Source organism: Camellia sinensis, chromosome 9 (genome assembly GCF_055761805.1).
Source record: "Camellia sinensis isolate YWXY chromosome 9, ASM5576180v1, whole genome shotgun sequence".
In the NCBI taxonomy this organism is placed as follows: domain Eukaryota; kingdom Viridiplantae; phylum Streptophyta; class Magnoliopsida; order Ericales; family Theaceae; genus Camellia; species Camellia sinensis.
The window spans coordinates 92,734,595-92,878,773 of NC_138969.1; the positions used below are offsets into that span (position 1 = coordinate 92,734,595).

The window sequence follows — 144,179 nt, forward strand, 5'->3', positions numbered from 1 at the left end:
AGTTGCAAATGTAACAGTTTTCAGTTACATAGGTAGTACAGACATAAGTCTCCCACAAAAATACATTCTACACACCATGAACTGAACACACAATACATACATCCTGGACACCCTGAACTGAACACACAATACATAAACATAACAGTTAGACAGACAATATTAGGTAGACAATCTGAAAAACTCATTACGGAAACACTTAGTCTAACACAAGCATTACATATTAATGCATGACCTAATATTGCCGAAGTGTAGACATTAACACCTAATTTGCGCTTAAATCGGCAATCTCAGAGTCTGAATAATCTGAAACTCAGCGTCAGAGACAAGTTCAGGATCCTCCATGATACCCTTGATAGCCACAACATTTGGTTATGTTTTGTTCTTCTGGGCATCCTTTTTACTATGTATAGTTGCATATCGCGGGCTAACCTACGGCGCATTTGAGAAATCTCACGTTGTAGTGTTTCACATAGTCGATCAACATTATCAGGATCTTCCTTTTGGATCTCAACAGAACGTGCTTTTGGCACCTTAAGTTTATTTTCCTGAATTAAGGTTTCCAGTTGTCGCTCTATAAATAGTGTGGGCCACTTGAGACGAGCAGCGTCAGATAAACCATATCCTGTTTGATTGTCAGATGGGTCCATACATGAACCCCCTTGAACTGGATAATACTTGGGCATAAAAAAATGTCGCTTCCCAAACCTATCACGATAACCACAAGCATAATCTAAAACAGGTATTATTGTTTCGTCTTCAGCATCGCCACGTCCCTTTCTCCCTCCTCGTCGTGAACTGTCACCCCTTTGCAAGTTCCTACCACCTCTGTGATTCTCACTCCCTCCCATGAATCGTGTAGCCATGCTAATTTTTTTAAACAAATGAATGATAATTTCGTAGGGCGAAATAAGTTGTAAGGTTGTATCTTTAACTTTAGTCGTTTAAATAGTTGGTTATGAACAGCTTTAGAAAGATGCCTCTGCATGACAATCCCACATATACGAACAAGGTATGAGTTGTCACTAGAATGACAGAACAGAGAAAAGCAAATACTGTGTACCAAGTTACGTGACTTGACAATCCATTTGCATATACTGAGAAAATAAGGGCATGCTCACTGTAAGGTAAATCAGTGAATTCACTGTTGCCATGTGCCTTTCTGAATTGACAATCCGACATATATCAATAACAGATGAGTTGTCACTATAATCAGAAAACAGAGAAAAGCAATGCCTGTGCACCAAGTCACATGACTTGACAATCCATCTGCATATACCGACAACATAAGGGCATGCTCACTGTAAGCTAAATCAGTGAATTCACTGTTGCCATGTGACTTTCTGAATTGACAATCCGACATATATCAATAATAGATGAGTTGTCACTGTAATCAGAAAACAGAGAAAAACAATGCATGTGCATCAAGTCACATGACTTGACAATCCATCTGCGTATACTGACAACATAAGGACATGTTCACTGTAAGGTAAATCAGTGAATTCATTGTTGCCGTGTGACTTTCTGAATTGAAAATCCGACATATATCAATAACAGATGAGTTGTCACTGTAATCAGAAAACAGAGAAAAGCAATGCCTATGCACCAAGTCACATGACTTGACAATCTATCTGCATATACCGACAACATAAGGGCATGCTCACTGTAAGCTAAATCAGTGAATTCACTGTTGCCATGTGACTTTCTGAATTGACAATCCCACATATATCAATAAGAGATGAGTTGTCACTGTAATAAAAAAATCAAGAAAATCAAAGCCTGTGCACCAAGTCAAATAGTGATCCTCTAGGTAAAGAATTTTTACAGTTGATTAATTACATATTCAATTGCATATCAAAATTTTCTCATAATTTTTGGGAGTCAAAATCTATATTAACTGGTGCATTCAAATATGTCCAGAAAATTGGTGTTAAATAGTAATTTCTGAAGTGTTGTTCTTTTTGGGTATAAATCTGGAAAATCTCAAATCAGTGTCATTAGAACTGCTTAGAAGTCTAGTTTCTTACATTTTTGGCCTTGCATTGATTGCTATTCTATACTAAGAGAATCGTCAATTTCTTTAAAGAGGTGCATAACACAATTTGTTTCGGTATAATTAATTGTAAATAGAATTTTGACAAGCAAATCAAGTAAAACCAATTGGGTTTTAAACTTAGTCCCCCAACTAGACCAATCACTTGGCTTTGAGTTTGTTTGTCTAGCCCCCAAGTTTAGTTTTCTGTCAACCCCCCATTCCTTACCAGGGTCATCATGTTGACTGGACTTCCAGGAATTGGAAGGCGACTCTTTCTTCTTTTCTAATGGAGATTGAAATTCTTTACCTAGGGGATCACTATTTAACGAACCCCAGTTAAGGGAAGCTTTTCACTGAGCTACTCCCAATCTGTTTTATGTGTTGTTGAAGGCGGTAGTTCGTTTGTCTGAACTTTATTAGTCCCCCAACTGGACCAACCATTTGACTTTCAGCTTGTTTGTCCAGTCCCCAAGTTTAGTTTTCTGTCAACCCTCCATTCCTTACCAGAGTCATCATTTTGACTGGACTTCCAAGAATTGGAAGGCGATTCTTTCTTTTTTCCTGATGGAGATTGAAATTCTTTACCTAGAGGATCACTATTTGACGGGCCTCAGTTAAGGGAAGCTTTTGACTGAGCTACCTGTTCTGTTTTATGTGTTGTTGAAGGCGGTAGTTCGTTTGTCTGAACTTTATTAGTCCCCCAACTGGACCAACCACTTGACTTTCAGCTTGTTTGTCCAGTTTCCAAGTTTAGTTTTCTGTCAACCCCCCATTCCTTACCAGAGTCATCATTTTGACTGGACTTCCAAGAATTGGAAGGCGACTCTTTCTTCTTTCCTGATGGAGATTGAAATTCTTTAACTAGAAGATCACTATTTGACGGGCCCCAGCTAAGGGAAGCTTTTGACTGAGCTACCTGTTCTGTTTTATGTGTTGTTGAAGGCGGTAGTTCGTTTGTTTGAACTTTATTAGTCCCCCAACTGGACCAACCACTTGGCTTTCAGCTTGTTTGTCCAGCCCCCAAGTTTAGTTTTCTGTCAACCCCCCATTCCTTACCAGAGTCATCATTTTGACTGGACTTCCAAGAATTGGAAGGCGACTCTTTCTTCTTTCCTGATGGAGATTGAAATTCTTTACCAAGAGGATCACTATTTGACGGGCCCCAGTTAAGGGAAGCTTTTGACTGAGCTACCTGTTCTGTTTTATGTGTTGTTGAATGCGGTAGTTCGTTTGTCTGAACTTTATTAGTCCCCCAACTGGACCAACCACTTGGCTTTCAGCTTGTTTGTCCAGTCCCCAAGTTTAGTTTTCTGTCAACCCCCCATTCCTTACCAGAGTCATCATTTTGACTGGACTTCCAATCATTGGAAGGCGACTCTTTCTTCTTTCCTGATGGAGATTGAAATTCTTTACCGAGAGGATCACTATTTGATGGGCCCCAATTAAGGGAAGCTTTTGACTGAGCTACCTGTTCTGTTTTATGTGTTGTTGAAGGCGGTAGTTCGTTTGTTTGAACTTTATTAGTCCCCCAACTGGACCAATCATTTGGCTTTGAGCTTGTTTGTCCAGCCTCGAAGTTTAGTTTTCTGTCAACCCCCCATTCCTTACCAGAGTCATCATTTTGACTGGACTTCTAAGAATTGGAAGGCGACTCTTTCTTCTTTCCTGATGGAGATTGAAATTCTTTACCTAGAGGATCACTATTTGACGGGCCTCAGTTAAGGGAAGCTTTTGACTGAGCTACCTGTTCTGTTTTCTGTGCTGTTGAATGCGGCAGTTCGTTTGTTGTAACTTCATTAGTCCCCTAATTAGACCAACCACTTGGCTTTGAGATTGTTTCTCCAGCTAAGAAATTCTGTTTTATCTGTCAAAATGCATTTGGTTTCCTCTCCTTATCATTTTCCATGTTCTATTAGAATAGATGGTGCATTAAGTTTTGTATGTTTGTAATGTGAACTTGTACAATATATTGTTGTTATGCAATGCAGCATTGTTGTGATTTTTTATTTACTTGTATTCATGATATTATATTTCTACTTTAATTTCATTTTGTGGGATAATTGGTGGGGGTAAATTTTCATGGCACTCCTAGTGTCTACAAATTTGAAAGCACAAACCTTAATTTTGTTTTCTCTATCTGTCTCTCTCTCTCTCCCGGGTTGGGTTTCATAAAATACTCTCATAAAAATCATAAAAAAAATTATTACCACAAATTTTTAAAATAAGTTTAAGTTTTTTTAAATGTCTTCATAAACATCTAACATGTAAATATTTGTTTGAAACACTTCAAAATTTTATAGATATGTCAAGAAGATGATTGGTTGATAATTAAATATTATCTGATTATCAACCAATCATCTTCTTCACACATCACTGAATCTATAAAGTGGGTACAAAAAATGGAGTTGTATATCATGTTTGAAAAAAAATAAAAATAACCTTAATTATTCACATAATTCAACATACATTAATCCATTCATTAATCCAGAACATTCATTAACTCATTGCAATTCAATAAAGAAAGCCATGAACTAATAAATAAAATACTTATAAATCTAGTTATTTCATAAACTTCAGGTTCATATAACAAATACTTGAAATACATCCGTAAGTTAGATGAACAACAACATTGTCTTACACTCCAATAACGAAAATACGACACAATATACAAACATATATGAAAGATAAAGGTGTTTGATTTCTCATTCCTCATCTGACATGTAGTAGCTAGAGAGATATTTTTCATTGTTTAAGACATTATTTCGCTCAATCACTATCAAATCTCTGTTGCTTGCTTTTGCCATTTCGGTGGCTAGCTGAAACAATAAATGTCAACATCTCCGCATCAACATTCTGTTATTCTCCTTCTTAATTTTGCTAACTGCTTTTTCATAGTCACTCACATTTCGTCTAGCCATGGTTAATGAACGACGATGAGGTACCAGTGCCCCAAAGTTACGTAGATCATTAAATAATCCTTCTTGCTCCGTTACCCTGAACACCCATTCTGCTCGGATACCAGCATAATAATCCTTCGAACTCGAGTACTTTTCGCTCTTTTAGTCATAAGTAAATGGAGGTAGCAGCCACACTTTCGGATTTCTTTGTCGGCGCGAACTTCTTGCACCCCTTGAAGACATTGTTCATAAAATAAAGAAATTAATAATAATAGTAATTGTAGGTATATTACTATTGTTATGACTTGAACAAATATCATACAGGGGGTAGCGCTATTTATAGACATCATACTGGGGGTTAACTACAGATGATCTGGTAGTTAACAAACTAAGTGGAAACCTTTAGCAAAACTCAAATGAAAATAAATCATAAGAATTTTTTATAATATTTTGGGTGCCTGATCCCAAATACAGTGAAATAAACCAAACGAAACTAAACCAAACAAAGCTTTATGTCCCAATCAAGTGGGCTACGATACGTGAATCCTTTTTTCATCATTTTGTACTATTAAAAGCTATATGCTTGGTTAAATTAAATAAATTCGTTTAATTTTTTTACTATCACATTCCAAGTCAATTTACGTCTTCCCCTAACATTTCCTTTTACGGTGATCCTATCACATTCTTCTCTACCATTTCATCTGCTAGTCTACATTGTACATACCAAACCATCTTAGTTTGTTCTCTCTCAACATACTTTCAATTGGTGCTACTCGTACCATTTAATGTATAATCATTTCTATTTCTCTTTGTCCAAAACTTACCAAACACCCACCTAAGCATCCTCATCTTAACTACACTCATTTCGCGAGCTTGTTGTTTCTTAATTGTCTAATATTATGTGAACTGCAAAGTATCACTAGTCTTACAATTGTTTTATAAATTAACAACGTCAATTTTGTTAGTATCATTTATCACATAATATGCCAAATGTATTCCACTTGAACCTACTTTGATTCTATTACAGGTGGGAATTTCTAACACAACATGAATCGTACACGAAATTAGGGGTTAGGGTTGAACATTTTCAACACAAACACAAATATGACACTATATAATAACATGATAAATAAATAGGGTTATGTCAAACCTGCATAATATGAAATTGACACAGATAACCCATTTAATAGATAATTAGTTACAAATTGTAATATTATTTTCATTAAAGGATGCCAGAAATGTTTAAATCTTTTATGTAACCTACACAATTAAATAAAAAAAATACGTAAAATAGTATTTTCAGGTTAATATAGTCATTTTGTCTTTTATTTGAGAGAATATGATCTTTTTATTTATTATTTTGAAGTCAATAAAAATATATTTTTTTTGAATAAAATAGAGTCAAAATTAATTTTTTTTTTTGAATAATTTCATTTAGTAGAGATTAGTTTCATGAAATTTAACTTAGGAAAAAACGTTAATCTTTCCATACACTTGGTATTTTTAATTGAAATTCATATTATGAAATTCATATTTGTCATTTTTTTGAAAGATAAAATTGACTTTAACCCCTTTTATTTTACTCCATGTGTGATTTACCTCTGATATTTGAAAATAAGAACATAAACCCCTTATGACCTGGTACATGTTTCACACTTGATGTTAACTTGGATTGAACGTCTGACGGTATACTTTATTTAGTCCACAAACCACAAGAACATTATAGTTATTTCCAAATTATATGGGTAGTTTGCACATGCACATTGAAGTGAAATTTGCCCTTTATGAAATATGCACAATATCTACACCTAGAGGGTAAAATAGTATAGTGAAATAAATCAGGTGACAAATACCATTTCTCATATAGTATAATAGACGGCAAATTCAAGTATACAAACCCCACCTTCATATTACCAAGTGAAATACTGAATAAAGATGTATATATATCTAGTACTATTATAAAGAGAAGTCTTCTCTGGGTGTTTATGTCTCATACTTTGGGTTTTTGAAAAATACCCCTAAATCAGTTATATGGACAGTTATGCACTAAATTCTTTTTTTTTTTCTTTCAAATCTCTCAACTTTTGAATTTTTTAGATTCATTTCAATTTTCAGATTTCGAATTCAATCACACAGTTTACAATCTTATTTTCTGAAACAAAATGATCATATATATGTAAGCATGTGGGCCTCGAATTGAAATTGCCGGTCTACCTTAATTCTCAATTCATGAATTTTATAATATGAATTTCAATTCTCAATTCTCAATTAACAAGCAAAAAATAAGAAGCAAAATATGAATTTCATAATATGAATTTGAATTCTCAATTCTCAATTCTCAATTCTCAATTCTCATAATATGAATTAGGGTTTTGAATTAGAGTTTTGAATTCACAATATGAATTTCATAATATGAATTTCAATTCTCAATTCTCAAATAGGGTTTTGAATTTCATAATGTGAATTTTAATTCTCAATTCTCAATTCTCAATTTTCAATTCTTAATTCCTTTTATTAACAAGAAAAAATATAATTTCCAATTCAAAATTCAAAATTCACAATTCAAAATTCCAAACCCTAATTTCAAAAAATAGACAGGATTCACAATTCAAAATGCAAAAAATATAGACACGATTCAAAAATTAAAACCCTAATTTCTGAAACCACAAGCATAATTTCTGATTTCACAATTCAAAACCCTAACATTTTATGATTTCATAATTTCATAACCACATATTTAAAACCCTAACACATTTCATAATTCAAAACCCTAACACATACAATTTATGATTTCATAATTTCAAAACCCTAACACATACAATTCAAAACCCTAACACAAGCATAATTTATGATTTCATAATTTCATAACCACACATTTTATAATTGAAAACCCTAACACATTTATGATTTCATAACCCTAATTTCTAATTTCATAATTTCTGATTTCACATTCAATTGAAAACCCTACAAAAATTTCACAATTCAAAACCGCAACATTTTTTACCAATTCAAAACCACACATTCACATTTTAACAATTAAAATAAACACATAAAATTCAAATGACAGAGAGATAGATGCCATACCACGGACAAAGAGAGAACAGAGACAGAGAGTGAGAGCAGAGAGAGAGTCTGAGAGCAGAGGGAGAGCGAGAGTGAAAGTTTGAGCGCAGAGGGAGAGCGAGAGCAAGAGTGAGAGTTGAGCAGAGGGGAGAGTGAGAGCGAGAGTCTGAGAAAGACGTAAGTGTAAAAAACGTGATTGCAAATGAGGGGGCTTGGGGGTTTTTATATAAGTTGTAAAAGCGTGGTTTCAATCCACGCTTTCATTTATCAACAAGGAAAGCGTGATTGTGAATCACGTTTTCTTAACAAAATAAATATGCATAGTGAAAGCGTGATTGTGAATCACGTTTTCTTCAGAAAAAAAAATGCACAGTGAAAGCGTGGTTTAGAACCACGTTTTCTTTAGAAAAAAAAATTTAAACAATATGCGCAGTGAAAGCGTGGTTTGGAACCACGTTTTCTTCAGAAAAGAAATTTATGTTAAAAGCGTAGTTTGTAACCACGCTTTCTTAATTAAAAGCATGGTTTGTAATAGCGTTTTCACTATTCACCAAATTTTCTGCTCCAAATAGTGAAAGCGTGATTTGTAATAGCGCTTTAGCCTAGTTTGGGAATTTTGTCCAAACTGGGCCTAGTTTGGGAATTAAGGTAGTAAATTGGCTTAATATGGGAAAAGCCTCCTAAACATGCACTCTCACTATGGTTATATATTTATAAGTATAAATAAATGAATATAGCCAAAGATACCAAACACACAAATTTACTAGGTACTCCCTAAAAAATATTTAATAAATAAATAATATTGACAACCTGGCTTACCACCACATTGATTTTCCAAGCCACTGTGTTTAATAATTCTATGTTTTAATATCATTTTCTAAATTAAACTATAGATATTGATAATATAATTTACTCAAACAAATAAACAAAAGCAAACTCCAGGTCAATAATCCTGAAACAAAAGAAAGTCAATCATATAATTTCATTTCATTTTCCAAAATCCTTCAGCTATAACTAATAAAAGAAAAAGAAAAAAGAGAAAAAAAAATTACTAATTTTCGTAATATACCAAAATACCCCTACACAACCACCTCCATTCCACCCTACAACAAATCCACAGCGCTCACCAAGATTAAGAAATTAATCACAGAAAAATATTTTTTAAAAAATAATATATAGCCCAAATTCATTTTAGACATGAAGAAGAGGAGGGGGCGGTGGGATGGGGAGGGGCCGCTGAGCATGCCGGTGGTGGTGCCGGATGGGAGGCAGATTTCGGGGATGGAGACGTCGTGGGAAGGGTTGAATTTTTCGGAGGTGTTGGCATTACAAAGGGCTCTAATGGAGTTGTTGTACAGGTTTGGGACTACAAAGGAGATTTCTGGACCCTGCAAATGCAACACACTGAAATAAATGCTCAAGAATTAACAAGGTTATCCAAAGTGTGAACAAAAATCAACTAAATTTACTCTTTTTGTGGTGCATGGTGCTGTTTTTTGGGTTGTTTGTTTGATGAAAACAAATGTTTCACAAAACTACTATGCCAAGGTTTCTTAAGAGAAATTATTTTGTTACACATTTTTCTTCTTTTTTTTTTTTCTCAACAAAAGTCAGTTATTAATTGTTAGATTAACACTTATGGGAATTAACGTCTCTATCCTTGCAAAGTACCAAGTATTTACTTCGTAATTCAATTATTTTGTTACGCTTGATAATGTGTACGCACACTCTTTGATTGGTTAAGATAGTATAAGAAAAAAAAAATTCTATTAACTTGGTGTGGGGATATATTTTATGAGTCCCAACACGTGGCCAAGGTGACGCCGACGTGTCAGCCGAGGTGCCACGTGTCCAGGTTATGACGCCGAGGTTATCTCGGTTAGGCTGAGGTTATCTCCAAAGATATCAGAATCCGAGATAAGCGGATAAGGCACAAGAGTCCTAAAATGAGAAAGGACTTTAGCATGGATAAGGATAACACTCTTAGGGAGTTCATCTTTATCTCTTGGAAAGTCCAGGATAAGCACTGAGCAGAAGTCCATTGAAGCTAGGTTTCTATGGGGACTAGGATTGAGTTAACTATAAAAGAAAGGCACCCCCGATGGGTCTAAGGTACGCAATTTATACTAAGAACAGTGAGTTTAGCAATTGATTATCTTTGAGAGATATACTGACTTGATCGTCGGAGTGCCCTCGGGTGGACGAACCACCGCCGGAATCTTCTCTTTCTGTTGCAGGTCAGCCAGGTGTCATCTATTCTGTCGCTGCTCTCCAGCTAAGTTCCCCTTTTTGGTTGTGTGGTCGGAAATCAACACCCACAATTTGACGCCGTCTATGGGAACGAATGGCCAACGACGGACAGAAAGAGAAGGTTGGGGATGACACCCCCACTGAGAGTGGGAAACATATTGACCTTGACGTCGAAGAAGACAACTGCAACGAAGAGACTCGTGATAAGAATCGCGGAGGAAAGGACGTCGGCTAGGAGGGCAGCGTACTAAAGAAATCGGACCAGAGCAGGTATTATAACGAGGACGACCTCCAGGTATGGAAAGATAGATGCCTGCGGAGGGACGACGAAATGAAGGGAATAACGGACAAATTGGCGGACCTGTAAAAGGTCGTCAATTTCATGATGCAGAACAACGTCATGCAGCCACCGTTCCCGTTACAAGATACACCGATTCCAGCGGCTAAGAAGGGTGCCCAGAAAGGGGGGTAGAAAACGGTTCCTACAGTCCCTCAGCATGCCAAGGACGAAGGTGACAAAAAAAGAGAAGGGAAACGGCTCGCCGAAGCGAGGTCGAGGTAACAATGGATCCAACAAACAAGAGACCGAGGTCATGTTTAACACTTGTTGAAATTTTAAAAATTTACAAGTTGAAGTTAAACCGAGGACATGTTTAACACTTGTTGAAATTTTAAAAATTTACAAGTTGAAGTTAAACCGATATCATGTTTAACACTTGTTGAAATTTATGAAAAATTTACAAGTTGAAGTTAAACCGAGGTCATGATTAAAGGAATGAATGATATAGGTTCCATCAGCTCAGGATGCCAAGGTAATAGAACTTAGGGGGCAGTTGTGGGGACATAAATTTTGAATGACAACACGTGACCGAGGTGTCACTGAAGTGCCAACCGGGTTGCCACGTGTCCTGGTGTTGACGCTGAGATGATCTTGGCTAGTCCGAGGTTATCTGCGAAGATACCGGAATCCGAGATAAGCAGATAAGGGACGAGTCCTAGAATGAGAGAAGACTTCAATTTGGGCAAAGATAAGACTTTTAGAGAATTTATCATAATCTTACTGGGAGTCCAAGATTAGCAGTAATCCTAAGTCCATTAAAGCTAGGCTTCTATTGGGATTAGGATTGTGTTGGCTATAAAAGGAAGGCACCACCATGGGCCTAAGGTATGCTTTTTATGATCTGAATAGTAAGTTAAGCACTTTTGCTATCTTTGAGAGATAACTGACTTGATCGTCGGAGTGCCCCCAGGTGGACGAACCACCGCCAGAATCTCTTCTTTTTGTGACAGGTCATTCGGGCTTAATCTATTCTGCCAGTGTTCTCCAGTTGAGTGCTTGATTGGCAGTGTGGTCGGAAAGGATGTTGGTCTACGCAAAGGAAGTCAACAGGTTGGTAGCCCTATTTCAGAATTGTCGACTACATCAGGTAAGCTGAGATGATAACAGTCACGCCGATGCACTGGCCAACCTAGCTAGTGCAATACAACCTGGGAAAACAAGAACAATTATAGTTGACTACTTGTTGGGCCCCAGCATCGAGCCACTGACCACAAAGCGTGAAGCAATGTGTGTGGATATGGGACCAAGCTGGATGGATGCAATTGTAGCATTCTTAAAGGAAGGGAAGCTGCCAGATAACCACAAAGAGGCACACAAGATCAGATTGAATCCGACAAGATTCAGTCTGACAGCGGAGGGATATCTCTACAGAAGATCCTTCACTGGACCCCTTTTGAGGTGTGTACACCCTTCACAAGTTGAAGATTTTTTATATGAAATACATGAAGGAATTTGTAGAAGCCACTTTGGGGGCAGATCACTAGCACATAGGGCCATCACCCAGGGATATTGGCGGCCCTACATGCAGAAGGATGCAGAGGCCTACGTCAAGAAGTGTGAAAAGTGCCAAAGGTTTGCGCCACTGATACACCAACCAGCAGCAGACTTGAACCCAGTATCCAATCCTTGGCCGTTTGCCCAATGGGGCATGGATCTCATTGGGCAACTCCCCCAAGCAACTGGACAAAGGAAGTACCTGCTGGTAGCAACAGATTACTTCACCAAGTGGATAGAAGCTGAGCCCCTAGCCAAGATCCGAGATGTGGACATGAAGAACTTCATATGGAGGAACATCATTACCAGATTTGGGATTCTAAGAGCAATAGTTGCCGACAATGGAACACAATTTGACAGTAAGCTAATTAAGAACTTCTATGCAAAATTCAAGATCAAAAATTATTTTTCAACCCCAAGCTTTCATCAAAGCAATGGACAAGTAGAAGCATCCAACAAAGTTATCCTGGATGGGATAAAAAAGAGACTACAGACAGTGAAAGGAAAATGGGTGGATGAACTGCCAAGTGTACTTTAGGCATATCAGACTACGCTGAGAAGATCAACTGGGGAATCCCCATTTGCCATGGCTTATGGCACATAAGTTGTCATTTCGCTGGAGGTCGGCATCCCAGGGATCAGAACCCAGGGAGTAAAAAACGGAACTAACGATGTACTTTTAGCCCGAGATCTGGATCTTCTACGAAAGAAGGGGAAAAGCTGCAATTCAGCTCACAGCGTACCAACAGCAGCTTGCCAGGGCTTATAATAAGAAGGTCAATCCAAGGGAATTTCAAGTCGGCGACCTGGTCTTGAGAAAAGTCGTCGGCAACAAAAAGGATCCCAGAGAGGGTAAGCTTGGCCCAAATTGGAAGGGACTCTACAGAATCACTTCGGTATTGGGCAACAGGGCATATTGGCTTGAAGATAATGAGGGCAAAGAGTTGCCAAGACCCTGGAACACTTGTAATCTGAATTTTTTCTATCATTAGACTTTCCTTGTTTTTTGCCGAAGTAAGAAATAAAATTATAGCAGAATTCTTCTACATTTATGACTGATAAGATACTTGCCGATGTTTCTAGAATATATGCGTAATGAGAACCCAAGTGGAACTTAAGTTCACATTAGGAGGCAGAGAGTTGGAAAATGGTTCTAACACTTGTTGAAATTTGTGAAAAAATTACAAGTTAAAGTTAGCTGAGATAATGTTTAACACTTGTTGAAATTTGTGAAAAATTTACAAGTTGAAATTAAACTATGGATACGACTAACACTTGTTGAAATTTGAGAAAAATTTACAAGTTGAAGTTAGCCGAGATAATGTTTAACACTTGTTGAAATTTGTGAAAAGTTTACAAGTTGAAGTTAAACTATGGATACGTCTAACACTTGTTGAAATTTGAGAAAAATTTACAAGTTGAAGTTAGCCGAGATAATGTTTAACACTTGTTAAAATTTGTAAAAAATTTACAAGTTGAAGTTAAACTATGGATACGTCTAACACTTGTTGAAATTTGAGAAAAATTTACAAGTTGAAGTTAGCCGAGATAATGTTTAACACTTGTTGAAATTTGTGAAAAATTTACAAGTTGAAGTTAAACTATGGATACGTCTAACAGTTATTGAAATTTGTAAAAAATTTACAAGTTGAAGTTAAACCGAGATCATGTTTAACACTTGTTGAAACTTGAGAAGAGTTTACAAGTTAAAGTTAAACCGAGATCATGTTTAACACTTGTTGAAACTTGAGAAGAGTTTACAAGTTAAAGTTAAACTGAGATCATGTTTAACACTTGTTGAAACTTGAGAAAAGTTTACAAGTTGAAGTTAAACCGAGATTATGTTTAACACTTGTTGAAACTTAAAATGTTTACAAATTGAAGTTAAACCAAGGTTAAAACACTTGTTGAAATTTTATGAAAAAATTTACAAGTTGAAACCAAGGCTGTGCCAAGAAAGGTACTTGAGGTACTTACCGAGGTAAATCATCAGTTTGTATAACCGAGGTATGTCACCCCGAGAAGGTTGCACAAGATTGAAGTGTATATTAAAGATATGCAAAAAATTCTAAGTATGGAATCATACAAGAGTAGTAAAGAGAAGGCAAACATACGAACGTTCAAAACAAAGAAGTTGTATTTATAAGAAGACACTTTGGCCATATGAAGAGCTTACACTGTTTCAAAAGAAAAACAAAAGTACAGAGCACAGAAGAAAGAGAAAAACATAAAATTAAGATTCTTCAGTATCATTAGCAGGCTGAGTTTGGACTTCAGAGGACTGCTGAGAAGACATCTCGGCGACCTTCTCAGCAGCAAGCTCGACATTAATCTCTTCAAGGGTTAGATCGAGGCTCTTGTTGGCAAGAGGCACGTCCGATGACACCTTCTCAGGAGTGGTATCCTTGGGGACTTCTTCACCCTCCTCATCTTGAGTCAAGTCTAGGACTTGCTCATTCAGAGAAGGGGACTTGGTCCCAGCAGCCTCCTTTGATTTCCTCACCAAGGTCTCCTCCTTAGACTCAGATTCATCGTCGAATTGACTTGGAGTTGGAGGGAATGGAAGAGGAATGACGTCGGCGTTCTTGAGGGGCGAGTCCTCGGGGGCTTCAAGCTTTTTTAGAAGAGACATCCAACCAAGGGTGAAACCCTTGTTGCACGCCTGCTTCATTTGTTTTTCATAGTCTGCCGTGATATCGGCAACCCCCTCATTATATCCCTTCTCGTCGGTGGCCTTGACTTCAGCCTCTTTTGTGGCCAGGGCATCCTGAAATTTTTTCTAGGCCTGGGACATCTTTTCCTCGGCCTCTCTTTTCTGTACCTCGAGAACCTTCCTGATGGCCTCGGTGGATTCCGTCTTTTCTTCGGCGTCATTTTGAGCCTTGATAGCAGCCTCGGCTTGATCCTCCAAGGTCTTCATCTTTGATTCCAAGTTTTTATTAGTCTTTTGCAGACTGGAGACCTCCCTCTTCTTGTCGGCCATCTCTTTTCAATTCTCAAAAGATTGTACTGAGAAGGAATGGGCATGCTAGATTGCCTAAGAACGAATAAAATAGAGCAGAAGTTATTACAAAATTTTCTAAAGCATAAAAGAGAGAAAGAAAGAAAAATTGCCAAATAAAGACGCTTACTTGAACAGAGCGCTGGAGTATCAGAGCATAGTTTTCATATTCACTCAACTCGGCGTTTCGATCGAGATCGCCGGGAAGAAACACAGCGGTACTAAGGGCAACGCCGACATTAATGTCATCAGCGCTATCGCTAGCCCTAACTGGCTTATTCTCCAGTGTGATTTGGAGGGCCCAGGGGGAATCGTGCTTTCGAGACCCTGAGGTAGTTGTAGTGGATGACCTCGGCCTCTTTGATCGGGTAGACTCAGATGGTTGGGCTTCGGCAGGCCTCTTCTCAACGACAGAATGGGACTTATCGCTCTCAGCCAATTTGGAGATTGGCAAGGTGTCCTCAGTATCAATCTGAGTCACCATTGCCTTTGGCTGAGCTTTCTTGATCCTTTTTGTCTTCGGCTTTGGCTGGGTTGGCGCTGATTGGGCATCAACTGAATCAGGAATATTGGCCAAAAGATCCTTAGCGACTGCTTTTTGGCGGCCCATTTCAGCAGCAAAAACTGTTCGGCGTCGTCGACGGCGTTAGGATATCGAGATCAGATATGGAGCCGAGGTAGACGGCTGCTCAGCTGGATCAGAGGTCGATCCTTAATCTGGCCGAGATGAAAAGGCAGCTTGAGGAGTTGTGGCGGAAGGAGGAGACAAACTATTCTTCTTCTTCTTTGGAACGTCGAGAAGAATCGACTTATAGGTTAGGATAAAATTGAGTACCAGAGGAGCTCTACGCTTGTGGACTAGTAGGTCCAGTAGCTTCTTTAGACCCTTGCTGGGGTAAAAAGACTTGCGGAAGCCTTTTCATGGTTTTGGAAGGGCTGCAAGAAAGAACAGACATTAGAACAAACAAAGTATTGAAGACATTAAAAACAAGTAAGTATGAACATAGGGTTCTTACCATTACCCTCTACAAAAACTGTTCGAGGAAGAGGATAGAGGTGGAGGTCCTCATCTGGAGCGAACTCCCAGTTCCTCGAGGTAATGAAATAGGAATCCCTAGCTCCCTTGTTGGAGTCAGGGAGGTCGGCGACAATTTTGTACTCTGTGGACCTCAGCTTGAGGTAATAAACGTAGCCCGTATCTTTTTTGAGGCCACACACGGTGTAGCAGTATTGGATATCGGATAAGGTAACCCTAAGGCTATTATGCTATTGATGACTCCGTAGGAGTTGATGGCAAGCTGCATCGGGTTCAGCTTATAATAATGAAGTATCTCACGGAAAAGGATATTTAGTGGCAGCCGAAGTCCGCACTCGATAAAACCTACCACAGGGAAGGGCATAGAATCAGTTATAGGCATAATGGAGTCATCTTTCCCAGCCAACCTCAGATGGACGTCCGCCGGGATGTCAAACTCACGCCTAAAGTGATCTAATTTGGTCGGGGCGTCTACCCTATGTTTTCACATACCCATGATATCGGCTTAACTAGGAGGAACTGTGTTTTAGAAAGAAGGTATTTCAAAAGGGTTATTGGGACCTCGGCAAAAACCTAAAAATTTGTAGGGTAAGAAATTGTGGGGATTGTTTCGATTTTTCCTAAGAATTTGTGGGTTCTACAAACAAATCCCAAACCTAGATCTATGGAAATGAAGATTGAAGGCATGAATCTGGAAAACAGAAAAGCAAGAATGCGCTTCAGAGTCAAGAACAATGATGAACTATCAAGAACATTGTGCCAAAGTAAGTGCAAAGGGTATAAGGCCAAGAACAGTGGCAAGAGTGCAGGAAAATTGTGAGCAGTATGTGTATTCAAGACATGGGCAAGAGCAAAGTCGTGAAATAAACACGTTCAGATATATGATTCGCAAATCGAATGTTTGAACAAAACAGTAATGGCAACGAGTAATGGAGAGCATCAAAAACTAGGGCTGATCGCGGGTCGGTTTTGGCCGGGTGCGGGTCAAAACCGACCCGACCCGCACACATGCGGTTTGGAGAAAATAGACCCGCAACCGCCCGCAGTGCGGTTCGCGGGTTGTGCGGGTGGGTCAGTTGGTTGTGCGGGCGGGTGCGGTTCGGTTTGCGGTTTGGGCTTTTTTTAAATTGGACTTAATTATGATATTAATTTGAACAAATTTGACATTTTGGGCTACTTTTTAAGCATTTTTTTATTATTTATGGAAAAGTTATAAATTAAATTTCATGATAACATAAATGCCCATATAATGATAATAAATTTTACATTCTTCCAAAATACAAAAATAATTGATAAAACTAATTACAAACTAAAACATTAAAATTCACACTAAAATCAATCTCCATCCATCCATAATCCAAAGCTTACCTAAATTTTACATTCATCCAAAATACAAAAATAATAATAATTAGTCATCTCCATCCATCCATAATCTAAAGTTTACCTAAATTTTACATTCATCCAAAATGTAAAAATAATAATAATAACTAGTTATCTCCATCCATCCTAAATTTTACATTCATCCAAAGCTTACCTATTAATCCAAAATGCAAAAATAATAATAATAACTAGTTAGAAACTAAAATAAATTAGTTTTCATCCATCCATCCATCCAAAATCTAAAGCAAGCTTACCTAAAATTTAGTGCTCCAATTAATTTTACATTCATCCAAAATAAAAAAAAATAATAATAAACATTAGTTACAAACTAAAATAACATTGTCTACAAACTCCATCCAAAATAATTTGAAAAGGTGGTATCCATCCAAGGCTTCACTAAAATCTTTAGGTCCATCTTCCAATGTCCAATCTCATCCAACAATCTGCCAAAAAAAATTCCAATGAGCCAAATTAATAAATATAAATAAATAGATATGAATAAATAAACATTAAGCTGATCTCAACTAATTAGAAAAATCTCACACATGAGCCAAATGAACATTAAAGTTCAATTATAGCATCTACATTAGACTTTGGGGTTGAAGAGGAACATGGCTCCAAAGTACCTAAAAGCATGAGTCAACAAGAGAAGATAAATAAACTTGCATAGTAAAAATAATAATAGAATTAAAAATGAAGAGATATTCACATATTACTCGAGTCGTATTGCTCAAATTCCTCAACATCATCCATTGCTTGTCGAAGAGAAATTGGAAGGTTGCTTTTAAGCCAATTTTGTGTGCATACAAGAGCTTCAACCATGGAAGGGCAAGTGAACTACGGAATGGATCAAGGATACGTCCCCCGGTACTGAAAGCCGACTCCGAAGCAACGGTAGAAATGGGCATGGCCAACACATCCTTTGCTATTTGAGATAACACTCTATACTTTGTTGCATTATTCTTCCAATATTCCAATATCTCAAATGTCTGATTTTTTGCAAAATGTTCAACCTCGCCCAAGTACTTGTCTAATTCCGACTTGCTTCCACTAGTGAAGCGCCCTTCCAAATATGAATTAAATTGGGACTCCATTTGAGAATCCAAATCATCCTCATCAATCACCATTGTCTCCACTTCAATCACCCTCGAGACACTCTCATTTGATGAATAAATTGTGGCATAATGGTTGTACAAACGAGTCAAACAAGAAACAATTTTGTTCACCATCTCATCCACCTTCCTCTTTTCTCCATGAAATATATTTGTAAAACAAAACTCCAAGTATGCTATCTTTTTTGTAGGATCAAGAGCAACAGCAACATACAACAACAAATTAATCTTATTTCCATCCCCCCAATATTTGTTGAACTTTTGCTTCATACTCATAGCCATTGTGCACAAAACATCAGCATTGTCCAAAATTAATTGATTAATTGTGCTTTCAATTTTAAACATCTCTTTATAAAATGTATTGGAAGTAACAAAAAGGGACCCGGAAAATTTCTTTGTTGCAAGGTAGAATAGTTTCAAAAATCTCACAAACAACCTACATTTTTTCCAATCCTCCTCATTTGGAATCCTCCTAATCCCACCATCAACATCCTTGAAGTAAGTTTCAAAATTGGAGTCTTCATACTTCAAACGGTTAAAAGCCTTCTCAAACTTTTCAGCAGCCTCCAACATTAAATATGTGGAATTCCACCTTGTTGGTACATCTAGGCATACAAGAGCAGTAGTCACAAGTTTTAGATAGGCCGCACACTTCTTAAAAGCATCTTGCCGATTAGGAGAAGACCTCACATACCTAACCGCAAGTCTAATATTTGCAATAGAATCATCCATTTCTTTCAATCCATCACTCACAACAAGGTTTAGAATATGTGCACAACACCGCATATGCAAAAACTCATGCTCCAAAATGGTCCCCTTCCAATCTTTGGTATTCCTTCTCAAGTATTGAATGGTAAGATTGTTGGAACTAGCATTATCAACAGTTACAGTGAAGATACTATCGATGTTCCACTCAAGCAAGCACAACTCAATTTTTCTACCCAAATTTTCCCCCTTGTGATCTTCAACTTGTTGGAAGTTTATGATTCTTTTTTGTAGTTTCCAATTATCATCAATGAAATGAGCCGTTAGACACATGTAACACAAATTTTGAATAGAAGTCCAAGTGTCCGTAGTGAAGCAAATTCTATGACCCTTCATCAACCTCCTCAATTTATCCCTCTCGTTGTTGAATATGTTTGTCACCTCTCTTGCTATGGTATGACGAGATGGGATTGGTGTGAATTTAGGAACGGCAACATTACAAAATCTTTTAAACCCAACTCCCTCCACAAATCGAAAAGGTAACTCATCAATAATCACCATCTCGGCAAGAGCCCTTTTACAAGCCTCAAAACTAAAACTTGTTGCCACAACCTCAACACCCTCTTCGACATTTTGTTTTGATTTAAAACTCAATGTTTGTTGCCCATCTTTATCATTGTTTGGAAATTGTTTGCAATTAGGGGTATGACTTCTCAAATTACTAGTCCCATGAGTCCTAGAATCGGCCATATACTCTTTAAAACAATACTTACACACTGCTCTACGTTTCCCATCTTCTCCTATAACCTTATCAAAATGGTCCCAAACCGAGGATGGTGCTCTCCCACCACTACTCTCACTCTTTCTTTTGTTCGGGGTTTAGGAGGCTTAGATTCAGATGGGAAAACATTAGTTTGAGAATTAGATGATTCTGGTGGAACAATAGGGCTTCCGGTAGATTCAAAACTAGCATTGTTATCTTTATCCATTCAAACTGGTAATAAAAAATTAAAAAAGTATGAGATAACAATTAAGTCATGGATGGTATTAATAATTGAATCTAAACCATAACAATTCTAGCAAAAGCATCAGCTATTTTCAACATGAAAATAAAATAAATACAATCTTATAAACTTGAGTCTTATAAAATAAACCATCCACATCTCATTCACCATTTTTGTTTTCAAATTTCTACTCAAGTTTATAAATCAAATAAATACAGTCTTATAAACCTTATTAATATTATGAATGTGACCTACATGCTAAGCAAGTGTAGTGGTCAAAAATTCATTTTTACTCGCTAGCCACCTTCAGAGTAAAGTGGAAGAGACCCAGATATAGAATCAAAAACCCTAAATAACAAAGAACAAGCTAACCCATATACAACCCAAAATCCATGAATTTGACAATCAGAACACACAACGTACATTTATACTGAAATAGACCCAGAAAGTTAACCAAAAAATTCCCTGAATTTCACAATCACAAAATAAAGCATACACATAGAATCACCAGAGCTCAAAAGACTCAAATTTGGAACCATTTTCGGATATAATCACGAGAAAATTAATAAAGTAAAGAACCAAACCAGATTATTCTTCAGCACACAGAAATTTTTACACAATTACATAGATTAGAGAAGAGATCAGTAAGAACATGCCTCAATCTCCTCTCCGTATACCAAATCCGCTCCATGGACTAACATTTAAAAAAGGATTCTTTAAAGAAGAAATTGGTCAACTGTAAAATTTTAAATAAATTTTGTATAACAAAATTAGATAATGGTATTATTAATAATTTTTTGTATAACAAAATTAGATAATGGTATTTTTAAAAAAATTATTAATGGAATTTTTTTTAAGGGTAAGTTACAGTAAATTATTTATTTGCCATTTTATCACTCTCAACTAAAAAATCAAACTTCCAAACCAAACCAGATCCACATCTAAGTTTCAAAAATCTAATCAAACTTCCAAACCAAACCAGATCCACACCCAAGTTTCTGCAGATCCACATCTAATTTCAAAAATCAAATGAAAAAGAGACAGAGAGAGAGAGAGAGAGAGCGAACCGGGCTGTGTTGCTTGCTGTCGATCGCCGGTTGCTGTGTTGCTGCCGATCGCCGGCGTCTCACCTCGCCGCCGCTGCTGCTGCTGTGCTGCAGATCGCCGGCTGCTGCTAAGGGAAGGGAAAATACGAACGAAAGGGGTAGAGAGGAGAGAAATAGGCTGCTCAGTGCTCTCTGCTTTTCACGGGTGGGTAGGGTAACAAAAGTTTATTTTCTAATATATTATATATATATAATATTATTATATTAATATATAAATATAAAAAAAAAAATTATAATAATACGCGGGTCGCGGTTTGCGGTTCGGGTAGGGTCAGAACCGCAACCCGACCCGAACCCGATTTTTGGCAGAGTTCTTGACCCGCACCCGCCCACCTACCTATATCGAAACCGCCCAAAAGGTTGCGGGTAGGGTAGGGTCGGGCGGTTTGTGCGGGTGGGTGGGTTCTGTGCCCAGCCCTATCAAAAACTGAAATTAGGAGAAACAGTAAACTCACCAAAGAAAAGAAGCCAGTGTTGAGATTGCCGAGGTTAGACGAACGACAGCTGCGGAAAAGATTAGCAAGAACTTCGCCGGAGGAGGTGGACGGAGAAAGTTGCAGAGTTTTGGAAGCTTGGAACAATGGAGGATTTGAAAAAGCTAGAGAGAGAGAAAGCCTTAAAAGCGATGGAGAAAAGTGAAAAGATGGAAAAGGGGGAAAAGTTTTGTTAAAACTTGAAACGGCGGCAAAATAAAATTAATGAACCTAAAACGACGGATTCGTCAAACGGAGCACGCAGACGCGAGGTGGCTTACAGGCGTGTCACAAGCACGATCCAATAAGGGAAAGGTACGTGGCTAACACGGTTGAATTATTGTGTATGACAGCTCATACGCTTAAGAAGAGCTCTTGGGATCCTTGTTCTTGAAAGAGACATGTCGGCCTTAACGGTGGTCTCAGCTGAGATACTTTAAGCCGACGTACTGGAAGGAAGTACTGATATAGGTTCTATCACCTTAGAATGCCGAGGTAATGGAACCTAGGGAGCAGTTGTGGGGATATATTTTATGAGTCCCAACACGTGGCCAAGGTGACGCCGACGTGTCAGCCGAGGTGCCACGTGTCCAAGTTATGACACCAAGGTTATCTTGATTAGGCCGAGGTTATCTCCGAAGATATCAGAATTCGAGATAAGCGGATAAGGCACAAGAGTCCTAGAATGAGGAAGGACATTAACATGGATAAGGATAACACTCTTAGGGAGTTTATCTTTATCTCTTGGAGAGTCCAGGATAAGCACTGAGCAGAAGTCCGTTGAAGCTAGGCTTCTATGAGGACTAGGATTGAGTTAACTATAAAAGAAAGGCACCCCCGATGGGTCTAAGGTATGCAATTTATACTAAGAACAATGAGTTTAGCAATTGATTATCTTTGAGAGATATACTAACTTGATCGTCGGAGTGCCCCCGGGTGGACGAACCACCTCTGGAATCTTCTCTTTCTGTTGCAGGTCAACGAGGTGTCATCTATTCTGCCAGTACTCTCCAGCTGAATACTAAGTTGGCAGTGTGATTGGAAATTCACTCACACACTTGGAATTTATATCTACATTTTTGTCGAGAATTATTTTTTGTGGCGGAGATCAAATTGGTGAACTATGCGATTTGTGAAATGAATTTGAGAGAAATTATTCAATGTTTCCGAAATACCATCTATCTGTATTCCTTAACCAATCATTATTCAATATGCCTCTCATATTTTCCAGTCACCTAACATAATACCCCATATACCCACCTTCTCTACCAATTATAATGTTATAGAATATCACATGTCTATATTCCGGGATTACTGAATAATTACCCTAAATTTGAACTATTGATTTTTATTTTTAAATAAATTTTAAGTAACAAATTCTGAATTTATAACCCCTTTGTAAGAGAAAAGCTATAAAATGAGAACACAAGAAATTTACTCAAAATGTTAAAATGTACGGTAAAACTTATTTTTTTGTTGATATTTTTTTAGTAAATTTTTTAGATACATTACATTGCTAATAGGATAATAAATCTCATTAAAGTGTAACGGATCTCTTTTTTTTTGGTTATTGGCTAAAAAGAGAGATTTTATTGATGAAAAAATAATTATAAAGTAATGAAATACATCAATAAAGGAGGAAGAAAGTGCAAAAACATCACAGTAAAGCAACCCCATCTCAACTAAGTTGACATCGAGAAGAATACCCTATTATTTGCAAGCACTAATTCTCACAAGTTGATGAGCTACCAACAAGACAACAACAACAGAAACAAAACTGATAGCAACACCAGCCCAAAAGGACCAATGCACCACCAAACTACATTACACACCTGATCTGTTTCAAACTGGTTACTAAATCATGCATTGAGTAATCAATCCCTTCCATGTGTAGCTTTGCCCATATGCACTGAGTAATCGGATCTCATTTAAAGTGAAGGAATGTATTTTATTCACATATTTTATTAGTTGAGTCAAGTGTGAATAAAATCATACTCTCCTTAGCGTAGCAAACAAATTCAATAAATCAAATTAAAAATTTGACTTTCTCCATCTATTTATGAGATGTTTAATTTGACATATTCTCATGATATCTACAATTAATCTCATATTAAATCGGCTAAACCAACCGTACTAATTAAAGACAAGTCTACAAAACTATTTTATACTCTCTGCACCTATAATGTTATGTGTGTAAGAAAATCAATACATAACCCAAATTCGTTTTGGCTTCATATTTTTATAATTTTTTGTGCGAAATTAGCATAACTAGTTGATTTTGGTTGCAAGAGAAGATTAAATAGAAGCAAATTAAGTGATGACTTACCCAATCATGGCAAGCAAGCATGAAATGATCAGCACCAAGGCTTCGATTCCAGTAAGGATATTTGTTGGCAATGACATCAACATAGTCCTTGGCTGTGTTTTTCATAGGACCCCAATCATGAGAATCAACAACATAAACAACTTGAGTTATCATTGTCACACTGAATGGAAGGAAAAAAAAATGGGCTCTCTCTGGATCTCTGGTCCTAAACTTGCTAATCTCCATGCTTTGAATGAACAGTCCCTCTATGGCATATGTGTGCTTGCAGGGACCACAGTGGAACACTGGTGGGTCTTCTTCTTCATATACAAATACCTTTAATTGCTTTTCTATCTCCAAGTAGCTCTTGCAGTTTGGATTAAAAATTATTTTAGAGATTTTATTATCAATATTCAAAAATAAAGGGTAAATTACATTTACCTCCCCTGAGGTTTCTGACAAATATTGGGACCTCCCCTGTGGTTTTAATAATTACAGTAACCTCCCTTGTTTTACCTGACAATGTCAAGATTCTCCCAAAATTTGATAGCCGTTTATACACCTAACAGATCTTGCTGATGTCATCAAATGTAAACACTAAAATGTCCATCTTGCCTTCACCCTGCTCCATTCCTTTAAGCTGTTTCACTACAACAATAGTTTTATTAGCAAGAACGCATCTGTAAACAACCCAAAATCCTCTAGCTCCAAGCTTCTCCATGAAACCCTTTGTGGCACGTTGTAGTTCTTTATACGAGAACTGGACTGGAGCGCTAGAGGTGTACTCAAGAAAAGCAAATTGAGCAGACAAACCCCCAAATTTGGGGCTGTTTCTATAGCACCACCACTACAAACATCCCTCTAATGTGACCAAACAAAACAATGGTGACTATAACTACAACAACAACAATCTAAGCGTGCAGCTTCCAACCATTGCCCTTTCAGCTGCAACATAGTTGCACTACTAGGATATCAGTCCCTTCAGCATAATCACTGTCATAAGCCGATCATAGGGCACAAGATGATAGATCTGTGAGTGATAACAAACCAATTGATTGAAGTCATAAAATGGGTGATGTAATTTCCGACGAGCGAGAAGATTCAGAGAAAATCTAGTACCCAAAAATGTGAACCAGTTCTGTCATCATTCTATGAAGAGAACAACAACCCCAAGAAGAAGAAATCTGAGGACGAAGTTATGGACAGAGAAACTGAGACCACCAAAGCAGTTGCGGTTATTCTTCCGCCTCCGTCGCTCCCCCTCATTAGCCACATCCGATCTCAATCCGTCGCCCATTGAGTCACACCCATAACCACCACATCCGCCGCAGAGAAACTTCTGGCGAACAGAGATCTCGCCGTAAACGCGCCTCACGAATCGGGAAAGTATTTGTGGACCGACGGGTGTATGTATGAAGGAGAGTGGAAGCGAGGGAAAACTTCGGGAAAAGGAAAGTTTTCTTGGCCTTCTAGAGCTATCTTCGAAGGTGAATTCAAGTCGGATCGTATAGAAGGTTTCGAAACCTTCATCGGATTCGACGGAGACACCTACATGGGGTCTTGGTCCACCGATCGGAAACATGGGTACGGCCAAAAACAGAGTACCCAAAGGCCATGGTGTTTTTACTTGGTCTGATGGTAGTTGCTATGTTGGTAATTAGAGCAAAGATACCAACAACAGTGAGTTCAAGAACTCGAAACAGGACAACCCATTACAGATTCTCAATGGGACTTTCCATCCTGGAAACAAAGAGAAAGGAGGCAAGAGGAAAGAGAGAGGGGGGTCTTGGTGAGGTAGGTATGAGAGATATAGGAATTGAAAGGTATTTTGGTCTTTTTGTGTTCAAATAAAAGGGCAATATGGTCATTTTGTATAGTCAAGTAACGTTGTTTGTGCGAAATTAACGGATTGGGGGAATCTTGACATTGTCAGGTAAAGCAGGGGACGTTACTGTAATTATTAAAACCACAGAGGAGGTAAATGTAATTTACCCAAAAATAAACACAACATGAACATTTGTTTGATAACGTTGTCGGTTTCATGTTTTATGTTACATAATATAGGAACAAATGTTTTGAAAACAAAGAAACGTGTTTTGTGAAATTTGAGTGATAATTGAAACATGAGCTACTAGTACTAATAAAGTGATATTTAAGTGAAAGTTGGAGAGTAAAAAACGTAATTTTTCATACAAAATTTTTCTTCTAATAAACTTAAAATGTGGTCACGTGAGCATTTTTTGTCTAAATTTTTAACAGGAAGTGAAAGGAGAACGACATTAAAACATTAGTTAAAGTGGTCGCAATTAAAGATATTGGACAATAGTTAAATTTGGATAAAATTTGATGGTGATAAATGTAATTTATCTTAATTTTTAATATATTTATGATAGAATTATAATGTCACAATTCAATTATTGTTGAAACTATAGTGACCTTGATCCAATTTATATTTTTTTTCTGCAATTTACTCTAATGTTGTGTTTGGTTGGGGGATTTTGGGAGGGATTTGGAAAGGGAAAGGGAAAAGGTATGTGAAACTAGGTAAAATGTAGGTATACTTTATTCACATTTTACCTACATTTTCCATTTCTTTTTCCAAATCCCTCATCAAATCTCCAAACCAAACACAGCATAAAAGTACAAGTTTAAGATTCATCGTATCCCTTTTATGAATGAAAAAAGCAAGGAAGGGAAAATTATAATGTTGATTCTCTTATTTGAGAGAAATTTCACTAATTTTAATTTAAATAATTTCAACCATACATTTGTAATTTTGTTATAATCTGGTTCATTCAACACTTATCGTTAAAATTTTGAACGAAAAAAAGATCATGTGCAAAAATTAGAGGGACCAAAGTATAATTCAAAAGAAATTTGAAGGACTATTGAAATTACTCCTATAGTTTTACTTTGATTTTTTTAATTTCACACGTGACTTTTTTTTATATAAAATATATTTTTTTGATCGGCAAATAAATCTTTATTGATGAAAACATACCAGATATGATAAGATACATCTATAAAGAGGAGCTTGGAAATAACACGAAGCTCCAAGCGCCAGTTGGTGAGGAACCAACAAAAAAGAAAGCAAAAAGCGCTGCCACAACAACAGACAGAGAAAAGAAAAGAAAAGAAAAAAAAAAGATAGGAGCAGCTGAGGCAACTCCAACAACAAACAGCACACAGACATTCATCCCTTACAACCATCTAACGCATTGACATTTATCCCAATCAGTCATCAAACAAGCATAATAGCACACAGCCCATTCAAGCATCCAGCATGAACTCCTAACACGGCAACAACCAATCCAAACACAGCAGCACCAGACCAGCACGGCAGACCAGATCAGTTGTAGACCAGTAGAAGAGCTACCTAGCAGCAGACCACCAAAAACCAGTTGCAGTCTCACTATAGCAGTTGCAACCAACTATAACTGTCTCACTATAGCAACAGACCAACAAAAAACACTCATCAGTTGCATCCCACCAAAAAACACCCCACAGAAACCATAATCTCCCTTAAAATGCATATAAATATCTACAATTTTAATCAGAATATCAATTGATTTCTATTTACTTCACAGCAAACAATCAGCAAACAGAGCTCTGAAGCAGAGGACCACTGATGATGAATACACCCAGACAGATTAGCAGACAGATCAGCTTTAACCAAAATCACCCAGACAAATCAGTAGAGCAGACTAGCAGATCAGAACAGAATTAAAAAGGCTAACAGATCAGCAGAGAAGAGTAGGAGGATCAAAAAGCAAAAACCAACTGTGGAATCAGGAACAAAGCCTGATTTGATTCCATTTGAAAGCTAAATCATCAATTGAGAATGGAAAGTTTTTAATAGATGCTTTCAACCAAAAACCTGCTCTGATTTTGATTAATTCACACAGGCCAAAGAAATTGGGTTGAGTCTCAGAGAAGACACATTCGTTCCTGTGCTACCAAAGAGACCAAAGAACAATAAGGGGGATAGCTTTCCAAATTAGCCTATCAAAGCTCTTCAATCTACCACCCAACCACCAATTGAGAAGGCCTTCCACAGAGTTATTGATGCACCAGTAAAATCCCCAATCATGAATAAAAGAAGACCAGATCAACCAAGAAAAAGGGCAAAGAAGCAAAACATGAACAGCAGATTCAGGTTCAACTCTGTATAAAGGCCAAAGAATGGAATCACTGCTATGTAGAATGCCAAGTCTGTGCAAAAATTCTGCAGATTTGATTTTGTTTTTCCATGCCAGCTAACAGAAAAATGAAACCTTGGGGGGAATAGTTCTATTCCAAATGGATTTACAGATTCTGAGATTGGGGCTGAAATTAGAGCTACTAAGAGAGTAGAGAGAGGACAAAGAGAACTCACTATGATTTGTAGATGCGCAAGCCCAGGACAAACAGTCTGCTCTATCAAGACTCAAAGAAGGAGCGGAGGAAAGGACACCAAGCAATCTAGCTTCTTCAGCCAATTCCCATACATATAAAACTCTTCTATGGGGTAAATTCCAATCATTTGAACTGGTTTTCCTTGCAAAGAATTGGTGGAGAGAACCTTCCTTATCAGTTGAAAGATTAAAGAGATGTGGAAAATCAATCTTAAGACAAGAGCTACCACACCACCTATCATGCCAAAATTTGATTCTATTTCTATTTCCCACTTTAATAAGGCAGTTGCCCAAGTAGAAATTGTAAATAATACTGCTATGAGTCCCAATGGACATGATGTCCTTCCACAGTCTGGAATGTTTATAAGAGGGCTTCATTGGTGGAAACCAACACAGCTCATCAACCTTATATTTACTACAAATAGCCCTCTTCCAAAGAGCATTGATTTGAGTTCCAAATGTCCACCACTATTTGAGTAGCAAGCAAGCATTGACATCTCTGATCCTTCTGATACCCAGCCCCCTTGATCTATGCTCCTTGTAACCTCCACCCATTTCACAAGGTGAACTTTCCTTTTAATGGCATTACCACCCCATAAAAAATTAGCCTCAATCTTTTCAATTTCTCTAGCCACACCTTCAGGCATCTTAAATAAAGAAAGGAAATACACTGGTAGACTAGATAAAGTAGACTTGATCAAAATTAGTTTTCCTGCAAATGACAACAGTTTTCTCTTCCACCCGGAAAGTCTAGATCTAAATTTGTCAAGCATAAGCTTCCAAGTAGATTTCCTACTAGGGTTAGCACCAAGGGGCAGCCCCAAAAATTTGATAGGAAGGTTATGCACTTTAGAGTTTAGAAGCCTTGCAAAAGAGAGCAGTAAAGCATCAGCCACACCAATACCACACACCACACTTTGTGGTATTTAATTCTGAGACCAAAGAGAGCTTCAAAGCATCTGAGAATTCTTTTGACAAGGACCATCTGATCCCAATCTGTTTCGAAAAAAAGAATTGAGTCATCGGCAAATTGCAGATGAGATAAGAAAACATCATTAGCCCTAACTAACACACCTTTGAGAATGCCAAGATTAATTGCTCTGCCCAAAAGTATATTGAGTGCTTCAGATACTATATTGGATAGGAAAGGTGATAGCGGATCACCCTGCCTAAGACCTCGTTGGGGTGAGAATTCCTTTGTTGGTGATCCATTCACAAGAATCGAAATTCTAGCTGTAGAGACACACGTTTTCATCCAAGAAGTCCATTGGGATCCAAAACCAAAACTAGACAACAAAGAGAATAGGAATTCCCAGTTTACAGAATCGAAGGCTTTCTCAAAATCCAACTTTAAAATCAGACCTTGTTTCTTGGCTTTCTTCCATCCATCCACCACTTCATTGGCAATGAATACCCCATCAATGATATTTCTCCCACCTATAAAAGCCGTCTGAGTTTCACCAATAATTGTGGGTAACACTGGCTTCAATCTATGTGTTAGAACTTTTGCCAAAATTTTGTATAGAGAACTCACAAGACTAATGGGTCAATAATCAGACAGATTAATGGGATTTTCCAACTTAGGGATGAGAGTAATAAATGTACTATTAATGCCATAAGTGAGCTCGCTGTTCTGATGGAATTCTTTAAAAAATTGCATAATCTCATGCTTCATGACCTTCCAAAATTTCTGATAGCACAACAGGTTGAACCTATCAGAGCCTGGGGCTTTGTTGCTATTGCAATCTTTAATTGCTGCTAAGACCTCAGCTTCAGTGAACTCTGGAACAAGGTAATGAGAAACATAATCTACCTCTATAGTCTTGAACACCCCTCCCAAGACAGGTCTTTTAAGCTAATCTTCAGCAAAATGAGTCTTTTAAAGTGTTGAAAAACCTCATGCTTGACCCTGCTAGGCTCCTCGTGAGACACTCCATTGACAGTAATAGAGTTGAGCATGTTTCTACTCTGTCTGAGATTAGCAAAAACATGAAAGAACCTAGTATTTCTATCCCCATTCAGAGTACAGTTTAGTCTGGACTTTTGATGCCATAACCACTCCACCATTCTGTAAAGCTTCCACACTTTTTGTCTGATAATTCTTTTTCTTATCTTTTCTGAATCTAGCAGTGCTCTATCCTCTGCCATAATGTCAAATGTATGCAACTCCTCCTATGAAGCCTTAAGTTTGGATGTGATATTACCAAACACCTGAATATTCCATTTTTTTAATTCCATCTTTGGTGCTTAAATTTTTGAATAAGCCTGAATCCGGCCCATCCAGAGAAAGAACTGTTGTTCCAAAAATTGACAAAAAGTTTTGAGAAGCTTGGGTGTAAGGTCCAAGCATTTAAAAATCTGAAAGGTCGAGGCCCCCAATCTCTTTCATCTTCCATCATCAATAAGGGGCAGTGATCTGAGATTAATCTAGGCAGGCCCCAAAGTTTCATTCTAAAGCTGACCAACCACTCAGGACTGAGCAAGACTCTATCAATTCGGCTCCACTTCTATCACCAAGTGAATTTCCTTCCATACAGAGGTAGATCATTGAGCTCACATTTCCCAATAAAATCATTCAATTGTTTCATCTCCCTATCCCTTCTGGAACAGCCTACCCTCTCTCTAATATGCCTGATCTCCTTGAAGTCACCTCCCAAGCACCAAGGATCAGGGAAAAAGACCTTGAGCTTTAGTATATCATCCCAAAAATTTCCGTTCACACTGACATCATTGGTTGCATATATATATTCAACAAAACACAATCAAAAGAGTTGTATAGAGAACTAGAGAGTAATATGTACCTCATATTACAACAACAGCCAGATAGTTGAAAAACAGCAGGATCCTAAATGCATAGAAGCCCACCAGCAGATCCATCAGGATCCACAGACATATATTCCATGTTTCTGCTTCCCCAAAGCCCCCTAACAACATTTTCTGAAACCACTACTTTCTTGGTCTCTTGAAAGAAAACAATATCAACAAGTTTATCCTTTAGAAGGCTTTCGATTCTACTCTTCTTCTCAGGTTTCCCCAAACCCCTAATATTCCAGGAAAGTAGCTTCATCAAGAAACAAAAGAAATACACTTAAGACACCCATCTACAACATATTACTGCTGAGCCTTCCCTTCCTTGATAATTCTCTCCTTGTCCTTAAGCTCTAGATCAATGATCTTGCTTAGAGCAACATCTTTCATCCCATTAAAGTTGATACCTAGGGATTTCCCCAAAATGCATTGTGTCTTCAGCTTCTTGAAGGAGACAGTTGTTGAAAGATGACGAATTTTCAGATAGATCCGAATGGGCAAGAGCAGAAGCAGCTGGTCTGAAAATGACAGACTTGGAGGAATGCTTATGAACTGCAGCAACCCTGTAGCCATGAATTCTAGCAAAGCTAGAGAACCCTCAAGCTGAGACTTCTTTTTCCCCATTTTCTTCATAAGTTGCTAGAGTTTTGGGTTGGGGGCCAGAGGCTGGAATTGGCCAGAACGGTAAGGGGTCAAAATACTCTTCCCAGCAGAGAGATTAGGGCCAACAGATTGCATATGAGGAATTGATGAGGCCAAAGTAACAAGATTGCCATGATTGTTACTAACCAACTCCTTGGGCCTATTAGAAGGGCCATAATCTAAGAACTTATTTGAAGAATGGGCCAGATTCACTTCCAAGTTAATGCCAGGCCCAATGTCTTTTCTGAACTCCTTGGCCAAATTCACTTCTAAGTTAATGCCAGGTCCAAGCCCATCACTAGCTTTATTGAAATTTTTGATAAACCCAGAGGTATAGACTTGAGGGATACACCTAAGGTTGTCATCATTACTTTTTGAATTTCGATCTGACCTTTCCAACAGAGGCTCCTCAACGCATGTTTCCTTTTTTCTGCTGAAGCCTCCTACGACTGGTGTCTCCTCAACAACAGTATCCACTGCCTCACCTATGTGACTGACAGAAAGCCCCTGCCATTGTGCTACCGCCTCATCACCGTCGTTCTTGATTCTGACATCTGCCCCTGAAATGTTTCTACTCTCCTCACTGTAGCAGGTTTCGATGGAGCTGAACTCCTCCAAGCCATTGTGTTTCAAGCTATCGGAGTATATTAGATGATCTTCACAGACTAGAATGGGATGTGAACTGCCATTACACCTCAAAATGATAGTTCTGTTAATAAGTTCCATACACGCAGTGGCCACTCTAATTCTAGCATGAGAGAATGACTTTGGTTGACAGAGATCACCCTCTGAACTGAGAACAGAACCCCATGTGCGCCCAATGTTATTTAGAGTATTTTTATTCCAGAGATTCAGTGGTATGCCATAACAACTCAACCATACACATCTCTCATGTTGTAAATGAAAGCCAGGCTTCCATTCCGCTATGAAAAGACTCCAGTCCTTGAACCAATCTTGGAGCTGGCCGATGTTTGAATGCAGTTCCGCTTGAGATTTAAAAGATAATATTATGTCGCGACCTCCTCTTTTTCTGACCTCTATCTGTTCCAACCCTTTCTCCTTCAGAACTTTTGAAATAATGTGAGTGGGATATTCTGTATTGAATCTGATGATTGCATTTTCATATAGCCAACCATTGCCCTTTTCAAAGGCTTGTATCTCTATACTTTCTTCCCCAGCCGCTGAGGGAGTGTCCCATTTTAGTACTTTTGCGAAAGATCTATGACCAACACATGCAGCCTTTCCACTAATGTTGTTTGTATGAGGGGCCCTTCTGGAAGGCTGGGGCTTCCCCCTGCTGTGTTCATCTCTGCTATTTATATCATAAGCAGTAACTTTGACCTCCAGCACCTTATCATCCACCAAAAGGCCATTCCCTGTTTGAATGGCAATAGTTGTTGCTACTTGACAGTCATATCTTACAAACTCGAAACGAGAGTTTGTCGCTTTCCTTCTTTTGTAGGGGATAAATGCTTCCTTCACAATCCCAAAATTTGTAAAGAGTTTGAACAGAGCTTTTGCATCCATTACTGAGGGTATGTTGTCCACGAAAACGATAAAAACTCTGTGCCTTGCTTCATTGCCTTATGCTCCACCTCCTCTCCGTTGTCTCAGCACCGGGATCCAACCTCCACTCATATCTCTCTTTTTAGAGTTCAGAAACATGTTGAAGTTGCGAAATCTCCAAATCAGGAATTATATTTATTTATGGCGTAGTTGTCGACATGATATTGCAAAACCGTAATGTTTTTTCAAAAAAATATTTTTCTATAAAAAATAAATAACTTCGCACAAAGTTTAAGAGGACATTCTTAAAATTCTCTATCACATTCATTATCAGATATAACAAAAACAAAATAAAACAATACTTGTGAGATATTTTATATAAAATATTAACAACATATAATAAAGAGACCACATTATAACGAAACTTTAAATACATGATTCAAATTGAAATTACAAAAACTCAAGTAACACTTCGATTCAATTAAACTATAAGGAGTAACAGCATAAGTTACCCAAAAAAAAAAAAAAAAAAAAAAACAAAAGAAAAAAGAATTGAAAAATCCCACTATGATTTACAAGCAATGTTAAAAATGGGTTACCTGTGAAAGGCAGTGGCATTCCAATAAATAGGACCAGTAGGGGTATACTTAGGGTTTTGAGTAGTGTGATGATCTTCACTAGTTGTTATGGCTTCTTTTATTGTAGCTCGAGCATATCCTAGACTTGCTTCAAGCCTCTCTAAGTTACTGTACTTCTGCTCTATTCTTGCACTCATTGGTGTAGGAACAACAATTTGGTTATGAAACGAAATTTCTAAATACAAATTTCTAAAAATTTCATCCATTCATGCTATTAATCCATATCCCTTCCTTCTTCCCTACCTGTTTTTGATTATGAAACGAATAATTCCACAATAACACACAGAATTTTTCATGGAAATATACAAAATCAAGAGGGAAAATTATACTCATTTCTCCTAAATTTTAAAAAATATATAATCAATATCACACTTTTGATATAATTATATTGACATTTTTTTTAATAAGGCTAAAATAATCTAAATACAAATAAATATATATTTTAATAGAAAATATATGATAATATCAATTTTTTTCATTAAAACGACTAAGCAATTATTGATAAAAAATATTTATCTGTTATGTGAATTAAAAATTTAAAAGAGACTAACATAGTTATGTCAAAAATATGATATAAATTGTATATTTTTTTTTAAACTTAGACGAGGTGAGTGTAATTCACCCAAATAGAATTTAGTGTGCATGTCATGTGCATAGCACATTTCGTGTCATCTGCGTAATGATATAACACTAATCATGGTGATGTCATGTTAAATAATATACAAAAATTTTAATGTCATAGCATTGCTTTAATTGAATCAAAAAAAAAATAGCATTGCTTTAAAAGTTATTCTTAGAAAATTAAGCGTATGGACGTCAAGCTAAAAAGACTAATTTGCCACTCATGGTCAATAATTATTAAAGACAAAAATTTGTGTGAATTCTTTATTGTATTGATTTGATTATTTCTTTCCATTATAGATTATTTATTTATTTTTTTTGTAGCTTTTCTAATTATGTATTATTGGATTATAATTGTGAAATTTGATGTAATTCTTTTTGCATTCATAATTAATCTTCTTCCAAGAATAAAATAAAATAAAAAAGAAGCACACCAAGGAGCCCCAGACCAAATAAAGACCATGGGTAAAATTGTCTTTTTAAATTTGAACTGGCTTTTTTCTTCTTTTTGTCATTTTTCTCAATCTTCAAATTAAATGGAGAATTTCTATTATATCATTCAATGATCATGAAAATGATATTTACTTTCATTTAAAATAATAATAAAGGAATCTTCCAAGGAGTACTGTATTAACTAGGAGTAATGAATTTCATCCCTGGCTCAAAAAAATTAAATTCCTTGATAACCCAATACCTATCTGTCCAACAAAAAATCATTCAAATCATTGTAGTAAATAAATGCCATGTCCAATTGTAAAAACCAAAATCAGAAACGTATCCTTATTTTCCCTCATGAATTTACTGCTCTCACACTCTATGTATTCTTTCTCCTTCCTAGCAAATTTGCATATCATTTATTTAAAAAAAAAAAAAAACCGGTTAATAGAGTGACACACACAATTTCAATTTTTTATTTTTTATTTTTTATTATACACATCAAATTGTGGAATTCACCATTAAGGAGATTGTTCACCACCTATATGTTATGTAATTAATCTATTATCCTTTCTTTTCTTTTGGAATTTGAAGAATTACTAGCTTTTTAAATTTATTTCTATGATTGCACAATTGAAACTGCCAAAATAAAAAAATATATATATATGTATAAAAAATAAAAAGTCATCACATATATATATAAGAATAAAATTATAAATCCGCACACATATTTGTATATATATAATGATAGAATCTTTAAATAGGCAAATATATAAACGGATAATTATTCAGTAGTTTCAGAATATCATGTGAAAAGTTTATGGGGGTGGTCTAGATTTTACAAGTGCGACATGCTCATTCATATTTATTAGATAATTTAGAAATAAATAATATATATATATATATATATAGGCATATCAATGCCACATAGTACTCCAAATTTTAAATACACAGACGTGTGTGTGAAATGCGAACAAAAAAATGCAAAACCTGGTTTTCTTTGGATCCAATAGTTGCAAAAGGTGAAGGAGAAGGCGGCAATGTAGCCAAGGATAGTAAGAATTGAAGATCAAATTGGAGTTCTTTGAACCCAAAAAAGCCACAGACGCAGTCACCACAATCAATGATACCATAAACAGCAACATAAACCTTGAAGACCAACACAGCCTTCTGTTGCTGTCCCCTATCTCTCTCTCTCTAGAAAACACCAAGTTTCCCATGATATAGAATATGTGTATCTTGTTGTGTGTTTGGTGTGATTCTGTGCTTTTTTTCTCGGGAAAGTGAGGGAAAGTTTGAGTGCAGGAAGAGCAATGGCAGCATTGTGTAAAAGTGGGGAATTATACTAAAGAAAGGCAAACGTCTTACCGCATCGATTGCTCTTCTGTCAACTGTTTTCGAGCACCACATGCAAAATTAAGGAAATGACAACAAAAAAATTTAAATAAATAAACTTTCTTTTTTCAAATATGCCCTTTTCTATTTATTTTCTACCTGTACTTCTTTTATTTCTTATATACAATCAAGAAGCAAGGGACAAATTGTTTCAAGAATGATTGTTATAACCCATCTTAAAATGGAATTGATTGTTATATACTAATCACTTTTATAAGAAAAAAACATATGGCTGAAATCTTCTTCTTCTTTAAGAATGAAATTTTTTTGCACCCACCTCGAATTTAAAAATGAAGTTTATGCTATGGATTCAAATTTAATAGATTCTACTTAGAATAAATTTGATTTACATATTTTATTTTTGAAATACTTTTCTAAGTGAAAAAAGTATTGATGTTTAAAAAATATCTACATATCCAGAGAGGATGATTTTTTCAGTGGTGTGTTGGTCTGTTTTATTTGTTGCTTTCTCACCAACTCTGGGGTGCTAGCAAATGATAAGATGGGTTTTTTGGTGCCAACTTAGTTTGGATGATTTAGCTCATTGTGATGCTGTTACACTTCCCTTTTCTTTATTGGTGTAATTTGTTTCGTACCTTGTACTTGATTCTTATATCAATGAAATTTCTTTTGCCGATCAAAAAAAAAAAAAAAAGAAAAGAGAGGAAACCAATAATAAATTTGATGTTAAGATATGGCAAGGGTATTTGAATTACTTCAATAAATTTAAATATTTAGTGAATGTTTGATTGTAATATTTGTTGCCTTGTTGAAAAGATCCTTCAATTTTTTTATCTTTTATTTTTTTGACACACGGTTGGACAACCACTAGAAAACGCCAAACAAATAAAATAAAAAATTGATTCACTTGATTTTATGTCCTTTATTTTGTGATGTTTCAAGAAGTTTTTCACTTTAAAAGGTCAAAGTGTGAAATTCCTTAACTTTCCTAAATAATCGTTGAGTAGGTTAATTCGAAAATTCTCTCAATATAACCTTGGGAAAATTATACAATAACCTTGTCCTTTATGTGTAAATTTGGATGTTAATTGTTTAAGTGCTCATATCCTTAAATAAAATAAAATTTCAAATATATATATATATATATTGAGAGAGAGAGAGAGAGAGAGAGAGAGGCCAAGAGCAATTTCTTTCATTTTCCTTTTTTGCTAAATTGTTAACTTATTCAATCATAATTTTTAGAAGATTCACTTTAATCACTTAAATTTCCAAATCCTTGGAAAATATCTTTCAAGAACAACTTTGATTCCAATCTATAAAATAAAAGAAAAAAACTTTAATTACATTTGTTGCACACACAAGTATAGACCATTGTTAGTCACTTGAGGTCTTATACATATTCAAAATTAGATATGGGTACGGGGATACGTTATATGCATATTCAGGATTATGTCTTGTTGGGAGCTACTCTATAATTTAAAAAATTGGGGGAGCTACTATATATAATTTTGAAATTATTTACAAAAAAATTGGAGGTGAGAACTCCTATAATTTTAAGTTATTTTAACTCAAAAGTTATTCTTAGAAAATCAAGTGTATGGACGTCAACAAAAACCAACCAGCTAAAAAGACTAAATTGCCACTCATGGTCAATAATTATTAAAGACAAAAATTTGTGTGAATTCTTTATTGTATTGATTTGATTATTTCTTCCCATTATAGATTATTTATTTATTTTTATTTTTTTTGTAGTTGTAGCTTTTCTAATTATGTATTATTGGATTATAATTGTCAAATTTGATGTAATTCTTTTTGTATTCATAATTAATCTTCTTCCAAGAATAAAATAAAATAAAAAAGAAGCACACCAAGGAGCCCCGGACCAAATAAAGACCATGGGTAAAATTATCTTTTTAAATTTGAACTGGGTTTTTTCTTCTTTTTGTCATTTTTTCTCAATCTTAAAATTAAATGGAGAATTTCTATTATATCATTCAACAGTCATGAAAATGATATTTACTTTAATTTAAAATAATAATAAAGGAATCTTCCAAGGGGTACTGTATTAACTAAGAGTAATGAATTTCATCCCTGGCTCAAAAAAATTAAATTCCTTGATAACCCAATACCTATCTGTCCAACAAAAAATATTCAAATCACTGTAGTAAATAAATGGACGGTGAATAAATTAACGGTTGACAAAAATCTGTTTTGATCACATAGCTATCGATATTCGATCAACGTGATTTTTTACAGGCATATAGTACTCGACGAGTTCTACACATTGAACGGTTCAGATTATCAAAATGGGACCCGTGGTGGGCCTTCACGGGCCCAACAGCACGGTCCAGTCCGATTAAGGACTGGACAGAAGCCATTCTCTTTTTTTTAATTTTCGAGGCCTCTAGGTTATAGACAGAGCTCGAAATTCAATTACGATTCTATTTTCTTTCGAATCATAAAAGTCAATTCTATTCATGATTTATATTGAAATCTGACCCGATCCATTAACACCGTTACAAGAGAGGAAGAGGACAAATGATCACAACTCACTTGGCATTGTTGGCACTTTGTGTTAATGAAAAACAGTATGAAGATCTTGTATTTGAAGGCCATTGATGGCACCTGCTCACACACACGTGTAACCTTCAATAGCAGGGCTTTCCAACAAAGTTCAGGGGCAATTATGTCATTTCAAAAAAACATGTATTTATAAAACCATATCACAAAGATAAATAATCAGGGCATTGGGCCTACTATGTATAGCACTGTTTGTGATGTGAAGTCTCGGATTTAACTTATACAGAGATGAATTTGATATTCTTCATGATAGTTGGTTTCTTTTTCCTCCATTATAGATTGTTGGGCTTAACTTTGTGGGCTTGGTGAATTGGTTATTAAATTTTGTTAACTTTCTAACTATTATGAATTAGTGGTCGATGATATAAATATTTTTCATAATATAATTATTTTCTTATCTATTGACAAAAATAAAAAAATCACTCAGATAAATTGAATAATAAATATAGAGACCTCGCCAAAATTTAGAGAAAATACAAATAGTCTTATAAGATTAACATAATTACATTAACTTTATTTTAGTAAAATTAAATGAATCAAAACTAGTATAAATAATGTGAAAATAGAAGAATAAATAGAGAAGGATATATATTTTATTATAAAAAATATGATAATATTATTTTTTTATTAATACCATTAATAAATTATTAATAAAAAAGACATCAAATATAAATTTAAACAAAATTTAATATAGCTATACTAAAATTGTCTGGTTAATTTTATATATTTTTCAAACAGTAAGTTAATAAATATAAATAAATCTAATAACCATATTAAACACCAGGCGTGGACTTCATTACCGTATTGAACATTTTTCAAAACCCACTCGCAAATAAAACAAAACGATCATACTTGCGCTCTCAAACACTTACTCGCTACGTGGACGATGAAATGAGCGAGTAAGCTGTTAATTGCACTTGAGGAGTTCACGGGAAATAAGTGGGGAAAGTAAACATATTTATGACATCATCCGTGGTAGGAGATTTTTGGAAAGGACAGAATTGGAAATAAACAAATTAACAAAATCCGTGGTAGAGATTTTTGGAAAGGACAGAATTGAAAATAAACAAATTAACAAAAGAAGAAAAAAATTGAATTCACATTTTGCATGTAATAAAAGAGAGCTCAAAAACAGAGGGACATGACGCTTGGCTTGCTGGGGCAACCATCTTTCACCAATTGTTGCTCTTTCTCTTCACTTTACCAAGAAAAACAGAGAGAAAGTGAGAGAGAAAATCCACAACCCTCCCTTAAAAAAACCAAACCAAAACAAAAACAGTTTGTATCTATCTATCTATCTATCTACATGTCTATATAGAGAGAGAAAGGGGTGAGTTGTAGAGAGAGAGAAAGAGAGAGAGAGAGAGACGTGGGGGATGGGGGAGAAAAGGCTGTGTTCATGGTGGTGTTTATCATCATCTTCTTTAAAGCTTTTTGGGCTGATTGTTCCATTGATTTTGGTTTCTGGGTTTGTGGGTTTAGTGGGTCCGAAGAACTCCAATTGAGTATTTGATTCGAACAAGTTGTATCCATGGGCACGGAGTACTGTGATTCCATCATCATCATCATCTTCTTCTGCAATGTTTGTAGGACTAAAATCAAACTCAACTAGAGATTCAGTTTCAGCAAAGAAGGAGCATTTAGATGCAGTATCATCATCAGATGAGTCCATTCTTTACCGCTCTTCTCCTCCACCACTTCCTATTGATCCCATTCACAAAACCCAACCGCCTGTAAGACCCTATTCCCTCCCTCTCTCTCTCTCTATATCTATCTATCTATCTATCTATCTATCTATTGTATGTGTAATTTGTTTATCAGTGCTTTTTTTATTATAAAAAATCAAGAATTCATTTTTGTGTTCATGTGCATATAATTAAGAGAAGAGTATGAGGGGCGAAGCGAAGGCCTCCACTGTGAAATATAACTGTTTGTCACAATATTTTAAAAAATATATATTTCATTCCTTTACATTCTTTTCTTATTTTGTAGCAGAAAAAACTTTTTAATCTTATTAGTGATTGTTCTATGGTGTTTGAATTTTTTTAATGTATTATATTATATTTATATATATGTATTTATGTATATGACGAAAAATACTGATAATAAAATTCTGACTCTATCCCTGTATATATATGTATTTTTCTTTGTGCTCTCTCTCTCTCTATCTATCTATATGTATGTATATATGGGCTGGGGGTTTACTTTGTGATGCTTGTGCAATTCTTGAAAGAAAAAAAATTGAGGTAAAAACCATGGAGATTCAGTCAATTTATATAAAATTGTTTTCTAAATACTTAATTTTTAGTTCAAGAGTTAAAATAAAATAAAAGGCAAAGAATTTGGGTGAGGCAAAATATGTAAGGAACAAGGAAAGAAGCGAAAACGAGGGCGTTTGGGTTGGAAGACTGTCATCACTAATTGGCATCACCAATTCACCCCTAATTACATAAAATGGATCATATGAAGAGGTAAGCCCACACTCCTCTCTCTCTATCTCTCTATTCTCACTTCCATGTCATTAGGCTAGATTAGAGATGCTATATTGGTGGGATGTAACATGGTTGAAAAAAAAAAATTTATAATTCAGCCTAATCTTTTAAAAAAATTTAAATAAGTGATAGAAGTACTTTTAAAAATTATAAATTATTCCACCAATATGTACTTTTAGGCCATGTTTGATTCCACAAGACTAATAGTGAGGTATTAATAATCCTATCAAATTAGTGTGGTATTCACAATCCCACCCCTACCCCATTACTAATAATCCTACAAATTTGTTGGATTAATTATCTATTGGATTAATAATCCTAAAACAAATGTCAAAACAAACATGGGATAATTGGACCCACGGATTAATAATCCCAATCTCATGTTCTAATCCTTCCAATCAAACATGCCATTATAGAATAGCCACTGACATGTAATTTTTCCTTAAAAAATTCTTCTAGAAACAAATTTAGTAAATATTATTGTTTACTGTGAAGTGCTTTTTGGGTTCTTTTATTATTTATTATTTTATTTTTGGATTTTATGACAAAAAATGGCAGGTTGGATGAAGGTTGGGACGCTCTATTTGAATCCTCATTGTCTCACAATGACCTCTCTATACTAATCTCTCTATTTGATTGATTGTGTGCTGAATAGGAGCTTTTGAAACCAGAAGATATGAGATATTTAGACAGATGATTCCTTTGATTAGATTGTACATGGGCTTCGCTCTGCTTTTGAAAACATCAGAGAAAAATATATCATTATTATTACTTTTTTTTATTATTATTTAGAATATCATCTCCGCTGTTGCACAGTGATAAAAAGTGTTAGCATGGCATGACTAAGACTGGTGTTCAAATCTTGTTGTGTGTCAAAAGAAAAGAAAAAAGAAAATGAAAATGATTTTTTTTGTATATCAACTCAACAGGTTCAGAAGAATGAAGCGAGCTTGAATGCTACCACCATGAGTGCACCTCAAATTGTTCCTTCCACAAATGAGTCTCACACTATTCCCCTAAAGGTGGAATCGAAACGAAAGCCTAGCAATTTAAATAAACTAGAAGCCAGTCTCGGACGAGTTCGTGCTGCAATAAGAGAAGTGAGAAATAATGGAAATCAAACACATGATCCTGAGTATGTTCCCGGAGGTCCAATGTATTGGAATGCCAACGCCTTTCACAGGTACCCTTTTTAAAATTTTTATTTTTATTGTCATGCTATTCTCCATGTTTTTTTTCTAGGAAACATGTAATCCTCTACTTTTGTTATGGCTTTGGACACTGAAAGAGAAAAGTTTTCTGTTATAATCTGAGTAATTTCATGGAATGGGACCCATTGGAGTGAGTCATTCCAATAAAATGATTCAATTAATTATAGACACCTTATGTGGATCATTTTTCAAGTTAATATGAAGCAATAATTTAAAGTTTGAAAGGATCCATCGTTTTCATTTTGTGAAAACAGTTTTTCAAAATTAATTTGTGTTTCCTATTAAAGGGATGTTTTCGTAAAATTTTCTCAAAAAGAGAATTTGGAAAAAAAATTTCCAAGTGTTTTCAAGCACCAAATAAAAGAAAACAAAAATGATACTTTTACACCTTTAGTAGTACACAATGGAAAGTTAATGCAACAACTACAAATTCCCAAGTTTTGAATATATACTTGGAACTCTTACCATTGCTTCTTCTTTGCCACTCAAGGAGCTACTTGGAAATGGAAAAACAATTGAAAGTATTTGTCTACGAAGAAGGAGAGCCCCCAATTTTTCACAACGGTCCATGAAAGAGCATATATGCAATGGAGGGAAATTTTATTAACCGTATGGAGGTTAGCGAGTTCCGCACAAGAGATCCTGACAAAGCCCATGTCTTCTTCCTACCATTCAGCGTGACATCGATAGCTCACTTCATTTATGTGCGTGAGTCCCATGATTGGGCTCCGATGAAACAAACAGTCAATGATTATGTCAATCTCATTGCGCGGAAATACCACTATTGGAATCGAAGCCTTGGGGCTGATCATTTCATGCTTGCTTGCCATGATTGGGTAAGGAATCGTTCTTTTGCTTGTATTACTCTTGCATTACGAAATAATATGCTGTGTACAATTTCTCTATCAACAGTGCTACTTGCATATGATTAAAACACACAAAAGTGCATAGAAAGTGCACTGTGTGATTTAGATTTATTTTAAATATAACCCATGTAATACTCTATATGAATCTTAGTTACACATTATACTTTGTGTGTTTTATGTGTCTGGATTTTGTGCAACTATCAATTCTTTCTATATATTGGTAAATTATATACGGTACACAAGTAGGACAACCATCTGGTTTTATCCCAATGGCCAGGATTAGTGTTCCTCATTACGGGGTCACGTGTTCAACTTTCTATTTGCTCTAATGTACCCAAAAAAAGAATCCACTTTCTATTTGCTCTAATGTACCCAAAAAAAGTATCCAAATGACTCAAAACAATGTTTTAATTTTTGGCAATGTTGTGCTGCAGGGGCCAGAGCTTTCCTCTTCCGTTCGTTACCTATACAAAAATTCCATTCGGGCTCTGTGTAATGCAAACACCTCGGAAGGATTCAGCCCCTCGAAAGACGTTTCATTTCCAGAAATCCTTCTCCCAGATGGCACGACAAATCGCTTACTTGGAGGTCCATCCCCTTCGCAACGCCCAATCTTGGTTTTCTTTGCTGGAGGGGTCCACGGACCAATTAGGCCAATTCTTCTCGATCATTGGGAAAACAAGGACAAAGATGTCCAAGTTCACAAGTACCTTCCCAAGGGTGTTTCATATCATGGGATGATGCGAAAAAGCAAGTACTGCATTTGCGCAAGCGGTTATGAAGTAGCAAGCCCGCGAATGGTCGAGGCACTCTACATGGGTTGTGTTCCAGTACTCAGGAAGGACCACTACGTGGCACCATTTAGTGATGTTCTAAACTGGAAGTCGTTCTCGGTTGAGGTTTCGGTGAAGGACATTCCGAACTTTAAGACTATTTTAATGGGAATTTCTCAGAGGCAGTATATAAGGTTGCAGAGGAGAGGGATGCAAGTAAGGAGGCACTTTGAGGTTAACTTGCCTCTAAAGCGGTTTGACGTGTTCCACATGATACTTCATTCGATCTGGCTTCGAAGACTGAATGTTCGCGTTCGTGACTTCGAAGAATCATGAATATCGTTCGATGAATTGAATTGAACTACCTGTCACTTCGGATTCGTTGAGGAAGGGGCCAAGTAAGTTGTGTAGTAGAGTAACTTGTGTTGATTTATGAAATTTGTGCAATTTTATTTATTTTTCAAAAATTAGTTTAGCATTTTAGGCAATAATGTATGATCTTCACTTATTTATTTATTTTTTTTTTTGGTGGAAAGAGGACTAATTATTAGATAATGCTCAGTTAAGCAACAATATTATTTCCTTTAATCTGTGTGTGTGTGTGGGGAGGGGGGGGGGGTCAGATGGAGTCATTGTGTGTGCTCTAGTCAATCCCATTAAAACTGATTTAGTTGGTAATGGTGTCATGTTTTGACCTAAAATTATTATCATCAACACAATTGTTTAGTGGTTGGAACAATGTGATGTTTGTGATAGTTTTTCTTACAAAAATGTTTAATAGCTCTAAATTAAGAGCTCTAGCGGAGCTATAATTTGTCTTTTTCCTCATGATGATTTGTCTTTTTTCTTTTTTTTTAATCCTTGCCAGCTATGTAGAGCTCAATTTAGCGCTCTACACCTAGTGCTCTGTATCACAGTCGTTTTTCTTGTTTCCATTGAGTGATTATTGACTACTGGATATATACTGTGTCTCAAATCAGAAGCTCTCTCTTGGTGTTCAATTTATTTTGTTTGTTGCACTTGGAACTGGTAGCTTATGGCTTCATTCTATTTTTGTATTTTGTATCCTACTTCCAGTTTATGCGGTAAAAATAACAAAATATATTATTGTGAAAGTTTTGCTGATTCCGTTAAGTGAGCATTGATTAAATATTGGTAACAAAGAATAAGTTTCTCTAGATGTTAGAGATTGGAATAATATTCTCATTACCATATCAAGATTTATGAAAATTTTCTCTATTTTTTTTGACTTGTTATAGTGCAAAAATTCATTTTGTTTTTACCATACTATCCCATGGCACATGTTGATTTGACACGATTCTTATATCAGTTTTTGGTCATATCATAGGATTTACACGTAAAAAGCAAAATTGACTTTACCAAACTTGAAGCTGAATCTGCCAAACCTTGTGAGTTTGGGGTTTCTCTATAACATGCTCAATTATAGTTTTGACATTGTAGTGACCACTAGAGTTGCCATGATTTTATAAGATGGAAATGTTATACAAATTAATAATTTAATAATTGTTATTTTTATTTATGAATGTGACATACAATAATAAAATTTGGTATTTAAAACATGATCTATAATAATAATTTGAAAGTATATTACATTAATCAATAAAAAAATATATAAAATTTATTAATATATGTAATTTTACTTGTATAAAAAGTAATTTGGCTTCAGCCACCCTATGACACAAAATAAAAAAATAAGTAATCAATGGCAAAAAAATTATACTAATTTGGCTTCGGCCACCCTTTGAGACAAAATAAAAAAATAAGTAATCAAGGGCGAAAAAGTGAAGATATGTAGAGGAGGGTGCGAGCATGTCCTGCAGGAATCCCCATGCGAACATTTATATGCAGTTAATTAGTGGGATTTGGGATGGCTATTGTGCAGGTGCACAACAGCTACTGTTGTGTAGTCAAATAGGTTCATTTTGATAATTTGAACCGTTCACATTTTAGAATACATCAAGTAGAGCATACACAAGTTAATCGAATATCGTCTACCCATTCATCCACTCACATTTGTATTTATTTTAATACTTTAGATTACAATTGTTATTTATTTTTATAAATATAAATGTGAGTGGATGAATGGGTAACGATATTCGATTAACTTAATTTTTTACAGGTATGTTCTACTTGATGCATTCTAAAATGTGAACGGTTCGGATTATCAAAATGGGTCCCAAAATGGGCTCATTTGGGTACACAACCTGCACAACAACCATCCCAAATCGTAATTTAGTGACCTATTGTTTGCATGCCCTAATAATTAAATTAAGTTATGCTCTCATTGTGATTATACAAACGTTAAAACGCCATAATCAATGATTACAGTCTATGCAACGGACTGAAACTTAAATTTGGACAGATTCCTTAATATTTGAAGCTGAGCTTAAATAGACTCTCAATTTGATTGAATCTACCTAAATTACTGTGGTTGATCCAACACATGGTTAATGTTGATTATGAATGAACCATTGCTTTATATATATATATATATATATGATCAAAGCTTACAATTTCATTTTTAATCGTCACGCTTATATTTACTTTTTATCATATATATATATGCATGCCATCAAACAATTGAGTGCAATCTTATAATTTTTTTTTATCAAATATTATATTTCATAGCAAATGAGACCGTTGGCTCTTGGATATATTGATTCACATTCGTAAAGAAAAATATGTATACATGATGTTTGTTGTGTAAATGAGAATAAAAAATAAATATAAAAAAAAACTAAAATTAATACAATAACAAATATAATTTTGCAAAAGGGAAAGAGATTGTGAAAAAAATAATTGCAAAACTAGTAAGATGGTTTGTAATTTTATCGAGAGTGGTACTATTTAATGAAAAATTATTAAGTACTTCCGGACCTACTTAGGGCTAGTTTGGCAAGTTTTAAAAAAGTCAAAAAGTTAAAAAGTTACTATCCTATTTAAGCCATATTATCTTATTTAAGTCACATCACTTCTCTAATACATCACTTTTAACTCAACCAAAATCCAACCCATATTTCATAAAAAGTCAAAAAGTATACTTATTTAAATCATCCCAAACAACCCCTTAATAGACCAAATAAAAGGAGCATAAACATCATTTTCCAAATCCATGATTGCCATTTAACACTACCATGAGTTGAGTACTCTCATCCCCTAACAAAGGGATCCAGTGTCATTGTTGGACGTGAAGCATAGCGGTGATTGTTGTGCGGCTTGTGGAAGTCATTTTGGGTCATATTTTGATGATTCAAATCGTTCAAATTTTAAGAAATATCGTGAACAATATACTTGTAAAAAATCAAGTTACACTACAAGAAATTACACATTGCTTGACCACTTTTGCCGACTAAAAAAATTTTGGTTGCAAAAAATGACATTTGGCGACCCAAAAAAATTTCGTAGCTAAAAGTTGATACTATTACCAACAAAAGTAATTTTGTTGCAAAAAGTGTTTTTTAGCGACTCAAACAATTCAGTCGCAGATATAAAAACGACGTCGTTTTGAGATCAAAATACACTGAGGGACCATGGCCGACCAACACTGTTGTAGGGGATAATTGAACTAATTCAAACCTATATTGAAAAAAAAGGCTCCTCTCAGTCGAATTCGATCACACCTCAGTCGCGCCAATCACCTCACCTCACTATTAACGTCGCCGTCCGCCGTCCTCGCTTATCCACCGTCAGCGCCGCCTTTATCTTCACCATTTCTGATTCGTCTTCGCCTGGCACCGTCATCTAGGTATTTTTTTTCAACCTTCTGTCTCTCTCTAATTCGTCTTCTGTTTATATCTATCTGATTCTTCTTCGCCATTTTTGATTCCTCTTTCTCATACTCTTCTTGTTCTACAATGTCTCACCCACCAGGGCCCTCACCATCGCGATTTTTCGGAGCATCTTCATCTCTCCCTAAAAACAATTTTGAGGTATAAATCCTCTCTCTCACTCTTACTCACGCAGTCTCTGTCTCTCCCTCTCACTCTTAATGTTTCTGTTGATGTTTGCTGCTGGGATATGTCGACAATAGGATTTTAATCTGTTGTTTGTGAAGTCCCCCAATCTGTGATGTTCCTTGGAGTGTTTTATTTCTTCTCTTTCTTTAAGTATCCCCTTTTATTTCTGAATTTCAAGTAGATTTGGGAAAAATTACAAAAAAAATTCTGGAAGGATTCACATAATAAAGAACAAGAACCTATAAGTTCATTTATTTATTTTTATTTGTAAATTATTTGTCCTGTGATTATTTGGTTCACATTCATTTTATTTGGAGATATGATAAATTATTGCTGTGGTAGTTTACCAAAAGATCATTATTGTTATTATCACAATAGTAGTAGGGATTTCAATTGATTTATCATTCCACCAAACTTATTTAGTGGTGGAACTCATTGTTGGGCATCTTGAAATGGAATGTGTTGAAACCCTGATTGCAAGTTGATGTATCATTCTATGACTCGACAGATTAAGATAAGAGATCTTTTGGTTTGTAATTGTTTGCCTTTCCAAAATTTGTGACTAGTTGAAATTGCATATTTTTGACCATTGAGTTAGTCTGTTGGGCATCTTGGTTCTGATCTGTGCCGAGGCATCTTGGAGTTTGCTGAGGAACGCCCTCTTGGCAAGTCTGGCTTACAGTGGCTCAAGATACATATGGCGAATTTCTATGCTGGTGGTGTGGACAAGTTTTCCTACGAGGGTCGAATTGCATTTACTGAGAATCATTTGGATGATATCTTCGATTCAGCAGACAGGCCTCTCGAAGGAAGGCACTGGTGGTTGGGCGCAGAGGATCCGTTTCAATCCTTGGCAACATGTATTAATCTTGCTGAAGCATTGAGAAGCTCCTCTCCAGAGACTACTATTTCGTACATGCCTGTCCACCAGGTACTGTAGTCTAACCATAAACAAAAATTGATCTGGGAATTCATTAGCAATATGTATTTGTGTTTTTGTGCATTTGTCTGCTCAAAAATTGAACAAGGCCTTCAGTACCAACTATTTATTCTGATTTATAAAATAGAAGAATGGAAAAAAGATATGGACAGAGAAAAAAAAAAGAATAACTTTATGCCAGCTGGATCTAGGAAATGAACATAAATTTTATTGAGCTTCGCTTCCAAGTTATCAATTGAAGTTGCTCGTAATTTAATTTATTACATTTTTAAAAGATCCTGTTTTTTATTCCGTAAGCAATGTGCTTGCAGAGAGGAAATCAATAGTATTTAAAAAAGAAAAAAGAAGCATCTATTCTGGCTTTTGTCACGGTTCCTACTATAATTTCAAGTCTTCAATATATTAAAGCTTCTGATTAGTGATGCTCAATGACATGTTGTATAGTTATATCGTGGCCAAATACGTATTGATTGATCATCGAAGGCAAGTTGTTTTACTAATTTACTCTCTCATGTATATGTGCTTATGACACCCACACATACATCCAATCGGACAAATTTGTACATATGTGCTGTAAAATACATTTACAATTACAATTTCAATGTAATACGCTTTATGCCTATGTTGAGACAGAGTGTCCCATCCTGTCTGTTGACAGATCATAGACTAAAGACATCAACAAGTAATGGAGATAATAGATTTTCGCTGGTTTTCTTGTTACATAATGTCGCTACTTGTGAAATTGAGAAAACATCAAGCAGATGCTACAATTTTATTGTTACTTTTATTTTTAAACATTTTGATATGTAAATACAAGTTACATTTTCTTTTTGTTGTTATACTGAATTCTGGAATATACACCATTATCCAAACTTTAATCTAAGATTTTTTCCCTCTATTTTTTCCTCTTCAAGGATGGTTCATGTAATGGCCTACAACACTACGCTGCCCTTGAGAGGGATAAGGTAATAAAATCTCTATCGCTTAGCTCATATGAAGTTGTTCACTTCTGGCCATGGTAGTCGTGTTCTTGTATTGTAGTGAAAAAAATTACTTTCGTTCAGTTAGGAGCAGCTGCGGTCAATCTTGTTGCAGGAGAGAAGCCTGCAGATGTTTACTCGGGAATTGCTGCTAGGTACACAATTATCTTCAGATGATACATATGTTTTCTTTTCTAGTTTCTTTTTCTTCCCTCTTTTTGTTGGTGTGTGTGTGTATACATATATTATCTATTAATAAAGGAAGAAGGAAATTCATAAGTGACATGTACATCACTACTAGCTTCCCTTAACCAATATTTGGGAGGCTGCTAATTTTCAGTTCTGTAAACTTTAGAGGTGAACCATCTTGATTAAATTCTCTAGGAACATATAAGTTGGGTGTGAAGTGTGAAAAATTAGTGTTGGGATTAGAAGAGAGAGAGATAGATATAAAGAAGAGAAGAGAATACGATGAATAGGTTTGGGTGTATGTCAAACCCTCCACCTTAGAGCATATTTTATAGTTAGAACAATAGAATGTGATAATAGTATCCTGAATGCAAAATAACATAAAACATACAACAAAAAAAATACTCTGGAAAATCAATATCCCCAATAACAATGAAATGTCTGGATCCAGTCTGAACATACCCTGATCAATGTCATTTATGGTCTCTTCTCTGATTCTGAAAAACAAATTACTAACTGGAAACAGAAAAGAATAGAGGTCATGTCTTTGTTCAGGTGCTAAGTGCACTGGATGACTAGCTTGGAGATGGATCAAGGGAGTTACCTCATGGTCCTTGTGTGGAGCTCATGAATGAAAATTTGTATTGTGGTATTACGTGGAGGTGCTTAGACAGATCTGATAAGGATGCCTTGGCTAGTGACATCCTCTTGAATCACAATTGTGAAAATCTCCTTTGTAAATACTATTGATATTCTTGCTGTGATGCAGAGTTCTTGATATTACGTGGAGAGATGCAAAAAAAGATCCCGCAACTGATCCTAATGCATCGCGTGCTAGGCTTTTAATTAATCAGGTTCGATTGCTTCTCATGTTCATTTAATTCTTATGGTGTTTAATTCATGTATAAGATATCGTACTGAAAATAGATGCATTGAACTTGTTAAAGCCACAATAATTCTCTACCATTCTTAAGAATTTGGCTAATTCAGATAGGTGCTTCCCAAATTTCATTACTTTTCCTGAACCTAATTCAGTTCTATCACTGATTTCCTACCTTCGCAACTAGAAATCTTCAGGTATATAAGAAATTGGTTAAACAAATGGTGATGACATCAGTGTATGGTGTGACTTATAATGGTGCCCGTAACCAAATCAAGAAGAGGCTAAAAGACCGTTGTGCCATTGAAGACGATGATGAGTTGTTTGCAGCATCTTGTTATGCAGCAAAAGTAAGTACATACCGCTATAGTAAATCTTTAACTTTGTTGGTTTTTGGCTTTTTTTTCCAATAAAATAACTATAATTGCGACACAGTGGTCGACAAAGTCACACTAGCAATTTGTAATAAATGTTGGGATACCTGCTTTTTCACATTCTCAGCCTGACAATTTTTTTCCCTCTATATATTAAGGAAGGTTTAAGTTAACTGTGATTCATTGTATGGCAGACCACCTTGACCGCATTGGGTGAGATGTTTGAAGCTGCACGAAGTATCATGAGTTGGCTCGGTGACTGTGCAAAGGTCTGTTCAATTTAATTTCTGATGTTTTGCTTAGTAAAAGAGATATTTACAGATTGTGACCATCAATAGCTGTAAAGCTAATCTGTGTGTGCAAAAATCGGTTTAAATATGTTACATGACGATTGCGTTGTGGTGGTTGTCCAATAGGTAAAAACAAAATAACAATGCATGTGATAGGAAAATGCTGTTAAGTGTTGAGTACTGTTATGTTTTTGCTGCAGTCACAAGTCACCCCATGCAATCAGTTTGCTGCCCATTCTGTTTTTGTTGTACTCGTACTCTAATAAATTATGAATTTAAGTTCATATATGGTCATGTTTTTCGGTTATGTAATTTTATTAAGTTCAGGTGTCACATATACTCTAGAAATCTGAACTACATGTTTGCCTATCCAATTTAACGGATGATGAAGTTCTGGTGATGACTGCAAACCGGTGTCGGCATGGACTTGTGTGGTGTGCGAGCATGTGTAAGTGGGAGCTTGTGTGGTATGTTACGTGTGTATCATAAACATCCTCTATACCATTCTCTCTTGTACTATTTTTATATAGACTCGCATACTGGTGTTTGGTTTGAGTTTGTGTCTAAGTGTCTGATTAGTCTAATTCAATGTTCAAGGACTTGGTCATTTTGTGTATAGAAATTAGAGATTGGTACTCTCTTCTCAAGGTAATCACCTATTCATTCTTTTCATTTCCCTGATATCATATGCACAATGGACCGTCCATTATCATATATATTTGCCCATTCATGATTTACAAAGAAATCATGGAAAAAAATTGGTTTTGGTTTTGGTTTTGAGAGAGCAATCTTTTTAAGAGGCTGCCTGTGAATCATCTCCTTCCTCCTCCTCAATCCTTTAAGGACTTCTATATCTGTGTGAGAAAAGGCCATGGAAAAATCTTTTTCTTTTACTTGATTATTCTACTCCCTTCCCTTGCAATTCTCTCTCTTTGAGGGAACTGCATAGCAATGCTTGAGCAATATTGTATAATGGCATGGTATAAGAATAGGGTTGTTAAAAAATACTGTATTATTGATTGATATTGTTGTATATATTACAATTACAAGGATTCCTATTATATAGGAGTGTGTTTGGGAGTAGGTGGAGAGTAGGTGAAGTGGAGGTGGTAGTGGTGTAGTGGGTTAGGTTTAGTGGAGTAGGTGAGGTGGTAGTGGTGGTAGGTTTAGTGGAGTAGGTGAGGTGGTAGTGGTGGTAGGTTTATGGTAAATTCTAACAGCCCCCCGCAAACTCAAGGATGATAGAAACTAACCAACTTGAGTTTGAAGAGAGTAACAAAACAAGAAAATACATAAAAATAAAAAAGGATAGGAGACACTGTATGGTCATGTCAGACCATTGGTGAAGATACTGGATGGTGGTGTCATAACGTTGTAGAGGACACTGTATGGTGGTGTCATAACGTTGTAGAGGACACTGTATGGGGGTGTCAGACCGATGTAGAAGACAGTTTATGGGGTCATGTCGGACCGTTGTAGAAGACAGTTTATGGGGTCATGTCGGACCGTTGTAGTAGACAATGTTGTGACAGTTGTTGTGACAGTTTACGGAGTCTTGCTGGACCCTTGTAGAAACTAACCGGAATCAATGTCGGGACAGTTTACAAAGTCTTGTCGGACCCATGAAGGAGCTAACCGGAATCAATGTCGGGACAGTTTACAGAGTCTTGTCGGACCCTTGTAGAAACTAACCGGAATCTATGTCGGGACAGTTTACAGAGTCTTGTCGGACCCATAAAGGAGCTAACCGGAATCAATGTCGGGACAGTTTATGGGGTCGTGTCGGACCGTTGAAAAAGTTGCACCCTCAAAAGGTGTGTCCAATTTTGTCAAAAGGCGTGCCATCAAAAGGCGTGCCCAATTCATCAAAAGACGAGCCATCAAAAGGCGCGCCAGACACGCGGCGATGCACGTGATCGACAGTGCGCGTGTCGGCCTCTTCGTCATGTTCTATATAAAGCAATGCGGAGGCTGAGAGAACATGTGGAAATCAAACCAGTCTGAAACTCTCTGAACATTGTCATTCTGAAACACTCGGTAAAGACTTTGTATCCAACCCTTCTCTGAAACATCTGAACAATGGCCTCTTCTTCCCGTTCAGCTACCCAGAATACGGCATCTTCATCCCGTGGTCTACTCACTCTCTTTCTCGACCTCAATGAGTCAACAAGAGAGATAACTGGTGCGGTGGCACTGGAACCTCAACCAAGCGCCCCGGAGTTTGCTCCGTTGAACTTTCCGATGCGGTCTGTGGAGCAAAGAATGGCAGTACAGTCGGATGTGGAGGCCAATCAGTATACTTTGAAGTCATGTGTAGAAACCATGACGGCAGTCACAAACTTGTCGAACCGGCTGCAGAGTAGGACAAATGAGGTGCAGCAGTTAAACGCCCAACTGGCTCTGCTCCAACGCATGTATAAGGATGCGCGAGCAGAGATTAGTGTGCTAAAGGCAGAAAACAAGGAGCTGAAGCGGAAGGCCACCGTGATGTTCCGATTTGGAAGTCCGCCATATGCTGCAGTGGAGGAGCAGGGAGTAGTGATCGTGCCCAGTGGAGTGGGAAACACGGAGGCAACACCGTCAAGGACCGCCCAGGACGGAGGCAAGAAGAAGAGACCGGCGGCAGAGTAGGTCGGTGGGTGGCCGTCTGCAGAAAAGAAAACAAAGCTGTTGTTTTTTTTTTTTTTTTTTTTTTTTTTTGTTTTTTGTAAAATATGGATCGGGGTTGATCCCGATAGGAATAAAATGAGTGTATTGTGCAAATCCGAATGGCGTGAAGGGACAAGACGGAACAGAAAAATTAAACTGGAATGAATTTTTTTTTTTTTAAAAAAAATAAAATAATAATAATAATAATAATAATAATAAAAAATAAAATGAAGTGGGGGATGATGAATATATAATGATGAATAAAATAAAATAAAATAAAGAAATGAGAGCAACGTGGGTGAGAGAAAAAGTAAAGTGAGAGAGAGAAAATTTGTTCTCCGAATTGAGAGAGAGAATGGCTGTAAAGTGTTTGGTGACAGCTATCTTCTTTAGGTTCTGCTCATGGTATACTTGTCATAATCTGTCGATTTCTTTCTTTAATGCCTCGTGATAAGCATCTTTAAAAATTTTGTCCTGAACAAGTGCTGCAATCCTCTGCTTGAGTGCACTATTGTCAACATTAAGAATCAACCGTTGATGATCCATGAATGCAACCCTCAGTGACATTGCCGATACTTCAATCTGTAAAGTAGTTACACTACGTTCCAGCTCTTGAAATGGATTGCAGCTTTCTCACTCGTGACCTCTGTGCTGTATATTCTGCACAGTTCTCCGAGAGAGAGAGAGAGAGTTGGTATTTTGATGGGTCCATCATGGACTTTGCAGGGCTGGGATGAACTGCATCTGTGCCACTGCTCATGTTTTTAGAGAGAGAGGTTGATGCCGAGTGACAGAAACCCCTAAGAAGAGCTGCTTGGTTCTGGAGGACATACAGATATGGGTTTGGGAGAAAAGGAGGAGAGAGAAGAGATAGATCTTGTTGTAGGTGGTTTCGCCGACGAGGTAGATGCCGAAGGCGACGAGGTTGATGCCGAGGCCAGAGTGTGATGAGATGGCAGAACCCGAAATTGTTCCTGTTTCATCAGCTGTGTTGTTATTGGACTTTTTAGCGAAACGACCTCCGGTTCCCCTTGCCCTTCTCATAGCATGCTGGTGGTGGGATTCATGAAGATATGGCTTTCGAGCTTTTATAAGCTTCTTTTCGAGCTCTTGCTTTAGCACGTGACTGCCTTCTCCTCAGAATTGATTGGTGACACCGGCTTCGACGCTGATGCCGATGGTGCAGTGTCCAACGACGGGGAGGAGGCGCCCGAGGGTTCGTCGGCATCCGATAAGGAGACTGACGAGTTGTGTGATCTTCTAAAAACTAGATTTGAATGCTCTGATTTCCTTGAAAAGCTAGAGAGTGCCCAGGCATCAGTTTCGCAAAATTTGGCTGAAGAAGGAAATTCTTGGGACATGATCAGTGAAAATGATCTATGGGAAGGTGGAAGCATGGAGCTGGACCAAGATGATTATGTTACACCAAGCCTGAGAGCAGGAGCAGAAAAATGATAAAGAGAGTTGGAAGATGCAGGAAAGTGAAGGCATGTGTAGATGTCCGGCGGGCAGCCAAGGCGAGGCTGCCGCCCGCCGGTGAAGCAGAATTACTAACTTCTTAACTTTGCTCTGATGCCATGTTAAAAAATACTGTATTATTGATTGATATTGTTGTATATATTACAATTACAAGGATTCCTATTATATAGGAGTGTGTTTGGGAGTAGGTGGAGAGTAGGTGAAGTGGAGGTGGTAGTGGTGTAGTGGGGTTAGGTTTAGTGGAGTAGGTGAGGTGGTAGTGGTGGTAGGTTTAGTGGAGTAGGTGAGGTGGTAGTGGTGGTAGGTTTATGGTAAATTCTAACAAGGGTAATAATAAAATCTGTGTAAAATAGTTTGAAAAACTGGTGCTCATTCATTTCAAACCAGTACATCTTTATTTGTTATTTCAAAATGTTACTACCATTTGCCAATCATTTTTTTTCCTAGTATATGGAAACAGGAAAAGGAAAAAGAAGAAAAAAAAAATAAAAAAAGAAAATGAAAAAGAAAAAAAAATTGTAATTCAAATCTCCTCCTTCAAAACATCATCTTTTGCTATTCACATGCAGTGGATACACTGTGAGGAAGGAAGGATATATTGTTACTTGGTTTGTTTGTTCTCATGTGAGTCGTATATCCTTACAGGTTTTGTTTTCTTATATTTTGGCTACATGTACTCAGTGCTGTGCCCTTGCAGGCTCTTCTTTCATGAAATTGTTAGTATTATGGGACCAGTTTATTCTCTCTCTCTCTCACACACATTGTTATGCAGTTAATTCTTGTGTTTTGCATTGAATGACAGCCCTACAAATGGGCTTCTCAGTTGCAGATCTTTCATCAAAACTGAATGTAGCTAAAGTAAACTGGAGGTATATGTCTTGCTGTCTTTGAACAATTTGTCATCAAAAGTGAACTTTATTAATTATTAATTAATTTATTCCATGAGTTTTTTTATTTTCAGGAGCGATTAAGAGGCAGTGGTGATGATATTGCAGCCGCTGATTATGCTGATGCACTGAAGCCTTCTATCATTGCACTACCTCTACATGGATGTTAGTCTGGAACTATTTTACATGTGAGACACTTCTATCAGTTCTTTAAGCTTTTAAACAGATACCTTTTTCAATTCTAGCCAGTGACCAAGTTGAATGTATTAGTTGAGCAGAAACATCAAAATTCAAATGAAGAATTTTGAATTTATTACGCTTTCACATTACTTGGATTGGGACTTTTAAAGTTTCTGCTCAACTTAGCAGCCACCTAGAAGTAGACAGGATTTTTTAATTGGATTCTTAACTCTATCTGCTTTTTGGATTTTTGATTATACTCCATTTGGTTTCCAAGAAAATCTAGTAAAGAGAAGGAAAATTTTGACTTTATTAGGTTTCTCATTACTTGAATTGGGAATGTAAAAAGTTGTACTCAACTTAGCGCAGTAGAAGTAGATAGCATTAGTTAATTGAATTCTTAATTTTGTTGTCTATTTGGATTATGGAAAAATTGAAGCATTAGTTACTATCCTCTCTCTATGTACTTCTTGGGTTTTTGATTATACTCCGTTTGGTTGTTGAGTAAATGTAGTAAAGAGAAATGAAGGAAGAATTTGAACTTTTTAAGTTTCTCATTACTTGGATTGGGAATTTAAAATTTTCTAGCTCAACTTAGCCTTCTAGAAGTAAATAGCATTAGTTAACTGAATTCTTAATTTTGTTGTTTGTTTGGATGATGAGTAAATGGAAGAAGGAATTGCAATTTTAAGATATATTTTGATTTTAAAAATTGAACTTGAGCTTTAAAAAAAAAAAGTAGTACCTATGCTCATTCAAGCAGGGGTTATACTTTTCTTAGGTTTTTAGGTAATGACAAAGATAATGTATTGAAGTGCATTTGTTTGTGGTTAGATTGAAGTTGGTCAATTTCTTTAATTTTAGTTTTAGTTTTTGTTGGTTTCACATCTATCTCAATTCGCTAACATTATTAGTACATTAGATTGATTTCTATGTTTTCTTTTAGTTCTAGGGTTTTTTTTGGTTTCGTTCACAATAGGACCTTGCTATCTGAGGATAAGTTAGAAAATCAGACATAAGAAAAAGAAAAATAAAAGAGAGAGAGAGAGAGAGAACAAAAAGAAAGAATTTTGTATCTTCGTATCTTCTTCACGTTTTGAATTATGTAGTACAAGTACTTGAGTTACAAGTATTCCTGCAACTGTGCTTACTACAACTTTGTGCAGTAGAATTTTAGTTTTCTGAAAACCAATTACATGATAAAACTCAAGATTTTCCTTTTTACCCTTTTCTTTTTTCTTTTATTTTCTTAGGAAGTTGTTGAGCATATGCTATATAGTTGTTCAAATAGTTTTTAATTCCCTATCTAAATCTGAGAAATGAAGAACTCTATTGGCTATTTAGCTGATGGTTGGTGGTTATTGTGGCTGAATGGGCCACTTTGCAGTCTTCACGAAGGGTGCTAGCCATGGTTTTGAACATTGGCCATTTCGTCGTGAACTAGCTAATGTGTATCTAGTTTTTAACTTGTAACTCCTGTCTAGATTATTCAGAGTGACGTGTAACAAGGCATTGTGGTTTCACTAATAGATAGCTTTTGGCTGGAAAATTGAGTATCTTATCTTATCTGTTCACTAATTGATGTATGTGTCTCTCTTTGAAGCTAGCAAAAGCAGCAAAAGCACAATTTTCACATGATTACAATGATCACCTTGCTCTTGTCCGGGCATATGAGGGCTGAAAAGAAGCTGAAAGAGATGTAGCTAGATATGAATACTACTGGAAGAATTTTCTTTCTGCTCAATCAATGAAAGCTATTGACGCTTTGTGAAGGGAGTTCCACTCTTCACTTAAGGAATATGTTTTAAATTTTAATGCTAGATGGATGTAAATTGGATGATTATATAGATTACAAGCGGATTTTTAAGTGAAGGAATATGTAGTTTGGAATTATTTGTTGATAAAAACTAATAATAGTTGCTGACTTTAATTAAACAGGTTCATAATTTAATGATGTATATATTTTGTTGAATGTTCATGGTTTAGGTGAATTGTTGGTCTGATTGATTATTGTAAATTACAGATTTTATTGAATGGATTAGATAGATTATTATGAAGTAGAGGTTTATTTTGTTGCATGTTGGCGCAAACATTCCTTTTGGCAATCAAACTTTTTAATCGAAGAATGTGACAATTGGCTACCAAACTAGAGGTCATAGAATGTCACAATTGGCGACCAAATTTTTTGGTCGTGGAATGTTACAACTGGCGACTAACATGTTTGGTCAGGAATGTCACTTTTTGTGACTAAAGTGTTTTAGCGACTAAATGGATTAGTCGCGGTAATGATATATTTAGCGATCAAAAATTTAGTTGGCAAATCCAACTTTTTCTCGATTAACCAAAGTTTTGGTTGCTAATTACTTTTGCCGACCCTCAATTGACGATCAAAGTGGCGACCAAAAAAATTGGTCGCGAATAGCTTTTGCCGATTAAAAATGGACTTTTGCCGACCAAATTTTTAGTCAGTAAAAATGAGATTTCTTGTAGTGATCCCAAGGTCGTAAAATTTAAATTTATGAAAATTTGACACTTGGATATATACCCATGTCCAATACTCATATCCGAATCGATGTAACATATAGGGTGACATAAGTTTGGTTAGTCGAGCATTGCATCATACATTATTGATGCGGGTCTGCAGACTGGGGGGAGGGTTTGATTGTATTCAGTTGGGTGCGATGCATGAGTGGTGAAGTCTTTAAAAGGGAGTTAATAATGGGGGCTATTGATGCTGGGGAAGGAAGAACATGGTTTTTCTATTGAATTTGAACATTAAATTACAAGAAGATTGGTAGTGAGCTCGCTCCCTGCATTTTCTCATTTTCAGATCCCAGTCCAATCCATTTACAACAACAACAGTCTTAGCAACCTAGAGACTCAGACAGATGTACCCAAAAACCACCTAATGGGTGTAATAGTGTGGGGATTTGGATATATCAAAACAACACTCAAGCTGGCCTGGCACTCATCGAATTGATATGGAGGGATCTACTTTGTCATATTAATATTAGGGATTCTAAATCAATTACTAATATTTTATGTAATAATCAAATATAAAAAAAAGTTAAATTTGAGCTGATGATACACAGACGAGAACAAAGACAATGTTATTAATATTGCTCGATTATTTTTGTAGTGTGTTTAATATACACGAAAGGTTCAATAAAATTAATGATTCAGATTATCGAAACAAAACTCGTGATGGGCGCCACGAGCCCTAGCATGACGATAAAAAATAATGACAAAAGGCTACACCACAATCCTATCATTTAATTTGTAAGACCATTCATGTATATATTACCTTTAAAAAAATTAAGTTGATCAAATAATCATAACATATTTAATTTATTAATTTGTTTAAAAAAAAAAAATGAATGGCAAGTATGTTTGAAAACAAATCATTCGTTTTTTTGGTGACCAACATTATAAATTGAATAAGTTATGATTATCGGATCAACCTAATTTTTATGTGCATAATATACATAAAAAGTCTTACGAAATGAATAATTTGAATCATCGAATGAACAACACCCTTTAGTCCACATCCGGGCCCAATTTTTAATTAACTTGTTAACATTACATATTATATATATATTTTTTTAAAATAAAATTTCAGGGAAAATTAAATGTAAAAACTATCAATGGAACATTAATTTTGTCGTGAATAATATATTATACTTTCTTTGACTCAGTTTGACCTGTTTCTTTCCCATGAGAGAAAAATAAGTAATAAAATTAAGCAAAGCATAATGACTGTTGACCATGCACAACAGTAACTTCGTTGTTGATATTAAATTTGACCTGTTTCTTTCCCATAAGAGGAGCATTAATAACTAGAGAAATCATTCAATATTTTTGGAGAATCAGGTCTATATATTTTTTAATCAATTTTCATTTAATATGTCCTTTCATATACCCCATCTATACACCTTCGCCACCAATCATAATATTATAAAATACTACATGTCCATATTTTAAAATTATTGAATAATTACCCTCAATAACTATTCCCTTTGACAATAATAAATAATAAAAATATAAAAAAAATCATATTTTTTAAGTTTTTTTTTAAATTTATGTCAAAAAAATTACTTGAGTTTGATCTAATTTAGAAGAATCAAAAAATATATTTAAAAAAAAAACCCAAAAAATATCACTGAAGAAAAAAAATGTCAAATATTATTTTTTTGTCGTCAATGAATTTCTTTGATTTTTTTTTTTCAAGTTTATCTAATCTAGTAAAACTTAAAAATGTAAAACTTCTTAATTTTTTTAAAAAAAAGAAAAATAAAACATTAAAGATGATAAAATAAAATAAAATTAAAAAAAAACTACTTAAAAATGCAATTGCTAAATCCCCATGCATCATGATGGAAAGTTGACCAAACGTTTTCTAGAGTAACAGAGGAGAAAAAGGAAATTAATTAATAAACATACTAATAAATTTTATTAATTTTTTTAATTGATCTGTCACTCAATAATGACATTTTAAAACCTAAGCCAAGATCTACTTCAACAATATAATTAACAAATTTAAAAAAATGTCATCACTCTTTTTAAGAGTGAATATTAGATGTAATAATGATATTATCAATCCAATAATCAATTTTGATTTGTGCAATATTGTTGAGTTAGTGGAAAAAAAAAGTTTGTCCAACTAATTCATTTGTAACTTTTTATTGATTGGTAACACGCCGTTACACTCAATATTTTCTTTTTTCATTTTACAAATCTCGGATGAGTGTTAAAATAATATTGACATGTTTTGCGCAAGTCCTAATTCATTAATTCAAATTTAAACAATAATAAGGTAAGTATATCGAGAAAATTTTCAAATTAATTATAATAGTATTAAGAACACAAAAATTAAATACAAAATCAAACATAAAAATATATAAACTAACAAGATTTTATAAAATTGGTCATAGGGCTCATTTTTTATAAATCAATCTGTCCATTTATTTTTTTTCGTCTAATCTTATATTTAATTTTTATATTCTTAAACTTATTGAATTAATTATCAAGACAACACATGAATATGAACTCTACATGTGTGTGACTCCACACTCATATGCCTTGTTGGTAATCCATTTAATAGAGTTCGCATCTACTCGTCTCACATGCATTAGGGTTCAGACATTCGGACACTTATTTAGACCCTCTTGCATGATGACAAATACTTAATAATGGTATATATCTTCTAATCCCCATTTCTTTCTCCCTTTTATTTACTCCCTTATAATGGTAGCATAGAACGCCATGTTTACTTAGCATTTCTCATGTTCGGACTCTCTTGCATGATGGCAAATATATAATAATGATGTATGTCTTCCAATCTCTATTTTTTTCGCCCTTTTATTTACTTGCCCCTCGGCAAATATGTAATAATTGTTTTTACTTTGCATTTCTCATGCATTAGGATTTGGACACACGCACACTTATTCGGACCTTCTTGCATGATGGCAAATATTTACTAATGGTGTATATCTTCTAATTCCCATTTCATTCTCTCTTTTATTTACCCGTCTCTCTTGTATGAGGACAAATATGTAATAATGGAGTAGAGCCGAAATTCATTTTATGCTACCATTAATCACAGAAAAATATTTTTTTAAAAAAATAATACATAGCCCAAATTCATTTTAGACGTACAACGGTGTTTTGGGAAGTTGGTAAAAAGTTAATTTTTTGACCTTTTTTTAATTTATTTTGTCTTTTTATGAATAAATTATATGAGAGATAATGTGACCCAAAATAAATAAAAAGTTGAAAGCTGACTTTTTATTAGCTTTCAAAAGACTTCACAATACAAGTTCTGAAATAAATTGGTTTCTTGCTCTCTAGCATTTCTGCATCGAGTAATGTTAGGGATCATGAAATGCATCATAAAATTTTTTCATTATTTGATTAGTGTGTAGTGTTTTATTGTATGTGTAATCCAAATATGAAGAATCTTTCATGATCATTTTTATGATTTTTTTTCATGATCCTGACATTTCTCTTCTGCACCCCTTGCTTGTCACGGCACATCGACATCACGAACTCTGACATTGAGCCTCCTAAGCCAAATAGAATGCAAAAGCATATGAAAAACATCGTACCACCTCGGCGGTGAACTAACCTCAAAATGCCTCCTCCCCTCCCTCCCCCTCTTCACCATCCTCAAATACCTCCTCCCCGAAATCCCCTCCAAAATCCTCTTCAAGTCCAGAATCTCCTTTACTGCTACCACCACCATGAAAGTCTTCCAATTCAAAACATCACTAAAAGGCATCACATAGCGATCCTTAATCAAAACCGGTACACAATCTGTGTAAAGAGCCTCCACTGTCCTCGGGCTCGCTACCTGTCGCCCGAGGGACAAATGCAGAACTTGCTCTGCCTCATCATGGCAAAATATGAGGTGTTTTTGGGGAGGTATTCGGTTGGATTTGGATTGATGGGTCTTTGTGGTGTTGCCAGTGGTGGAGGAGGATGGGCCGGCGGTGGTGCCGGATGGGAGGCAGATTTCGGGAATGGAGACGTCGCGGGAAGGGTTGAATTTTTCGGAGGTGTTGGCGTTGTAGAGGGCTCTAATGGAGTTGTTGTACAGGTTTGGGACTGCAAAGGAAATTTCTAGACGCTGCAAATGCAACACACTGAAATAAATGCTCAAGAATTAATAAGGTTATCCAAAGTGTGAACAAGAATCAACTGAATTTACTCTTTTTGTGGTGCATGGTGCTGTTTTTTGGGTTTGACATGGGTAGACCCATAAAGGCTACAGCCCACTATGAACAACCCAAGCCCACCACTTAGGGCCCAATACATAATCCAATCAATGAAGCCTAGTACCGCTGAAGCCCCACATAGCAATAAGAACCAATGGCATCAAGACACATGGCAAGAGAAGGGCAAGCTACATCAGCAGACAAAGATCTGCAAAGTTATTGCTACGCCACATCGTCATTAATGAGGTCCCTTACAGCATTTATTACGATAACCCCTCTCCGTCGAGACAACACGCCCTCACCCTAAACAAGGTAAGCTACAGCATAGACTTTCGGCCAAGGTGATAGGTCGGAAGGGACAACGAAATGATTACCAAAGGATATAAGCAAACGTTGAAGACAAGAAGAAGGTTAAGCTTTCTATCTCTAATCTCGCTCTATACTCCACTCCACTTCCTAACTTGCTCGTCGGAGGGTTCGCTGGGGAACTCCCCGTTCCCCGTTGAACTCTTGTGTAGGTTTTCAGGTAGGCTTGGTCATTCGGACATAGGCTTAAGGAGCGTGGATCAGTCCGACCCATTCTACCATCACGAACTGTATCATCAGTTGGCGCCGTCTGTGGGAATCTTTCTTACTCTGTGCGCCAGTTGTGCTCATTGTCGCCAGAGGCCCTTTCCCAATAACCCTTTCCTGTCACCTGCGAAGGTGAATGGTCACGACTAGATCCATGGCTTCCCACCTCAATGTTCCCGACCACCAAGCCGACCCTCCTAATCCAAACAACCCACCACAATACTTTACTGAGCTCACCAACAGCATTAACCGCCTTGCCGAGCAGAACCAAGCTCTAATCAATGCCCTGCTCCAAAGAGACCTTCCCATGCCCTCTCCACCACCTCCAGATATTCCACCCAACCAAGAACGAGTCCCGAGCCATACTATCCAGCAGTCTTATCCACCTAACTTGGAAGGCTTGCAACCTCCTCCCCCAAATATAAATCCACCACCCCGACTCCCACATCCATCGGTCCTGGCACCAATCCCATAAGGAGAGGCCAGTAGCGTCCAGCCCCCGCTGCCCTCCGGTAGTGACAACATTCCTCTCTGGGACGCAGAACTCCGAGCTATGAAGCTCCAACTCTAAGAGGTCATGCAGAACATCCAGCATAAACCATCTGCCACAGCCAACTCGCCATTCGTTGCCTCCATCCAGGACAAACCTCTACCCCCCAAGTTCAAGATGCCCACCATCGACTCTTTTAACGGTACGACGAACCCAGTCGACCACTTAGAGATCTACAGGACCCTCATGATCCTCCATGCTTTCCCTGATGAAATCATGTGTCGGGCTTTCCCCGTGACACTCAAGGGGTCAGCTCGACTTTGGTTTAGTCAACTGCCAGCAGACTTTGTCTCCACTTTCCAACACCTCAGTGACTGTTTCCTCAGCCATTTCATTGGAGCCCAGCGCCAACGGTGTCCGGCAACCCAACTCTTCAACATCCGTCAGACCGAAGGGGAGTTGCTACGCAGTTTCATTACCCGTTTCAACACCGAAACCCTGCAAGTAGCGGAAAACGATGACAAGGTTATCTTTACGGCTTTCATGGCCGGTCTGCAGTCGTCTGACTTCCTTTTCTCCCTCTCTAAAAACCCCCCAACCTCCATGGCAGCCCTACTCTCCAAAGCCCAAAAATACATGAATGCTGAAGATTCCCTAGTCGTCCGGCAAGATCCTATAACCAAAAACCCGACCCCCAGAGAAAAGAGAAAAGATTCAGAAACTAGAAATACCCAGTACAATAACCAAACATCTTAGTACACTGATCGACCCCCCAGAACCGACCGGTCGGCCCCAGCCCGACTGCCTAGCCGGTTCGAGTGGTACACCCCCTTAAACTCCCCCATGGAACAAGTCCTCCATCAGATCTAGCGGGACTACCCCTTAAAATGGCCCCAACCATCACGGACTCCTTCCAATCGGAAAGACCAGTCCAAATATTGTCGTTTTCACCAGGACCACGGCCATAATACCGATGAGTGTGTTAACCTCAAAGATCAGGTCGAGGGCCTGATTCGTCAAGGACGCCTCAGTCGATTCACGGATACTCTCCCTCAGCAAAGGCAACGGACTGAACCCATCAGAAACAACCGCCAGCGCACCCCTCCCCGACAGCCGGCACAGCCTAACCAAGGTCATGATCGCCCTCCACAGCAACCTCGGGCACAAGGTAACCCCGCCCCACCTGTTGGAGAAATCAGAGTTATCTCCGGCGGGCTTGCTTGTGGAGGACCATCCCGGTCGGCTCAGCGGACAGAACTCAGAAAAATAAGGCAGGGCTCAGACAAAGAAGTTGCCACTATGGACCGACCCTCCAAACACCCCAGGCAGTGGACCGGGCCTATCACCTTCACGGACGATGACTGCACATGCATCCGTTATCCTCATGATGACCCTCTCGTCATTACCGCCCTCCTCTCCAATTACAAGGTCAGACGGGTTCTCGTCGACAACGGCAGTTCTTCAGACATCATCTTCCTCAATTGCTTCCGCCAGCTCAAGATTGGGGAAGAAAGTCTGTCTCCCCTCCAAACCCCTTTGGTCGGTTTCACTTGCGACCAGGTTACCTCCATCGGCTCCATCGATCTTTCTATCACAATTGGCGAGTACCCGCGGCAGACCACAAAGTTGCTCACCTTCCTCGTTGTTGATTGCCCCTCTGCCTACAACATCATCCTTGGCCGCACTGCCCTAAATGCTTTCCAAGCTATCACATCCACTTACCACCTTGCCATCAAGTTCCCCACCGATCTTGGGGTCAGAACAGTAAGGGGAGAGCAGACCGTGGCCAGAGAATGTTATGTCGCCTCACTTAAAGAAGTCAAGCTGAAGGACGCTATGATCATTGAAGGACTCGATGTCAGAGATGAGGACGAGCTGGTCAGAGGGGAACCAGTGGAGGAGCTCGTCGAGGTCCTCGTCGACCCCACCAACCTGGCCAAAACCGCCAAGATCGGCAGCTAACTATCCCCCCAAGCCAAGGCCGACCTCATTGCCCTCCTGGTTGAACACAACGACGTGTTTGCCTGGACTCACTCCGATATGTCGGGTATCTATCCCTCCTTCATCAGCCACCGTCTCAGTGTTGAGCCCTATTTTCGACCTATCCGCCAGAAGCAGCGCATTTTTCACCTGGAATGCAATAACCTTATTGCTTCTGAAGTAGACAAACTCTTTGAGGCACAGTTTATCACTAATGTGGACTACCCCAAATGGCTGTTGAATGTGGTTCTGGTTTGTAAAAACAATGGTAAATGGCGACTCTGTGTCGACTACTCCGACCTCAACCGAGCTTGCCCTAAGGACAGCTACCCTCTCCCTTACATAGATCTGCTGGTCGACGCCATGACCGGTCATCAAATGCTTAGTTTCATGGACGCCTTCTCTGGATACAACCAAATCTTGATGCACGTATCTGACCAGGAGCACACCTCCTTCATTACCGACCGAGGCACCTACCATTACCGTGTGATGCCATTTGGATTGAAGAATGCCGGGGCCACTTACCAACGGTTGGTCAATGCCGTCTTCCATTATCAAATAGACCAGAACATGGAAGTATACGTCGATGACATGTTGGTCAACAACAAGCTCTCCACCGATCATCTGGCCGACCTGCGAGAAACCTTCGCCACCCTACGAAAGTACCAGATGAAGCTCAATCTGGAAAAATGTGCCTTCGGCGTAGGATCTGGGAAGTTTTTGGGATCATGGTCAGTCAGCGGGGCATCGAGGCTAACCCCGAAAAGATTAAGGTCTTAATCGAAATGCAGTCACCCAGAACGGTCAAGGAGGTTCAGAGGCTTACTGGCCGAGTGGCCGCCCTCAACCGCTTTATTTCCCGAGCAACGAATAAGTGCCTCCCCTTCTTCAAAATCATTCGGCAAACTTTTAAATGGATGACAGAATCTGAAGAGGCCTTTCAACAGTTGAAACAGTGCATGGCTAATTTTCCAGTTGAAGAGGCCTTTCAACAGTTGAAGAGGCCTTTCAACAGTTGAAATAGTGCATGGCTAATAATCCTGAAACAAAAGAAAGTCAATCATACAATTTCATTTCATTTTCCAAAATCCTTCAGCTATAACTAATAAAAGAAAAAGGGAAAAGAGAAAAAAATTACTAATTTTCAAAATTTACCAAAATACCCCTACACAATCACCGCCATCCCACCCTACAACAAATCCACAGGACTCACCAAGATTAAGAAATTAATCACAGGAAAATATTTAAAAAAAATAATATATAGCCCAAATTCATTTTAGATATAAAGAAGAAGAGGGGGCAGTGGATGGGGAGGGGCTGCCGAGCATGTCGGTGGTGGTACCGGATGGGAGGTGGATTTTGGGGATGGAGACGTCGCAGGAAGGGTTGAATTTTTCGGAGGTGTTGGCGTTGCAGAGGGCTCTAATGGAGTTGTTGTACAGGTTTGGGACTGCAAAGGAGATTTCTGGACCCTGCAAATGCAACACACTGAAATAAATGCTCAAGAATTAAAAAGGTTATCCAAAGTGTGAACAAGAATCAACCGAATTTACTCTTTTTGTGGTGCATGGTGCTGTTTTTTGGGTTGTTTGTTTGATGAAAACAAATGTTTCACAAAACCACCATGCCAGGGTTTCTTCAGAGAAATTATTTTGTTACACTTTTTTCTTCTTCTTCTTCTTCTTTTTTTTTTCCTCAACAAAAGTCAGTTATTAATTGTTAGATTAACACTAATGAGAATTAACGTCTCTATCCTTGCAAAGTACCAAGTATTTACTTCGTAATTCAATTATTTTGTTACGCTTGATGATGTGTATACACACTCTTTGATTGGTTAAGATAGTATAAGAAAAAAAAATCTATTAACTTGAAATTTATATATACATTTTTGTCGTGAATTATTTTTTGTGGCGGAGATCAAATCGGTGAACTATGGGATTTGTGAAATGAATTTGAGAGAAATTATTCAATGTTTCCGAAATACCATGTATCTGTACTCCTTAACCAATCATTATTCAATATGTCTCTCTTATTTTCCAATCACCCAACACAATACCCCATATACCCACATTCTCCACTAATTATAATGCTATAGAATATCACATGTCTATATTCCGGGATTATTGAATAATTACCCTAAATTTGAACTATTGATTTTTATTTTTAAATAAATTTTAAGTAACAAATTCTGAATTTATAACCCCTTTGTAAGTGAAAAGCTATAAAATGAGAACACAAGAAATGTACTCAAAATGTTAAAATGTACGGTAAAACCTATATTTTTTGTTGATATTTTTTTAGTAAATTTTTTAGATACAATGCATTGCTAATAGGATAATAAATCTCATTAAAGTGTAATGGATCTTTCTTTTTTTTTTTTTTTTTTGGTTATCGGCTAAAAAGAGAGATTTTGTTGACGAAAAAATAATTATAAAGTAATGAAATACATCAATAAAGGGGGAAGAAAGTGCAAAAGCATCACAATAAAGCAACCCCATCCCAACTAGGTTGACACCGAGAAGCATGCCCTATTATTTGCAAGCACTAATTCTCACAAGTTGATGAGCTACCAACAAGACCGCAACAACAGAAACAAAACTGATAGCAACACCAGCCCAAAAGGACCAATGCACTACTAAACTACATTACACAGCTGATCTGTTTCAAATTGGTTACTAAATCATGCATTGAGTAATCAATCCCTTCCATGTGTAGCTTTGCCCATATGCACTGAGTAATCGGATCTCATTTAAAGTGAAGGAATGTATTTTATTCACATATTTTATTAGTTGAGTCAAGTGGGAATAAAATCATACTCTCCTTAGCGTAGCAAACAAATTCAATCAATCAAGTTAAAAATTTGACTCTCTCTATCTATTTATGAAATGTTTAATCTGATATATTCTCATGATATCTACAATTAATCTCATATTAAATTCGGCCAAACCAACCGTACTAATTAAAGACAAGTCTACAAAACTATTTTATACTCTCTGCACATATAATGTTACGTGTGTAAGAAAATCAATACATAACCCAAATTCGTTTTGGCCTCATATTTTTATAATTTTTTGTGCGAAATTAGCATAACTAGTTGATTTTGGTTGCAAGAGAAGATTAAATAGAAGCAAATTAAGAAGTGATGACTTACCCAATCATGGCAACCAAGCATGAAATGATCAGCACCAGGGCTTCGATTCCAGTAAGGATATTTGTTGGCAATGACATCAACATAGTCCTTGGCTGTGTTCTTTATGGGACCCAATCATGAGAATCAACAACATAAACAACTTGAGTTATCATTGTCACACTGAATGGAAGGAAATAAAGATGGGCTCTCTCTGGATCTCTGGTCCTAAACTTGCTAATCTCCATGCTTTGAATGAACAGTCCCTCTATGGCATATGTGTGCTTGCAGGGACCACAGTGGAACACTGGTGGGTCTCCTTCTTCATATACAAATACCTTTAGTTGCTTTTCCATCTCCAAGTAGCTCCTGCAGTTTGGATTAAAAATTATTTTAGAGATTTTATTATCAATATTGAAAAATAAATACAACATGAACATTTGTTTGATAACGTTGTCGGTTTCATGTTTTATGTTACATAAGATAGGAACAAATGTTTTGAAAACAAAGAAACGTGTTTTGTGAAATTTGAGTGATAATTGAAACATGAGGTACTAGTACTAATAAAGTGATATTTAAGTGAAAGTTGGAGAGTAAAAAACGTAATTTTTCATACAAAATTTTTCTTCTAATAAACTTAAAATGTGGTCACATGAGCATTTTTTGTCTAAATTTTTAACAGAAGTGAAAGGAGAACGACATTGAAACATTAGTTAAAGTGGTCGCAATTAAAGATATTGGATAATAGTTAAATTTGGATAAAATTTTGATGGTGATAAGTGTAATTTATTTGAATTTTTAATATATTTATGATAGAATTATAATGTCATAATTCAATTATTGTTGAAACTATAGTGACCTTGATCCAATTTATATTTTTTTTCTGCAATTTACTCTAATGTTGTGTTTGGTTGGGGGATTTTGGGAGGGATTTGGAAAAGGAAAGGTAAAAGGTGTGTGAAACTAGGTAAAATGTAGGTATATTTTTTACACATTTTACCTACATTTTCCATTTCTTTTTCCAAATCCCTCGTCAAATCTCCAAACCAAACACAACATAAAAGTACAAGTTTAAGATTCATCTTATCCCTTTCATGAATGAAAAAAACAAGGAAGGGAAAATTATAATGTTGATTCTCTTATTTGAGCGAAATTTCACTAATTTTAATTTAAATAATTTCAACCATACATTTGTAATTTTGTTATAATCTGGTTCATTCAACACTTATAGTTAAAATTTTGAACGAAAAAAAGATCATGTGCAAAAATTAGAGGGACCAAAGTATAATTCAAAAGAAATTTTAAGGACTATTGAAGTTACTCCGATAGTTTTACTTTGATTTTTTTAATTTCACACGTGACTTTTTTTATATAAAATATATTTTTTTTTTGATCGGCAAATAAATCTTTATTGATGAAAACATACCAGATATGATAAGATACATCTACAAAGAAGAGTTTAGAGCTAACATGAAGCTCCAAGCGCTAGTTGGTGAGGAACCAACAAAAAGGAAAGCAAAAAGCGCTGCCACAACAACAGACAGAGAAGAGAAAAGAAAAAAAAAAGAAAGCTAGGAGCAGCTGAGGCAACTCCAACAACAAACAGCACACAGACATTCATCTCTTACAACCATCTAACACATTGACATTTATCCCAATCAGTCATCAAACAAGCATAATAGCACACAGCCCATTCAAGCATCCAGCATGAAGTCCTAACACGGTAGCAACCAATCCGAACACAGCAGCACCAGACCAGCACGGCAGACCAGATCATTTGTAGACCAGTAGAAGAGCTACCTAGTAGCAGACCACCAAAAACCAGTTGTAGTCTCACTATAGCAGTTGCAACCAACTATAACTGTCTCACTATAGTAACAGACCAACAAAAAACACCCATCAGTTGCATCCTCCCAAAAAACACCCCACAGAAACCATAATCTCCCTTCAAATGCATATGAATATCTGCAATTCTAATCAGAATATCAACTGATTTCTATTTACTTCACAGCAAACAATCAGCAAACAGAGCTCTGAAGCAGAGGACCATTGATGATGAATACACCCAGACAGATCAGCAGACAGATCAGCTTTAATCAAAATCACCCAGACAGATCAGTAGAGCAGACTAGCAGATCAGAACAGAATCAAAAAGGCTAACAGATCAGCAGAGAAGAGTAGGAGGATCAAAAAGTAAAGACCAACTGTGGAATCAGGAACAAAGGTTGATTTGATTCCATTTGAAAGCTAAATCATCAATTGAGAATGAGAAGTTCTTAATAGATGCTTTCAACCAAAAAGTTGCTCTGATTTTGATTAATTCACACAGGCCAAAGAAATTGGGTTGAGTCTCAGAGAAGACACATTCGTTCCTGTGCTACCAAAAAGACCAAAGAACAATAAGGGGGATAGCTTTCCAAATTAGCCTATCAAAGCTCTTCAATCTACCACCCAACCACCAATTGAGAAGGCCTTCCACAGAGTTATTAATGCACCAGTAAAATCCCCAATCATGAATAAAAGAAGACCAGATCAACCAAGAAAAGGGGCAAAGAAGCAAAACATGAACAGCATATTCAGGTTCAACTCTGCATAAGGGCCAAAGAATGGAATCACTGCTATTCAGAGTGCCAAGTTTGTGCAAAAATTCTGCAGATTTGATTTTGTTTTTCCATGCCAGCCAACAGAAAAATGAAACCTTGGGGGGAGTAGTTCTATTGCAAATGGATTTACAGATTCTGAGATTGGGGCCGAAATTAGAGCTACTAAGAGAGTAGAGAGAGGACAAAGAGAACTCACTACGATTTGTAGATGCGCAAGCCCAAGACAAACAGTCTACTCTATCAAGACTCAAAGAAGGAGCAGAGGAAAGGACACCAAGCAATCTAGCTTCTTCAGCCAATTCCCATACAGATAACACTCTTCTATGGGGTAAATTCCAATCATTTGAACTGGTTTTCCTTGCAAAGAATTGGTGGAGAGAACCTTCTTTATCAGTTGAAAGATTAAAGAGATGTGGAAAATCAATCTTAAGACAAAAGTTACCACACCACCGATCATGCCAAAATTTGATTCTATTTCCATTTCCCACTTTAATAAGGCAGTTGCCCAAGTAGAAATTGTAAATAATACTGCTATGAGTCCCAATGGACATGATGTCCTTCCACAGTGTGGAATGTTTATAAGAGGGCTTCATTGGTGGAAACCAACACAGCTCATCAACCTTATATTTACTACAAATAGCTCTCCTCCAAAGAGCATTGATTTGAGTTCCAAATTTCCACCACTATTTGAGTAACAAGCAAGCATTGACATCTCTGATCCTTCTGATACCCAGCCCCCCTTGATCTATGCTCCTTGTAACCTCCACCCATTTCACAAGGTGAACTTTCCTTTTAATGGCATTACCACCCCATAAAAAATTAGCCTCAATCTTTTCAATTTCTCTAGCCACACCTTCAGGCATCTTAAATAAAGAAAGAAAATACACTGGTAGACTAGATAAAGTAGACTTGATCAAAATTAGTCTTCCTACAAATGACAACAGTTTCTAGATCTAAATTTGTCAAGCACAAGCTTTCAAGTAGATTTCCTACTAGGATTAGCACCAAGGGGCAGCCCCAAAAATTTAGAAGCCTGGCAAAAGAGAGCAGTAAAGCATCAGCCACACCAATTCCACACACCACACTTTTGTGGTAATTAATTATGAGACCAAAGAGAGCTTCAAAGCATCTGAGAATTCTTTTGACAAGGACCATCTGATCCTAATCTACTTCAGAAAAAAGAATTGAGTCATTGGCAAATTGCAGATGAGATAAGAGAACATCATTAGCCCTAACTAACACACCTTTGAGAATGCCAAGATTAATTGCTTTGCCCAAAAGTATGTTGAGCCCTTCAGATACTATATTGAACAGGAAAGGTGATAGCGGATCACCCTGCCTAAGACCTCGTTGGGGTGAGAATTCCTTTGTTGGTGATCCATTCACAAGAATCGAAATTCTAGCTGTAGAGACACACGTTTTCATCCAAGAAGTCCATTGGGATCCAAAACCAAAACTAGACAACAAAGAGAATAGGAATTCCCAGTTTACAGAATCAAAGGCTTTCTCAAAATCCAACTTTAAAATCAGACCTTGTTTCTTGGCTTTCTTCCATCCATCCACCACTTCATTGGCAATGAATATCCCATTAATGATATTTCTCCCACCTATAAAAGTCGTCTGAGTTTCACCAATAATTGTGGGTAACACTGGCTTCAATCTATGTGTTAGAACTTTTGCCAAAATTTTGTATAGAAAACTCACAAGACTAATGGGTCGATAATCAGACAGATTAATGGGATTTTCCAACTTAAGGATGAGAGTAATAAATGTACTATTAATGCCATAAGTGAGCCTGCTGTTCTTATCGAATTCTTTAAAAAATTGCATAATCTCATGCTTCATAACCTTCCAAAATTTCTGATAGCACAACAGGTTGAACCCATCTGAGCCTGGGGCTTTGTTGCTATTGCAATCTTTAATTGCTGCTAAGACCTCAGCTTCAGTGAACTCTGGAACAAGGTAATGAGAAACATAATCTGCCTCTATAGTCTTGAACACCCCTCCCAAGACAGGTCTTTTAAGCCAATCTTCAGCAAAATGAGTCTTAAAGTGTTGAAAAACCTCATACTTGACCCTGCTAGGCTCCTTATGAGACACTCCATTGACAGTAATAGAGGTGAGCAGGTTTCTACTCGGTCTGAGATTAGGAAAAACATGAAAGAACCTAGTATTTCTATCCCCATTCAGAGTCCAGTTCAGTCGGGACTTTTGATGCCATAACGACTCCACCATTCTGTAAAGCTTCCACACTTCTTGTCTGATAATTCTTTTTCTTATCTTTTTTGAATCTAGCAGTGCTCTATCCTCTACCATAATGTCAAATGTATGCAACTCCTCCTCTGAAGCCTTAAGTTTGGATGTGATATTACCAAACACCTGAATATTCCATTTTTTTAATTCCATCTTTAGGTGCTTAAATTTTTGAATAAGCCTGAATCTGGCCCATCTAGAGAAAGAACTGTTGTTCCAGCAATTGACAAAAAGTTTTGAGAAGCTTGGGTGTAAGGTCCAAGCGTTTAAAAATCTGAAAGGTCGAGGCCCCCAATCTCTTTTATCTTCCATCATCAATAAAGGGCAGTGATCCGAGATTAATCTAGGCAGGCCCCAAAGTTTCATTCGAAAGTTAACCAACCACTCAGGACTGAGCAAGACTCTATCAATTCGGTTCCACTTCTCAAAGTTCTGGGCATTACACCAAGTGAATTTCCTTCCATACAGAGGTAGATCATTGAGCTCACATTTCCCAATAAAATCATTCAATTGTTTCATCTCCCTGTCCCTTCTGGAACAACCTACCCTCTCCCCAATATGCCTAATCTCATTGAAGTCACCTCCCAAGCACCAAGGATCAGGGAAAAAAACCTTGAGCTTTAGTATATCATCCCAAAAATTGTCATTCACACTGACATCATTGGGTGCATATATATTCAACAAAACACAATCAAAGGAGTTGTATAGAGAACTAGAAAGTAATATGTACCTCCTATTACAACAGCAGCCAGATAGTTGAAAAATAGCAAGATCCCAAATGCATAGAAGCCCACCAGCAGATCCATCAGGATCTACAAACATATATTCCATGTTTCTGCTTCCCCAAAGCCCCCTAACAACATTTTCTGAAACCACTACTTTCTTGGTCTCTTGAAAGAAAACAATATCAATAAGTTTATCCTTTAGAAGGCTTTTGATTCTACTCTTCTTCTCAGGTTTCCCCAAACCCCTAATATTCCAGGAAAGTAGCTTCATCAAGAAACAAAAGAAACACACTCAAGGCACCCATCTACAACATATTTCTGCTGAGCCTTCCCTTCCTTGATAATTCTATCCTTGTCCTTAAGCTCTAGATCAATGATCTTGCTTAGAGCAACATCTTCCATCCCATTAAAGTTGATACCTAGGGATTTTCCCAAATGCATTGTGTCTTTAGCTTCTTAAAGGAGACAGTTGTTGAAAGATGACGAATTTTCAGATAGATTTGAATGGGCAAGAGCAGAAGCAGCTGGTCTGAAAATGACAGACTTTGAGGAATGCTTATGAACTACAGCAACCCTGTAGCCATGAATTCTAGCAAAGCTAGAGAATCTCTCAAGCTGAGACTTCTTTTTCCCCATTTTCTTCATAAGTTACTGGAGTTTTGGGTTGGGAGCCAGAGGCTTGAATTGGCCAGAACGATAAGGGGTCAAAATACTCTTCCCAGCAGAGAGATTAGGGCCAGCAGATTGCATATGAGGAATTGATGAGGCCAAAGTAACAAGATTGCCATGATTGTTACTAACCAACTCCTTGGGCCTATTAGAAGGGCCACAATCTACGAACTTATTTGAAGAATGGACCAGATTCACTTCTAAGTTAATGCCAGGCCCAATGTCTTTTCTGAACTCCTTGGCCAAATTCATTTCCAAGTAAATGCCAGGTCCAAGCCCATCACCAGCTTCATTGAAATTTTTGATAAACCCAGAGGTATAGACTTGAGGGATACACCTAAGGTTGTCATCATTACTTTTTGAATTTCGATCTGACCTTTCCAACAGAGGCTCCTCAACGCATGCTTCCTTTTCTCTGTTGAAGCCTCCTACGACTGATGTCTCCTCAACAACAGTATCCACTGCCTCACCTATGTGACTGATAGAAAGCCCCTGCCGTTGTGCTACCACCTCATCGCCGTCGTTTTTGATTCTGACGTCTGCCCCTGAAATGTTTCTACTCTCCTCACTGTAGTAGGTTCCGATGGAGCTGAACTCCTCCAAGCCGTTGTGTTTCAAGCTATCAGAGTATATTAGATGATCTTCATAGACTAGAATGGGATGTGAACTGCCATTACACTTCAAAATGATAGTTCTGTTAATAAGTTCCATACACGCAATGGTCACTCTAATTCTAGCATGAGAGAATGACTTTGGTTGACAGAGATCACCCTCTAAACTGAGAACAGAACTCCATGTGCGCCCAATGTTATTTAGAGTATTTCTATTCTAGAGATTCAGTGGTATACCATAACACCTCAACCATACACGTCTCTCATGTTGTAAATGAAAGCCAGGCTTCCATTCCACTACGAAAAGACTCCAATCCTTGAACCAATCTTGGAGCTGGCCGATGTTTGAATGCAGTTCCGCTTGAGATTTAAAAGACAATATTATGTCGCGACCTCTCCCTTTTCTGACCTCTATCTATTCCAACCCTTTCTCCTTCAGAACTTTTGAAATAATGTGAGTGAGATATTCTGTATTGAATCTGATGATTGCACTTTCATATAGCCAACCATTGCCCTTTTCAAAGGCTTGTATCTCTATACTTTCTTCCCCAGCCGCAGAAGGAGTGTCCCCTTTTAGTACTTTTGCAAAAGATCTATGACCAACAAATGCAGCCTTTCCACTAATGTTGTTTGTATGAGGGGCCCTTCTGGAAGGCTAGGGCTTCCCCCTGCTCTGTTCATCTCTTCTATTTATATCATAAGCAGTAACTTTGACCTCCAGCACCTTATCATCCACCAAAAGGCCATTCCCTTTTTGAATGGCTATAGTTGCTGCTACTTGACAGTCATATCTCACAAACTCGAAACGAGAGTTTGTCGCTTTCCTTCTTTTGTAGGGGACAAATGCTTCCTTCACAATCCCAAAATTTGTAAAGAGTTTGAACAGAGCTTTTGCATCCATTGTTGAGGGTATGTTGTCCACGAAAACAGTAAAAACTCCATGCCTTGCTTCATTGCCTTGTGCTCCACCTCCTCTCCGTTGTCTCACCACCGGAATCCAACCTCCACTCGTATCTCTCTTTTTAGAGTTCAGAAACATGTTGAAGTTGCGAAATCTCCAAATCAGGAATTATATTTATTTATGGCGTAGTTGTCGACATGATATTGCAAAATCGTAATGTTTTTTCAAAAAAATATTTTTCTACAAAAAATAAATAACTTCGCACAAAGTTTAAGAGGACATTCTTAAAATTCTCTATCACATTCATTATCAAATATAACAAAAACAAAATAAAACAATACTTGTGAGATATTTTATATAAAATATTAACAGCATATAATAAAGAGACCACATTATAACGAAACTTTAAATACATGATTCAAATTGAAATTACAAAAACTCAAGTAACACTTCGATTCAATTAAACTATAAGGAGTACTAGCATAAGTTACCCAAAAAAAAAAAAAAGAAAAGAAAAGAAAAGAAAAAAGAATTGAAAAATCCCACTATGATTTACAAGCAATGTTAAAAATGGGTAACCTGTGAAAGGCAGTGGCATTCCAATAAATAGGACCAGTAGGGGTATACTCAGGGTCTTGAGTAGTGTGATGATCTTCACCAGCTGTTATGGCTTCTCTTATTGCAGCTCGAGCATATCCTAGACTTGCTTCAAGCCTCTCTAAGTAACTGCACTTCTTCTCTATTCTTGCACTCATTGGTGTAGGAACAAAAATTTGGGGTCCATTCATGCTATTATTCCATATCCCTTCCTTCTTCCCTACCTGTTTTTTATTATGAAACGAATAATTCCACAATAACACATAGAATTTTTCTTGGAAATATGCAAAATCAAGAGGGAAAATTATACTCATTTCTCCTAAATTTTAAAAAATATATAATCAATATCACACTTTTGATATAATTATATTGACATTTTTTTAATAAGGCTAAAATAATCTAAATATAAATAAATATATATTTTAGTAAAAATATATGATAATATCAATTTTTTTCATTAACACGACTAAAGAATTATTGATAAAAAAATATTTATCTCTTATGTGAATTAAAAATTTAAAAAAGACTAATATAATAATGTCAAAAATATGAGATAAATTGTATTATTTTTTTTTTAAACTTAGACGAGGTGAGTGTAATTCACCCAAATAGAATTTAGTGTGTATGTCATCTGCATAGCACATTTCGTGTCATCTGCGTAATGATACGACACTAATCATGGTGATGTCATGTTAAATAATATACAAAAATTATAACATCGTAGCATTGCTTTAAAAGTTATTGTTAGAGAATAGTGTATGGACGTCAACAAAAATCAACCAGCTAAAAAGACTAATTTGCCACTCATGGTCAATAATTATCAAAGACAAAAATTTGTGTGAATTCTTTATTGTATTGATTTGATTATTTCTTTCCATTATAGATTATTTATTTATTTTTTGTAGTTGTAGCTTTTCTAATTATGTATGATGATACTGTTTGTTCCAGTGAATGGATCGGACTGGTCCAAGCTCCTCAAGCCCAGGTCCAAATAATCAAGCCCACCGGATAACCTGTAAACAAGTTCAACGGGGAACGGGGTAGTCCCCCGGGGAACGGGGTAGTCCCCCGGGGAACGGGGTAGTCCCCCAGTGAACCCTCCGACGAGCAAGTCAGGAAGAGAAGTAGAGTGTAGAGGGAGAGATTAGAGATAGAAAAGCCTAACCTTCTTCTTGTCTTCAACGTTTGCTTATATCCTTTGGTAATCATTTCACTGTCCCTTCCGACCTGACCTCCTCGTCGAAAGTCTATGCTGTAGCTTACCTTGTTCAAGGTAAGGGGGTCCTGTTCTGACGGAGAGGTGTTGTCGTAATAAATGCTGTGATGGGCTGCATTAATGGTGATGTGCAGTGGCAATAACTTTGCTGATCTTTGTCTGCTGATGTAGCTCGTCCTTCACCTGTCATGTGTCTGAATGTCATTGGCTCTTTATGCCATGTTAGATTCCAACTGTCCTGGACCTCACCAACTGGGTTATGTATTGGGCTCCAAGTGATGGGCTTGGGCTGTTCATAGTGATTCATGGCCTTTATGGGCTTATACATGTCAGTAGTCCCCCATTCCCGAGTCCATCTTTAGTCCAACGAAGGGAATACTAATGAAGAAGATGAGGGTGTTAAGGGTTGGCAGGATGGAGGTCGACTGACAGGGGTGACCGAAAGGGTGAACCGACCGAGAGGTGGTCCGATCGTGCAGGGTGACCGAGTGGAAAGGCCGACCACGAGGAGGGCCGACCATAAAGGGTGGCCGAGTGGGAGGGTCAACCACGAGGAGGGCCGACCGACAAGGGGGGCTGATCGTGGAGGTTGACCGAGTGGGAGGGTCGACCACGAGGAGGGCCGACCGCGAAGGGTGACCGAGTGGGAGGGTCGACCACGAAGGGTGACTGAGTAGGAGGGTCGACCACGAGGAGGGTCGACCGCGAAGGGTGGGGTGGAGGGGCGTGGGGCTCGAGAGGCGGCGTGTCACGTGGTGATTTGGAGTGGAAAAGACAGGGTAATGAGAGGAGACAGTGGATCGTGGTCGTACACGTGGCAACATCCCGCGGGGGGGTGGGGGAGATTAGGCGTTAGATCAGAAATGAAACGATAGGTCATTATGGGTGTTGAAAAGACAATTTTGGCGGATGATTTGAAAAGTTTTCAAACTGGCGAAAATCAATTGGGATCCTTGGAATACGGGCAAACCATGGGCTTTTGGCATTATTCGATTCACCTACTTGTTTACGAAAAATCAAAATATTCCAAGTGTGAATTCCTTTGTTGCTCACGATACACCTCTGCAACACTTTTTCAATTTCCTTGCACCTGCATCCGAAGCGATTCGCAGACATACCATAGAAATGGCCCAAGAAGGAGCTGCGAATGTCAGGGTGGATCCACTTGGTGATAATGATGCAGTGGAGTTAGCGCAGCAATATAGGATGGAGAGGATGGGGGAGTCGATGGTACGATCCCATGGTTCCACCATGATAGCAGCTCTAAAGCCAATCAGCCAGGTAGAACCAGATCACTGGCATACAAAGGCAGATAGATCAACGGTGACTGCAGCGGATTTAATGCCTGCTGAAATAGAGTTATTGTTGCTGATGTCGACGGAGAGGCCGTCCGACGCCAGGCCAGGGGAGTTTGCCCTTTATGAGGAAGCATTGAAGGGAGGACTGAGGCTGCCCCTGTCGCAAGTGGTGGTAGATGTCCTGAATCGTTTGGAGGTAGCACTGGGCCAACTAATGCCCAATGCGTGGAAGATCTTACTGGCTTATGCAAGTGCGTGGCCGAAGGCGAACGAAAGGGCGGCCATGACAGTAGACGAATTCTTCGCATGTTACAAGGCCTCAGGGCAGCAAGAGACTTGGGTCACTCTGCAGGCTGCAGCAGGGAAATGGCTGGTGGCGGGGCTGCTGTCGTCGATCAAAGGGTGGAGACCACGGTGGTTCTATGTGTCTGCCAGTGGAGGGGTTGGAGTGCGCACCATTTGGAAAGTGCCCACCAAGTCTGTGGAGCCAAAGCTAGGAGCAGCAGCAGAGGAGAGGGTGAAAAGGGTAAAGAAATGGAGGGAGAAGGAAGGGGCCAGATTGGACGAGCTCGTTCAGCCGTCGGCTTTGTTTGAGGCAGGGTTGGGTCCACAGCCGAGTGGTGGGGACCTCGACCGAACGGAGTTGGAGGCAAGAAGGAAGGCTTAAGAGGCGGAGGACCAGACCATCTTGGCCAAAGCCCAAAAATTCAAAGAGTCGCAGGCAGACCGACCGCCACAGTCGGTTGCGGGGGAGAGGATCCGACCTCGCCCCAAACCCTTGGCGGAAAAAGACTTAAGTGAATTTGTGCCACGACTGCCCCCAACAGATCCCTTGAAGGAGAGGCTTTGAAGGAGATGGAGGTGAGGGGCGTAGTGAAGAAGAAGAGGAGAGTGAGAAGGAGTGAAAAAGAGCCTTCCCTGAAGAGAAGGAGGGAAGTGAGGGTAGAAGAGACCAGTGTGGCCAAGGAGGCAGAGAGGGGGGTAGTGGAGGAGACCCCAGGAAGGGTGGTCGTCCCAAAAGTGGTGGACATCGCGTCGGAGGGGATGGAGGTCGTCCCAGTAGTAGTGGGGATCACCACAGAGGTAGCGAGGGCCGCCCCCGGAGTGCAAGTAGAAGGTAGGGCGATGGGCCCTGAGCCAAGGAGAGGAGAACAGCCCTAGGGGGGTCCTGCACCCCAAGGAGGGGGAGTCAGTCTGACTACTGCGATCTACCACACTCGTGCAGTGGCTGGGCGGTTGGAGAGAGAAGAAGGCCCAGCTAGGGCCGGGGTAGACCGCCTTGTGGGGATTGTGGAAGAGGTAGCCTTGCACTCAGCAGCCAGATTCAATGAGGTTGAGCTGCTGAGGGGGTTACGCTCCGCTCAAATAGAGGTAACCACCTTAGTAGGGGCTCTGCTGAGAAAGGCGGGGGCTGCAAAACTCAAGGCGGATAAGGCCAGGGCTCAACTTGCAAAGTTAAAGAAAGAGAGTGCAAGTTGGGAGAGTGCCCACGCTGATCTGCAAATGGTCAAGGTAGAGCTAGAGAACACACGCCGCCAGGTTGTGTCGCTCGAGTTCCAACTGGCTGGCGAGCAGAAGAGGTTGGATGAGGTCCAAAAAGCCTGCGCGGTCGCGGCCGAACGACATGAAGAGGCGATGAGCAGTAATGAAGAGCTGGTCAGGCAGAAGGATGAGGCAGACATGAAGATTGACGGTCTGCAAAAGGAGCTGGAGGGCGAGCGTGCTAAGGCAGTAGAGGAGAAGGAGAGCCTTCAGAAGGAGCTGGAAACAGAGAGAGCCAAGGTGGCTGCTGAAAAGGAGAGTCTTCAGAAGGAGTTGGAAGCAAAGAGAGCCAAGGCGGCTGCTGAAAAGGAGAGCCTTCAGAAGGAATTGGAAGCAGAGAGAGCCAAGGCGGCTGCTGAAAAGGAGAGCCTTCAGAAGGAGTTGGAGGCAGAGAAAGCCAAGGCAACTGCTGAAAATGAGAGCCTTCAGAAGGAGTTGGAGGCAGAGAAAGCCAAGGCAACTGCTGAAAGGGTGACCTTGGTGTAGACGTCCCCGAACGCCTTGGGAGGATGGGTCCCGTTCTGTTCATTTGGGCTCACTACAGTTCAGGACTCAAATTGTCATGGTTCTAAATCTGAACCAAAGAGTCCAAATCCGACAAATCGTTTTTGAAAATAGATTTTTTGTAAAGAAGTGCCAAACATGGACTGCTTTGCCAGATACAGAATCACTACCTAAATATTTTTTTATGGGGGAATTTAGGAAACCCTGACTCGTTTGCCTAAGGCCACGTGTCCGTCATCACCAAAGTTGCCTCGGCTCGGGAACTTGGGTACGATCGGGAAAGGTCAGCTATGAGCACCCCCTCTCGCCCAATCCGAAGATCGGCCTCTACTAACCATGATATCTAATTTTGAAAACGTTATGCATTCTTATTCTGGTTAATTAGCCTAGAATTACTAGGTGATGCGTGCAGCAAAACAAGTATAGACTAGATCGCATAATTTGGAACAGAGCATTGCATATCCGTTTGTTTGGAAAATGGTTTGAAATTTGCTACTCACGAGTAGGCTAAAACACGGATTTCAATGAGTTGTTCCAACTCAAGCAATCCAACCTTCACCCATAGGCATTTAGGCAGTAATATCACGTAAGCATATAGCCGCATGGTAAGTATGCTGTCATGTTAACATTCACACTCATACGAGATGTTAAAGTATAAATACTTACATCGTACTCCGTGCCAACACAATGAACTAGTTAGTAATCATGCATGATCCTAGTTCATGTTAAAATGGCTAATGCATCACATACAGAATGTCACTAGAATAGGCTCGGCTAATCTATGGATGGCATGTGAAATGCGACAGATGACATGTATTCAAGTTAGATTTGAAATACTATGCAGTTAGCATGATGCGCCGAGCCCGGTGCATGCAAGACTGATGAATGATGCACGCATGCATAGCATAAGGTATGCTAAATTAAACGTGCCCTAATACTAACCATCAAAAGCAAGTAAGTAAAAGGGAGAAAGAAGTGGGGATTGGAAGATATGCACACACGCACCCACACTTATTACAAATTCGCCCTCGCTCGGAGGGACCAAAAGAATATACAAATTAATTAACCTACAAGGTAATTAAATATTACAGACAATTAACTAGTTAAGCAAATTAACTAAGCTAATTAAGCAGTAAGAATCAGCCTCGGGAAGAGGGTCCAATGCATGCGTGCTCGGTTTCGCTCGGAAATCCGCCACCATGCACAAGTTTGCCTCTGTTTCCCCTACTCTGCTCCTCTGAAAATTGCACAACTCCCAAGGTATGCTCCATGGACACTGTGGATCACCACCGACCAAGTGGAAACCCCACCGACCATGTCCGGATGGTCATCGACCATTTGTTGAGCTCTCGGCCATCAATAATTGGTCGGTTGGCACTCCATGTAATCGACCGGCCAAGTCTTCCTGCAGAACCTGTTTTGACAGCAGCAGAGGGCAAAACAAGGCATGGCAATGTATTTCAAGCAAATGTGTGCACCAACACATCCCTTATCATGTTTGTGACTCAAAGGGGTATGTTCATTGATTCTCGGACCACCAATCGCGCATTTCAATGCGTGATGGCCCAAGGAACCAAGTCGTGCATTTGATTTCAAATGAAATGCAATGCATAGAAACATACCAAGGGGCTTTCAACCTCTATTATGGCTTGATCAAGAGGTGAAAGATGCACGCAATGATATGCAACCTAGACATGTGAGCTAAGTGTGCAACATGAGATGCAAAGAAGTAAGCATGCAATAGGCACACGAAGTAAGCAAATAAGTATGCAAGACATGGAATAACTGTGCAAGCTTAACCATGCAAGCATGCAAGGTGCAACATGGACAACATGTTAGGCAACTTAGCCAAGAGAATGCATGCCAAATGCAAAGCGATTGAAACATGCAACACATGCAATAGGCTAAGTATATGACAACACACAAGGTGAGCATGCGACAACATGCAAACAATGGACTTATACCAATTTGGGCAGCCCTATACTAGGCCCAAAACAGTGGCCAACATACTAAGGAATGAGAGGCAAAACACACGCAAACATGCACATGTTAAGGCCTAAACACTTAAGCATATGGAGATAACTTTTAAGCACACTTAAAAGAGGATAACATGGACATATGGCATACATTATAAGCTTTGAAATCATATTATAAAATGATGCCAAATCAATCTAAACAAAGCAACCAAAGCATGCAAACAAAGTCCAAGGTCTAAGGCTCACCAAAGGGGTATTAAACCACCCTTAACAAAACCAAACATGGCATGAATTGAACAACTAAAATCAGAGTTTTAGCATGTTAAAACAAAGCCAAAAACACAATGACATGGCATCCTAGAGGCCTAGACATGATGGCATACATGAAGGCAAAAACATAGAGCAAGAAACACCAACCCTTTAAAGCCTTAAAGGAACACCAAATGCAAGCATACAAATACACCACAAGGACTGAAATGGCATGGCAAGTGGTTCCAAACCACTGAAACAAAGCAAGGATGGCATGCTAGAGGGGTTAATGCTTAGGGCATACAAGAGAGGTTGCATGGTAGCTATACAAAGCAAAGCATGGACTACCTGAATGACCAAAAACAGACCTTTAGCACATCAAAACAAGCACAAAAGCTTCACAAAGCTTGGTAAAAAACATGCTAGAAGAAGGCTCAAAGCACAAAGCATGTTAAGGCTAAAACATGGCATTACAAGACATGTATGCAAGGCATGCATGGTGTGTCTAAACCAAGTAAAAACAGAGGTAAAACATGGAAAAATATTACCAAATACCTACTGAAACATGGCCAACATGAGTTCAAAAATGGTGCTCACACATGAGGCTTAAATGGCATATATTAAAGACAACAAGGAGAGGGGATGGCCCTCTCCTTCTTAGGACCTTAAACCACCATCCTCACCACTGAAATCTCTCAAGATATCAGTGGTGAGGAGGTCCAAACAAGGTGGTCCCGGAGCTCACAAAAAATGCACAAAAATAGGGCCTAACAAGGCCTAAGAGGGGTCAAACAATCCCAAACAACAAAACACCCTTAAACAACTATTTTAAGCAAGTAAAAACAAGACTTTTATAAGTTATATGCAAAGTCTAAAAACAGTTGCAAGATAGTCAAAAAAGCTATGCAAAAATAGGGAATAAAGGGCAAGAACACTCACCCTTGAAGAACACTTCCAAGATCACAAGACCAGACCTCTTCTTGGATCAAAACTAGCTCAAAAAGTCCAAGATCAACCCTCTAATGCCTCAGCAACTAAGGAAAGGTGTAATGGTAGGTGTTTGTGTGCAATAATAAGGACAAACACACACTTAACTCACAAGGGAGGAAGGTATAGAGATAGAATAGACACACACTTCTAACCCTAAAAACTAGACCTCTGGAGCTTTTTTCTAACCCTAGAGGAGGGAGGAGAGGCCTCCTCTTTATAGAAGATCACTCTTGCAAAGCTTACAAAACAAGCTTGGCAAGAGTGAAATCCCGTGTATGGAGGGGGGCAAAGGTGCATGCCAGCTAGCATAACTGGCATAAAAATATCTGCAAAAGCAGATGCACAGTGATCGGCCAGCCAAAAATGCTATTTTGACAAAATAAATGGCCAGCCGACCGACCATCCAGAGTGCCGACCGGCCAAACATCTGGCCGATGGCAACAAAACACTGGCCGGTGGCCTCAAGCCATGGGCGGTGATGTGTGGTGATGGCCCACAAACCACTCTCTGCCCCTTAAAGGCAAAACACAAGTGTTTGGTGCAAAATCAAACACAAAACAGTCGAGTCGAGAGATCCTGAGGCAGGGCGCATGGCCGAGACCTCCGGGAACTCAAGACGAACACAAACATGGATGATCACCGAATGTTCAAATGGTAATGTCCAAGTCTTGAGGACGGTCAAAAATGGGGTGTCTACATCTAGATAAGGAGTTGGCAGAGGAGAGGGCTAAGGCAACCTCTGAAAGGGCGGCTTACCCTGATCTTTATGTGGCAGCAGTGGACCAGTTCAAGGGGTCTGCTGAATTTTAGATGACTGTGGATGCCGCGGTCGCCAGTAGCTTGGCGAGGGAGGAGTCTGGGGGGGCGGGTCCGTCTAGGACGACTGTTGGAGGAAGGACTGAGGCAGAAGTGATTGAAAGCTTTCAGTGGTCAGACTTTTATAAGAACGAAATGGCTGAGTTCTGGGACAGTGGTTGGAAAATGTTCAAGCGTAAAGCTGAGGAGCTGTTCCCAGACTTGGACCTGAGTAGTGTGAAAATCGATGACGACGATGTGGCCCAGACCCCCCTTGATGAGGGTATTGAAGAAGAAGACCTTGTGTCCAGTGAAGAGGAGTAGTTTGAAGAAGAAGAAGAAAGCCTTGCACAGACCTTGTGTGTTTGTGTTTGTTTTATTTGTTGTTTTGTTTTATTTTTTGTTTTGAATGGCTGTAATGAACTCATGTACAAATTTCTGAATAAATAAAATTGCAATTATGTTTTCATTTGATTGTCTGTGCTTGTGCAACTGAAATGAATGAGGCGTGGGCGAGGCGTGTGTATAACTCATTGTGAAGTGCAAAGTGGAGTTGAACTTGTGATAAGAACGAAATTTAAGAACTCCTCAGTGTAGAGTGAAATTGAAGTTGTAATAAAAATTCAACGCAGGGTAAAGTTAGGAACTCCTCAATGCAGAGTGAAATTGAAGTTGTAATAAAATTATAAGTTTGTGTTTGCCACACTGCTGAAGTAAATTAGTGGTTTATTGGAGTGAGGCTTGGCTTGTAAGGAAACAGGCTGACTTGTAAGAGTTTGATTGAGAAGAAAATAACCTGACTTGTAAAGAAAACGTGTAAGAACGTCTTTGGAATTTGACTAAGCAAAGAGTGGTGTAAAGACTTGGATTTGGAATTGTGACTAAGTGTGTCTACTAATTCCACAAGCATGAAGTTTGCATAGATGGCTTTGACCGAGCCCTGCACGCGTGCTCAGTTGGGGCTAAGCTATGATTCACTGACATTGTAAGGAACTCAGTTTGAACCTGAAATTGTGGCGCTCGGTCCGGTTAAGACTTGTTATGCTTAGGCTGGCTGAGGCTTGGTCTGGCCGAGTGCTTCATGCTCAGTCTGGATAGGGCTTTTAGTGCTCAGTCTGGCTGAGGCTTTTCGTGCTCGGTCTGGCTGAGGCTTTTACTGCTCAGTCTGGCTGAGGCTTTTGGATGCTCGGTCTGGACGAAGCTTTTTAGTGCTCAGTCTGGACGAAGCTTTTTAGTGCTCAGTCTGGCTGAGGCTTTTTGTGCTTGGTCTGGCTGAGGCTTTTTGATGCTCAGTCTGGCTGAGGCTTTTTGATGCTCAGTCTGGCTGAGGCTTTATGATGCTCAGTCTGGCTGAGGCTTTTTAGTGCTCGGTCTGGCTGAGGCTTTTTGATGCTTGGTCTGGCTGAGGCTTTACGATGCTCAGTCTGGCTAAGGCTTTTCATGAGTGCTGCAATCAAAACGTCATTGAGACACCATACAGATAACTGAGATATATGATTGTTAGCAGGGAAAGTGTAACCCAGTTAATCAAAATGTTACATTGCGTGAGGGGATATCAAGAATGTGTAAATTTGCCAAAAAGAAAATACAATAACTGAGCAATACAAAAGTAGGAGCTTATTGAAAGTAACGTTTCAGGTGTTCGACGTTCCATGGGTGGGGGAGGTCTCAACCTTCCATGTCCTGAAGTCGGTAGGTGCCCGGACGTGGTTGGGCTTTCACAACGTAAGGTCCCTCCCATTTGGCTGCCAGTTTACCCTCAGTCAGATTTTTGGTGGCAAGAGTTGCTTCTCTCAAGACAAGGTCCCCTACAGCGAACTCCCTTGGTCGGACTTTGCGGTTGTAGTGTGTTCTCATTTTCTGTTAGTATGAGGCCAGTCTGACAGCGGTGGTCTCTCTGAGTTATTCAATTAGGTCCAGGTCCGCCCGACGGAGCTCTTCGGTTAGTGCTGGATCCGGATGTAAAACCTTGGAAGTAGGCAGACCGACTTCTACTGGAATAACTGCCTCAGCGCCGTATGTTAAGCGGAAAGGGGTTTCCCCAGTGGGAGTCTGAGCTGTAGTTCAGTAAGCCCAGAGTACATTCGGAAGTTCCTCAGCCCAAAGTCCCTTAGCAGCTTCTAGCTTAGTTTTGATGATCTTTAGGAGAGAACGGTTGGTGACCTCGACTTGGCCATTGGCCTGGGGATGACCGGAGGAAGAGAAACATGGTTGAATCTAGAGGTCGGCACAGAACTTTCTGTACTTGGCGTTGTCAAATTGTTTGCCGTTGTCAGAGACGATGGCCTGAGGAATGCCAAACCCGCAAACGATCGACTGCCAGATGAACTTGGTTGTGTTCCGCTCGGTGATGGTGGCAAGGGGTTCTGCCTCTACCCACTTGGTGAAGTAATCAATGGCGATAATCGTGAACTTGGTCTGGCCTCGGCCGGTGGGAAGTGGACCGACCAAGTCGATCCTCCATTTGGCGAACGGATAAGAGCTGCAAAGTGTGATCAACTCTGTAGGAGGAACATGGGGGATGTTGGCAAAACGTTGACACTTATCACATTTGAGCACGAAATCAGTCGCATCTTGATCGAGAGTTGGCCAGAAATAACCAGTACGGAGTATTTGTGGGCTAGAGACCTGTCGCCCGAATGATTACTACAAATTTCCTCATGGATTTCCCGCGTTACATAGTTTGCTTGAGCCAAATTGAGGCATCGCAGGTATGAGCGTGAAAAACAACGTTTGTACAAGACGCCACTGACCAGGATGTAATTGAACGATCAGGCCCTGACTTTGGTGGCCTGCTATTGGTCGTTTGGGAGTTCCCCCGTTGTCAAAAATAGGAAGATGTCGGACGCCCAAGGGATAGGTTCGTTTTGGAGGAACTGCACTTCTTGTAGGTCGGGTGAGATGGCCGGGTGGGCTAGGTATTCAAGGCGGACACCGTGGCTGAGGTCGGACTAGTCTGTAGAGGCTAACTGAGCCATCTCATCTGCCTTGGAGTTTTTCGCCCGAGGTATGTACTTGATGTGGAAGGTATTGAAGAGGCGAACAAAGTGGAGGGCCATATCCCTGTAAGCCCACATTGTGTCCTCCTTGGCATCGAATTCCCCTGTAATCTGGCCGACAATGAGCTGGGAGTCGCTGAACACTCGGATGTGGCTGACTCCAATGTCCTTGGTGAGGCGGAGTCCTGTTATCAATGCCTCATATTCGGCCTCATTGTTACTGGCATTAAACAAGAAACGGAGAGCACATTTGAAATAGCCACCTTAAGGGGCGGCGAGAATGAGGCCAGCCCCACTACCTTCCCTGCGGGATGATCCGTCGACGTTGAGAGTCCATGATTGCGGGTCTTCTGGCTCGATAGGGGTTGATGGGGGTGGAGGCGCAGCGGTTGGGGTAGGATTAGTGAATTCTAGGATGAAATTCGTGACAGCCTGTCCCTTAATTGCTGTTCGAGGCCGGTAGGAGATATCAAACTGATTGAGATCCACTGACCACTGCATGATTCTGTCGGAAAGTTCTGGTTGTTGCATGACCTTCTTCAAGGGTTGGTCGGTGAGAACCACTATGCAATGGGCCTGGAAGTAAGGACAGAGCCGTCTGGAGGCGGTGACCAAGGCCAAGGACAATTTTTCTAATAGCGGGTAATTCTGCTCTGCTCCCCTAAGAGCCCGACTGATGTAGTGGACCGGCCGTTGGACAGAGTCGTCTTTCCTGATAAGAGCTGCACTGACTGCGGTGCTTGAGACGGCTAAATAGAGGAAGAGGGGCTCGCCCGTAATTGGGAGGGGGAGATTGGCCATGAACTGCTTCAACTGTTGAAAAGCCTCTTCAGATTCAGTTGTCCATTCAAAAGTTTACCGAAGAACTTTGAAGAATGATAGGCACTTATTTGTTGCGCGGGAAATGAAACGATGAGGGCCACAACTCGGCCAGTGAGCCTTTGAACCTCCTTAACCGTTCTGGGTGACTGCATCTCAATCAAGGCCTTGATCTTTTCAGGGTTAGCTTCAATGCCCCGTTGACTGACCATAAAACCTAGAAACTTACCAGATCCTACGCCGAAGGCGCACTTCTCTGGGTTGAGCTTCATTTGGTACTTGCGTAGGGTGGCGAAGGTCTCTCGCAGGTCGGATAGATGATCAATAGAGAGTTTGCTCTTGACTAACATGTCGTCGACATATACTTCCATATTCCAACCTATCTAATGATAGAAAACGGCATTGACCAACCGTTGGTAGGTGGCCCTAGCATTCGTCAGTCCGAATGGCATCACGCGGTAGTGGTAGGTACCTCGGTCGGACGGGTGCATTAGGATTTGGTTGTACCCAGAGAAAGCATCCATGAAGCTGAACATTTGATGACCGGCCGTGGCGTCGACCAGCAGATCTATGCAGGGAAGAGGATAGCTGTCTTTGGGGCAAGCTCAGTTTAGGTTAGAGTAATCGACACAGAGTCGCCATTTGCCATTGTTCTTGCAGACTAGGACCATGTTTGACAACCATTTAGGGTAATCCACGTTTTTTATGAATTGGGCCTCAAGGAGCTTGTCAACCTCTGCGGCTATAAGTGTATTGTGCTCTGGATGGAAGATGGGCTGCTTCTGGCGGTAAGGTCGGAAATGGGGTTCGATGCTGAGGCGGTGAGTTATGAAAGAGGGGTCAATGCCGGGCATGTCTGAATGGGTCCAGGCAAATACATCATTGTGCTCGATCAGAAAGGCGGTAAGGTCGGCCTTAGCGTGGGGGGATAGTTGGCTGCCGATCTTGGCAGTTTTCATTGGGTTGGTGGGATCGATGGGAACCTCAACGAGCTCCTTCACCGGTTTTCCTCTAACCAGCTCGTCCTCATCTCGGACGTCAAGTCCTTCAATGATCATGGCCTCTTTCAGCTTGACTTCCTTGAGTGAGACGACATAATATTCCCTGGCTACGGTCTGCTCTCCCCTTACTGTCCCGACGCCCAGGTCGGTAGGGAACTTTATGCCTGTACAGTCGGCATCCGTGAAGGTGATGGGTTCTGTCCACTACTTGGGCTGTTTGGAGGGTCGGTCTACTGTGGCAACTACTTTGTCCAAGCCTTGCCTTATCTTCCTAAGTTCTGCCCTCTGAGCGGAGCGGGATGGTCCGCCACAAGCAAGGCCACCTGAAATGACTCGGATTTCACTAACTGGCGGAGGGAGATTACTTGGCGGCCGAGGCTGTTGTAGGGGGCGATCATGGCCTTGGTTAGGTTGGACTAGCTGCCAGGGTAGGGTACGCCGGCAGTTGTTTCTGAGGGGCTCGGTTCTTTGCCTCTGTTGTGGGTGGGTGTTCGTGAACCGGCTGAGACGCCCTTGACGAATTAGGGTCATGACCTGATCCTTGAGGTTGATGCAGTCATCAGTGTTATGGCCATGGTCCTGGTGGAAATGACAATATTTGGACTGGTCTTTCTGATTGGAAGGGATCTGTGAGGGTAGGGGCCATTTGAGGGGGTAGTCCCGTTGGATCTGGTGGAGGACTTGTTCCATGGGAGAATTAAGGGGCGTGTACCGCTCGAACCGACCGGGCGGTCGGGCTGGTGCCGACTGGTCAGCGCGAGGAGGTCAGTCGGTATAGTGGGATGTTTGGCTGTTATACTGGGTGTTTCTGGGTTCCGAGTCTTTTCTCTTTTCTCTGGGGGTCAGGTTCTTAGGTATTGGATCCTGCCGAGCGGCTAATGAATCTTCAACATTCATGTATTTCTGGGCTTTGGAGAGTAGGGCTGCCATGGAGGTCAGGGGGTTTTTGGAGAGGGAGAAGAGAAAATCGGATGATCGTAACCTGGCCATGAAAGCCATGAGGATGACCTTGTCATCGTTTTTCGCTACTTGTAGGGCTTTGGTGCTGAAGCGGGTAACGAAACTGCGCAGCGACTCCCCCTCGGTTTGACGGATGTTGAGGAGCTGGGTTGCAAGGCGGCGTTGGCGCTGGGCTCCAATGAAATGGCTAAGGAAGGAGTCGCTGAGACGCTGGAAAGTGGAGATAGAGTTGGCTGGTAACTGGCTGAACCACAGTTGAGCTGACCCCTTCAGTGTCACGGGGAAAACCCAACTCATGATCTCGTCAGGGAAGGCATGGAGGATCATAAGGGTACGGTAGGTCTCCAAATGGTCGACTGGGTCCGTCGTACCATCAAAAGAGTCAATGGTGGGTATCTTGAACTTGGCGGGCAGAGGTTTCTCTCGGATGGAGACAAATGGTGAGCTTGCCGTGGTAGAGGGTTTATGCTGAATGTTCTGCATGACCCCTTGGAGTTAGAGCTTCATTGCTCGGAGTTCAGCGTCCCAGAGGGGAATGTGGTCACCATGGTCAGTCAATGGGGGCTGGATGCTGCTGGCTTCCCTTTCAAGGGCTGGTGCCGCGACCGAAGGGTGTGGGGATGTAGACGTCCCCGAATGCCCCAGGAGGATGAGTCCCGTTTTGTTCATTTGGGGTTCACTACAGTTCGGACTCTCAAATTGTCACGGTTCTAAATCTGAACCAAAGAGTCCAAATCCGGCAAATTGTTTTGAGAAAACAGATTTTGAAAGAAGTGCCAAACATGGACTGCTTTGTCAGATACAAAGTCGCCACCTAAATGTTTTATTTTGGGGAAATTTAGGAAACCCTGACTCGTTTGCCTAAGGCCACGTGTCCATCATCACCAAAGTTGCCTCGGCTCGGGAACTTGGGTACGATTGGGGAAGGTCACTTCGTGAGCACCCCCACTCGCCCGATCAAAGATCAGCCTCTACTAACCATGATATCTATTTTTGAAAACATTATGCGTTCTTATTCCGGTTATTAGCCTAGATTTACTATGTGATGCGCACAGCATACAAGTATAGACTGGATCGTCTGAATTGGAACAAAACATTTCATGTTTATTTTTTAAAGTGGTTTGATGGTGCTACTCGCAAGTACGCTAAGACATGGATTTGCCACCCTCGGGTGGGCTTAGAAAAACATGATTTTGCCACTATCTAGTGGGCTTAAAACACACATTTGATGAATTGTTCTAATTCAGATAACCCAACCTTCACCCACAAGCATTCAGGCAGTTATATCACATAAGCATATAGCCTCATGGTAAGTATGCTATTCATGACAGTCACTCACACGCATGCAAGGATGCTAAAGCATAAAACTTACCGAGTACTCCAAGCCAAAACAGAAGCTAATTAGAAATCCATGCATGATCCTAATTATACGGAAATGCCTAATGTAACACATGCAAAAATGCAACTATAGCAGGCTCGGCTATTCTAAACATGGCATATGAAATGCTACAACTAACATGTATTCAACTTGGAATTGAAAATACAATGCAGTTAGTATGATGCGCCGAGCCCGGTGCATGCAAAACAGATGAATGAATGCAAACATGCTATCATACTGTATGCTAATTAAAACATGCCCTAATCTAACCATCATAAGCTGGTAAACAAAAGGGAAAAAGACGTGGGGTTGGAAGACATACATCACACTCACGCACACTTATTACAACATTGCCCTCGCGCAGAGGGTCCGAATAAATAATATACAGTCCCAAATAATTACAGTCCAAATATGTACAAAAATCCTAATTAATTACCGAATTAACTAAGAAAACAATAAACTGGCATGCAAACCAGGGACTGCCTTGACTCTTCTTCAGATGATGAATAATGCATATCCAGGTTGCCTTTGCATGGAAATCCACTGTGATGCCCCAATTAGCATCTGTTTTGCAATAATTTTTTGGAAAGCGCGCCAAGCCCCGGAAGACTGCTAATTCTTGATTTGCTGCAACAGAGAGCAGGAAAGGGGCATGGCAATGTATTTTCACAAATGTATGCATGCTTCGATCCTCGTGTCACCAATCACGCATCTCGATGCATGATGGCCGAGGAGTCGAATTGCACGACTCAATATGAAATGAATGCATAGGAAAATGCAACAAGACCTAACTCCATCATGGATAATCCGGAGTGTCGGTGATTGGGAATTGAGACACGTTCCGTCACTCGAAGTACGAAACGTCCCTCGTTTTCCGTGCTCGGGCTAACCCCTATCCCAAGCACAATGCAATATGCATGACATGCATGAATGCAACTAATATACAACCTAGCATGCACAATGCTATGAAATGGCATACACGATGCACGAGGTAACATGGCATACACAATGCGGTAACATATAACCTAGCATACACAATGCTATGAAATGAAATGGCATACACAATGCACAATGGACTTACACCAACACGAGTGGACCTCAGCCACACTCACATAAGTAGCCATAAGATGAAAAACGAGACACTCGAAATGCGTGCACACGTGCACGCAAACCGAGGACCGATCCTAAGGCACAAATGCCACTCTAACAAAGCATGGTAAGGTATGAAACATGATACGCAACCATGCAAATTTTAGTACCAAAATATGACACAAAACAGCCCCGAAACATGGCAATATGGTACCCGATGCATGAAATGAGACTCGAAACGCAAAACTAGGCACACACAATGGCCTATAGCTATACAAAGAATGCATTATTTGAACATGAAGTGTGAAGACAGAATCAAGACAGTCTCAAAACAAGCATATTTACAGTTTTAAGCAAGGCCAAAAAGTGAACACAAATAGGGCTAAGTTAACATGCAAAAATGGCCCCAAAAGAGAGATAGAGAAGCAAGTAGCAGCTGCTGGCTCCAAACAATGAAGAGCCCTTCAACAAAGTTGAAGAGGGGCTCAAAACAAGGTATTTCACATTTTATGGACGAGCCCAAAACAGTGCAAAAGTAAGCTTAAAATACTATGCAAGAAATAGGCCTAAAAGAAGGTTTAAACACAAAGTGTAAAAAGGGAGCCTCAAACAGCAAAAGACCCTTGATCAAACATGAAGAGGGGGTCAAAATAAGGCTATTTACAGTTCGGACCAGAGCCTAAAAATACAAGCACAAGGGGCTAACAAAACATGCAAAAATAAGGCCAAAAGAGGGATAAAGAGGCAAGTGACAAAAGGAAGTCTCAAAAAGTGAAGATCCCTTCAAAAATATTGAAGAAGGGCTCAAAATAAGCCACTTTACAGTTTGTAACCAAGCTCAAAATAGTTTAAAAATAGGCCTAAAATACTATGCAAGAACGAGGCATACAAGAGAGGTAAAGAAGCAAGTGTAAAAAGGAAGACTCAAACAGGGAGAAGCCCTTAAACAAACATGAAAAAGACCTCAAAATAATACTATTTTCAGTTAGGGTCGGAGCCCAAATATGCAAGAAAGTATGGCTAATATATTGAGCAAAATAAGGCAAGAAAGAGGGAGGAGAAGACTTACCCTTGAAGACCAAATCTTTGACAACTCTTGGACCAAGTTTGGTGGCTCCTTGGCTCTGGAAAATAGCTCCAAGTGGCTGGAATGGATGGTGGTGTTATGGTGCTAGGTGGTGGTGTAGAAATGGTGTAGGGTTTGAGAGGTTTTGAGGGTTGGAGTGTAGAGAGAGAGAGATACAATGGAGGAGCTCGAAACCAAATTTTCTAACCCCTGAAGCTGCTGGAATGGCCTGGATATATAGGCAAAAGAGGGGGAAAAAAAGGGGGGGAAATGAATTCAAGTTTCCCCCCAAAAGTGCAGCCCCCCGGATACACAATCTAGGGGAAAACAAAATACATATTTGTAATGTACCTGGAGAGAGGATCAAGGCCGGCTGGTTTGCTAGGGTTTAGGTGGCCGGTCGGCCTTCCCCATGGCCGGCCGGCCAAGGGGCAAAAGGCTCAATGAAGATTAATGGCCGGCCATGCCAAAAAGAGGGCCTCTCATGTGTGCACAACACAACCATATAGTCAAAAACTGGAGAAAGTAAACCAGGAGAGAGAAAAGCCCACTTTTTGGAGGGGTTCAAAAGAGTCAAACACAATTACTGGCCGGCCATGTGATATTGGTGGCCTTCCAGGTGTGTACAACACAAATATGTGGTTTAGGGCTGGAAAAAGTGGCCTTAGGGTGGTCAACATTGGCTTTCAAGTGAGAAAAAAGGGCGACGGAGGGCGATGGAGGAATAAAACTGGTTGTCAGAACAATTACTGGCCTCTCACCCTTCTACGACCTTCTTAACAATGAAACAGAGGTCCCTGCCAAAAATGAACCCAAACCGATGCAAAATGAAGGTTCGGGGGCCGAAACGCGCAGCTCAAGGCCCCAAAAAATGACTGTTAGGCACCGGAAGTGGTGTTCGACCACGAAGTTAGTCTCTCGAGCCACAGTGTCCCTCAAAAGGGAGAAAATAAGATGCATACCAAAAACTGGAGCAAACGGAGGTGGTTAAGCGGTCCCGAACCAAGGCACACGGCCAACGGCTCTGAAAAACTGAAAACCGGACTCCAAACGGGAAAAATGGCCTACGACCACGAAACGTAGCCTACGGTCATTGAGAGATGATCTACGAGACCTCTCCCTCCCTTCGGGAAGAGAAAACAGAGCCTGGTTCGCAAACCGGGGCAAAGCATGAAAGAGTCCAAAAGTCCGGAGGCAAGGCGCGCAGCCGAGACTCTAAAACCTCTAAACGAGCACGATATGCAACATCACCGAGCGCTCAATCGGTGACGTCTGAGTCTTAAGGTCGGTCAAAAATGGGGTGTCTACAGTTGCCCCTCTTTGACAAAACTCGAAAGTCACACGTGACGGGAGTGAATGTCAAAGCCCAGAGACGACCCATTTTTGACAAGGCCGAAGACTTAGACAAAAAGGCAAGATAACAAAGATGTGCCCGCAGGCATGCTTGCAGGCAGGGAGCAAGATGCAAAATGATATGCAGGAAGATTTTGATAATTGGACTTATACGCTACGCGAAGCCGGTTTGAAAATTGGACTTATACGCTATGCGAAGCCGGTTTTGAAAATTCAAAACAATGCAAGTGGAATGTGCGTGACAACACAAGTGAAGAGGTGTGCATGACAATGCAACCTAAGATGAATTCCAAACACACTGAAATCGTGTGGGGAAAGGGGACAGGGAGAAACCTAGGGACATATCCCGGTGTTTCGGAATGGTGTGAGCATTGGAACGTATTCCGAGCGCTTTTAACCGAAGAGGGAGAAACACAGGGACGTATCCCAAAGGTTAGGGACGTATCCCAAGGGTTAGGGACGTATCCCAAAGGTTAGGGACGTATCCCAAGGGTTAGGGATGTATCTCAAAGGTTAGGGACGTATCCCAAGGGTTAGGGACGTATCTCGAAGGTTAGGGACGTATCCCGAAGATTAGGGACGTATCCCAAAGGTTAGGGACATATCCCAAGGATTAGGGACGTATCCCAAAGGTTAGGGACGTATCCCGATGTTTCAGAGAGGAGGAGAAACATAGGGACGTATCCCGGTGTTTCGGCGAGAAAGAGAAACATAGGGACGTATCCCGTTGCTTCGGAATGGAAAGAGAAACATAGGGACGTATCCCGTTGTTTCGGAATGGAAAGAGAAACATAGGGACGTATCCTGTTGTTTCGGAATGGAAGAAGGAACATAGGGATGTATCTCGGCGTTTCGGAAAGAGAGAGAAATGTAGGGACGTATCCCGGTGCCTCGAAATGGAAAGAGAAACATAGGGACGTATCCCGTTGTTTCGGAATGGAAAGAGAAACATAGGGACGTATCCTGGTGTTTCGGAAAGAGAGAAACGTAGGGACGTATCCCGGTGCCTCAGAATGAAAAGAGAAACATAGGGACGTATCCCGTTGTTTCGGAATGGAAAGAGAAACATAGGGACGTAGCCTGGTGTTTCGGAAAAAGAGAAACGTAGGGACGTATCCCAGTGCTTCGGAATGGAAAGAGAAACATAGGGACGTATCACGTTGTTTCAGAATGGTGTGAGCATTGAAACGTATTCCAAATGCTCTTAACCAGGGAAGGTCTAACCCGTCGCACGCACGAGGAGAAAGAATGATAATTGCAAGTGAAAAGGTGCATAACAATGCAAGTAATGAGCGTGACAATGCTAGATAGATGTGCAAAATCAATGCAATGAATAAGCGTAACAATGCTAGTGAAGTGGGTGCATAACAATACAATTGGAATGTGCATCACAATGCAAGTGAAGTGGGTGCATAACAATGCAATTGGAATGTGCATCACAATGCAAGTGAAGTGGGTGCATAACAATGCAATTGGAACGTACATCACAATGCAAGTGAAATGGGTGCATAACAATGCAATTGGAACGTACATCACAATGCAAGTGGAACGTGCGTGACAACGTATATTTGAAACAAAATGCCGAATAAGGGAATATAAGCCTTAACAAGATCAATAACCTCCGATTTACCTCTCGGAGGGGTCACAATACACCTTGTGCATGCCAACTGACGATGAGCTACGCATCGAATGAATTGAAAATTCTGCAAAAACAATTTGAGCTGAAAAGTGGGTTTCTCTTGCTTATACTTCCAAAACCCAGTTACTACCTTTCTTTCCCGGCCATGTTCACAACTTTCCCTATTCTCCAACGGGGTGACAGACTAGGTTGGTTTAGTATCCAGAATTGAGGTGCATACACGCTATCTCAACCTATGGGGCTTCCATACAGATTTCAAGCCAGGGATACACCCCTGGGTATTTAAACCAGACTTTAGTCCCGGAAATCCCGAACCTTTATGTTCTAGGCATCAGTCATTCGAACTCTAGTTTCCATCGTCGCAGCTGGTCTCTTAGGAACTCATTGCAAACAGGGCCAAGATGTCCCTGGCACGAAATGGTCCTCAAGGAGAGCACTTCTGATTGCCTATTCTGGCTTGAAGCAGACTTGATCTTGAGCTTAAGGTAAAGGTACATTCATACTTCGGAGCATTGGCACGACCTGAAGAGGTACACACGGAATGCAATCAAGGAATTTGCTGAAGGTGAAACACACTCAGATGCTTCAATTTTCCCTCTTTTCTTTTGCTTTGCAGTCCGGAACCTATATAGCTTCAGATAGATCCTGATTTTACTGTTCTCACATGACCTGGGTTGAACCCTGCAATTTTCGAAAGAACAAATTCCCTTTTTTTTGCACAAATGTGGAGAATGGCACAACACTCTGAGCACACAACAAATCATTTTTTGAAATTAAGAAAATGAGTTCTCGACCAGGTATTGAGCCTACGACTGAACACAGCGAAAAAGACTCAACAACGAAAAACAAAAGGTGAACAACCTAAACACATCGAGACACGCTCGGAACGACTCAAATCCAGAATTGAGACAAACAAAACAAGAGACACGACACACAGACGTGTTACAAAGACGAGAGACCTCTCAGCGCACGAGGAGCCAGTTTCTCTGGGTATTGTTTCCCACTCTTTTCTCATTTGTGATTCTCACGTCACTCTGGCACTCAATCTCTGTTTTTCTGAAAAAAGCCCTTTTCTCACTTTTTCTCTCAGCGTACATCTCTCTATTCTTCAATCTCTCATTTTAAATCCCTCCCCTGGGTGGTTGATGGATAAACAGAAAGTTGTGGGCTCTTGCCCCTAGCATTCCGCTAGATTCTTCTTCTTCTGCACGCGGCTAGTGAGTTTCTCCCACAGAGGGGCTGTGCTACAACTGGGTGTGTAGCAAATCTGCAACTGACATCGGTAGACGATGCTCTGCTGGGGAGTTTGGACTTGATTAGATCTGTCCAGATGAGGGAGTGGAATATCTTGATCCATTCCAGTTCGTGCTTCGCACTTGGCTTGATACCTCGTTGCTCGAAGGGTGAGAGAGCTTTCAGCCCTTTTGCTGTTAACTTCAGTTGTGCCCTTTTCTGGTAGGTAGAGTGCCCTTCTTGGCAAGTATTGTGGCAATGGGGAAAAGACAGAACACCTGACTCAACTGTGCCCCTAGTTCATCATTTCGACCATTTTTTGTTTTTGGCTTTCTACCAAGACAATTTTGACCAAAATGAGAGTTAGATTAACACACTTGTTCGATTTTTTGATTTGAAATCATGCAAGTCAGGCTGTGAGCACTGAAAATTTTCCTTTTTTGGGTCCAAGAAATGATCTAGTTTTTGGAAAAGATGGAACAATTTTTAAGAAAATTAGTCAACTTCAGTAAAAATTCTCAAAAACTATTTTTACAAACGGCCAATGCTTAACAAGCACGGAACCTACTCTTGAGACGCACAACCTCGGATTTGGAGAAAAATTGCCCCCTTGCTCGAAGAGAGCTGCATGGCAACGGAAAGTTGCCCCTTGTTTGAATGGCACCGCAGCGCATTGAATGGCAACGGAAAGTTGCCCCTTGTTTGAATAGCACCGCAGCGCATTGAATGGCAACGGAAAGTTGCCCCTTGTTTGAATGACACCGCGGTGCATTGAATGGCAACGGAAAGTTGCCCCTTGTCTGAATGGCACCGTAGTGTATTGTAATCAGTCCTCAGAGCGATGATTGCAACCGAGCTCCCGGATACAGAAAAAACAAAGATGACTAGAACCATCATATGGACACAGTTGAATTTGAAGTATTTTACGGATGGACTTCAGAATGAAGTTGCCTACGTATCCTAAACCTGGGAATCAAGCCTTACGTAGTTCGGGGTTAAGGTACACTCGGGTATTTAACCTCTCCTTTTTATGCTCTAACTTTTGCCAAGGCGCCTGTTGCGGGTTTTCGACATTGCGAGCTTTGTTTTTCTTTTCTTTTCAATTCTTTTCTTTTTTGATTTTCTTTTTTTTGTTCTTTTCTTTGCATTTTTCTTCCTTTTTTTTTTCATTCTTTGCACTTTTCTTTTTTTTTTTTTGTTCTTTTTGTTCTTTTTTTTTTTTTTGCTTTTTGTATATAACTTTTCTTGCTCTAACTTTTGCCTGGGTCGCCCTTTCCGGATTTTCGGCCCAGCGAGCCTCTTAAAGGGTAAAAGTGTAACAAGTCCATGCTAAATGGTTTTAGGATCTCGAAGCCATCCATATCCAAGAGAGTGGCTGTTGTATCGATTTGCAGAAGGATCCATCTTTGGCTCTTCGAGCACATCGGACATTTTCGTCCCTAGTTCGAGGGGTGCTCCTGATCTAGCTTCGCAAGCTTCTTGATCTGATTTTGTTGCCGTTAATTCATGGGCTGCTCTGGATCCGGCTACACAGGCCTTACATTGTAGTTGACCTTTGAACTTTCTGAGTTCTAGTCCAAGGTTTGAAAATGAGGAGTCGAGTCTCGAGGCTGAGAGCGATCCTAAGCTGCGCAATCTCAAGAGCGATTCCACACAGGTCTTCGCAGGACCGCGTAAAACATTTTTTTGAAATCTTTTAAGAAAGTGACTAATCGCTCGCGCTGAAGACGGTGTGGGACCAGTCTGGATCAAGCTAGGATCCTTCTCAGTACTCACGTTAACAAACATGATTTCATTCATTAAGGGCTTAGCACGCCTCTCTTTCTCTCAATTTGATCAAAGTTTTGCAAATCCCGAGGAATTCCTTCCTCTTCGTTTTCATCACAGTGTTCAAAAGGTTTTGAAAAACTTAGGTTAATGCAATGAGTTCGAGGCATAGAAAAACAGGTGAAAAGCACTGTCGTTTCATTCAGAGCTTTTGGCACAACTGGCACAAGGCAGAAGCGAACACGAGAATGTGAAAATCACTGCTGTTCATTCAAATCTGTTGGCATTACTGGTTCCAAGGCAGAAATAGACCCAAAACAAAATGAAAAGACAAACACAAAACAAAATGGTGATGCCCGAGGTAACACCCCCCGGAATCACCCGACTCCTATACAACAGGACTGACTCGATACAACAAGACAAACCCAAAACAAAAGAGACTGACTCAAAACAAAAAGACAGACTCAAAAACAAAACAACAAGACTGACCCAATACCTAAGTCAGAATGTACAAAAACCAGCATTCACAAATGCTCAAAACAGTGCGTGCCATACACCATATCTGAAATAAACTGAACGCCGCCCGCAGGTGGTTCATCCCTCAATCACATCACATTATCCCCTACAAGTTCACTGATCAAGTGCCGATAGACTTTGCAGGACCTGGTGCGGAGATGACCCCGTCGTCAATCAAATTTTGTATCTCGTGGCGGAGACGGACGCAACTGTCGGTGTCATGACCGGTTTGTTGATGGAAAGCACAGTACTTAGTCGGGTCATGTTTTGGAGGGAGAGGATCAGGTAGAGGCCGTTGCTCTAACGGTTTCAGATGTCCTTTCCTGAGTAGGACCCCCAGGGCTTTAGACAAAGACATATAGAGTGAGGTGAAAACCCTATTGCCTTGGGGTAGATAGTTTGAAGTTCGGGGGTTTGAAGTGGATGCACCAACAAAGGGGGTGGCTGCTCTTGGTGTGGTGGTGGCGACCATGCCCACTTCGGAAGATCTTGCAGCTGCGTCACCGCTGGTGGTCGCATTTGAACTGCGGGTAAACGCCCTCCTGGGCTGCTCGTTCTCCTGGTCAATGAGGCCCTGCTTCATAGCATCCTCGATCTGTACTCACATCTCATGCAAATCTGAAAAGGTAGGGAAGGGGAGCACGATCATTTTCTATATCAGTTTGGGCTGGAGGTTGCGCACAACCATCCATATTTGATCCTTATCCGTTGGCCTAATGGTCATCATTGAGGCCTTGGCCTTCCAGCAGGCCACGAATTCTGAGAAGCTCTCCTTAGGCTCCTGCCTCGTTGTCTCAAGATCACGGGTCGTAATCTCGATTTGGGTATTGTATGAATATTGTGCGACGAAGGCCTCGGCCATCTCCTCCCAGCTTCGTTTCACTGAATCCTCCAATTTGGCGTACCAGATGGCCGCAATACCCGACAGGGTCCTGCCAAAAAGGGAAAGCTTCTATAATCTTGTCAAGCCCATCGGCCGCAGAACATCTGAAAACAAACTCAGGTGGACCATGGGATCTCCTGACCCATCAAAACGGTCGATGTGATGCATCTTGAACCTGTCCAGCAGTGTCACAGCTGCGTCGGTGTACCCGTCCTCAATGTCCGGGATGGACTTTACCCCCTAGGATTTTTTGAACATCTTTTCTAGCTTGCTCACCTTCAGCGCTGTAGGGTCTAACTCGAACTCAAAGGGTGAATCCGGAAGGTTGATCGGTGCTTTAGACAACTGGGGTAAGATTGGGGGCGGAGCCGGTCCTGTCGGAATATTCGTATCTCCCTGGACATTTGGTGCCTCCTCGAGTGCTGGAACTCCTGGTGGGGGAGGAGCCTGATGCGAAGTAGATGCTCCGTTTTGCTGTTGCAGCCGGGCAATTAAGTCTGCCTGTTGAGCCATGATCTCAGCCTGCTGTTTGGCAAATTCCGCCTGCCGGGCAGCGTCTTGCTGCATGAGTTTCATACTTTCTTGGAGTTGACGCATCATTTCCTCCATCCCTGATGTGTTCTGTTGATCCATCTAACTGACTGGTATCTATCCCTGCAGTAGAAACTGAGACCTCAGCCTGACTGTTCACTGGTGGGGTGGATAAGGGCCACTGATCTGGTAACTGCTGAACTGGTGATTTGTGCCTGACTGGCCCTTTTACCCTGCCTCTAGCAAAGGAACACTGATTGCCCTTGAACTGAATCTCTGACCTGACAAAGTCTATCAGCACAAGTTCGATGAATCTCGGGGGATATCGGAGCCTTCTGAAGCTATGGTTCCAGGACTACCCCCTAGCAAAAGAGAAAACAAACAGCACCTCAGATCAACTTCACTAAAACAGATACGAGTGTAGCAGGATGATTGTGCCCTCTACTGAATTCTGTCCCAAAAATTCAGCCTCAAATCTGATACCCTCAGGTAAACTGAATCCCAAAATATTGAACTGGTGCCCGCAGGCCTGGTGCCCAAACTTGCAAACTGATACATGCATTCCTGTAGAGACGCACTCTAAAAGCACATAACAGATAAGTAAGAGCCAAAACACCCCTATGTTGGGGTAGGGTTTCCCTGTCCTATTTTGTCAGGAGCTAGGGTTTCACTACGCACGCAGCGGTTTCAAACAACCTATATTAGGTAAGCAACCTGTCCTAGTTTGGAATGGTCATTATGGATCCGAGTATGCATTAGGTCAAATGGTCAAAAGGGTGCCCCGGTAAAACCGGGGTTTGTGTTCCCATACTAGCAGAGCCCACAACCGGTCAGCCTTATGGTCATGTCTTGACAAGACAAGCCTCCGGCAAACCGTTCAGGAATAGCAGATGGCAAACACGGTGTCCTAGGCGCATCAATGCAAATGCAATGCAAAGAAACACATAAGTGTAGTCAAAACCAGATATCATGAGTTCGAGTCAAGTTCTCTAAATCCCAAGCGGAGTCGCCAGAAACTGTAGACTTCCCCGAACGCCCCGGGAGGATGAGTCCCGTTCTGTTCATTTGGGGTTCACTACAGTTCGGACTCTCAAATTGTCACGGTTCTAAATCTGAACCAAAGAGTCCAAATCCGGCAAATCGTTTCGAGAAAACAGATTTTGAAAGAAGTGCCAAACATGGACTGCTTTGCCAGATACAGAGTCGCCACCTAAATGTTTTATTTTGGGGAAATTTAGGAAACCCTGACTCGTTTGCCTAAGGCTAGGTGTCCGTCATCACCAAAGTTGCCTCGGCTCGGGAACTTGGGTACGATTGGGAAAGGTTACTTCGTGAGCACCCCCGCTCGCCCGATCAAAGACCGGCCTCTACTAACCATGATATCTATTTTTGAAAACATTATGCGTTCTTATTCTGGTTATTAGCCTAGATTTACTATGTGATGCGCACAGCATACAAGTATAGACTGAATCGTCTGAATTGGAACAAAACATTTCATGTTTATTTTTTAAAGTGGTTTGATGGTGCTACCCACAAGTAGGCTAAGACGTGGGTTTGCCACCCTCGGGTGGGCTTAGAAAAACATGATTTTTCCACTATCTAGTGGGCTTAAAACACACATTTGATGAATTGTTCCAATTCAGATAACCCAACCTTCACCCACAGGCATTCAGGCAGTTATATCACATAAGCATATAGTCTCATGGTAAGCATGCTATTCATGGCAGTCACTCACACACATGCAAGGATGCTAAAGCATAAAACTTACCGAGTACTCCAAGCCAAAACAGAAGCTAATTAGAAATCCATGCATGATCCTAATTATACGGAAATGCCTAATGCAACACATGCAAAAATGCAACTATAGCAGACTCGGTTATTCTAAACATGGCATATGAAATGCTACAGCTAACATGTATTCAACTTGGAATTGAAAATACAATGCAGTTAGTATGATGCGCCGAGCCTGGTGCATGCAAAACAGATGAATGAATGCAAACATGCTATCATACTGTATGCTAATTAAAACATGCCCTAATTTAACCATCATAAGCTGGTAAATAAAAGGGAGAAAGACGTGGGGTTGGAAGACATACATCACACTCACGCACACTTATTACAACATTGCCCTCGCGCAGAGGGTCCGAATAAATAATATACAGTCCCAAATAATTACAGTCCAAATATGTACAAAAATCCTAATTAATTACCGAATTAACTAAGAAAACAATAAACTGGCATGCAAGCCAGGGACTGCCTTGACTCTTCTTCAGATGATGAATAATGCATATCCGGGTTGCCTTTGCACAGAAATTCACTGTGATGCCCCAATTAGCCTCTGTTTTGTAATAATTTTTTGGAAAGTGCGCCAAGCCCCAGAAGACTGTTGATTCTTGATTTGCTGCAACAGAGAGCAGGAAAGGGGCATGGCAATGTATTTTCACAAATGTATGCATGCTTCGATCCTCATGCCACCAATCACGCATCTCGATGCATGATGGCCAAGGAGTCGAATTGCACGACTCAATATGAAATGAATGCACAGGAAAATGCAACAAGACCTAACTCCATCATGGATAATCCGGAGTATCGGTGACTGGGAATTGAGACACGTTCCGTCACTCGAAGTACGAAACGTCCCTCGTTTTCCGTGCTCGGGCTAACTCCTATCCCAAGCACAATGCAATATGCATGACATGCATGAATGCAACTAATATACAACCTAGCATGCACAATGCTATGAAATGGCATACACGATGCACGAGGTAACATGGCATACACAATGCGGTAACATATAACCTAGCATACACAATGCTATGAAATGAAATGGCATACACAATGCACAATGGACTTGCACCAACACGAGTGGACCTCAGCCACACTCACATAAGTAGCCATAAGATGAAAAACGAGACACTCGAAATGCGTGCACACATGCACGCAAACCGAGGACCGATCCTAAGGCACAAATGCCACTCTAACAAAGCATGGTAAGGTATGAAACATGATATTCAAACATGCAAATTTCAGTACCGAAATATGATACAAAACAGCCCCGAAACATGGCAATATGGTACGCGATGCATGAAATGAGACCCGAAACGCAAAACTAGGCACACGCAATGGCCTATAGCTATACAAATAATGCATTATTTGAACATGAAGTGTGAAGACAGAATCAATACAGTCCCAAACAAAGCTTATTTACAGTTTTAAGCAAGGCCAAAAAGTGAACACAAATAGGGCTAAGTTAACATGCAAAAATGGCCCCAAAAAAGAGATAGAGAAGCAAGTTGCAGCTGCTGGCTCCAAACAATGAAGAGCCCTTCAAAAAAGTTGAAGAGGGGCTCAAAAAAAGGTATTTCACAGTTTATGGATGAGCCCAAAACAGTGCACAAGTAAGCTTAAAATACTATGCAAGAAATAGGCCTAAAAGAAGGTTTAAACACAAAGTGTAAAAAGGGAGCCTCAAAAAGCAAAAGACCCTTGATAAAACATGAAGAGGGGGTCAAAATAAAGCTATTTATAGTTTGGACCAGAGCCTAAAAATACAAGCACAAGGGGCTAACAAAACATGCAAAAATAAGGCCAAAAGAGGGATAAAGAGGCAAGTGACAAAAGGAAGCCTCAAACAATGAAGAGCCCTTCAACAATGTTGAATAAGGGCTCAAAATAAGCCACTTTACAGTTTGTAACCAAGCTCAAAATAGTTTACAAATAGGCCTAAAATATTATGCAAGAACGAGGCATACAAGAGAGGTAAAGAAGCAAGTGTAAAGAGGAAGCCTCAAACAGGGAGAGGCCCTTAAACAAACATTAAAAAGACCTCAAAAAAATTCTATTTTCAGTTAGGGTCGGAGCCCAAATATGCAAGCAAGTATGGCTAATATATTGAGCAAAATAAGGCAAGAAAGAGGGAGGAGAAGACTTACCCTTGAAGACCAAATCTTTGACAACTCTTGGTCCAATTTTGGTGGCTCCTTAGCTCTGGAAAACAGCTCCAATTGGCTGGAATGGATGGTGGTGGTATGGTGCTAGGTGGTGGTGTAGAAATGGTATAGGGTTTGGGAGGTTTTGAGGGTTGGAGTGTAGAGAGAGAGAGATACAATGGAGGAGCTCGAAACCAAATTTTCTAACCCCTGAAGCTACTGGAATCGCCTGGATATATAGGCAAAAGAGAGGGGAAAAAAGGGGGGGAAATGAATTCAAGTTTCCCCCCAAAAGTGCAGCCCCCCGGATATACAATCTAGGGGGAAACAAAATACATATTTGTAATGTACCTGGAGAGAGGATCAAGGCCGGCTGGTTTGCTAGGGTTTAGGTGGCCGGTCGGCCTTCCCCATGGCCGGCTGGCCAAGGGTCAAAAGGCTCAATGAAGGTTAATGGCCGGCCATGCCAAAAAGAGGGCCTCTCATGTGTGCACAACACAACCATGTAGTCAAAAACTGGAGAAAGTAAACCAGGAGAGAGAAAAGCCCACTTTTTGGAGAGGTTCAAAAGAGTCAAACACAATTACTGGCCGGCCATGTGATATTGGTGGCCTCCCAGGAGTGTACAACACAAATATGTGGTTTAGGGCTGGAAAAAGTGGCCTTAGGGTGGTCAACATTGGCTTTCAAGTGAGAAAAACGGGCGATGGAGGGCGATGGAGGAATAAAACTGGTTGTCAGAACAATTACTGGCCTCTCACCCTTCTACGACCTTCTTAACAATGAAACAGAGGTCCCTGCCAAAAATGAACTCAAACCGATGCAAAATGAAAGTTCGGGGGCCGAAACGCGCAGCCTGAGGCCCCGAAAACTGACTGTTAGGCACCGAAAGTGGTGTTCGACCACGAAGCTAGTATCTCGAGCCACAGTGTCCCTCAAAAGGGAGCAAATAAGATGCATGCCAAAAACTGGAGCAAACGGAGGTGGTTAAGCGGTCCCGAACCAAGGCACACGGCCAACGGCTCCGAAAAATTAGAAATCGGACTCCAAACGGGAAAAATGGCCTACGACCACGAAACGTAGCCTACGGCCACTGAAAGATGATCTACGAGACCTCTCCCTCCCTTTGGGAAGAGAAAATAGAGAAAACAGAGCCTGGTTCGCAAATCGAGGCAAAGCATGAAAGAGTCCGGAAGTCCGGAGGCAAGGCTCGCAGCCGAGACTCTGAAACCTCTGAACGAGCACGATATGCAACATCATCGAGCGCTCAATCGGTGAAGTCTGAGTCTTAAGGTCGGTCAAAAATGGGGTGTCTACAGGGGGTGGAGGTGGTAGATTTATATGCGGGGGAGGAGGTTGCAAACCTTCCAAGTTGGGTGGATAGGGTTGCGGAACAGTATGGCTCAGGGCTCTTTCTTAGTTGGGTGGAATATCTGGAGGTGGTGGAGGAGGCATCAGAAGGTTTCTTTGGAGTAAAGCATTTATCAGGGTCTGGTTTTATTCGGCCATGCGGTTAATGCTGTTGGTAAGCTCAATGATATATTGTGGTGGGTTGTTTGGATTGGGAGGGTCGGTTTGATGGTCGACAGCTTTATGGTGAGAAGTCATGGATCTAGTCATGACCATACACTTGGATGGGTAGGAGGAAAAGGTTGTTAGGACAGGGTCTCCGGCGACAATGAGCACAACTGGCGTCCAGATAAGAACCAGTTCCCACAGACGGCGCCAACTGATGATACTGTTTGTTCCAGTGAATGGATCGGACTGGTCCAAGCTCCTCAAGCCCAGGTGCAAATGATCAAGCCCACCGGATAACCTGCAAACAAGTTCAACGGGGAATGGGGTAGTCCCCCAGTGAACCCTCCGACGAGCAAGTCAGGAAGAGAAGTAGAGTGTAGAGGGAGAGATTAGAGATAGAAAAGTTTAACCTTCTTTTTGTCTTCAACATTTGCTTATATCCTTTGGTAATCATTTCGCTGTCCCTTCCGACCTGACCTCCTCGCCGAAAGTCTATACTGTAGCTTACCTTGTTCAGGATAAGGGGGTCCTGTTCTGACGGAGAGGTGTTGTCGTAATAAATGCTGTGATGGGCTGCATTAATGGTGATGTGCAGTGGCAATAACTTTGCAGATCTTTGTCTGCTGATGTGGCTCGTCCTTCACCTGCCATGTGTCTGAATATCATTAGTTCTTTATGCCATGTTGGATTCCAGTTGTCCTGGACCTCACTAGCTGGGTTATGTATTGGGCTCAAGTGATGGGCTTGGGTTGCTTATAGTGATTTATGGCCTTTATGGGCTTATACACGTCAATGTATTATTGGATTATAATTGTCAAATTTGATGTAATTCTTTTTGTATTCATAATTAATCTTCTTCCAAGAATAAAATAAAATAAAAAAGAAGCACACCAAGGAGCCTCGGACCAAATAAAGACCATGGGTAAAATTGTCTTTTTAAATTTGAACTGGCTTTTTTCTTCTTTTTGTCATTTTTTCTCAATCTTAAAATTAAATGGAGAAATTCTATTATATCATTCAACAGTCATGAAAATGATATTTACTTTAATTTAAAATAATAATAAAGGAATCTTCCTGGGGGGTACTGTATTAACTAGGAGTAATGAATTTCATTCCTGGCTCAAAAAAATTAAATTCCTTGATAACCCAATACCTGTCTGTCGAACAAAAAATCATTCAAATCACTGTAGTAAATAAATGCCATGTCCAATTGTAAAAACCAAAATCAGAAACGTATCCTTATTTTCCCTAATGAATTTACTGCTCTCACACTCTATGTATTCTTTCTCCTTCCTAGCAAATTTGCATATCATTTAAAAATAAAAAAAAAAGTTAATAAAGTGACACACACCAATTACAATTTTTTTTTTTAATTTATTATTGTACACATCAAATTGTGGAATTCACCATTGAGGAGATTGTTCACCACCTATATTTTATGTAATTAATCTATTATCCTTTCTCTTCTTTTGGAATTTGAAGAATTACTAGCTTTTTAAATTTATTTCTATGATTGCACAATTGAAACTGCCAAAATAAAAAATATATATATATATGTATAAAAAATAAAAAGTCATCACATATACATAAGAATAAAATTATACATCTACGCACACATATTTGTATATATATAATGATAGAATCTTTGAATAGGCAAATATATACACGAGTAGTTATTCAGTAGTTTTAGAATATTATGTGAAAAGTTTATGTGGTGGTCTAGATTTTACAAGTGCGACATACTCATTCATATTTATTAAATAATTGAGAAATAAATAATATATATATATATATATATATATATATATATATATATATATATATAGAGGTGTATCAATACCACATAGTACTCGCAAATTTTAAATACACAGACGTGTGTGAAATGCGAACAACAAAATGCAAAACCTGGTTTTCTTTGGATCCAATAGTTGCAGAAGGTGAAGGAGAAGGCGGCAAGGAGGACCACTGTAGCCAAGGATAGTAAGAATTGAAGATCAAATTAGAGTTCTTTTTGAACCCAATAAAGCCACAGACACAGTCACCACAATCAATGATACATAAACAGCAACATAAACCTTGCAGACCAACACAGCCTTCTGTTGCTGTTCCCCATCTCTTTCTCTCTCTAGAAAACACCAAGTTTCCTATGATATAGAATATGTGTATCATGTTGTGTGTGTTTGATGTGATTCTTGTTGGAAATGGTTATAAAATTCTGGGTAAAATCAGAATTTTTTCTTAAATTTGGTCTATTTTTTAGGTGGGCCCCGTGCGTTGATTTACGCGGGTCAAAGTGGTAACGCGTTCTATGCCGCGTTGTGATTCACGTAGTATATTTGGTTGCTCAAAACCATTACCGAGTGAATGGGAAATTGAAGCCAAAGTGTGCTCCATGGAAATGGAGTTTTGGTAGAAAATCCTTAAAGGTTTGAATAAGGCTTGTCCCACATTTATTTGGTGGGAAGTTTTGAATGGGTTTATAAGGCATGGGTTTGGTACTTGGGGTGTGCCCCAAGGGGTACCCAATTGTTTTAGAGGGAGAGATTATGGACAAAATGGGCTAGACCCATTGGACCCAAAAATGACTACATGTGCGCGCCGTCCGGTCAAGCGGGCTTCGCTTAGGTGTGTGGTTGGGCTTGTTCGGCCCAATACCTATCCTTTTGGGCCAAAAATATTTGAATTTAATTTTATTTTTTTGGTAAAATAAAATCCAGAATTCAAAGTAATTCCGGAAATAAACTGGTTTGGTTTTACTGTACACCCAAACAGGGCCCTTCCCCTTTTTTATCTCTTTGAATTTTTGAACCCAACAGATTCAAATTTGTTTAAATTCTAAACCAAACAGGTTTCATACCTATTCAAACAGGTTTGCACCTGTTTAATTCAAAACCTACAGCCACCATTACATCTATAAATAGGACAACCCTCATTTGATGTTTTACATTCAGAAATTTCGTATTTCACCTCTGCAAATCTTATTCTTCATTTTGCTGCATTTTATTTTTGTGAGAGAGAGTATAAACACTTAATGTGTTTGACGAACGAATAAATTGTAGTGCTGCTTTTATTCGTTGATAGATCATTTCATCCTGGGAGATAGATGTTCACATTCTGAAAGCACCAAGGAGAGGACGAATCTGTCTTAAGGACACAGTGTCAAACACTGGACTTGATTAGATTATAATTCAAAGAAATTAATCAAGTAAGTTATTTAATTTTTTTTCGGTGTTTTATTATTTATTTAAATCAGATTTTAATTTTGTTTTTGTAATAAAATAAAATCTGTTTTTATTTATTTATTTTTATTTCAAGTTTGATTTTTGTAATCAAACAAATTCTTTCATTTCCTTTATTTCTTTTATATTCTGTTTGTTGTTAAGTACACAAACTAAATTAATTAATTACAATGAAGGTTGTCCAACAATTCAGTACTTTTTTTCTCGGAAAAGTGAGGGAAAGTTTGAGCGCAGGAAGAGCAATGACAGTATTGTGTAAAGCGGGGAATTATACTAAAGAAAGGCAAGTGTCTTGCCGCATCGATTGCTCTTCTGTCTACTGTTTTCGAGCACCACATGCAAAATTAAGGAAATGACAACAAAAAAATTTAAATAAATAAACTTTCTATTTCCAAATATGCCCTTTTCTATTTATTTTCTACCTATACTTCTTTTATTTCTTATATACAATCAAGAAGCAAGGGACAAATTATTTCAAGAATGATTGTTATATCCCATCTTAAAGTGGAATTGATTGCTATATACTAATCACTTTTATAAGAAAAAAACATATACAGGTGGTTTAAATCTTCTTCTCCTTCAAAAAAGAAATTTTTTTGCACCCACCTCGAAAAGTAATTTAAAAATGAAGTTTATGGTATAGATTCAAATTTAATAGATTCTAAATCATACTTAGAATAAATGTGATTTATATATTTTATTTTTGAAATACTTTTCTAAGTGAAAAAAGTATTCATGTTTAAAAAATATCTACATATCAAGAGAGGAAACCAAAAATAAATTTGATGTAAACATATGGCAAGGGTATTTGAATTACTTCAATAAATTTAAATATTTAGTGAATGTTTGATTGTAATATTTGTTGCCTCGTTGAAAAGATCCTTCAATTTTTTTATCTTTTATTTTTTTGCCACACGGTTGGACAGCCACTAGAAAAAGCCAAACAAATAAAATAATTCACTTGATTTTATGTCCTTTATTTTGTGATGTTTCAATAAGTTTTTCACTTTAAAAGGTCAAAGTATGAAATTCCTTAACTTTCCTAAATAATCATTGAGTAGGTTAATTCGAAAATTCTCTCAATATAACCTTGGGAAAATTATACAACAACCTTGTCTTTTATGTTAAATTTGGATGTTAATTGTTTAAGTGCTCATATCCTTAAATAAAATAAAATTTCAAATATATATATATAGAGAGAGAGAGAGAGGCCAAGAGCAATTTCTTTCATTTTCCTTTTTTGCTAAATTGTTAACTTATTCAATCATAATTTTTAGAAGATTCACTTTAATCACTTAAATTTCCAAATCCTTGGAAAATATCTTTCAAGGACAACTTTGATTCCAATCTATAAAATAAAATAAAATAAACTTTAATTACATTTGTTGCACACACAAGTATAGACCATTGTCAGTCACTTGAGGCCTTATACATATCCAAAATTAGAAATGGGTAAGGGAACACGTTATATGCATATTCAGGATTATATCTTTGGAGGGGCTACTCTATAATTTAAAAAATTGGGAGAGCTACTATATATAATTTTGAAATTATCTACCAAAAAATTAGGGGTGCGAACTCCTATAATTTTAAATTATTTTAAAATTTTTAATATAATATATGATATTTTTCAAATTTTTGGGAGTGCGGCCGCCCCCTCTAGCCTCCCATAGATCCATCATTGCATATATATGACATATTATATAATATTCTCAGATGAGATGTTGTAAATTATGTAAAAATATACTAGAAATTAAATAGGATTCTGGAAAAATAAAATTTTTTTAATATTTAATTAATGTAAAAGGTCAAAAATATTGCTTTACTAATAAATATGAGCTTCTTCTTCGTCATGTATTGTCACAAATTAAAGGATCTGGGTGTGTAAATTGAGTACAAGTGTCGGATACATATCTTACACTTTTACTCATGTCATATCTTGTGTACATGGGTACTGTAGGAAAAATACAAGAGTCCATGTAACACAAACGTTACTTTTTTAAAGATTTGGGGTGACTGCTACGCATAGTTGGACCCATTCTGCTGCTTATTTCGATGATTCACCATTAAGTAGCATTTTCATCAAATCACATTTGTATATAAAAAAATGAATTATAAGTATAATTTGAAATATAAAACTAAATACAAATGTAATTTGATAAAAATGCTGCTAATATCCGATCAATTTGATTTTTTACATATATGTTTTACTCGATATTTTTTAAAAAATAAATAGTTTAAATTATTTAAATAAATCTCAAAATAGCCCAATAAACTATGTAATAATGGCGGTTAAGCACTATACCCAATAGCCACCCCAAACCCCTCTCTTGGCCTACTCCCTTCCCGCCATATTGACCCATTCAAGCCTTCATCCAAAATGTTATGACTATATCAAATTAAAATTTTAAGAATAAAATCACTTTTTAAGAATCAAATATTTTTAGTTATTAAAATATTATTATTATATTTTTAACGATTAAATTGTTCATTTAACATTGAATTATTTCCTTTCAAGACCAAAATTTTTCTTGTAAAAAGAAATAAAAGAAGCCATTTTTACATAAAATTATTTTATTTCTAAAAATGTATTTGCTAGTAATATTTTTTAAAATTTTGTAACTAAAGATAATTTTGTTAACTTTTTGAAACGACTTTTTAGTGACGACAAGAACCGATCTCTTAATATTTTATAAATCAACTGTCTGCGGATTAGAATTCTCGGATATAAAAAATAAACATGCTCAAAATCTCAACTTCTCACAATCTTATAATCTAACATATTTATCCTAAATTAAAAAAAAAAACAAAAAAACAAATTACATTAACTTCTCTCGAGATTTGAAGAAAATATAAGTAGCCCCATAATTTTAACATAATTACAGTGAGCTACCTTAAGGTTTTAATTCATGTAACACTTAGTTTTTCTTTTCATCAGTAAGTCATTTTGATGGAAAAATGGTTTACTCTTATCTCTTTTACATCGAAATGTATATTTTTTCTTGATTCTTCATATCATTTTTATTAGTTTCAATTGTTTTATTCTTACTAAAAGAGAGATTAATATAATTATATTAAAACTGTAAAATTACATATATATTTTAAATTTTTTAGAAAAATCAATGGAATTTATCATTTTAAAAATATAAAGTTAGTACAAGAATGCAATTGAGATATGTATGAGGATGAAGTTGGTATGCACTTTACATTTATGGATAAAACCTAGAAACTTCAAACAAGTAATCCATTAATGGCAGTGTTGTTATTTTCATTTAGGATTTTTCCCTTTGCAGTATGTTACACCTCTATTAATAAAAACATTTATATACATTTGTTTGTATATATGCATAGATAAAATTGTTATATTCAGTTAACAAACAACATGGCATTTAAACTTTTTTGTTTAATTTGAAAAACATTTTGAATGGTGACAGAATTGAATAGAGGTTGGTTAAAAAGAAGTGTATTAAATAAAGAAACTGTTGTAGTTTTGCCCATGTTTTTTGGCTTTCAAAGTGGAAAATTTATCAACGTTGTAATATGAAGAGGTGGCATGCACGGGAGGCCTCAAGGTGATATATATAGTGTTAGAAAAATGCTTGAGAGCACTAAAAAAGGAGCACTAGAAAGAGCACTAATGATGTGGCAGTGGGCCCCCGCTCACTTTCTATGCCTTGTTCTTTTTTTTTCTTTTTTTTTTTATCATTCCCAATGCATTAGTGCTATTAGTGGATTTGGGGTCACTGCTGTGGCTAATGCACAGCAGTGACTGTTGTGTTACATTTTTTGATGCATTATGAGATTATTTTTATGATCTGAACCGTGCATTTTGTAGGGTTTGTTGAGTACTTCAAGCCTACCAAAAATCATATTAATCGGATACCAATAACTATATGATTGATAACCAAAAAAACAAACAAGAAGTTTTTCTTTTGAAAAATAGTGTAAAAATATGCAATTTGATCATATAGTTGTTGGTATCCGATTAATATGATTTTTGGTAGACTTGAAGTACTCAACAAATCCTACAAAATGAACGGTTCAGATCATAAAAATAAGCCCATAATACATCACAAAATGTAACACAACAGTCACTGCTGTGCATTAGCCACAGCAGTGACCCCAAATCCGCTATTAGTGGTGTATTTTTTAGTGGTCTAAATCATTGTTGTATAGATATTATTGAAATGTCATAATTGCCCTTTTCCACTCCTCAATTTTGATTTTTAAAAAAACTAAAATTCATTGATATATATAGGCTTTCTATTCGATAAAGCAATTCTCATAAAAAGTTTATTTATTTTTAAATTTAGGATAGTTATTGCATTGTAGGAAGCGTTTGTTTTATGAGATTGTGGTATGAGTTAGATTTTATGATCAATAGATTTACTAATCTATTGTTTGGTTAAAAAAATAAAAGTCACATAAATAATTGAATACACATAATTTCTAGCAAAATAATTCATAAATTAATTATCTCAAAACTAATAATCCAATATATTACAATCCCTTTTATCCAACCTATCTAAACAAATCCCGTAGTGTATATCCATTTTCGCTTTGAAAATTTTATGTTGTGAGAGCACCTAAATGAGAAGCTGCTTTTATTGTCTGTCAATTAAAATAATTAATTTCTAGGAATATAGAGCCTAACTTTTTATCCTACTTGAAACCCTGTATTGGTTGTCAAATACCACAGGGCTCTCTCTCTCTCTCTCTCGATAAAGGAAGTCTAAAACGTTAATGAATTACAAATTTAGAATGCAATTATTTGGTAAAGATTAATTTCTTATTTGTTTCCTTTTCAATCTATTTGGTAAAGATTTTATTTCCAAGAACATGACAGACATAATTAATGAAACGTGTTCCGTAAGTTAATTGTACAAATGCACACGCATGAATATTATTCGAAAATGTCTCGTAGCTCGAAAGGGTCGAGCTCGAAACGGCTCGAAAATGGAAGAAGAGGGGAGAAAGAGAGGGAAGAGGAGGAGAGAGGGAGAAAGAGAGAGGAGAGGGCTCGTCGCCGTGGGTCGTCGCCGATCGTCGCCTCGCCCAGCCCCGGTCGTCTGCCCAGCCCCGCCGACGTCGCAGCACCACCGTCATCTGCCCAGCCTCCCCTCCTCCTTCAACCGGTTTTTATAGCCCCCTCCCCTCCCTCCTCCTCCTCCTCCTCCTCCTCCTCCTCCCTTCTCTTCTTCTCCCTTCTTCTTCTTCTTCTTCTTCGTTCTGTAACAAAACCAGGGAAGAACGAAAGAAAAAAAAAAAAAAAAAAAATTCGACACCAAAACGACGTCGTTTTGGTGTCGAGCCGCGGTTTCGAGTTACGTAGCATGGTCGAATATTATTTTGCTTTTTTTGTTTAAGCAAACATAATTTTTTTTTCCTTGCATGCATTATACCGGTTTAAAGCTAATAAAATAATGAAAAAATAAAAGTTATTTAAATATGTCAACTGAACTTTTATTTATTCTGGTAGTTGTCCATAAAATATCATAAAATGTGTAATCAAATGAAAGGTATTATCTAGATTTACATGCAAAATCAAGCTCAAGACAGCTTTTTCAGTTCCTTCTTTTAAATCGTAAGTTATTTTTCTACTATACGATTAAAATTAATGAAGTTAGATTTTAAAATAGATGGATAAAAGAGATATGGGACATAAAATTTGTGTGTATTTTTTCCTTTGTCTTAAAGGGTGATGGTTTGGTACTTGAACTGGTAGAAGGGGTAAAATCGATTTAATTTGATTCAAATGAATGTTTTGATTACGGTTTTGCATCAAATTAAATTTTAATATATTTGTTTATTATTTTAATATATTTGTATGTAAATTTAAAAAACAAGAGTATAGAAGTTGCCACCAATATGTTTTTACTTTGAAATTTGACAAAGTCCATGCAACTCAGTTAATACTAATGGTTGTAAGTTTGTTTATTATTATTAACTATATATTATGTATATTGTTATATATATATATATATATATAATTTAAAATTATAGAATCAAACTAACATAGAATGCCAAATATTCGAAAGTTTCTCTATTCAATCTTTTTCTTTTTTTTCTTGTTGCTGAATGTCTCGTTGGTCCATATTTTTTTTTTAATTTTCGAGGCCTCTAGGTTATAGATAGACCTCGAAATTCAATTATGATTCTATTTTCTTTCGAATCATAAAAATCAATTCTATTCATGATTTATATTGAAATCTGACCCGATCCATTAACACTGTTACAAGAGAGGAAGAGGGCAAAAGATCACAACTCACTTGGCATTGTTGGCACTCTGTGTTAATGAAAAACAGTGTGAAGATCTTGTATTTAAAGGCCATTGATGGCACCTGTTCACACACACACGTGTAACCTTCAATAGTAGGGCTTTCCAACAAAGTTCAGGGGCAATTATGTCATTTCATAAAACATGTATTTATAAAACCATATCACAAAGATAAATAATCAGGGCATTGGGCCTACTAGTTGTATAGCACCGTTTGTAATGTGAAGTCTCAGATTTAACTTATACAGAGATGAGTTTGATATTCTTTGTAATGGTTTCTTTTTCCTCCATTATTGATTGTTGGGCTTAGCTTTGTGGGCTTGGTGAATTGGTTATTAAATTTTGTTAACTTTTTAACTATTATGAATTAGTGGTCGATGATATAATTATTTTTCATAATATAATTATTCTCTTATCTATTGACCAAAAAAAAAAAAAAAATACACAGATAAATTGAATAATAAATATAAAGACCTCGCCAAAATTTAGGGAAAATACAAATAGTCTTATAAGATTAACATAATTACATTAACTTTATTTTAGTAACTTTAAATGAATCAAAACTAGTACAAATAATGTGAAAATAGAAGAATAAATAAAGAACCATATATATTTTAATATAAAAAATATGACAATATTATTTTTTTGATTAATACGATTAATAAATTATTAATAAAAAAGACATCAAATTTAATTTTAAACAAAATTTAATCTATACTATATATTAAGCAAAAGGAGGTTTTTAACCTCAAGGCCTGTGGGAGCTCCAATCTCCTAATCCTAATTTTCTAATTTTTTGATTTAAAAAAAAAAAAAAACCCTCAACATTTATTGACTTCTCACAACCTAACCTCAGCATTTATTGACTTCTCCCAACCCACAATCCCTTTTGTCTTCTCTCATAATTATTGCAACATCCTTTTCAATTTCTCCCATATACTATGGTTACACACAAAAATAAAAAATAAAAAGATAAGAATTTAGCTATAGATCTCAAAAAGATATAACATCTAAATTTGAATTATGATTTAATAATATAATTATTTTTTTTTTTATGTATATCTATCAAAATTTTAAATCACTTAATAGGACAAATTAATCAATTTTTCAAAATTATTGATTTTTAATTTACAAAATAGATTAAAAAAAACTATTAACTGATTTATTTATTTAATAACAAAAATATTTTATAATCTCTCCCTCCTAATCTCTCTCACAAATTTTCAAAAAAAAATATTAAAACTTGCATTCATTTTCTTTTCTCCAAAAAATCAGATAATATTTTCTATTAAAGTTGTAGATATCTACCTATATTTTATATATTATATTATAACATAACCAAAAAAACTAAAAAACTAAAAAAAAAATCTTTAAAGTTTATCTAAATAAACTTTAAATTAATAAAACTCACATGTCTATCACATATCTAACTCACATCATAACTTATCTAAATAATAATAATTAAAAACAAATGAAAATCACAGATAAATTAAATTTTAAAAAAAAGATACCTACAACTCCATCTTAAATAAATTGAAAAAAAAAATACCAGAATAGAAACCATACAAAAATAAAAATAAAAATAAAAAGATATATCTATCTATCTATCTATATATTAAGCAAAATGGAGTTTTTAACCCCCAAGACCTATGGGAGCTTCAATATCCCAATCTGAATTTTTTAGATTTTTTATTTAAAAAGAAAAAACTCAGCATTTATTGATTTGGTCAAAATCCCCTGATTAGTATTTATTAACTTTTTTCAATCCACATATCTTTCCACATGCCTGCAATTATTGATTTGGTCAAAATCTCCTAATCAGCATTTAAAATCCGCTCATACAAATAATTATAGATACAATTCGTGTATAGTTACTGCAATATCTTTTTCAACTTCTCCCATACATTATGGTTAGTGATAAGAAAAAAATCTTAAAAAACATAATTTATATATTAAAAAAAATCTAAAACAAATATAAATATCTATAATTATCCTGTGCGTAGCACGGTGACAGGCTAGTAAACTGTTAATTGCACTTGAGGAGTTCACGGGAAATAAGTGGGGAAAGTGAACAAATTTACGACATCATCCGTGGTAGGAGATTTTTGGAAAGGACAGAATTGGAAATAAACAAATTAACAAAATCCGTGGTAGAGATTTTTGGAAAGGGCAGAATTGAAAATAAACAAATTAACAAAAGAAGAAGAAAATTGAATTCACATATTGCATGTAATAAAAGAGAGCTCAAAAACAGAGGAACATGACGCTTGGCTTGCTGGGGCAACCATCTTTCACCAATTGTTGCTCTTTCTCTTCACTTTACCAAGAAAAACAGAGAGAGTGAGAGAGAAAATCCATAACGCTCCCTTAAAAAAACCAAAACAAAACAAAAACAGTTTGTATCTATCTATCTACATGTCTATATAGAGAGAGAAAGGGGTGAGTTGTAGAGGGAGAGAGAGAGAGACGTGGGGGATGGGGGAGAAAAGGCTGTGTTCATGGTGGTGTTTACCATCATCTTCTTTAAAGCTTTTTGGGCTGATTGTTCCATTGATTTTGGTATCTGGGTTTGTGGGTTTAGTGGGTCCGAAGAACTCCAATTGGGTATTTGATTCGAACAAGTTGTATCCATGGGCATGGAATTCTGTGATTCCATCATCATCATCATCATCATCATCATCATCTTCTTCGGCAATGTTTGTAGGACTAAAATCAAACTCAACTAGAGATTCAGTTTCAGCAAAGAAGGAGCATTTAGATGCAGTATCATCATCAGATGAGTCCATTCTTTACCGCTCTTCTCCTCCACCACTTCCTATTGATCCCATTCACAAAACCCAACCGCCTGTAAGACCCTATTCCCTATCTCTCTCTCTATATCTATCTATCTATCTATCTATCTATCTATTGTATGTGTAATTTGTTTATCAGTGCTTTTTTTATTATAAAAAATCAAGAATTCATTTTTGTGTTCATGTGCATATAATTAAGAGAAGAGTATGAGGGGCGAAGCGAAGGCCTCCACTGTGAAATATAACTGTTTGTCACAATATTTTAAAAAATATATATTTCATTCCTTTACATTCTTTTCTTATTTTGTAGCAGAAAAAACTTTTTAATCTTATTAGTGATTGTTCTATGGTGTTTGAATTTTTTTAATGTATTATATTATATTTATATATATGTATTTATGTATATGACGAAAAATACTGATAATAAAATTCTGACTCTATCCCTGTATATATATGTATTTTTCTTTGTGCTCTCTCTCTCTCTATCTATCTATATGTATGTATATATGGGCTGGGGGTTTACTTTGTGATGCTTGTGCAATTCTTGAAAGAAAAAAAATTGAGGTAAAAACCATGGAGATTCAGTCAATTTATATAAAATTGTTTTCTAAATACTTAATTTTTAGTTCAAGAGTTAAAATAAAATAAAATAAAAGGCAAAGAATTTGGGTGAGGCAAAATATAAGGAACAAGGAAAGAAGCGAAAACGAGGGCGTTTGGATTGGAAGACTGTCTTCGCTAATTGGCATCACCAATTCACCCCTAATTACATAAAATGGATCATATGAAGGGGTAAGCCCACACTCTCTCTATCTCTCTATTCTCTCTTCCATGTCATTAGGCTAGATTAGAGATGGTATATTGGTGGGATGTGACATGGTTGAAAAAAAAAAATTATAATTCAACCTAATCTTTTTAAAAAAATTAAATTAGTGATAAACTTTATAAATATTAATAATTAAAATTATAAACTATTCCACCAATATGTAATTATTTTATAGAATAGCCACTGACATGTAATATTTCCATAAAAAAATTCTTCTAGAAACAAATTTAGTAAATATTATTATTTACTGTGAAGTGCTTTTTGTGTTCTTTTATTATTTATTATTTTATTTTTGGATTTTACGACAAAAAATGGCAGGTTGGATGAAGGTTGGGACGCTCTATTTGAATCCTCATTGTCTCACAATGACCTCTCTAAATTAATCTCTCTATTTGATTGATTGTGTGCTGAATAGGAGCTTTTGAAACCAGAAGATATGAGATAATTAGACAGATGATTCCTTTGATTAGATTGTACATGGGCTTCGCTCTGCTTTTGAAAACATCAGAGAAAAATATATCATTATTATTACTTTTTTTTATTATTATTTAGAATATCATCTCTGCTGTTGCACAGTGATAAAAAGTGTTAGCATGGCATGACTAAGACTGGTGTTCAAATCTTGCTGTGTGTCAAAAAAAAAGAAAATAGAAAAAGAAAATGATTTTTTTTGTATATCAACTCAACAGGTTCAGAAGAATGAAGCGAGCTTGAATGCTACCACCATGAGTGCACCTCAAATTGTTCCTTCCACAAATGAGTCTCACACTATCCCCCTGAAGGTGGAATCGACACGAAAGCCTAGCAATTTAAATAAACTAGAAGCCAGTCTCGGACGAGTTCGTGCTGCAATAAGAGAAGCGAGAAATAATGGAAATCAAACACACGATCCTGAGTATGTTCCCGGAGGTCCAATGTATTGGAATGCCAACGCCTTTCACAGGTACCCTTTTTAAAATTTTTACTTTTATTGTCATGCTATTCACCATGTTTTTTTTTTCTAGGAAACATGTAATCCTCTACTTTTGTTATGGCTTTGGACACTGAAAGAGAAAAGTTTTCTGTTATAATCTGAGTAATTTCATGGAATGGGACCCATTGGAGTGAGTCATTCCAATAAAAGGATTCAATTAATTATAGACACCTTATGTGGATCATTTTTCAAGTTAATATGAAGCAATAATTTAAAGTTTGAAAGGATCCATCGTTTTCATTTTGTGAAAACAGTTTTTCAAAATTAATTCGTGTTTCCTATTAAAGGGATGATTTCGTAAAATTTTCTCAAAAAGAGAATTTGGAAAAAAAATTTCCAAGTGTTTTCAAGCACCAAATAAAAGAAAACGAAAATGATACTTTTACACCTTTAGTAGTACACAATGGAAAGTTAATGCAACAACTACAAATTCCCATGTTTTGAATATATACTTGGAACTCTTACCATTGCTTCTTCTTTGCCACTCAAGGAGCTACTTTGAAATGGAAAAACAATTCAAAGTATTTGTCTACGAAGAAGGAGAGCCCCCAATTTTTCACAACGGTCCATGCAAGAGCACATATGCAATGGAGGGAAATTTTATTAACCATATGGAGGTTAGCAAGTTCCGCACAAGAGATCCTGACAAAGCCCATGTCTTCTTCCTACCATTCAGTGTGACATCGATAGTTCACTTCATTTATGTGCGTGAGTCCCATGATTGGGCTCTGATGAAACAAACAGTCAATGATTATGTCAATCTCATTGCGCAGAAATACCACTATTGGAATCGAAGCCTTGGGGCCGATCATTTCATGCTTGCTTGCCATGATTGGGTAAGGAATCGTTCTTTTGCTTGTATTACTCTTGCATTACGAAATAATATGTTGTGTACGATTTCTCTATCAACAGTGCTACTTGCATATGATTAAAACACACAAAAGTGCATAGAAAGTGCACTGTGTGATTTAGATTTATTTTAAATATAACCCATGTAATACTCAATATGAATCTTAGTTACACATTATACTTTGTGCGTTTTATGTGTCTGGATTTTGTGCAACTATCAATTCTTTCTATATACTGGTAAATTATATATGGTACACAAGTAGGACAACCATCTAGTTTTATCCCAATGGCTAGGATTAGTGTTCCTCATTAGGGGGTCACGTGTTCGACTTTCTATTTGCTCTAATGTACCCAAAAAAAAAATCCACTTTCTATTTGCTCTAATGTACAAAAAAAAAGTATCTGAATAACTCAAAACAATGTTTTAATTTTTGGCAATGTTGTGCTGCAGGGGCCAGAGCTTTCCTCTTCCGTTCGTTACCTATACAAAAATTCCATTCGGGCTCTATGTAATGCAAACACCTCGGAAGGATTCAACCCCTCGAAAGACGTATCATTTCCAGAAATCCTTCTCCTGGATGGCACGACAAATCGCTTACTTGGAGGTCCATCCCCTTCGCAACGCCCAATCTTGGTTTTCTTTGCTGGAGGGGTCCACGGACCAATTAGGCCAATTCTTCTCGATCATTGGGAAAACAAGGACAAAGATGTCCAAGTTCACAAGTACCTTCCCAAGGGTGTTTCATATCATGGGATGATGCGAAAAAGCAAGTACTGCATTTGCGCAAGCGGTTATGAAGTAGCAAGCCCACGAATGGTCGAGGCACTCTACATGGGTTGTGTTCCAGTACTCATAAAGGACCACTACGTGGCACCATTTAGTGATGTTCTAAACTGGAAGTCGTTCTCGGTTGAGGTTTCGGTGAAGGACATTCCGAACCTTAAGACTATTTTAATGGGAATTTCTCAGATGCAGTATATAAGGTTGCAAAGGAGAGGGCTGCACGTAAGGAGGCACTTTGAGGTTAACTTGCCTTTGAAGCGGTTTGACGTGTTCCACATGATACTTCATTCGATCTGGCTTCGAAGACTGAATGTTCGCATTCGTGACTTCGAAGAATCATGAATATCGTTCGATGAATTGAATTGAACTACCTGTCACTTCGGATTTGTTGAGGAAAGGGCCAAGTAAGTTGCGTAAAGTAACTTGTGTTGATTTATGAAATTTGTGCAATTATATTTATTTTTCAGAAATTAGTTTAGCATTTTAGGCAATAATGTATGATGTTCACTTATTTTGTTTTTTATTGGTGGAAAGAGGACTAATTATTAGATAATGCTCAGTTAAGCAACAATATTATGTCCTTTAATCTTTGTGTGTGTGTGTTGTGTGTGTGTGTGGGTGGGTGGGGGGCCTCTGGCCAATCCCATTAAAACTGATTTAGTTGGTAATGGTGTCATGTTTTGACCTAAAATTATTTTCATCAACACAATTGTTTAGTGGTCGGAGCAATGTGATGTTTGTGATAGTTTTTCTTGCAAAAATGTTTAATAGCTCTAAATTAGGAGCTCTAGGGGAGCTGTAATTTGTCTTTTTCCTCATGATGATTTGTCTTCTTGGTGTTCAATTTATTTTGTTTGTTGCACTATGAACTTGTAGCTTATGGCTTCATTCTATTTTTGGATTTTGTATCCTACTTCCAGTTTATGAGGTAAAAATTGCAGTAAAAATAACAAAATATATTATTGTGAAAGTTTTGCTGATTCCATTAAGTGAGCACTGACTAAATATTGGTAACAAAGGATAAGTTTCTCTAGATGTTAGAGATTGGAATAATATTCTCATTACCATATCAAGATTTATGAAAATTTTCTCTTTTTTTTTTTTTTTTGACTTGTAGTACAAAAATTCATTTTGTTTTTACCATACCATCCCATGGCACGTGTTGATTTGACACGATTCTTTTATATCAGTTTTTGGTCATATCATAGTATTTACACTTCAAAAGCAAAATTGACTTTACCATACTTGAAGCTGAATCTGCCAAACCTTGTAAGTTTGGAGTTTCTCTATAACAAGCTCAATTATAGTTTTGACATTGTAATGACCACTAGAGTTGCCGTGAGTTTATAAGATGGAAATGTTATACAAATTAATGATTTAATAATTATTATTTTTATTTATGAATGTGGCATACAATAATAAAATTTGGTATTTGAAACATGATCTATAATAATAATTTGAAAGTATATTACATTAATCAATAAAAAAAATTATAACATTTATTAATTTATGTAATATTACTTGTATAAAAAGTAATTTGACTTCGGCCACCCTATGAGACAAAGTAAAAAAAATAAGTAATCAAGGGCGAAAAAATTATACTAATTTGGCTTCGGCCACCCTATGAGACAAAATAAAAAAATAAGTAATCATTGGTGAAAAAGTGAAGATATGTAGAGGAGGGTGCGGGCATGTCCTGCAGGAATCCCCATGCGAACATTTATATGCAATTAATTAGTGGGATTTGGGATGGCTGCTGTGCACCTTGTGTAGTCAAATAGGTCAATTTTGATAATTTTAACCGTTCACATTTTAAAATACATCAAGTAGAATATACACAAATTAATCGATATCGTTTACCCATTCATCCACTCATATTTGTATTTATTTTAATACTTTAGATTACAATTGTTATTTATTTTTGTATATATAAATGTGAGTGGATGAATGGGTAAACGATATCCGATTAACTTATTTTTTTACAGGTATGTTATACTTGATGTATTCTAAAATGTTAATGGTTCAGATTATCAAAATGAGTCCTGAAATGGGCTCATTTGGTTGCACAACAGTGATTACTGTGCACCACGCATAGCAACCACCCCAAATCGTAATTTAGTGACCTACTGTTTGCACACCCTAATAATTAAATTAAGTTATGCTCTTATTGTCATTATACAAACGTTAAAATGCCATACTCATGATTACCGTCTATGCAACCGACTGAAACTTAAATTTGGACAGATCCTTTAATATTTGAAGTTGAGCTTAAATAGACTCTCAATTTGATTGAATCTACCTAAATTACCGTGGTTGATCCAACACATGGTCAATATTGATTATGAATGAACCATTGCTTTCTATATATATGATCAAAGCTTAAAATTTCATTTTTAATTGTCACGCTTATATTTACTTTTTATTGTATATATATATATATATATATATGTATGCCATCAAACAATTGAGTGCAATCTTATAATTTTTTTATCAAATATCATATGTCATAGCAAATGAGACTGTTGGCTCTTGGATATATCCATCAACATTCGTAAAGAAAAATATGTATACATGGTGTTTGTTGTGTTAATGAGAATAAATTAAAAAAAAAAACTAAAATTAATCCAATAACAAATATAATTTTGAAAAAGGGAAAGAGATTGTGAAAAAAATAATTGCAAAACTAGTAAGATGGTTTGTAATTTTAACGACAGTAGTACTAGTTAATGAAAAATTATTAGGTACTTCCGGACCCACTTAATAGACCAAATAAAAGGAGCATAAACATCATTTTCCAAATCCATGATTGCCAATTAACACTATCATGAGTTGAGTACTCTCATCCCCTAACAAAGGGATCTAGTGTCACACTACAACAATTTTCACATTTAGCGACTAAATTTTTAGTCATCAAAAGTGAATTTTTAGTCACTGAAAGGCTTTAGCGACTAATTTTTTTGGTCACAAAATTAGTAACCGAAAAGTAGTCGGGAAAGCTAATTGGCGACTAAAATTAATTTAGTCGCCAAAAGGTTGGACATTAAATTAATAGACCCTTCTCGGCGACCAAACTTTTGGTCGCCTAAAGTCCCACCTTTTAGCTACTAAAATTTTAACCGACAAAGAGTTCATTTTTAGCTACTAAAAATTTAGTCGTCGAAAATCCCCATCTTTGGCAACTAAATGTTTAGTCGGCAAAGAGTTCTCCTACTAAAAATTTAGTCGCCTAAAGTTCTACATTTTTTGCTACTAAAATTTTAGTCGGCAAAAGTGTGTTTATAATTTAATTTTGTTTTTAGCTACAAAATATTTTAGTGGCCAAATGTTTGATTTTCTTTTGGCTACTAAAGTTTTAGTCGCCAAATGTCCTTTTTTTTTTTTTTTTTTGGCTACTAAACTTTTAGTCACTAAGGCCTCGTTTGGGAACCCTCCTTTTAGCCAAAAAATCAAAAAGTTACTAAATTAGCCAAAAAGTAAACAACCCAGACAAAAAAGTCAAAGATTCTCTTTTCTCTCTACTTTTTGCACATATTTTCGTAAAAAGTCAAAAAATCTTCTCAAACATACTAGTTTTTTTTAGCTCATATTTTAGCCAAATAGCTAAAAAGTTACTAAATTAGCCTGTTTCCAAACTAGGCCTAAATGTCTTTTTTTTTTTTTTGTTACAAAACTTTTAGTCACCAAATGTCTTTTTTTTTTTTTGCTACAAAATTTTTAGTCGCCAAATGTCTTTTCCCAAATTCTTTTTAGCTATTAATTGTTTAGTCGCCAAAAACATGATATTATGTTTTATCGCGATATTATTATTTCTCTACAACCTGTCTATATACAATGCAACCTGTAATACGTATAAAAAGAAAATAATACATACTATCAATCATTCTACAATTTGCATCTATATACCAAAAATAAATAACATTAAATATCAAAGTCCATACAAATCAACTATTGTCCAAACTAAAATAATAATTCTAGACAAAATATGTCATAAAAATCAAAGCCCTCTGTATACAAAAAAATACATTTACTATCAAGCAAAATTACCATTTGGCATGGTACAAATTGCCATCGTAATCTATACCACAACAAAAGGTGATATATGTACCACGACAAAAGTTTTCTATGGACCATGACAAAACGTCCTATATGTATGCCGACAAATGGTATATATGTACCACGACAATCATTATCTGTTGATTGCCAAAAGTTTTCTGTATCAGTAATAATGAACTACACAAAAGCTGAGGACGACAAAAGTATTATATTAGTTCTACACAAAAGTAAAAATTCTTCTCCATACACCAATATGGATTATCCACAAGTCTACGCAACAAAACCATTTACAAAGAAAAACAAAAAACGAAACATTAGAGTTGGTTACAAAATATCAATTCAGTCAGCCATATGGAACATGTTCTAACATGCATTTAAGGTAGAACAATCGAGAAATGTCTTCTTGGAAATAAAAGAAAGTATATATATATCATGCAATATTTATTCCAACCAATAGCACAAACAATGTAATATGTAATTTCTTTGTCCTATAAATATATAAAAGCAATTATTAGAATATGTAGATGTTATTTTAATAAATTTGTTGCTTTTTTAGCTAAGTGTTGCAAGTTTTTTGACTAAGTGTAAGGGTTATGAATTTTCGCCCCCAGAAAACCCTTTTTCGAGCAAGTGTAGGGCGTATTCGGCTCTAACTCCCAACCTACGGGTCCGAACAACGTTCCGTCAGATCTCACAAGTCCTATTAGCCATGGCAAAGCTATCCGTGTGAGACACACGGTCATTCGGGGGCTGTTTTGATTTTTCGACCCCGAAATGCTCCTTTTCGACTAAGTTTAGGGGGTATTCGGCTCTAACTCCCAACTTACGGGTCCGAATTACATTCCGTCAATTCTCAAAAGTCCTATTTGTCATGGCGAAACTATCCGTGTGAGACACACGGTCGTTCGGGGGCTGTTTTGATTTTTCGCCCCCGAAACGCCCTTTTTCGACTAAGTTTAGGGGGTATTCGGCTCTAACTCTCAACCTACAGGTCCGAATTACGTTCTGCCAATTCTCACAAGTCCTATTTGTCATGGAGAAACTGTCCGTGTGAACCACACGGTGGTTCGGGGGCTGTTATGAATTTTCGCCCTCGGAAAGCCCTTTTCCGAGTAAGTTCAGGACGTATTCGGCTCTAACTCCCAACCTACGGGTCCGAATTACGTTCCATCAATTCTCACAAGTCCTATTTGTCATGGCGAAGCTATCCGTGTGAGACACACGGTCGTTCGGGGGCTGTTTTGATTTTTCGCCCCCTGAAACGCCCTTTTTCGACTAAGTTTAGGGGGTATTCGGCTCTAACTCCCAACCTGCGGGTTCGAATTACGTTCCGCCAATTCTCACAAGTCCTATTTGTCATGGGGGAACTGTCCGTGTGAACCACACAGTGGTTCGGGGCTGTTTTGATTTTTCGCCCCTAAAACGCCATTTTTCGATTAAGTTTCGGGCGTATTTGGCTCTAACTCCCAACCTACGGGTCCGAATTGCGTTCCGTCAATTCTCACAAGTCCTATTTGTCATGGAGAAGCTATCCGTGTGAGACACACGGTGGTTCGGGGGCTGTTTTGATTTTTCGCCCCCGAAACGCCCTTTTTCGACTAAGTTTAGGGGTATTTGGCTCTAACTCCCAACCTACAGGTCCGAATTACGTTCCGCCAATTCTCACAAGTCCTATTTGTCATGGGGGAACTGCTCGTGTGAACCACACGGTGTTTCGGGGGCTGTTATGAATTTTCGCTTCCAGAAAGCCCTTTTTCGAGTAAGTTTAGGGGGTATACGGCTCTAACTCCCAACCTACGGGTCCGAATTACGTTCCATCAATTCTCACAAGTCCTATTTGTCATGGCGAAGCTATCCGTGTGAGACACGCGGTCGTTCGGGGGCTGTTTTGATTTTTCGCCCCCGAAACGCCCTTTTTCGACTAAGTTTAGGGGTATTTGGCTCTAACTCCCAACCTACGGGTCCGAATTACGTTCCGCCAATTCTCACAAGTCCTATTTGTCATGGGGGAACTGCTCGTGTGAACCACACGGTGGTTCGGGGGCTGTTATGAATTTTCGCTTCCGGAAAGCCCTTTTTCGAGTAAGTTTAGGGGGTATACGGCTCTAACTCCCAACCTACGGGTCCGAATTACGTTCCATCAATTCTCACAAGTCCTATTTGTCATGGCGAAGCTATCCGTGTGAGACACGCGGTCGTTCGGGGGCTGTTTTGATTTTTCGCCCCCGAAACGCCCTTTTTCGACTAAGTTTAGGGGGTATTCGGCTCTAACTCTCAACCTACGGGTCCGAATTACGTTCCTCCCATTCTCATAAGTCCTATTTGTCATGGGGGAACTGTCCGTGTGAACCACACAGTGGTTTGGGGGCTGTTTTGATTTTTCGTCCCTAAAACGCCTTTTTTCAGCTAAGTTTAGGGCATATTTGGCTCTAACTCCCAACCTACATGTCTGAATTGCGTTCCGTCAATTTTCACAAGTCTTATTTGTCATGGCGAAGCTATCCGTGTGAGACACATGGTCGTTCGGCGGCTGTTCTGATTTTTCCTCCTCGAAACGCCCTTTTTCAACTAAGTTTAGGGGGTATTCGGCTCTAACTCCCAACCTACGGGTCCGAATTACGTTCTGCCAATTCTCACAAGTCCTATTTGTTATGGGGGAACTGTCCGTGTGAACCACACGGTGGTTCAGGGGTTGTTTTGATTTTTTGCCCTTGAAACGCCATTTTTTGACTAAGTTTAGGGTATATTCGGCTCTAATTCCCAACTTACGGGTCCGAATTGCGCCCCGTCAATTCTCACAAGTCCTATTTGTCATGGCGAAGTTATCCGTGTGAGCACTTGGGCTTGTTTAACCCCCTACATTTTGGACACAATCATTGCTTGGTCAACAAGTTGACTCTTCACTAATAAATTGGGTATTGCATTATTTAATTACTGTCGCTTAATTAAACTCCGTGTTGGTTTTACTGTCACCAACACCATATCAGCACAATGCTTTCCTTTAATTAACCTAATAAATAACATTATGTAATTAAACCAAAGAAGCCCAAAATGAATCAAAAGCCCACAAATCAGGTTAAAGAAGATGACTGTTAATTATGCTGCTGTATTTAATTCAGCTAGAACCTGATAATTATTTCAAACATTAGAGTTATGTTGGTCAATATGTCAAATGTTAAGTCTTCATTTCCATTTTGTCTCCTTAACTTTTGCATCAACAAAGGGTATTTTCCATAAATTGATGGTAAAAGACAGTGAAACATTCTAGTTTATGATCAAAACGACCTACCAAACTAAGTAGTGAAGTACAGAAGACAATAAAACAAAGGGAAACAAACTCAATTAAACACTCACCAAAACTCTTGCAGCCAAGGCTTTAGCGGGGCCTCTGTTTGCAAGTGTGGTCAGAGCTACCTCTGCTGCAGCATGTTCTGCTTGCCTCAAGGTAGAACAGAACGTGGGGCTTTCAAATGTCTCTCCATTAAAGTTGACAGTGGCTTTAAATCTGGGGGCATGATCTGGACCTTCTCGAATACATGAATAAGACGGCAGGTTGAAGCAGCTTCTCTAAGCCAATTCTTGTAATTGGTTTTTATACATGCCTATATATGATATGCTACCATAAATTAATCAAGTCAACTTTCGTGTACTTAAAGAGAGAAATAGAACAATAAAGATGAAGCTCCTTTATTACGTTAAAACACAATTATGCACCTGACTAGAAAATTTGAGCACATTTCTCTGCCAACTTAATGACAGCTTTAATAAAAGCAACAAAATATCATGTTTAAAATCCTTCCAGGAAGTTTACCCAAGAAAGATGATGAAAAAAAGATCAAACTTATTTTACTAATAGAAAGCAAAAACTACATTTTAGATTATCATTTGTTTGAGTGAATAGATTGTGAGCAGATATACAACCAGTCACAATGAGAAAAGCACAAAAACATTCTTCACTTGAAGTCTGAAAAAAAGCAAGTCCAACACACCATTCATGTTTTCGCATAAAAAGGCCAAATCCCAAACGACCCCTAAATTTCTAGTGTTTGTTTAGGATAATTCAAAAACTGTTCCAGTGAAGTTCAAACTTGTTTTTGGGTGGCTAGCATACTGTTAAACCAGCCCATAGTTGGTATCAACTTTAAGCAAAGACTATATCTTCCATCCAAATTTGGTCTCAAAGGCATAATGTGCTAACCAAACACTTGAGTCACATCCAACCTTAGCTGATATGTTTCAAGATCTTTTAAGAAACTAGTATATGCATGTAGGATACAAGGAGAGTCCACCTACAACTGCCACCACTATATTATCATACATCAAAATATCTTAAATTAGTTCACACATAAACATAGTACAAAGATAATATCTGTCCAAGTTCATGGAAACAGCAGGAATTTTCCCTTTTGTTAGTCCACTAGTTTTGTAAATAATTTCAATGTCCCTCCATTTGGCTGCTGAGTAAATCTAGGAAGATAAGATAAAAATATTTTTTAAAGCTTGTTCAGTCCGTTTCAAAAAATTAGAATAACTTAGAGTAAGCCAAATTTTAGCTTACATCCATCCTAATTTCCTTTCTTTTCAGTTTTCACACATTTTCTTGGAGTCAATAAATTATTTATCATTAAAGAAATAAACTTGAAATCAACCCTAAAACAAAACTTCAAAAAGAAAAACAAACTACAAAATATCGGATCCTTCAATGCCTCATTTTTCAAACCTAATGCTTCAGTACACTCTTATGTACAAAAACATAATACATAGAATAACATCTTTGCAAGTTCATGGGAAACAACAGAAATTTCCCAATTGGTTTTATAAAGGTTGTGTTTGGATCATGGATTTGGGTAGGGATTTGGAAAGGAATTAGGGAAATGTGAATGAAATATAAGCTAAACTTTTTTTTTTTCCTTTCCCTTTCCAAATCCATAATCCAAACACGGCCAAAGGATTTCAATGTCCATCAACTTGGCTGCAGAGAAAATAGAGAAGAGAAAAGATAAAAAATAACTTTTAAAACTTGTTCAGCTTATTGTTTTCATAAAATTAGAATACCCAATTCAAATAAAAAATATTAGCTTCTCTCTTTCCCAATTTCCTTTTGCCCAAATTTAACACATTTTCTCATGATCAAAAAATCAATCAACCCTAAGAAAACAACTTGAAATCACATTCCAAACAAATATGTAATCAAAAAATTTAAACTACACTATTGGATGCTCTCAATATCTCATCTCTCAAATTTAAAGCCTCATTATCTCAATTCCTCAAAAAATTCAATAACAAAGCAATGACTCTCTTCCTCCATGAAAACCCAAACAAATTGATTATCATTCAAGTAAAGTTCTACCAATTTGGTACAATTTCCTATGGAGGAAGGAATGGTGCCTGACAATTGATTACCAAATAGCCAAAGAGATGAAATCTCACTCATGTTGCCAACATTCAATGGGATCGAACCGTTAAGTTCATTCACATCGAGCCAAACAGTATCCAAATGTGGGGTTCGAAACAGAGATTCAGGGATTGAACCTTTCATGAAATTAGAATACAAGTTTATGAATCTCAAATTCAGCAAATTCCCAAAGCTCTCTGGTATATCACCAGTGAAGCTGCTTTGGGAGAGTTCCAAGTATTCAATGAGACTACAATTACCTAATTCAGGAGGGATTGAGCCTGTGAAACCATTGTTGCTGAAATCAATGGACTTCAATTGGGTCAATTCAGCTATCTCAGGTCCTAATCGACCCAATATTTGAAAACCAGAGAGGTTTAAAGAAACTACAAAGTGGTTGTGGTGATGATTGGAGTCACATTCGACTCCAACCCATGAACAAGGAGTGGAATCACATTCGACTTCAATTGAATAATTTTGTAGCCCCAAATTCAATTACTCGTATGATAATCAATCGCAAAAATACACAAACAAACTCATAAAAAAAGAAACAAAAAATTAATCAGAATGATGAGAAATGATCAATCTCGTACCTATAGATACAATGCTATACAACAAAAAGCAAGAACGAATCTCTGTACGCCATTCCCAGCCGCTTCGGATCGGATTTCTTGAACGAATCACATACGACTCCAACCCATGAACGATTCCTGTATCGATCGCCACCGACCCATTAACCCTAGAAATGTTCAGTGTGAAGCGTCCGGCTCCCATGTCCTCCGTGGCCAAGGTGGGTTGAACCGGGTTCACAATCGATTCGAGGGAGCCGAGAGGGTAGTACGAGTGATTGATTCTCTGTGTGAGAGAGAGAGAGACAGAGGGAGAGAAAGAGGGCCATAAAATAGTAAATCAATTCCCAAATTAAGCCTAGTTTTTAAAGAATTTTCAGAATAAGCTAACTCGCGGTTCATAATCGTAATTTTAATATATTTTTACCTGTTGCGCGTGAAAGTTGACAGATCTTAAATTCGCTGTTACGAAAAGTGATTTTGATTAAGAAATCGCGCTTACAAAACGTGAATTTAATTAATTTTTTTTTGTTTTGACTCGCTGTTACAAAACACGATTTCGTCAAAAAAAAAAATTGTTCTGAACTCGCTGTTATAAACCACGATTTTATCAAAAAAAAAATTTCTTCTCAATTCGCTATTATAAATCACGATTTTATCAAAAAACTTTTAATATATATTAAAATGTGATCAATATAAGACATAAGTTGGTGGTAGCTCAAATGGTATAATAATATTATGCCTTGGCAGGGGCGTGGGTTCAAATCTTGCTAGGTTTTCCCTTTCTTCTTATTCTTTTTTTTTTCTTTTTTTTTTCACTCACTCTATACTTTATATATTTATTATGTAATTTTTTTATTAAAAAAAAATAAAACATTTGTTTGGTTAACTAAAATTTTTTTCTATAAAATACAATTTTTTTCAAAATGTCAACATAATTGTTTAAAAAGTATTCAGTGTATTTGGTTTGAGTTTTTTGGATTTACTTGCTTGAAAATTGAGTTTTTTAATTTTCGTATTTTTTTTGTTTTTAGAGAATATTTTTAAAATTTTAGATTTTTTTTTTTACTTTTTTAGATGCACCTTACTTAGATATATCTAAAAAGTAAAAAATTTATAAAAAAATATTTTCCAAAATTAATAAATACATAAAAATACAAAAAATGTACAGAAAAAATATTTTAAATATTTTTTCAGAAAAATATTTTTTCAAATTTTGAACATTTTTTTTAAAATTTTTTTAGATGCACCTTAGTTATTTGTATCTAAAAAGTAAAAAATTTGTGAAAAAATATTTTAAAAAATTAATAAATACATAAAAATATAAAAAAAAATGTACTGAAAAAATATTTTTGTATTTTTAATATTTTTTCAGAAAAATATTAATTTTTTCAGCAAAATGTACTCAAAAAATGTACGCTTTTAAAATATTTTAGTACATTTTAAAAGCGTACATTTTGCTGAAAAAATATTTTTTGAGTACATTTTTTGAGTACGCTTTCACTGTGCATATTTTTTTGAGTATATTTTTCTGAAAAAATACTAAAAATACAAAAATATTTTTTCTGTACATTTTTTATATTTTTATGTATTTATTAATTTTTAAAAATATTTTTTCACAAATTTTTTACTTTTTAGATATATCTAAGTAAGGTGCATCTAAAAAAGTAAAAAAAAATATCTAAAATTTTAAAAATATTCACTAAAAACAAAAAAATACGAAAATAAAAAAACTCAATTTTCAAACGACTAAATCCAAAAAACTCAAATCAAATACACTGAATACTTTTTAAACAATTATGTTGATATTTTGAAAAAAATTATGTTTTATAGAAAAAAATTTTAGTTAACCAAACAAATGTTTTACTTTTTTTTGATAAAAAAATTACATAATAAATATATAAAGTATAGAGTGAGTAGGGGAAAAAAAAAAAAAAAACCTGGCAAGATTTGAACCCACGCCCCCTCTGCCAAGGCATAACATTGCACTACCATTTGAGCTACCAACAACCTATGTCTTACATTGATCACATTTTAATATATATTAAAAGTTTTTGGATAATTTATAACAGCGAATTCAGAAGAAATTTTTTTTTGATAAAATCGTGATTTATAACAGCGAGTTCAAAACAAATTTTTTTTTGACGAAATCGTGTTTTGTAACAGCGAGTTCAAAAAAAAAAATTAATTAAATTCGCGTTTTGTAACCGCAATTTCTTAATCAAAATCGCTTTTCGTAACAGCGAGTTTAAGATTTGCCAACTTTCAGGCGCAACAGGCGGAAATATGTTGAAATCGCGATTGTGAACCGCGAGTTAGCTTATTTTGGGAATTCTTTAAAAACTAGGCTTAGTTTGGGAATTGATTTACTATTTTAGCTTATTTAGGGAAATGCCCTAGAGAAAGAACCGCGTGAAGAAGTAACACTATGAGTAAGAGAAAAGAATGGAAAGGAAAGGATTACTTAATTTATAATCAGAGACGAGAAAAGAAAAGAAATGACGTCATTGGGATATTTCTTCTTTTTGTTTGAATAAGAGAGAAATAAAAGAAAAGAAATAATTGTGATTTTTTTATTTTTGTTTAATTAGATTTTATTAAAAACAAAAAAATTATTTTATGTTATATTACCAAAATAATTTTTTTATATTTTCAATCATTTTATTTCTTTTATTTTTATAGGGACAAAATTGGTATTATGAAAATAGCGATTTCTTTTCTCTCTTAATCTCGGGTAACTCTATTTACACACCACTCATTTACTCACTGCCCACCATTTCTCAAATTTTTTTTGTTACAATTGTGTCCCTCAATTAAATTACTTTTTTAGACAAATCTTAAACCCTAATTTCTCATACACACCTAAACACCACCACTGCAATCTACAAGCCTCCGATTTCGAATCAGCGCCGACGCCGCTCTCTCGCCTTTCTTCATTCTTCTTGTGACTCCACCTCTTTCATCCTCAAGCCTCATCACGCCTCCAGTCTTCCACATCATCCTCCTCCTCCTCATTTTTCTTCTTCTTCTTCTTCACCGTGAAAACCCTAATCTGTCCCTCTGTCTTGCCGCGGATCTCTCTCTTTCGTGTAACAGCGAATCTCTCTCTTTATGCGATTTGGGGGTCACGATGGATGAGGGATGTGGCGAAGGTGCATCACGGCGGTGAGGGGCTGCAATTTTACTAGGAAAACAGATCTTGGTGGCTATGGCTGATGACGACGGTCGGAAGTAGAGAACAAGTGTAGACTTGAATAAAAAAAGAAAAGAGAAGGTGCATGAGGAGGGCTATGACAGGTGGCGACAGGGAGGCGACGAAAGGGGGTGGCGACCTGAAGGGCTGAGTAGGAATGATGACTGGCGGCTTGTTGTTGATGGCGACGACAGGGTGGAGTTAAGGTTAGGGTTGTGATTAGAGAAGATGGGGATAGTTTGGGAATATTGAAAAATTGATGGTGTACATTGAGCGAAAAATAAAAAAATCAAAATTGGATGTGGTGTGAAATGAGTAAATGGTGTGTATTGAAAGAGTTTATGTTGTGTAAATAGAGTCACCCCTTAATCTCTCCACTTTTGGGAAGATTGAAAATGAGACATATAAGAGAAATGAGTTTCTCTTCATTTCTCTCTATTTCTTCCAATTTCTCTCCACTTAGGTTATCTAAACAAATAAGAGAAATACATATCTCTCAATTTCAATATACGGCGACTAAATTTTTTTTTTGTCGCTGAAAGTAAGCAAAGCAACACAAAAAACAACAGTCCAGGTGTGTTGCTTTGCTTTTGTGATGGTTGGGTGTAAATTGATCTGATGTGTTATGCTCGGATGAGGTGGTTGCTGTCAATTAGGTGATTGCTGTTCTTTTGTTTTTTTTTTTGTTGCTGTGTTGGTCTCTCACCAATTAGGAGGTTGGAGCTTAATCTAGCTCCAAACTCCTCTTTATTGATGTTGTCTATCATATGTATTCTATATGTGGTTCATCAATAAAATTTTCTTTTGCCGATAAAAAAAAAAAAAAAAAGTCCTTATAATTTCTTTTGAATTATACTTTGGTCTCTCTAATTTTTTCACATGATCTTTTTTTCGTTCAAAATTTTAACCATTAGTGTTGAATGAACCAGATTACAACAAAATTACAAATGTATGGTTGAAATTATTTAAATTAAAACTAGTGAAATTTCGTTCAAATAAGAGAATCAACATTATAATTTACCCTTGTTGTTTTCATTCATAAAAGGGATAGGATGAATCTTAAACTTGTACTTTTATTGTAATGACCCCAAAGTGCGTATAGGAAGTAATCCTTATTTAATTAGGGGTTAATGTGTTTGCTATCGGAATTGAAGAATGATCCGTTGGGTTATGCCTTTGAAACTGGAATTTGTGACCTTTACCAAACAATCTGGAACTTTTTCCCTCCGCTCGAGCGTACTTTTGGGGTTTCCAGCAAATTGTGTAGACGGCCTGAGATTCTGGGAGTTGTGATTTTCCGCTCGAGCGGACGTCTTTGTTGGTCTTCGCGCTCGAGCGCAAGGTTGGGCGCTCGAGCGGGTCTCCAAGTTGAGTTGTATTTCTGAGGCACAGGGGTTCGTTTTTGGACATTTTTATTAGTGTTTTGAAACTTTCTATTTTATTTTGGAGTATTGGTTGAGGTGGTAATATGATGGTAAAGTAAGATTGGACCAAAAGCTTGAATTAGAATGATTTGTCTGCGACCAGCCGTCACTCTTTTGTCCTTTTCTTTTGCCACACTTTGAATTTGGATGTAAGGTTAGAACCATTGGAAATCTTATTTCCGGGGCTTCAATTTGGACACAAGAACGACCTAAAACGGAGTTCGGATGGGAAAGTTACATCTATTTGAAGTTTTGGAATCTGTGCTGAGAGCAAGTCCGCTCGAGCGAGAATAGGGACGCTCGAGCGGGATTTTCGGGACAACAGCTTTAAAAACGGGATTTTGGATCATTTCTTATATTTTCTTCTTCCCTCTCCCTTCCTTCTTGCCTAAGTCCGAAACCCTAACCCTCAAACCTTTGATTTCATCCATTTTTACCAACAATCCATCATGGGTCGTGCATCAAGGGTGAAGAAGAAGTGAAGATCAACTTTTCCAACCAATTAGATTTTGGGATTTCGAGAGGATGCGTTCAACCTAGCTTCTTTGCTTCTAATTTCGAGGTAGGGGGGTTCTCTTAGCCTTGAATGTTTATGATTCAAAGTGATTTTGTTGGTACTTTGAGATTTTGTTGACATTTTAGAATCTTGAGTTGATTATGGGTTAGGGACACTTATGGCTTAATGTTTATGTACAATTGGGGCTCCCACTCTACTTCTCAAAAGATATTGAATGTTTTTAGCATATTGGCATATAGTAATTATTGATTTGGCGATTTCACTAAGAAAAGAGGAAAACCCCCAATTTTCTTGGAAACCCTAGGTTGATTAATGATGATAACCAATGAATTGGCTCAAGTTGAAAGTAGAGTAATGAAATTGAAGTATTGAATTATGTGTGTTGAAGCTGAATTAGAATTTGGGAATGTTTGAAAATTGTGTTTAGAATTATGAATGAATTTGTTATAAATGGTGGAATTCATGTTATCATGTAAAGGAAAAATTAGGGAAATAATCTATTAAGGATATAGATGATATGAACTTGGTTTTAGAAGGTTGAAATAGGATTCAAGGATTTATTGTGAATTATGTGAAGTTGCAAATGGTATTGATGAACCAAGTGATGCTGACTTTGTTGGATAATGTTGTATTGAATAATATTGGAAATTGAATGATGTTGTACTATGATGAATTGTGTAGGGTCAGCTACAGGGGTGGACTAAGCATCTGAACACTGTGAGTAATAGTACTGTAACCGTACGTTTACTTACCGTTAATAATTCTTATTGTTAATGCACTGTTCTTTGTAAGCATTTATGTTGTTAGGGATCGGTGAGAACTTTGAAAGATGATGTGTACCTCGGTATGACTCTGAAACTACTGTACATTCCGATTAAGGTTAATGGTTAGCATTAATGTGTAATAATCTGTAACTTACCTATGACTCTGCACAAGAATTATTAATACCATGCGACTGGTTAACCTTTGAGGAATTATGAATATAAACCCCGCTTAATGGGGATATGATATTTTGAACGTCCTATCCTGGACTCCTACAGCCTTATTTAGTTTGATACATGTTTTATGACATAGACATCTGCCTAGAATGGATTAACGAAATGAAAATCGAACAGAACCATGGGTTGCCTTAAACGTCAAAGAATTGAATACCAATAACATTGTTATATGACTCACATTACGCTGTGAATTGTTTTATCCCCATGAATAGTACTGTAACGACACATGTGTTTGTGTAAATAATTATTATTAATGCTTTGTTATACGTATGACGTCTATGGCACCATGTAATGACTCATAAAGGGAAATTTATGTGCACCATTGTGAACGGTATTCGTACGAACCTAGCATTATTCTATTCTGTTTATCCACTTCGTTTATGCCATGACATGATATGAATTGTTCAGTCTTCAAGAACTATTGATTTCTAGTATGGAACAAAGTGCTGTACGGAACTAAGTGCTGCAATGCGAGTCACCTCTAGAATCCGTACGAGCCACCCCTTGAGTCCATACCTATGTGAACTGGGCTTAAAGCTGATGTGAAAGATGTGAGGCCTATGGCCATTCTATCCAAGATATAATTTGTGAAGTTATGAAGGATACAATTTGTGAAATTATGAAAGATATAATTTGTGAAGATATGAAAGATACAACTTGTGAACTTATGAGGCCGAGGGCCACTTTGTGAATTTGTGAACCTAGGAGGCCGGGGGCCAACTTGTGATTTCTGAAATTATGAGACCAAGGGCCAACTTGTGAAACATGAATCTTTAACTTGTGAAACTATGAATCTCAAAGGCCGAGGGCCAATTTGTGAAGTTGTGCATCTAAGTTAAGCCAAGGGCTAATTTGTAAATGTGTGAACCCATCAGGCCAAGGGCCAATCTGTGAAGCTATGAATTGACAAGACTGTTCTGAAATGTGTACAGAATCAGACTAACCACAGGATTTTTGCATGTACTTATGTAATTAGATGAATGCGTACATTGTAAGTAAGTTAAGTTAATCTTTAAATTGTTTATGTACTATTATTCACTGAGTTTTACTCACTCTGTTTTGTCTATTTCTGTAGGTAATCAACTGGGAAGCCAGTCCTGACTTAAGGGACTTGTCTTCTCTTGTCAACCTCAGTGTGTCCAGGCACTTAGGATGGAGCCCACGCATCTAGTAAAGCTTTAACTAGGTTTTTGGTTTGTGCTTTGATGAGTTACTTATGGTTGGATGTAAATGATCCTTTCCCTCTTTTGTACTTTTGTGTGCATGAGAATCACTGTAACTAAGCCCGGATATATGCTTCATGTGTATTATATATTTAATGTAATGATTGCGGTCCTGGCATAGTAGTAGTAGCTCAATGGATGTTATATTTAAGTTATTTTTTTAAATTGCTAATGCTTCCGTTCGGGCCCCACTTATTATATATATCAGGTTAAATGTCCGTCTTCGAATAGGTCATGCCCAAATCTTTTAGGGGCGGGATTGAGGCGTGACATTTATAGTAAATTGCAGAAAAAAAATATAAATTGGATCAAGTTCACTAGTTTCAACAATAATTGAACTATGACATTATAATTCTATAGTTTCAACAATATTGGAGTTACTCCGATAGTTTTACTTTGATTTTTCTAATTTTACGCGTGATTTTTTTTCATATAAAATATTAACGGCATATAATAAAGAGACCACATTATAACAAAATTTTAAATACATGATTCAAATTGAAATTACAAAAACTCAAGTAACATTTCGATTTGATTAAACTATAAGGAGTAACAGCATAAGTTACCCCCAAAAAAAAAAAAAAAAAAAAAGAAGAAAGAATTGAAAAATCCCACTATGATTTACAAGCAATGTTAAAAATGGGTTACCTGTGAAAGGCAGTGGCATTCCAATAAATAGGACCAGTAGGGGTATACTCAGGGTTTTGAGTAGTGTGATGATCTTCTCTTATTGCAGCTCGAGCATATCCTAGACTTGCTTCAAGCCTCTCTAAGTTACTGTACTTCTTCTCTATTCTTGCACTCATTGGTGTAGGAACAACAATTTGGGGTCCATTCATGCTATTATTCCATTTCCCTTCCTTCTTCCCTACCTGTTTTTTATTATGAAACGAATAATTCCACAATAACACACAGAATTTTTCATGGAAATATGCAAAATCAAGAGGGAAAATTATACTCATTTCTCCTAATTATTTAAAAATATATATAATCAATATCACACTTTTGATATAATTATATTGGCATTTTTTTTAATAAGGCTAAAATAATCCAAATATAAATAAATATATATCTTAGTAGAAAATATATGTTAATATCAATTTTTTTCATTAACACGACTAAGGAATTATTGATAAAAAATATTTATCTATTATGTGAATTAAAAATTTAAAAGAGACTAATATAATTATGTCAAAAATATGAGACAAATTGTATTATTTTTTTTAACT

At 37.9% G+C, this 144,179-nt stretch overlaps 3 protein-coding genes, 1 long non-coding RNA gene and 1 pseudogene across 9 annotated transcripts; 3 read left to right on the plus strand and 2 right to left on the minus strand.

The window, feature by feature from the left end:
* Window positions 1-40,333: 40,333 nt before the first annotated feature.
* LOC114260080 (putative glycosyltransferase At5g03795) lies at window positions 40,334-45,082 on the plus strand. 2 transcript variants are annotated; one of them, XM_082888689.1, is made up of 4 exons: window positions 40,334-40,911; window positions 42,600-42,853; window positions 43,372-43,717; window positions 44,182-45,082. In XM_082888689.1, exons 3-4 carry the CDS (start codon window positions 43,469-43,471, stop codon window positions 44,854-44,856), a joined length of 924 nt encoding a protein of 307 aa, XP_082744815.1. In that variant the 5' UTR covers window positions 40,334-40,911; window positions 42,600-42,853; window positions 43,372-43,468; the 3' UTR covers window positions 44,857-45,082. The 2 variants fall into 2 exon arrangements, with proteins under 2 accessions (XP_082744815.1, XP_082744816.1); XM_082888690.1 differs by lacking the exon at window positions 44,182-45,082 and having other exon boundaries at window positions 43,372-43,626.
* A 3,065-nt stretch (window positions 45,083-48,147) lies between these two features.
* LOC114304558 (DNA-directed RNA polymerase 1B, mitochondrial-like) lies at window positions 48,148-59,280 on the plus strand. 3 transcript variants are annotated; one of them, XM_082887294.1, is made up of 11 exons: window positions 48,148-48,286; window positions 48,412-48,470; window positions 49,096-49,428; window positions 50,352-50,402; window positions 50,502-50,572; window positions 51,376-51,460; window positions 51,684-51,836; window positions 52,055-52,129; window positions 57,051-57,147; window positions 57,240-57,353; window positions 58,949-59,280. In XM_082887294.1, exons 3-9 carry the CDS (start codon window positions 49,195-49,197, stop codon window positions 57,075-57,077), a joined length of 696 nt encoding a protein of 231 aa, XP_082743420.1. In that variant the 5' UTR covers window positions 48,148-48,286; window positions 48,412-48,470; window positions 49,096-49,194; the 3' UTR covers window positions 57,078-57,147; window positions 57,240-57,353; window positions 58,949-59,280. The 3 variants fall into 3 exon arrangements, with proteins under 3 accessions (XP_082743420.1, XP_082743418.1, XP_082743419.1); XM_082887292.1 differs by having other exon boundaries at window positions 57,081-57,147; XM_082887293.1 differs by lacking the exons at window positions 48,148-48,286; window positions 48,412-48,470 and having other exon boundaries at window positions 48,854-49,428; window positions 57,081-57,147.
* A 4,087-nt stretch (window positions 59,281-63,367) lies between these two features.
* Window positions 63,368-81,056, minus strand: LOC145799618 (putative glycosyltransferase At5g03795; annotated as a pseudogene).
* A 42,611-nt stretch (window positions 81,057-123,667) lies between these two features.
* On the plus strand, window positions 123,668-126,161 carry LOC145799144 (putative glycosyltransferase At5g03795). Its single transcript, XM_082888691.1, has 3 exons — window positions 123,668-123,915; window positions 124,436-124,781; window positions 125,246-126,161. The coding sequence occupies exons 1-3, from the start codon at window positions 123,698-123,700 to the stop codon at window positions 125,918-125,920; spliced, it is 1,239 nt and encodes a 412-aa protein (XP_082744817.1). The 5' UTR covers window positions 123,668-123,697; the 3' UTR covers window positions 125,921-126,161.
* Window positions 126,162-129,478: 3,317 nt separating this feature from the next.
* LOC114293837 (uncharacterized) lies at window positions 129,479-135,913 on the minus strand. Of its 3 annotated transcripts, XR_014340096.1 has the most exons (3): window positions 135,620-135,759; window positions 132,986-133,233; window positions 129,479-129,768 (listed from the first exon to the last, which is right to left on the minus strand). It is a non-coding gene; the product is annotated as an uncharacterized LOC114293837 (long non-coding RNA). The 3 variants fall into 3 exon arrangements; XR_003640215.2 differs by lacking the exon at window positions 129,479-129,768 and having other exon boundaries at window positions 132,798-133,233; window positions 135,620-135,902; XR_014340097.1 differs by lacking the exon at window positions 129,479-129,768 and having other exon boundaries at window positions 132,839-133,247; window positions 135,620-135,913.
* Between the last annotated feature and the right edge of the window lie 8,266 nt (window positions 135,914-144,179).

What these genes read in the sequence shown, in the direction of transcription:
- LOC114260080 (XM_082888689.1), top strand. Translation starts at nt 43,469, where the DNA reads ATGGAGGGAAATTTTATTAACCGTATGGAGGTTAGCGAGTTCCGCACA. An exon ending in TGCTTGCTTGCCATGATTGG is followed by an intron (nt 43,718 to 44,181) that starts GTAAGGAATCGT and finishes GTTGTGCTGCAG; the next exon opens with GGGCCAGAGCTTTCCTCTTC.
- LOC114304558 (XM_082887292.1), top strand. Translation starts at nt 49,195, where the DNA reads ATGGCGAATTTCTATGCTGGTGGTGTGGACAAGTTTTCCTACGAGGGT. An exon ending in CATCTTGTTATGCAGCAAAA is followed by an intron (nt 51,837 to 52,054) that starts GTAAGTACATAC and finishes ATTGTATGGCAG; the next exon opens with ACCACCTTGACCGCATTGGG. An exon ending in GGCTCGGTGACTGTGCAAAG is followed by an intron (nt 52,130 to 57,080) that starts GTCTGTTCAATT and finishes ATTGAATGACAG; the next exon opens with CCCTACAAATGGGCTTCTCA.
- LOC145799144 (XM_082888691.1), top strand. Translation starts at nt 123,698, where the DNA reads ATGAGTGCACCTCAAATTGTTCCTTCCACAAATGAGTCTCACACTATC. An exon ending in AATGCCAACGCCTTTCACAG is followed by an intron (nt 123,916 to 124,435) that starts GTACCCTTTTTA and finishes TTGCCACTCAAG; the next exon opens with GAGCTACTTTGAAATGGAAA. An exon ending in TGCTTGCTTGCCATGATTGG is followed by an intron (nt 124,782 to 125,245) that starts GTAAGGAATCGT and finishes GTTGTGCTGCAG; the next exon opens with GGGCCAGAGCTTTCCTCTTC.